This window comes from Lagopus leucura, unplaced genomic scaffold, assembly GCF_019238085.1.
Source record: "Lagopus leucura isolate 7727_CA_CO unplaced genomic scaffold, USGS_WTPT01 Super-Scaffold_100009, whole genome shotgun sequence".
Classification (NCBI taxonomy): Eukaryota; Metazoa; Chordata; class Aves; order Galliformes; family Phasianidae; genus Lagopus; species Lagopus leucura.
Genome location: NW_024962266.1, coordinates 12,637,105 through 12,749,643, shown reverse-complemented (window position 1 = coordinate 12,749,643; position 112,539 = coordinate 12,637,105). Strand labels below are relative to the sequence as shown.

The window sequence follows — 112,539 nt, the reverse complement described above, 5'->3', positions numbered from 1 at the left end:
GAGCAGAGCCCTTTGATGGGAGAGGGTGCTGCTAGCCACAGGGCTGGGAGAGAAGGTCCTTGGGGAGCGTGCACGGTTCTACCTGGAAAACTGGGTTCTTCCTGCGTGGGAGCAACCCTGCTTGGGAGTGCTGTAGCAGGATCTGTGCCCCTTGGTGAAGGCAATGGAGAGCTGTGCTGCTGTATGATTGATGGAGCTTGCTGGTCTGCAGGTAACAGACTGTGAGCTTGTGAAAGAACGTGTTTTCCAGTAACTCACTGCTTTAAGAAAGGGAATAAACTCTGTAAGTTTTCTGAGTCACAATTGTTCATCTTTGAGCATTGGAGGCAAAAAAATACTGAATTCTGAGCTGGTGAGGCAAAGGACAAGGCTGTGCTCCTGCTTCCCTCTGATGTGCTTAACTGAAAGGAAAGGTGCAGTCTCCCTGAACTTGGTGGTGACTCTCCTGGGCTGCCCTGTCCCCTCTCAGTGATGGTATTGTCAAATGGCTTGTCCTGTCCCATGGTGCTGGAGATGCAGCTGCTTGCTGAAATTTTAGCCTGATTAACTGAGATGGGGGATTGAAGCTATTAAAAGTGCTGCAGATAGATACAGCTGGTGGCTGCAGCAAGGCTCACATCTCCCTGCTGGTTGGTTCCTGTTCACAACAGCATGCAGTAGCAAATGTTAAAAACTGCCTAATAAGAACTCTACAGAACAAGTAGTGGTGAACTCTATCAATAACCAGAACTGTCCTTCACCTTTCATTTACTAGGATTCCTTTTGAAAACAATCAGTGGTAAGTTATATAACATCTGCTGACCTCAAAGATCTATTTAAAACAGTGCTGTATTCATACAGCTAATTGTAACTATTCTGGAGGCTCTCAAGGGGCATGAAGTCCTGACCTCTGTGCTGTAATGAAGCACGGCACACTGTATGTATGCCTGTTTGTCTGTTTTAACGCACTGTTCTCATCCCACCTGGGACTCATTTGCCTTGTAGAACAATTACAGATGCTATGAGGTGTTTGTAGCCCACTCCTCTTTCCTCTAGAGCAACTGTGGAAGACAACATTTTCTTGGTAGTCTTTACCTAAGAGGCTGGCATTTACAAGTGTTCCAAAATCAACAGCAAGGAAATTAAATTTGCTCCCTTCTTGCACGTACTACAAACTGAAACATGGGGTCAGATCTAGCCTTGACAGAGTTCTCATCTGACATCTATGTTCTGTGTTTTGCCTATATTGTTTTTGTAAATTCCCTTATATGGAGATGTCTTCAGTGATGCATGCAATGCCAAAATGTTCTGAGAATTGTAAAGGACCAAACCTAAAATACCACAGTAGAAAAAAGAAACCAAGACTCCCTTGAGAGGGAGTGGTGGTGAAAATCCCTGTTTTGGGAAGGGATTTTAACCATGGCTTTTGGAAGTTGTAAGAAAGACTGGAACCCTAACTCTTCTCATTGGGAAAGATTCTCCTCTGTATGTAACTTTTTACAACGTAAATGTTATCCATGTTCATGAGAAAGTAACTTTCTGAAGTGAAAGACTTACACACATTTGTACCTGTAGAGAATCGGCTTTCTTTAAGGTATTCAGTTTTAACATCTAAATGTTTGGTTCTTAATTCTTCGCTGTTTTTTTTTTTTTTCATTGAGACTAATGCTGAAATCCTTTTCTGTCCTCTTATGAAAATACTGTTTTATTTTGCTTTGCATCAAGTGTGGAGAGCTGCTGACCAATAAGCTTAAGGTGGATGTTTGTGCTTTTATTTTTGAGATTCACAACCTTCTCTTAAAATGTAACAGTTGCATTCTTATCAGTGGGAGGATAGCTTGACATTAGTGTAATGCCATATTACATTCCTGGATAGAGTTAATATTAAGAAAAATATATAAAAACAACAACAAAACCAAAGCTTATCTGCAACCCATTTGGTGTTACGGATTTCCTCCCCTCCACCCCACTCCTACATGTGAATGACAGGTTTGCTTCTTGTGTTGTTTTTTCATTCAATAAAACTAATACACAATTAGAAGGTAAAGGAGGACTTCAGACTGCTTGCTAAGCAAAATTACTGAAATCTCAGTTTCCTTCTCTATGGATCATAACAGCAAGTAGGTTTGCTAGCTTACAGCAGATGGGAGGGATAAGTGAGTATCTGATCTATTTGGCAGCCTTTTTTTCTTGATCAGCAAGACCTAAAGCACTCCCAGACAACCTGTGACATCAGCATATGTGTACTTGACTGTTTTATTCCATTTGTCAACAAACTGAAGGATAACAAACATCTGCTTTATTTCAGGGATATTTACCTACAAGAACACAGTAGCAAAGCACGCAAAGGAAATGCATGCATGAGTGGATAATGTGTTACCATTATTTACCTTTGTGACTTTGTAACAGAGATGACAAACGTATCTTCCTTTTTCCTTTATGCTTGTGAAGGAGAGGAGTGCACTTCGGCATGTCTCCATAAAGCAGGCTTTGGTAGGCAGTCTTGGCGCTGTCTTCAGGCTCTTGTTATAGAGCACACTAGACCCATTAAGAAACGGTGCCCATTTTCTCTTAATTATTTTGTTTCTGATGGCTCTTCTGACAACTTTCCGTGTGGAATGTACTCTCAGTTGCCCTCTTGCTCCCGAAACTCAGCAGGCAGCTCCTGGCAGCCATCAGAAGGCTGAGCTCTGCGCCTGCTGAGCAGCACACACAAGGACCCTTCCTCCCTGCGACAGGGAGCAGAGAACTTGTGCATACCCAGCAGAGAAGAACATCAGGTAGCTTTGACATAAATTAATTGCTATAATGCTAATACAGAGTCCCTTTGAAAAGTGCTCTTGTGGCTGTGATGCGTGTGAAGTGTACAGTGAACGTGTGTGTCTTAACTTGCTGTAGCCTGGAACTTTCCTTATTTTTTCTATTAACAAAATCCTGACTATTTCCTGACTATTGATTTTCATGAGTGAGTCTTCAGTCCAGTTTCCGCGGGGATCATCCTTCTAGGGAGTTAGGGGATATTTTGTGCCTCCATAGTTTTTGGCACTTAGCTACCACTTCAACTTTCCATACATGTAACAAGAGGCAATTGCTGGCTCTTCAGGATGTGGACAGACGTTTCACATTTACTACTTGGCTCCTGCCTGCTCAACATGACCTAAGCTTGATCCGAACACTTGATCTCCCTCTTCCAAACCCAATACTTGGTTTCCCTGCCACTTGAGCATATAGTCCTTACTTTTGTTTGTGTACAGCTCTTATTAAGGTCTGGACAAAGTGGTCAACCAGCTCTTAATTTAATTAAACTATATTGACCTATGAATAGGGTGGTATTCTAATAGTTGAAATCTTCACATTCGCTCACTGAAAACAAGGTTACACCTGAGCAGTGTTGATATTTTAAGGAGACGTTAAACTACACAGCAGTGCTGTTGTTTTCCTTGTCGAAATCTGAATGCAGAAAACAGAAATGGAAAACCTTTTCCTTGTTGTCTAGTTCTGTGACTTCTTTCAATTTTAATTATCTAGGCTGTATTTTCTAGGTGAGACTAATTTCAAATGAGAAGAACTTCCCACCCCTGGCACAGTGCACCTAAAAACTTGAGGAAATCTGCTTTCTTTTAACCTTAGTTCATAATGCTTCTTCAAACTTCCGTGGGAAGGCTTTACTTAGCAGAAGTTAGTATAAACAGCACACAAATAACATTCAGAGTCCTTACACAGACTGACATGGTGCAAAGGAGAAAAGGCTGACGAGTGCTGCACATGATGAGTGAATGGCTGAGACAGAGTGGCATTTAGCCAGGGGCTTACTGCTACAGAGAGGAGACTCAGTTAGCACAACGGTAAGGATCCCAAATCTGTTTGGATAGGAGAGCTTTCAAATAATCGATGTCACTGTTAATGTACTTCAGTAGATGTCAGAGGATGTGATTCAGACTTTGGGGGGAAAAAAGGGAATTTGCAATAGCTGATGCTCAGATAGCTGAGACTGTACCGGAATACAGGATCATGAGGTTTTTAGCTGCTTCATCCCAGATCATCAATCTTGTCCATTTTATGCTTGTATTGCATCCCACAAAACTTCAGAATTTCCAGGAGATGTTGATTGTGGGTGGTTTGGGGATTTTTTTTTTTTTTGGTGTGTCTGTGTATGTGTGATGAGGAGAACTCTTTTCCTTCCCAAGCTGTTAAGAGAAGCTTAGTATATGAGTATGAAGTAGTTATCCAACCAACAGTAGTGAACTTTTAATGAAAGAGGTACTGAGTTTTAAACAATAGGTGATATTAATACCATGTACTTTGTGCTAGGTGTGCTCGCTCAGTAGGAAATGCAAGAACTGGAGCCACTTCTGTTCTGTACATGCAGTTCTCCTGTGTGTTTTGCCTGTTGACCTGCCCCCAAAAGGGGGTGGGAGGGAAGAGCTGAATGCAAGCAGAAAATATGGGTAGTGTTTATGTGCAAATACAAAGGAAGCTTCTAGATTAAAAATGTTAAGTAAATAGCTTTATTTTGTATCTTCATTCTGGTAATATACTTCCTTTAGATAAAAAAGCTTGGAAAACAAGCATGGTATTCTAGAAGTATGACATCATAGCCAGCACAGCTCAGTGTTACAGATGGTCATAAATTCAGCCTGCAAGGTATGAAAATCTTAATTGCTTTGTGTTACACATCCTGAATTTTTGAAAAACAAAACTAAAAGAAGAGGGGGAGGAAGGTGGCAAGGTGGCAGTAATAATTTATTTCTCTCCAGAATTATCTGTTAAATCTCCCTTTAAGTAGTTCTTTACCTAGAAACTGCTCTCTGTATTTCCTCCAGATTGGTATTCCACCCCTATTCTTATTAAACCAAGGTAAAAGCTAGATGGAGTTTGTCAGGAGTTCTCTTCTAGTCTGGAGATAAATTAAAAATATGCTCAGCATTGTGATCTTGTTCTTAGATGATTATCTTAGCAAAGTAATGGAAAACTTCTAAATCTGTGACAGAAAAGCAGAGTAGTTTATCGCAGAATCTGTTATATACCTAACTACACTGAGAAATCTGACTTGTATCCTTTCACAGACGTTGCTTAATGAATTCTTACAAATGTTAATGTAGAGCTGTTAAGATACCACTTAAAGAGCTGCATTATAATATTGCAGCATTATTTCTAGCTTTTTTTTTTTTTTTTTTTTTTTTTTGATGGTTGCCTGCAAAAACAGACCCTGTTTGCTTCCACTGAACACTAATCTCTGGACTCCATCTTGGCAATGAATATTAGGGAGGTATCTTTTAAGCCACTGGATTTGAGGTTAGGACATTCATTTCTGTGTCAGCTAACATCCAAGCTGGATCATAAATGAAAAGCAGTGGAGTTCAATTGGGCTGTATAACAATAAAGCAGGAAACAGTAATTGCCAAACTACTGGCAACACAAACTAGAATTTACAGTAATGCTAACTGAGCAGATCACACTGATGTATCACTGCAAATAGCCATGCTTTCTGAAATGAAAGAGAGGGGTTTTGTTTTTAAGAATACTGTGCACCAAAGCATGGAAGAGGCAGAATACTGCACAACAGTACAACCAGTTCTAGCTATCTACTCTCTAATTCTGAAATTATTTGTGACTATTCTGATACCTGCAACTTCATGGCTTGGATTAAAATACTTCCAAAATCTTTATCTTGATTAAAAAACAGTAACAATAAAGGAGTAATGCAATGATCTGATGGATAGTGCAAGAACAAATTCATCTATGACTATCACCTCTTTCTCTCTTTAAGTCCATACAAAATCTGCTACAGTACAATTAAATCTAAACTAAGTACTTGAACCCTGTTCCAGAGGACCCCTGTGTTGCGGTCATCAGTATCTGATCTCTGTGGTTTGAGAGAAATTCAAATGAAATACTCTGGGTGGAACAGTGACAAGAATATGGCCGTTCTGGATGGAAAGAACTGGAATGGTTCAGTCTTGAGAAGAGGAGGCTCAGGGGAGACCTTATCACTCTTTCCAGCTCTTGAAAGGAGGCTGTAGCAAGGGGGGACTGGCCTTTTCTCCCAAGTAACAGAGACAAGATGAGAGATGATGGCCTTAAGTTGTGCCGGGGGAGGTTCACGTTGGATATTAGGAGAAACTTATTGGGAAGACTGGTGAGATATTGGAGCAGGCTGCCTAGGGAGGTGATGCAGTCACAGAAAAGGGCAGATGTGAGGTTTAGTGGGCCTTAATGATTCTGTGATTAGTGTTCATGCTACTGTTATTAAAGCACTCACTTGCAATAGACTTGTTGAATATGTATATTGTTTGAACTGATGAAGAAGTGGTGCAACTTGTTTGAAACAGGAAACGTAACTTGCAGAGATCCCCTCACTTTCCCCATTTTTGTCTGTTTAGTATTATTCTTGCTTCAAGTCTCTTTCTGTTTGGATAATAAATGCCAAACATCTCCTTTAGCTTTGCTCCTTGGGTATGGGCAAAGATAGCAAAAGCACGTACAAAACCAATGCTATCAGTCAACAAATAAATCTTCTTAGATACGTGCAAAGTTAAAGCCTATTACTTGACTAAATGTGGAATTGCTTATTTTTGTTACATGCGTATTTTGGTCTGGTCCACTAACTGGACTGCAGAATGTGCTAAACATTCTTTTATTGAGTATGGAGAGGTAGGGAAAAGAAGGCAAGACATTAATTGTGAAATTTTGCACTGTGAAACATAGAATTTAAATAACCATGTCAGCAAAGGCCCGTTTTTCTGTATCACGTGACACTTTCTCTTTGTTCTCCATTACCCTGCAGTGCAAGGTGGAAATGCAGATGAAAAATGCTGTCCAAAGCCATTCCAGTGAAAGCTACTGGTGTGCCTGTCCCTTATTAAGCTGTTTTCTGCAAGATGACTTACCTTCTATTGACTTCAACAGTACTGGTCGTGAGACTATCATTATGCTATAGGGAAGTCTGGTGATAAAAAGGAAGTTGCATCCAAGTTCCAGAAAGGCCTAGGTTCAAATTGCCTTGCAGATAACCAGAATGTTTTGCTGCTTTGTTTCCTGGATCTCCACCTGTCTTCTGGAACAATCATTTATTGGCGTCGTGTCCAGCCTCAGCATGGGCCAGCAACAAGAGAGGAGTAGCAAAGTGCAGAATGAGCCAGTGTTTCTTCAAACACTTTACATGGTGCTTTCTTGTGCTCTGGCCGTGGCCAAGTACTAGCAGTCTTCTAAATTGTGACCGCCAGATGTAGAGTAAGGATATAGCTTAGTTTTGTTTAAATGTGAAAGGCCTTGCTTTCTGTTGTAAAATTTCAGGTTTTTTTTCCTGTCCCAAAATATAGACACTCCCCAGTGCCACACTCTGCTGACAAATAAGCTTCATTCAAGTTGTCTTTGTGTTCATCACATGTAAGCCATCCTTTGTTCACACAGCATTATTAAATGAATGAAAGCTGGAATGATAACTAAAAACGAATGTCCTAGGGAATGGCTATCTTAAACTCTACATTCAACAGCCTGTTCATAACTACTTTCAGATTCATTTCAGGAAATCAGGTGTAGATTAAGTGTTGTACAGTTATTTCTAGAGCTGAGAAGTCTCTAATATATACCTCAGTGATCAAAACTCTTGCTTCGTGGCTGGTGATGTCCCTTGTTTGACTGAAAGGGAAGACTGCCTGTGTCCAGAATAACAGCAAATACAATACAGGGATGGCATTAACTCATTCTGCTCTGATCTTCACAACTCAGAGAGCAGTTCTACAACCAACTGTAGGAAATGCACACGAAAAGAATTGCATTGTTTATCCCTGATATACCGCATTAGGTTTTTATCTAACATAGGCTATTTTACATTTCAAATCTGCAAAATAAGTTGTAAAGCAAAGACATAATCTTTTAAGCTTCTTTTCTAATCTAGAATCAACTCTTCTCCCATATAATTATTTTATTGCAGTCCAACTGGTTCTCCTCTTTTATTTTCCCCCCTTTCTTTCTAAAATAAAATTAACCTGTTTTTAATGCATATACAATATGTGTTCTCCCTTAGAAGACAACCAGGTAAAAAGTGAAACAACTCTGAGTATTTAATGCTTATCAACTAATGCATATCTAGATAAAACTATCTGATAACTGAAACTCATTTTAAATTTGGCTTCTAGGCTAGGACTCAGAGAAGGAATTTTTGGATGCCTTCTGTTCTCTTCTGAATTTTTGCCAGTTTTGATGATGACATTTCCATAAAGTCATATTTGTTTTCTTTGAAGAATGTATTTGTTCCCTATTTTGCTTTAGATCCACAAGATACTGCTTTCCTCTTTCAGAAATAGGGAAAGAAGAGATAATAGATATTACTTCAAACTCTGTCACATATGTAACATGAACATATTTGCCTCGAAATTAGTATTTAAGGGAAAAAATGATACACAGCAAAACCTCAGAAGTTAAGCATTAGGAATTCAGTCAGGAACTTCTAACTTTTTGGAGCAGGCCATCAGATGTGCTTTTTTTTGTGTGTGTTTCACTGCTAGGAGCAGGAAGAATGCAGTTTTCCTTCAGAACAATGGCAGTTTGACTGTACCCACCTACTACAAACAAAAGATAAGAGCTATTCAATAACAAAACCATGGCTTGCTTGCTCTCTGCTGTGCTTTTGCAGAGAACTAGAGGTTACACGAGATGATCTTTTCAAGGAAAAGTTAATCTGATTGATAACAGACTTTTCCTTACTAGAATTAAAGCCAGGAACTCTTTTCTACATTCTGTCCCCTATAGTTAGAAATGCAGTCTCTTGTTGCAGGCTTTCATCAGTTAGGCTGTGATGCATTCAGTTCTGAGCTGTCCTAAGTAGTTCTAGCTGCCTTAACTTCACAAAGTGCTGCACCATTCCTAACACAAGTTCTTATTCTGACTGATTATAACCTGCAGAAGTTTCCTTAACTCAAGTTGGCAACTGATTCTATAAGGAAAATAGTGACAAATACAAGGAAGTACTATCCCCCTCTCTCATACCCTCATATGTGAGCTGATTATTCAGGTTAAAAACTAGTTTAAATTCTCTATTTTGACTAGAATTTCCAGATTGACCGAACTGAGCAAATAACATGATTTTGGGCGAACACAGGCAGAGATCCTTCTGGCTTTGCTCTCCTAAAGGCTGTCAGTGAAGTTAGGGGAACAATGTCTTCCCAAGGCTGAAGATGAGACAGCTCCACATCACAAGGCACGAAGCAGTTCAGTTTTTCAGAAGGCACTCTTGTGAAGAGATCAACTCCTACTTTCTGAGCTTTTACAAGGGAGGTAACAAGTCCAAGCAGGCAAGTAATCCTCAAAGTAGTTGCTGTACAGGTGACAGGTGAAAGAAAATCTTTGGAACTCTCTGGTGCTCAACGCCATGAAGTTTATAAACCCATGGTTTGAAAGCACACCAAATCCCCAAATCCTGCACCAAGCAGGGCTGCTGTAAGGGGCAGTAGAGCAGCTGGAGATGCTCCCACTCAGAGCTAAATCCACAGCAGAGTGAAGGATGGGATCTGTTCTGCCCTACTCTAACAGAAGCAGCCTGTGAATGCGGAGCTGCCTGAGCTGGGCCTGTGTTTGTGTGCTTGGCCTGGGAGCCTGCCTTGCTGCCAGGCCAGCGGGCGGCTTGGGGCGGATGTAGAGCATGAATGGAAGCATTCATTGCCTTTCTCTTCTCATGCTTCTCTAAGCCTTGGGGCGTGATGCTGCACCGCTGCCCCAACCAGGGATAGAGGAGGGGGCTGCCTCTATCCTCCTTCCCCTCTACTCCAGTTCCCTTGCAAAACTAAAAGCAAGGTTCAGCCCAGAGAGCGCTAATCAAAAATAAAGTACCATTAGTCATAATAAATTCCAGCATATCTCAAGTTTACTGAACTATCTGCAACTAGGCAGAAAGTCCTGATAAGGCTTCCAGTTTGGGAGAGGAAAAAAAGACATTAAGCAGGTCACAATCACTTTAGTGGGGTCATTTTCAAGGACCCGAGTACATACTGCACATAGATTCCTTCACACATGTTCTTAAGCTATTAACTGCTCCTTAATGTCAGACACAATCTGGGGTAAAACCCACATAAAGTGTCTGTTCTGAGCTCACATGTGCCCACATTAATGGACTCTCATCGTGCCTCTCCCACTGCTAAGGAGCTTGTTGGACAGGTTGTAAGGGCTGGTTTCCCCGCAGGGCCTCACAATAGCAATTTTCAGCATAATGTCTTCCAAAAAGCAAAACATTCCTATAACTCCTGTTTCCTGACATCGGACATACATTTTCTCTTCAGCTAAATGCCATTCCCTGCCCAAGTAATGGCTGCAGCTTTTCTGACATGCAACTGAGATGGGGTTCCTTCCATCTGTGGTGGTGTGAGGGCCTTGCTACAATGGCTCTGTGAGGCAGCCTCGTTTTTCCCTGAGATTTTCGCTTTGTGTATGTTTCTGTAGCCAGACACATAGCTCTGTGTGTGCACAGATGACAGATGTGTTTATATTGCTTCAGAGGTAGAACAGTGTGTAGAGCTACATTTTGTTGGACTAATGTGAAATACTGAAGTAGGTTTTCACACACTTAGCTCCAACAAAACGTGTTTTAAAAATAGTTCCTATGTATAGTACCATTTTCCGTAACAAAATGTTAGGAGCATTTCATACTGATGAAAGTAAGGTGCTTAAAACATGAAAACAGAATATTCTGAAAGACAAATTCACTGTGTGAGGTAAAGGGAAGAGAATCTCTGTTCTTCTCCCTACAACAGACAGTAATACGTTTTTCCTCTATATATTAGAGCCCAAAACCAGTTAAATTCTCCCAAGTGACGGTCTGTTCTCTGTGATATAAACCTGATAGGGACTTTGTTGTGTAGGCTTTGAAGAAAGCGCTTCTTACATCCATAAGTGCTGTGCCTGTAGCATGACACTTGTCACCTTTTTATTTAAGGGCCGGGCAAAAAATTTTCAGAAGGTGTGCTACAGATTATAAAGGACAGTTTTGACAGGCCCAGAGGAAAAATGATACTGGCTGAATGCTTTGGGGGGGGAGAGCTTGGAAGACTGTAGAGCACAAACTGTCAAGAAGCCAACTTAATATAACTGTTTCCTTTATACTCTAAGGATTCACAAGGGACTTCACTGCTAGCATACAGGAAATCAAGTCTGTTGTGCTAGAACAAGACTTTGTTTCTTACAATTTAGAAAACTACACAAAGTTTCCTTACAGGAAATGTTACAATTCATACAAATTCCCATATTTATTTGTAGACAAAAATTGCTATTCACATAGCAGGAAAACTAGATGAAAGCAGAAACAGCATAGACTTACTGCCATTACGGGTATTGGTGCACAGACCTTCATGATGGCAATAAATACAACTACACAAAAGTGTACTATAACATAGAGATATCTTTATTACCATCGGTTTTTCCAGTACTGGCCTAATTTTTAACAAGAATCCTTGAAAACAAATTATGTTACACTAATGAATTTTTTCAGTGAGGAACTTTAAGAGTTTATTTTAGGTAAAGCCTGTCCTGTTATACTATTCGACCAAGATAAACTGACTTAGGATATTTTTCCTTCAGAGCAGGCCATTGAACAATGAAGTAATCCGAAAAATAGTAAAGAATTTTTCCAGACAGGGATAAAGTTTCCACGCGGCAGATGCTTTCTACGTACACAATGATTGCTCTTTTCATTCCTAGAAGCCCAAGAAGAAGAGCAGATATACAGACAGGAACACATGTTCCTGGTCCGTTGCACAATATCTAAAAGAGATGAAACATTTTACAAAAGTGAAACATTATTTTGTTCATACAGTTAAGAATTGAAACTGTACGCATTCTTGTAATACTACGTTTACACCCCCATCCCCTGTAAAATAAATAAATAAATGAATAAATCCCAAAGATATTTAAAATAAACAGAAGAGGCAATTGAATACATTAAAAAAAAAAGGGGTGGGGGGGGTGGGGGAGGGATCTGGGGGGAAGTGCAATCCAAAGGCATTATTTCTAAGTAGCTGCCAAAAAAGACCTTCTTTCATTACATGTCAAGGAAGAGGAGAAGAGTTCTGAAATGGTACAGCCTATTTCTAGGAAGGAAGCAAAAAGAACTGCTGGACTTGGATATATACTTACAGCTTTGTGCTGTATCACTCACAAGATTTATTCCAGATTAAGGCGTAATAAGGCCAACCAAATTTGAGTAATATTATTAAACTTTGCATTCAGTTATGAACTTCTTGAACTTTGGCTTAAGTCAGCAAAACACTTAAAAGAGTTCAGAAAAAAATGTGCTAATAAATTAGGATCTTCATCAAAACCTGCTAGCTCATAGGCACAACCAGATTATTTATTTATTTTTTATTTTATTTTATTTATGTTAGTATTCACCTACTGGCCTTTCTTATGTATACCTATTTCTAGGTATATGTTGCATATTTGTAGCAGAGGATCTCAAATTCACTTATAAATATTAACAACAAAAAAAAGTGGTCTTTCAAACTTAGACGTTAGTAAATTGACAAAAATCTTGCTTAAAACAAAAAGCTTTAAACCAGGGTATGCATTATGTGCACTACTTGAGAACCAAAATTGATTTCAGGCAAGGAATTTCTTACTAAATTTAACAGCTACCATGTAATCAACACTTTTCTGCACAGCTGGGGGTTATGTGGAAATAAAGAGCTCTTTTACAAATCATGGCCCTATATCCTATGAACTTACATTTTTGTTCCAAGTTCACCAGCTTGTGAAAAATATTATATTAGTAGGGAGGGAAAAGAAAAACATCAGAATTTCTGTATCAGGGCTGTAGCGAATATTTCAGAACGCTTCCTTTCCTGCTTTGTGGCAAGATCCCAGCGACAGGCTGGCTGACAGCACCTTGCCTCAGTGAAATGCAGGCACTTCTGATACTGCCGAGTTCCAGACCTGACAGCAAATACTGTCCTTTGCCTGGGAGATGGCCCCAGAAATTTAGCCTGGGGATGTGATGACCATGATGTAATGTTTTCTTATCCAAATCAACAAAACTGAATATTGTATGTGAAGTTATTCTGATTTTATTGTTGCTCTTAATTGAACTACTTATTCACCCAAGACTTGCTGAGTTGCCCAGCAGTCCCTTTGAAACAACACACTGTCTGCTATTTTAATCTTGAAATACTTGTATAAGAAAATCACAAATACTTGCATAAGAAAATTCCAACGGTGTAACTTTTATGTCAACAATTATATAGCTAAGAAGTGAATAAGCTGAACACGTCCAATTTGCATACATTTCTGAAATGAGAATAATAAACTGGTTTCAAACCTCCCCTGCTGAACGTGCTTTCAAGTAAATCCATGCTGGAGTTTAAAAGCATACTCTACCATCTGCTGAGAATGAAAATCTGGGTCTTATATATTTGGCATGGCAAATAAGGACATGAACCAACCACACTCTGCCTTTTAGCATTTCAAAGAAACTGTTCCATACCTGTGAACTAAACCATGCATTTTGCCCTATTTCTTGCCAAGTTTGATTAATTTGCTCTGATGATCCTGTTACTGGTATACAGCTACTGATATCTAAATTTAAGCATGTTTGGGTAATAGCATTTGTTAATAATTGCATTCTTTAGTAATAGTATTTATTACTGTAGACATAGGCACATGAATCAGCCTGGAGTGTTTTTGGGAGTTCACAGAGCAAGAAAAAACATCAGGGTTTTTGCTGCAGAGCCACGCTGTTTCAGGCAAATATATGAGAAACACGGAAACAGTTAAAAAAAAAAAAAGAAAAGTGTTTACTGCTTTTTCTTGTAAGTTAAATATTCTGTCTGACTATTGTTTTCACATTCAAGATTCTACTTTAAATAGACAGATAAAAATGCATACCACTGCTAAACAGAAAATCCCTTATCCTTTCCTTGAGTAGAGCTACGTGCAGTACCATCACTGGCTTGTTCTTGCTGCTGCCCCACACCTTTCCCTGCTGCATTACGCTCCCATCCCCTCCCTTGCCCTTCCCTCACTGCCTGCCATTTCAGCAACTCTGCACTCTGCTCAGCCCACAGAGATGCCTCCACCCATTCTTTCTTCCCTCATCTTTTTGCTTTCCATGCTCTTCTCCCTCTGCAGCGCTGCTCTCAGGCAGACTATCTCCTGGGCTTGCACTGGCTCAGCCTGGTTGTCTAAAGCAACAATAGTTTCCCATTGCTCCCTTACTTTCCATTGTCTGACACAAAAAGTAACATTAGGATTCAGGTCTGGTAGAAATTCTAACATTCTCCTTGTCTCAGAAGCTGAGGGTGGGTAAAGCAGGTTTTATAAAAGCCAAATTATTATAGTAATGGTCTTTATCAACATTCTGTGCCGTACACTTCACTCTTCTCTAGGCTTTTTGACATTTAGTATTCTTGTCTCAGGGTAAACAACACAAAACTAAATATTGGAATGAATTCAAACTAAGCATACTTACAAAAAACAGTGTAACAAAATAATATTTAAATAGGTCTGTCTGCTAAGATCTATGTAGATCTGTAGACCACACTGAGATGGTGTTTTTGCTTTGCTGAGGTAAGAGCCAGAAAAGAAAAGATCAAAATGAAAATCACAATGAAACCTCTTTACTACATATGTTTTTTGATATGACAATTTACATCTCCTACTAGCTGTTAAGAAGTTATAATCTGCTTCTCAGATGCCCTTTGATTCACAGAAAACTATTTTCACAAGGAAAAGGATCAGGAAAATTATGGAGTTTCTAAAATAATCTGTAATAAAACATTATCTGACCACAGCTCTTTAGTCCTCTGCTCCTTCCCCTTCCACATATACCCCTTCAAACAAGACGAAGCTCTTGTGACAGGATCTCTGCATGCACAATGTCCATAAGGTGCCCCGGCTATGATGTTCACATTCTAAAATTCTGTTTTAGGAATCCTCCCCTGAAAGGGACTGGTATAAACCTGCTGAAGTCTATGGACAAATAGATCCCTATCTGACTTAAGGGTCGTGATCTTTAAGTTAGAACTATGAATCAACCTTTCTTATCATTAAAAATTAACCTTCAGTCAACCCTAAGTGCATGTCTAGAGACGTGTCATACTGGAACAATCAGAGTTGCAAACACATAGGAGTGGCAATTCCCTTCCAAAAATCTTGTCTGGCCTGTTCTGCTTACGCCCTCTCACAGCCACCAGGAAGAGCCAACAGCGTTCCCACTGCTTGGAATTCAGCATCAGATGCTCATCAGTAGATACAGGGGGAACTTCTGAGAAAATAGCATGTATGTTCTAATAAAGAAGAACCACTGCAGATCTGTAAACTAGAAATGCTGCTGTTCAGCTCATTCCAATGTACAAACTTGCAAAGGTGAAAGGAACTGGATCATATACAGCCTTCCCAAAGCTCATAACAGAAGATGAGCTGTCCTGATAGTGCATTTCGAAACACTGTTCAGAAGTAAATTTTGGAGAATGATTGATGCCTTCCATCTTGAAAAAATCAGGGCTTCTGTTTTCCCTGCCCAGTAGAATCTGCTGGGGAATCTGGTAGGAAATATTAGTGTTCTCTGGAGCAGAAGCAGGCATCTATTGGGCAAGAAAGGAGAAGGGCCTCTCTAAGGTCGATCTGGCTAGTCAGGGCAAGTGTTTCCCAATATCTATTTACTTTAGCTACAAGGCTGCATGTAGAATATTTGCATTGCATGAGACGTCTCTAAAGACATCTCATTTACTTGGTTCAGCCTCCCTCAAAGAGGCGCAGAAAAAGAAGAGAAAAGGGTCAGACAATTTTTGTGTGGCTTTTGTGACCTTGAGCTGCAAGAGCCCAAGGACCTCCTTGGTCACTGGACTACCTCACCTTGCAGCCAACAAGCTGCATGGAATCACTGCAGATACCAGCAAGGCAGGTCTCTTTACACCTTTTGCATTCACCTTTAATATAAAGAACTTTCCAGATAACTCTTAAATAGGCTGCCTGGCATCACAGCAGAGCCTGTAAGCTAATGTCTACACACCACAATCCTCATGCAGTTCAACATAAGCAGTCTTCTGAATGGTAAACAAATCAATCTGTTTATTAATGGCGGCTTGACAGTAAAGGGTCAGTATATAACATTTATACTTATTGACTCGATACAACTGACTTCATATTCATCACTTTCACATGAAAACGGAATCGTTCTTGCCTTTGTATTTCAGATATTTTCTACAGCTGCTGAAAGAAAAGAAGCTAAGCCGGCAGGCTGGCACGTGGGGAACTCTGGCACACGGCACCAGCGCAGATAAAAACTTCTTTAGAGCTGGTGAATGCAGCACTGTAGCAGAGTGACATTTACCAGCTAAAACACTGTAACACAGCTTCACTGGGATGAAATGTCAGGCCACTGGTTAAAAACAAAACCAAGAAAAGCAGAAAACTTGCAGTTTTTCCTGTAAAGATGTAAACATACATTTGCTGTATATCCTTAATGGACAAGCATTTGAGTACTGCTTGTATTCCCAAATTAAAATAATCAATTAGACCTCCCTACTGCCCTGGTAATGCCCTTTCCTAACTGTACTAAGAAGCCTGAGAAAAGGATGTGGTTGGTAAAGACAGAGAGCTACTCAAAGAGGCAAAGGAGAGGAGAATGATACAGGATTGACCCAAATTGGGTTATTGTATGATCTTTGTTTATCTATGCAATAGAAGAGACCTACTTCTTTAACAAAGTAAGAAAAAAAAATTACAACATAAGAAAAATCAGGCATTTTATGCTCCCTAGAAAGAAATGTGGGACTAAAAATGGTTACTTATAAATTCTGTTTTCTTCATATTTTTGCTAGACTGCTAAAACTCACCTTTTGTTATAAACACTTCATTTAAACAGCTTATTAGCATTTGGGAACAGAAAGTAATGGTTCAGGCTGTGAAAGGCCAGAAGGTATCTCTGAGGTTTGTCAGAAAGGTCAAGGAAACCTAAACAGCCATTCCTGATATTTTAAGGAAGGAAAGGGAAAAGGAAAGGGATTTAAAAAAAAAAAAAAAGAAAAGGAAAACAGGGGAGAAAGAGAGGAAGTGGGAAACTGGTTTGAACAACAATTGAAAAGCAGTCGGCACAGAAGACAAAGGAGTTTTCAAATATGACCATACTGCAATGTACTCACAGAACAGATTTGTGAAATAAGCTTTCCTATTTGCAAATAAGACTTTATTTAAAAACAAAAAAATAATTACATTTCTCTTTCAAGAGGAAGAAGCATAAATCATTCTTGCTCAGCTCTGAGAAACAGCTTGAACCATCTACAGATGTGACAAAGCTCTTTGGCCAAGGGTATTGCCAGCAGACCCTTGATTCAGACACTGATTTTTACAAGTTTCCCACTTCACCTTGGAACGCAAATTCTGGCTTTGGAATGGGATTTCAAACACCAGCAAGATGTAACGACTAGAGAAAGCTGCTGAAAGGCAAGTCAAGTCATCTGTGCATTTTCATTTTAACTGCATGTTCTTAGCTGATGACAGACACCGAAATGTTGTGTTGTTGATAGTCTGTCTTGCATAACAAAAATAAATAATGAAGCGCGTTAGCAAGTTATAATGTATAAAACCTTGAGAAAATCGGCTTTAGAAAACTCTTGAGACAAGGACAGACAAAAAAGCAAGCCTTTCACAAACTCAGGAGAAATAAGAATAAACACAATTCAATGAGACACAAATACAGAACTCTAACAGGGGCAGAATGCACTGTCTTGATACAAAGAAATCTCCTTCAGGAAACTGCAAATCTGACCATAGAATAACTTGAAGGATCTCTCAGAAACAAAGGAAATGGAGCAGAAAGAATGGTTACAAAGACAGAGAAACCAAGCAGTCAGACTAAGCGAAAGCTATGCAAAGATCCTTGGTCTCTGAAGGGAAAACTACAAGAAAAACCATAATAACAAACTTATTTTTATGGATGGGCCAGTGTTGGATATTAAAGGAGTTTATTCCCTGTTATGAATTCAGAGCGTAATAAATGTCTTTGTGGGTGTTTTGCTTGGGGGAGGGACGGGGGGCAAGAGGGGAGGAGTGAGTTAATGTTTTCTGTGGCACATGAAGTAGAATCTACAACAAACTCATCTGTACTCTGCCATGCAAATTATAGAATCTTACAAGCTTACCACCACTTGCATGTTTTTAGTATCATCTTACTGTATTGAAAAATCCACATTTATGTACTGTAAAGTACTCAGCTGAACAATTTCTTACTTCACCTACAGAAGTACCAAGCAGCTACATAGGTAGGTGTAATGCAGCTGCTTGGTCTCAGCTGTGTTACCTTGTCCTGCCTGAAGATCCCCAGGGACCTGATTCAACTCACCTGGAGCCTGTGAGAAACACAACTGAGTGCAGTAGCTGTGCTGCAGCAATCTCAATATTTGAGACTCCTCTAACGAAAAAGTTAATGAGAAGTATTGGTGAACAAACATTTCAGCTTTTAATAGTAAATGTATTTACTTTATGAGCTTATGATTGAGCTGTAAGCCTGATAAGCCAAGAAACTTGGGTTGTGCTCGTAGCTCTGCTGTGGATTCAGCATGAGATTTAGTATATGATGCTTTCTCTTACATTGGTATTTTCTATCTTAACACCACGAAAACAATCAATTACTTCTTAGAGAGGATGCATCAAGATTCCTGTATATCCCTTTCACCGAAGTTCTCCAGGTATGGTAAGAATTGCTTTTTTGAGCATGCATTTGTATGCATGGCTAACACAGAAAAAACTGTGACTTTTTCATAGCAAGGAACTCTAAAAGGTTTCAAAAATAAACTATTGGTGTATGTGCAGGTATTGCAGTTATGACAGTAATCAGATATTCTAGAAAATGTATGTCTGTTCAGTAATCAGAAAGGGGTAAAAAAAGAAAGAAATGTTAGAATTTATGAGAGAAAGGGATTTCTACTAAGCTTAATGTAAGTATGGGAGAAGGAGCATCCTTGTTCAGTCTTCTCCTATTTTAGCTGTTTAACATGTCTGAAAATTGAAGATTTGAACCTCAAGGAATACTACCTTAGTATTTTAAATCTTTAAAAAAAAAAAAAGAAAGCAGGATCCTTTTCCAATAATTCCTTGCTATTACTGTTATTGATGGGGGGAGGAAGAAAGTCACTTTCCATTTGAATAATATCAAGGTCAATGAAAAACCTACTAGTTTATTCCTTCTGAAGAATGAAAATACTACCCTGTTCACCTTCCCCTGCAAACTGTAAAAAAACAGCTAAGATTTCACACTATTTCCTGTTTAACTGTACTTACAGAACACAGACTAGGACAAAAAAATCTACATGTGTAGTCTAGTGTAAAACAGGTAATTAAAGTAGAATGAATTATACCTGGATACACTTTTGTCTTCTACTCTCTCAATCATGTGACTAATCATGTGCACAAAAGATAGTTATAGTTCTCTATAGCAAGAGCTTGTGTTTGAGCTAATCAGTGGTTACAGCCTGTAGAACTGCTAGGAAAATATTTATTGTCCACTTCTGGGCGTTTTATTGCTAAGTTTCATTGTTATTATCACATAATATACACAGTAGGTGAGGTGCTCTTCAGAACAAGCAGAGACTTGTGTCATTCTGCAAGCAGATTACCCAACTAGGGCAAATCATACCAGTGAATACCAGAATGGGAGAGAGATGTGGAAGAGTAATTACTTAAATTAGAATGTGCAGTTGGTTTCCTAATGTGCAGTACCTTTTCTCTGCTTTGATGGGAGTATTATTTTCATCGAAGACTAAAAAAGGTTGGAGAAAGCGAGACAGAAATCCTAGCTGGGATTTTCTCTAGGGGAGAAAAGCAGTAGTTTCATGAAATACTATGGACAAATCCACAACAGGATTTAATTATGACAGCACTAGGTATCATCATTTCTGCCTTCTAGGCGTTCAGTTGCCTGGCTGCAAGTTCTCATCCATTGTACTCAGAAGCAGGGAGCCAGATGATGCGTTTCATGTCGATGTTGGTGCATAAAGCAGTAAAAGAAGCTCCCAGTTTCTGGATCTTAGCAGAGCTCAGGAATGTGGCTACTTGACACTGTCAAGATGTAAACAACTCAAGTCTGTTTCTGGGTGTGCCTAAGGGCTTAACTGTTGGAAAGAAAGATAACCTGGGTCAAGAAAAGCCTCTGGAGTTAGGCACAACAGCCTTGGGGAAGAAGGAGTTAGAATCAAGACTTAGGTACATGTAGAGATGTGCAAGTTTGACTTTTTTTTTTTTAATGAAGCTAACCTTAAGTTTAACCATCCTGTATTTCAGACCAAAAGTGGCAGGTCCACAAGTGGGAAAAAAAAAGGTTTCTGGAGAAGTAATTTCCATCCATATATGATGTTTCTGTAGATACATGGAAGCAGAATGGGACATGTGAGCTCAGTATTACTCAGCATAGTTGTCATGTATAAAATAAGAATAACAGAAACAATCAATTGAAAACAATAATGAAGGACAGGTAAGAAAATTGTACTAATACCCATCTGTTGGGATGTTTGTGCTGGTTATTACAGCTTTAATTCAACACCAAGACTGTCAATGAGACCAGACAACATCATTACCCCTGTCAGGAGTTTGTGTGAAGAAACAGTGGCAGGAGTGACTCCCAAAAGAAACAGAGAGAAGGATAGAAGGTTGCTTAAAAAAGAACAAGATCACAACAGCAGATGCAGACCACAGAATGATCTCCCTACCTACATTACCATGGAGTGGGCCTGTGGTTTTTTGCCACTACTGCTAATTTAATGGGAAGTAAAATTTTGACTTTGCGTAGACGTTGCTCATAATGCAGCTCAGCAAAGGGTTTTTGCCAAGTAAGTGAAATAGCAGTTACCAAGCCACACACACCTTCAGCTACAAACAGTGAGTGCCGTCTTTCAGCAAGCCGCCGTTAGTGCTCTAAGCATCGCCTGAGTGTCAGCGCTTGACAAAGCGCTTGGTCAGAGGGCCATGAGAGATATTTCTAACCTTTAGAATCTATTTAAAATAAGGGCACAGCTCATCTCCTCATATAAAAAAGTACTGCTTATTGTAGTAGATTGCTTCTACTTGGAAACAGTCCAGAGATTAGATTCAACCATACGTATTGCTAACTGACCTAACATAAGCCTTTAATTGTAAATATCAGTGTGTCTTTCATTAGCCAAGTATTCATTTAATTAGAACTTGAAGTATGTGTTTTAGGTTAGCTAAAACTATTTTCTATGCACATTAGTATCTTTGAAGCTACTGCAATACTAACTGCACTTGTTATAGCAAAAATGCACATGAAATACCTGCCTGAAATCTCAATTTTTACTGCTATTGCATCACCCCTCTGACATGTAGTGTGTATAAGCATGTCCAATAGGCAGTCACAGGAGACAGAGCTACAAGCTGGCTTAAAGTTGGTAACTTGAACGGCTTTAGATGTCTCTGGGTGTTCAGCAGAGGGTAATTTATATTGTGGCTGCAGGGTAGCTGTACACAGCGTACACGTACACGGTACGAGGTGGAGGGGAAAACTAAATTCATATTCATTAACACCGAGAAGTTAAACAGATTTGGATTGCTCAACTTTGTTTTCTTTTTATAATATACAGCTTATATCACTGACAGTGTTAATCTGATATTCTTGCTCTTGCCTGCTTTGATTGTTTTGATCTTAGAAGAACAATAGTAGATCAGACAGTGTAAAATCTGAAGAGAAAAGGATTCAGTATACAAAAGAATGTACCAGATAGTCTTAATACTGCATTATACAAAGTTCACTTGTTATGAAGTGAATAGAGAAAAAAATGCCGCCACCCAGATTTTGTAGTTTTCCACCAAGTTCTAATAAGAACCGTGATACATGGGACAATAACTTATTATTCGCCATAGTAATTTGTTGAAGTGCTATGAACTTAAGACATTCTGGGCAGAGCACAAAGAACGGAAAATCTTAGCTAAATGAAATAATGATCTCCTTTCACATAGCATACTGTGAACACTTCTGTAACAACTTGAGAAACTCGCTGCAGTGAATTTAACTGGTCTGGGGACCAGGCGTGTGTAATGGGATGTGCAGGCCTCACATGAGTCATACAAGAATTGGTAGGCTGCTGGAAGCATAATCAGCTGTGCAGATTTCAGGCTTCTATAAAAGTTTAAAAGGGAGAGTCCCCTTCAGCTGACAGCTGGTGGGAGGGAGACAGCACAGCTTGCAGTACTTGCTGTGCAAATGTAAACTTCTTACTAGAGACTTCCCACGGGAAGGAGGCTCTAAAGTGGAAGGACCGCCTTCTTTGCCTGGATTAACCCCAGCTTTTCCAAATAGCGGTGGGCTGAAAACATCTGCTTATCTCAGGCCCTGCAGAGTACTAAAGCAGCAAATGTAGGACCTGCAGTGCAGTAAGGAATGGACCTATGGAGCTTCACATAGCACTTCTACACAACTTCATTACACTGAAGGAGCTAAGGTCTGACCCAATAAGTAGACACCCCACCTGTGGCTGAAAATGAGGACTGGATGCAATCACTGGACAGTGTTCTATCATGTGGTGCACTTGTAGCCTTTGTTTTCAGCTTAAATTTCAAGTATGCCAGAATAACTGGAATGACTGTGAGCCAGCCAATGGGCTAGATCACATGAAGGTTTGTTTTCAGGGCTGGCAAATCTCAGACACAACAAGGACAATGGTTCTGTGAGCAACAAGAAAACTGAAGACTAGGACCTTCTGAACTACTGACTGTAAGCATATCATAGTAAGGCTGTAGCACTATCCCCTTTTGGACATCAAATAATCTACACAAGATCCAATAATTTTCTCTCTTTGGGGAAATCTCAGTGTGGCTTGTCTACTTTCCTGTAACTGCTTGAGAAGGATTTGCATCTCTCCCTAGATAGCAGATCTTCCAACCCTTTACTTTGGTTTTAAGTTTCTTCTCATCCTTTCTCTCAGTGAAGGCAATAAAAATCGCTCTTCTCTGACCAGCTGCCTGTTTTCATGGTAGGAGTTTGCAGTCTTTGAGCCTATGACTGCACATTAAATCTGGCTGTGGATGACGGTGTTACGAGTTGTTTGTGGGGGAATGAAGGTGTAGACAGAGTGTGCTGGCACAAGCCTTGCTTTCCTGGAATTTCAGGTCTCTGCACAGGAAGTCTATGTAAGGTTGACATGTTGTAAAAACTGCCCAGCAGAGATGTGCCTGCAAAACATTTTGACACCTATATTTCTGGAGTTCTGTATTTGGCTTTAAGAATATAAGACAATCATCACTTCTGATGTCTTAATTTTGTTACTTGGTTTAATACCTCTTAAGGGATTTAACTTTGCAGAGTGCAGATGCTCATAACTCAGAAATGGGCCTCTTGAAGATGATCTCAAACTGCACGACTAAACTAACTTTTACGTTTCTTAAACTCTCTGAAGGCCCATTTTAAGTGTGGGTCAAGTCCTGCAAGACAGTAAAGGTCTCCTGGAAGTTGTTTAATTCTTTCTGAACTCACTGTCTTGAAGGAGAGTTAGATGAAACTGCTTTCTCATGCAAAGTTAACTAAGAAGCTTTGCCAGAAGATTTTGAGAGATACAAAGGGGACGTAATGCTCAAGTGAATAAGTACATATGAAGTAACTCCTGTGCAGCTAGGTCTGCTGTTTCCCCCTATACAGCTCTTTTGGCTTGATAGATAAGCTTGGGTTGGCATAATTAACCTATCTGCTCCAAATCTTGCCTTTGTGCACTTAAAAGGTTTCATCTCCTTTTGCAGTACTTCTCTTATCCTGCATTCCTTACACTGAAACTGCAACGCTTATTCTTTTGTCTTGATTTTGGGTGCCTGGAGAAGACTTCATTCAAAGGATTGAGCCTGTATTCTTCAAACTTGCAAATGTTCCTGACAAGCCTAAAAACAAGTGTAAGGATTTGGGGACCACATATACATACAAATGAATTAGAAGCAATTCAAACGCATCATTTCCTCCTGCAGTTCAGGAAAAAAGTCTCCTTGACTGAAAATATACAGTACCTGTAAGTTCTGCTGTTTAAAATGATGAAGCTCTCAGCATGATGTAATCATGTGCTTGTTTCTTAACTCAGCATTGATTTCCAGGCCTAAAGTTTTTGATGGATCCTGTAAACTCACCCTTTCTAGGTCTTTACTAATCATTTACATTCTGCCATGAGAACATGGGGAGAACATTTTCCTCTAAAGGCAATTAAATATGAACAGTTGTTTTACATATTATACAGAATCTTTTCACTGGCATTGGTGAAGCGTTTCAATTCCTGTATCACTTTACTTTGATAAGTGTTTTAAAATCTTTATAGCTTTCTGACTTAATATGTTTTAAAGAATTCCTAAACTATGAGATACATACACAAGCATCTTGTAGTACAGTATACACGTAGTATACAAGCTACTCTGAAGCAGAATAAGATTTGGCATAAAGCTAAAGATGTTTCTGATAGTGGCAGTACCAGCTGCTGTCAATGGGCAATGATGGTACCTGGCAAAAAAAATCCTCCCCTTTAGCCCACTTTTAATCGTGGATACAGCAGAATCTTAGGACAGAAGTTTGAACTAGTGGTTTCCTTAAAGACTGCAGAGGTCTTAGGTCTTACAGGCCTTGATAAAATGTATTCTTAATTCTATGAGGACAAGTGTTTTATCGAAGTGTTCTATGGAAGCACTGGGCTTTCACTTTAAATTCCTCCCATAAACAAAAGAACCACAGAATTACATTTGTAACTTCCTGCTCTTCTCCTACAATGTATCCTGTTGACACTTTTAATAATACAATAAAGCTAGAGTGGGATTTTCCAGTCAGTTTCTTTTGCGTTATTTAGTTTTAGAAACATATATATATTAAATGAAACCAGTGGCATAGCAAAGCAATTCCTAAACATTTTATGCCTTTTAATTATAAACTGTCTGCTTCATGTAAACATTCCCCTACTATTTCCCCCATTCCCTCCTCCCTCCCAACTTTATCTCCAATTTCCAAAACAGCCTTGGAAAACAAGAACTGGAAAGAAGACACTTCTGTTGTTCTGCACATTAAACTGCTCTAAAATCCAGGAAGCAAGGAGTTTTTGATCTCATAGGAGCTGACCAATATTACTAAAACTGATGAGATCAAATTATTCACAGCAGCTTCTCTAAATTTTCAAAACAGCTCAAATACATTTGAGCCTCTTTGTAAATCACCATATAGTTCACAGTTGGAGCTAAAAAATTCAATGTACAAAATTCAACTTCAATGTACAAACATCCTTTGTGTGTGTGTGCGTGTGTTTATGTATGTTGCTACTAAATTATGCAAAATAACTTGTAACTGCACAAGTTCATACAGGTTTCACTGAACTATTATATTTGAAAACACATTAAAACATTCATTTGAAATTCTGTTAAAATGCCTTTCTAACAATGAGTTTGGATATCTGAGTCCTTAATATGACAAACTCAGCAGAAAGTCAGCTTTCACTGAATTTTTACTTAAAGAATTGTAAGACTTAAACCTGGGAGTTCAACGTGTGACCTTTTGAGAGCTGCATTAGTACGAAACTTTATTGATCAGATATGTCATATTACTTTATTTCTGTAATCTGACAAACCTGAATTCTGATTCGATTAAGTGTGTGGAATATTTAAATATATATTTTGTAATTAGCAGCTCTGGGGGGACTGCAGCTTTGTGAGCAGCTTGAAAAGATTACCAAAAGTGAGAGGAATCTGGTTGCCACTGCGGCAATGATGTTTTTGTCATCAGATGAGATAATTAATTGTCAGACAGCCAAAGACTAAGCAAATATGCATGTAGTTGAAAAGTCTATGCAAACAGAAGAATTAAATCTGTACATATTCCTACTGCTCTGAACCTGTCTGTTCCAGACTGGTCATACCATTTCAGGAGTGAAACCAGCTGACAGTATAACCAGGTTTTCAGGCAGAGTTTGTGCTGTTGCAATCCTGAAGAGATATGATCAAGAACCTGCAACCTTGTCTGTGCTAGCTTTGCCAGCATTAACAAGGGGGCGACAAGCTCCCTGGTGTTACCTGAAAACTCTGAGAAGGGAGACTAGTATTTGCTAATCTAATTCACGAACGCTGCAACCCATTCTGTTTCTTGGTATATTGCAACTATTCTTTCAGCTTGCAAAATTAAAAAACTTATGTCCTGTAAAATGCACATCTAAGCAGATATATGAGATCTGCAATGTCTTGGTATTCCAAATGCTTCTGTGATTAGATTATTAAGTTCTTAGTAAATTAAAATGTACCTACCAAATCTGGTTTCAGTCTGTACGTCAAAGGAAGGGAATAAAGAATGGAGTATGCGGTTGTTACCACGGAGGAGGTCCAAGATTGTCTAACCTCACGGCTTCTGGGAATGCGATCAAGGGTGAACTGGAAGAGAGCACGATAAAGCTGAATTGTTATTTTTCTAAGACTGTTGCTCCTTCTATAGAGTTATTAGACCTGCCTGTGCCAACATTTTTTTAATTTTTAAGTCAAGTATGGAAATGCTTGGGTAGATGCCTTATTCAGTATTGTGCTTAGCACCCCTGGTGATGAGGTTAAACGAAATACTAGAACTATATATCAATTTTTTGAATCGTTTCTAATGTTACTTTAAAACATTCCTAACTTTAAAAACAATTCTGGAGCAATTCGTCTGCTGTACGTTAACTTTGTGCCCCTCCTAGTGGCCACCGAGACACACTCACAGGTTTCAGAAGCCAGGGCCCAAACCAGGTGGCTCTCTTCTATTACTTGCTTCGATTCTATGTGGATTTACATCGTAGAAAATACAACAACATTTCTCAATTAATGTCTGGTGCATACTGTTAAAATCTAACAGCAGATATCTGTGTCCTTCAAATGAGTGCTCAGCAAGTATTCAGAAGAATATGAAGATGCATACTCAAAATGCAAAACATTTGCCTAAAGAAACAAAAATAACATCTCATAGAAAAAATAAGTTTAAGAAATATTTTTTCTTTGTTCTTTTCCTAGAAAAAGGTAAAGATCTTTCACTGTGTGTAACGGGTATCAAATTAACAAAATACAGATGTTTTCTGTTTGTCTGAGAACGCTGTGCACAAGCTAACTGTAGTCAGGCTAGTCAGGCTTCCTGTGCTCTTCTCAAGTGACACAGAAATCCCACTTAAAAATTATTGCTGCAGCAGAGGTCAGTCCTGATGCCAATTAATTTTTTCATTGTTTAGATGAAAAATAAATACATTAAGTACAGTGCACTCTCCAGTGATACTGATATTGTTTAGGTCTGGACGTGGTCACTAACTCCCTTCACATGGGACACCAGATCACTACTGCTCTGGCAGAACTCATACAGAGAGTGAGAGACTCTAAATATTATTAATATTTTAATATTTAATATTAAAATAATATTTTAAGCACTAAAAACTCCCCATTTACTGCAAATGCAACATTTCTAAGTAACAGAGCTTAGTCCTGGTGATTTGTGACCAAGAGCGTTAGCAATAGCTGTGCATGAAATGCAAACTATATATCAGTCTTGAATAGCAGTAGCTGAGGGCTTTATCACACACAGTGGAAAGAATTAAACACAAAACCTTACAAAGGCAGAATATTAAATTAACTTTCTTGACTGAAATCTTGTTTCATTGCAATAAAGTTTTTTAATTGTAATAATGGAAAGCATTAACAGATGTTACGAACTGGTTGTTTTGCTCTATTTGCAGGTGTTGAAACTGACTGCATTAGTCTGATGACAAAACAGAAAAACAAACAAGGCCCTCGCTCTCCATTCAACAGGATTCTCTCTCTTTTTCAAAGGTTTGGAACAGATCAGATGATAAAAAGAAATGTTTGTAAGTGGAGTTTAGACTTTTGTGTGGTATTACATCCTGCAATAAATATGTATGACAAGGTAGTTTTAGACAGATCAAGCCTGAGTGGAACTATTCAGATGCTCCCCTTCACAGTAAGAATGGAGTTAAATAATATTTGCCAAAGACCTGTACATAATTTTCTTCTTGATAAGCAACTGATTTCAGCAAAACTTGGAAGGGACCCCAAATAGTATCAAAGTAGCAATTTACATGTAGCATTCAAGTAAACATCAAACTGATTTCATCTGTATTCTTCAAAACACACTTCTGAAACTTTTCATTCTGTGGTCTATATTACATGTTGGAACTTCAGCCCATGTGTCAGTCAATTATTGAGTATTAAGCTGGGGAAAAAAAATAGAATTTTGTTTAAAAGGTACTGCCAGGTGTTTCTCATTTAATGGAAACACTGTTAATATTCTGAACAAAGAGCACTCCTGCATCTTTTGTTGGAAAACTGCACAGTGTGTACGCAGTATCAGACATAGACAAGCTGTGCTGCTATCTTCTGTAGTCTCATACTATTGCATTTCTTTTTCAGCACTTCTGTAATGGAGTCAGAGACCTTGCTGTTTGAGGACAAACGTTCCAGACTGGCAATTCAATAATGGTTGATGGAGTACTGTAATTTTAAAACCAGTAATGTAGTCTTTACCTAATTAATAGTACTGTTTTGCAAGCATGCCGACAAAAGTTGATGAAAAATCACCCCTGCTAAAATTATTGCAGTATCCTCAACTGAACATTCCACAGACCTTCCAAATAACCTGGCTTTATGCAGTCCTTTTTCATGCTGAGGAACAAGATTTCCTATCATGATTACTTTCATGAAACATGGGAACACAGAGTAGCATATGTGATCAAATTACACGAAGGCTAGTGAATCAGGCTCCTCTTCTCAGACACGATGAATGGGAATATAAGATCCTGTGAAGAATGTGCGTTCTTCAGTCAATATATCTAAGTTGTCTTTCTACTGCTAGACTAGGTCATTGAGAGCTCAAGTATGTTCTCTATGCTGAGTGCAGGAGGTAACCTGGGTATCAGCTGAGGGGGCAACCAAGCACAACAGCTGTGATTATGGGCTAGAGAGAAGTGAAAGGTAAGTGATAGTGGGACCAGAGATGTCATAAAGAGGCTTTTCTGATTTTCTTTTCCAAAAGATTTAGTGGGTAGAGATGCAGCATTTTCTTTCTTGTAAGGAAGATGTTGCTTCTGGCTTCCTTTCCCTCTCCCTGAATTCTGTAGCTTTTAGAATTGGGATGAGCCACACATCAAAAAGAGAAATTTGTCATATTTGTGGGTCTTTCACACTGTAATTTGCTAAATGAATACACTGATTTTCTCTTCAATCACCATTATAACCTGTCTTCTGCTCAGTTCTTAGTTCTGGAAAATATACTTCCTTGACAAGAAGAGGAAGAGAATGACTATAGATTGAAGCTGTCAGTTTTCCCCTTTGTTGACTCAAAACTACAAGAAGCCACTAACACATTAGCTTTAAATGCATATGATGAGTACATATTCCAGCACTCAATGCCAAAACATGTCTTGGCTGAGAGCATAATCTGAAAGTTAGCAAATATATGTGATAGGCACGTGACCTTTGCTTTACAAATTCATCTTCTATTTTTGCTCTGAATGTTTTTCCTCAGTGGAAAAAGAATGGCCAAAATAAAGAGCATCTGCTGTGCAGACAGCAAACTCAGATGCGGCCAACTATGTTCCTCTGGCTTTCAGTGCTCAAGGAAAATATAACTGCATGATGTGTTAGCAGTTGGAGGGAGTCAGAACGTGAAGTTGCTTAGCAAAACTAAGTATACAAATGGAAAAAATGCCTAACCTTTTAAAACTCAAAATATTTTTAAGAAACGTAATGACCTAGGTTTGGACATTTTTCAGGTAAGTGAACTGGGAGTTCAGCATTCACTCAGGTGATCAGTCAGAAGGCTACTGGCAGTAAGATGTATTACCTCCTTTTTAAACACCTCTCTAACTAATGCTCAGTTTTAAAACCATTTCAAATCACTGTTCAGAAACACACAAGAGGGATACAATTCCAAGTAAGTTTTTTTTTAGATAAAACATTTTAGATAAAACATTTTTAGATAAAACATTTAAAACACTTATCTCAAAAATAATTTCACCAAGGGAAAAGGCCAAACTGAAAAACACAAAAAATAGCAAACCACCATATTTCTGTCTCCATACTTTTATAGCTACAAGCAACACGTCTAAGTCATTTACAAAACCAAAAGAAACTTATTCTTAGTGTGCTTTTCTTAAGCAACAGATTCCCTTCTTTCTATAATTACTTTCATTACAATTACACTTTCCCATTGTTTTTTATCAATTATAACGTTCACCAGAGATAAAGATCATTTCAAAACTAAGTAAGATGGCAGTAAATGACATTTATTTTCAGGTATTTTGCATTTTCAGGGTCTATCTAGTTCAGCATTAATCAACTGTGTTTATTTGGCTCACTTTTAGCAACACAAGAAACAGTATATACAGAGTGGCACTTCAGCTGAGCTTCAGTGGCAGTGATTATCAATCACTAGAAAATCAAAAGCACATGCTGATCTTAAAAATAACCTTTTAAAGAACTGCTTCCAAATTGCCTTGAATTAGAATGTCGCATTAAGATCAAATTATCTTACAAGAATATACTTAACAATTTACCTGGGAATTGGAGAACCTTTCAGCCCTTTTTTGTTCGAAAGAACGTATTTTAGCTTCACTCATCTTATCAGAGTCTGCAAGAACATAGCATCTAGGAGAGTATGACTCTGACAAACAACTGAGCAACCTCAGGATTTCTGTTGTGTGACCTCCTGCAAAACCGAAATATGTTGCTGTTAGTATATGAAATATTTTGTAATTTTCAATTTTTTCAGTTCAATTAGTCACTTTTACTTTTAAAGCTTATTAGTACTAATAACATTGGTAACACTCTTCTAAAATGAGAAGATTCAATTAAAGGATGATTGAGTAACACGAAGGCAATTCAGCTCCCAGTGCAGCTAAACTGATGGAAGTGTTTCAGTTAAATGAGATCACAAAGAAATGAGACGTTTAATGTCCTGTACATGATGCAAAATTAATTTGGCAGTTGCACTGTAGTCCATATTGAAAAACCACACCCTAGTGCGACTGTCCAAATAAAACTACATGAGAGCCCACTCGTGGCTGCGCTGTGGAGCAGAGACTCTCAGTGAGCACATTGAGTGCAGGCAGAATTCAGGGACTGTGCTATCCCAACTCGTAATGTTGAAAACATACTGGCAATGATTTCTGAAGCTAAGCCAGGGTAAAAGCTGAGTGCCGGGACACAAACAGTCTGGCTCCAGCCAAAGGCTTCACCTACTGCCCTTGAATGGGTGTTGACAACCTTCTAACTGCAAGGTCACTTTGTTCAGGGAGCTGAGCTGGCAGTAAACCAAAGAGAAGGGGAGACCGTACTCTCGCTATGGCGTAGGGCTGATCTTTTTGTCAGTTTGGTTTCCAGAACTGAAGCCATGTGAATAATTGTAACAATGAAGTGGGGAGGGGGTCACCTGGGGATCAGTTTGGCTGGATCAAAATACCAAGCCCTGAAATATGTGCATGGCCATTTACTGGGTCTATTACCTCTAATTCTGCTGGAAGCTGGAGACCAAAATCATGAACTGAATGTATTCCTGCTATCTCAGGTTGTGTTTCATCAGCCTCCTAAGAGACCTTTGCTGTCAGAGACAGGTGTTCTGAGCTGGCAAACATCTGACCAGCACGGAGCCACGCTGCTGGGCTGGCACAGGAATTTGGCACCTTCCTGCATGATCTATGCAGTGTTTTACAAACACTGGAGGGCTTTTCTCTTAAGCAACGGCTTATTGAAGCCTTCAGTAATTTCAGTGCAATCATCCAAGTATTTCCAAGAGCAGGAGATTCTGAATTCAAAAAGTCTCGAACAATTGAAGATGACATAATGTTGGTCAGTATTCTGGCAGCAGCACGACGGCAGGGTTAGTTCCTCACCGTCAGCGTGTGAAACTCACGCAGAGGTGATGAGCCCGGGGCTGCTCTGGCCACGTCCGCTGCCAGTTTTCAAGGAAGTCTAACTTATTGGAGGGAACGGACCGTTCAGCAGCCCGGGGGAGGTCATCGAGGTGCACCCGCAGAGCTCACGGGGCGAGGAGGCGGTCCGGGCTGGGGTCTGTCTGCCGCTCCTCACGGCGGCGCACCGCGACTACAGCTCCCGGCGTGCACCGCGGCATAACGCCAGCCCCGCGTTCGGTCTCGCGCCGCGCTGCGTGCCGGGAGCCGTAGTTCCCGTGCCCGCCGCGAGCTCCTTGAGCAGCGCCTCACTCACCGGAGCCGGCCACCACTAGCAGCCTGAGCGGGGCCGTCCGCCGTCCGCGGCGTCTCCTCGCCAGGAGCGCCCAGGGGACGAGCAGCAAGGGCAGCAGCAGGAGGAGGGAGGCCGCGGTGCCGCCCGGCGGCGGGAACGAAGGCTGCATGGCGCGGCCCGAGCGCCCGCCGCCCCGCGCGGAAACGCCTCCCCGCAGACGGCGGCCGGCGCGGCCCAAACCTCCCCGCGCCTGCACGAGAGCCGGGGGGCGGCGGGGCGCCGAGGCGGAGCGGGGCCGGGCCGGGTGCCGGTGGGGGCGGTGCGGGCGGGCGGCGGGGGCTGACCCGGCGCTGCCGGACGGCGGGACGGACAGCGATGCGCGCGGCCCCGCGCCTGTCCTCGGCGTGCGCCGCGCTCTCGCCTGCGTGCATCGGGAGGCGCGCACCGCTGCACGGAGCGCAGGCCGGCACGCAGGAGCGAGCTTCGCCCAGGTATGTGTGCGCAGAGCGCCTAACGATGCGTGAAGTAGGAATAGCAAGGCTTTACTGCCGCTCACGGTTCTCGGTTTGATTCGTTCTAATGCTTCAGCCCCGTATTTCTGTACGAAGCCTGCGGCACCAGATCCGCGTTCTTTCCATCGCTGCAGCGTCCAGCTTCGTGCGGACGGCTGAGCGCAGGACTGACCTCGGGCGAGGGGTGCTGACAAAGCGAGGGTGGCGTTTGGTGATTAGGGGAGAGGGACCTCCGTCAGAGCCGCCTTCAGCCTAGCAGGTAGGGTCGGCGCTCTCCAGAACTTCTTGGAGCGGTCCGACGCCGCGGCTTTGTGGATGGCGTGTCAGCCACGTGCCGGTAACCGCTGTGCGCGCCTGCCTCGTGTGCACGGGCATGGGAGCTCCAACGCTGCAGTTTTAGCCTTGGAAGCTGGACGGTTCTCTGTCACTTGTCACAAAAACGTGTGCCAGCCATGGGCTCGAGTAACTGCTGCGTCATTTACAAATAAGGTGCGTGCTTCCCAGCTACCATCCGCCGGCTTAGGAGCTGAGTGAATCCTCCTGATTCATGGCCAGCATTTCTTCGCGTTGTGTGTTGTCCTTTCTTACGTCGCTGCAACGTGTAATTAGGCAGTTGTCTGAAGCAGACTATTAAAAGTATTGCCATAGCACGGTCTTCCACTCAGATGAGTAAATGTCCTGTAGACAGCCTCACAAAAGCAATTGCTACTTAATCATCACTGACATTTGGGAACAACAAGGCTTTAATTAATAGTTCTGTTGAGGATGTATAAATCTCAAAAATTATTTTTGCTTTCCACTTAATTAGCTTCATAAAACTAATAATTAGGAACAATAGAGATGTGTGACCTTAAATTACAGAAGAAAGGAGGAAAGCAATGGGGTCCTCTTTTGGAAAGTAACTACGATGTTAAAACGAGTTAACAAGTTGTATAGGCAATTTAATCCTATTTTTGTCTGTTTTGGTATCTTTCTCCTCTTAGGCTTTTTCAGTGAAAAGAATGTCGTTAATGTAAAATATATCCCAGATTACTACAGGGAGTGTAGATAGCAACTGTTTTTACTTAATAATTTCTTTTTTTCGGGGCTTTTCTTACAGCTTCTCTTTGCTCTGGTGTGTTTTTTTTTTTTTTTTTTTTTTTTTTTTTTTTTTTTTTTTTTTCTTCATACTGTAAGAAGTTTTAAGGAGCTGCCCTTTGTTGGTCTTTGTATTCAGAAAAGCAGTCTTGAAACCTTGGCAGCAGAGAATAATATGAAAAACTTGAATTTATTTTCATCTTTTTGTGTTATTTCTGCTGTATATGTATACTTCTCCTTTCTATGTTGAATATCTCTGTGAGGATGTTTTGGTGAAATTCATTAAAAACTGTTCTAAGCCTGGTAAAATTGGAAGATTTATTTATTTGGTTGGTTGGTTGGTCGAGCAAGTTGTTTAGAAACGAGGAAAAGGTAAGAGTGATACATACCTGTTCCTTGGACTAGGAAACTGAGAATCTGATGATTGCTTGGATACAAAGCAAAGATGCTGAGGTTTCAGGGAGTCTAGAAAGGTAACAATAGACTCCTAGGACAAGTGCTGGAAGTTTTAGTCATTGGGAATTCTGCTTGAATACCAGATATAGCTTTCAAGAAGCAACTGATTGCAAAGCTTGAGGGAAGAGTCAGAGTTTGGTGAGGCCAGTTAAAATAACTGTTTAAAGACTGAATAGGCAATCTGCAAGCTGCAAACCTAAAGCTTTCAGATGTTTTCTTTTATTCTTTTGGAAAACTGAGTAGAGTGAGCCTGTAAAGGTATCATCTGCAGTGTAACACTGCTAATTATGTCTTTTGTTTTTCAGTAGGACTTTTTTTTTTTCTTTTTTTTTTTTTTTTTTTTTTTTTTTCCCCAGTGTGTTTGCATTCTTTCATATGGCAGCAACTCCCTGCTTACAGTCAGTGTCCTGGAGCAGGGAAATAGCAGGCTTAGTCCTGTAGGAGTTAAGTAGCTCAATAGATGGGGCGGGCAGGTTGCTCTCCATTTGGCTGTGTTGCACATGCAGTCATCAGTTCCCTGTCCAAGTGCCTTGAGAATGCTTTGTCTCAGCATTGAATATGCATGTGAAAGTTAATAACAGAAAGCAGCAACTCTCCTGAAGTTTAACACATTGTGGTCACATTGACTAAATGATGTGAAGCAGGTGAGGTATGGGACTTTTACAAGGAAGACCACAGTTAGTGACAGACAACAGTTTTTTTCAAGACTGTAAAATGAAAAATGCTGCCACTGAATGCAGAACCTATTTGTGTGAGAGAAGCAGTACAGTTGCCCTGAAATGATGTGTCAGAAAGTGATGTCAGTGCAGTAATTGCAAAGGCTCTTTCCAGTACTTCTGCTGCATATGCAGAAAGTACCTTTGAACTTTGTTACTGAAGGAGAAATTATCCACTTTCATTCTATGTAACTGATTGCTGTTATCCAAAAGAAAACTTTGAAACTCACAGGTAGGAAAAAATAGATTTAAAAAAAAAATGGTATTGCATTTTTTTTCCTATTTACTACTGTATAAAGAAAAACATGCTGCTGTCGTTTTTGTGTGTGAATATTCTCTGTGGAATATTCTTACTGGTACATTTGGTGCATGTCTCCAAGAAACTTTTCCAGCAGCTAAAGTACACCTTGTGTTCATGCTTTCTTAACTGGCACTTCGATTGCTTCATTTCTCCTTCTAATGATAAGTTCTAGAAGTAGGCATAAGAAGTATTATGAATATAAAATTAATTAAATAGGAAAACGAAGTACTTGTGTTGTTCAGATGGTATTTTGCTTTTGGTGCCTTCTTAGATAAGTATCTTCTAAATTCCTTGTCCATTTGATGAGGTTTTTTCAGGTTGTTCAGTCTGTGATTTTTTACTCCAAAGTAACTTACAGGTAGGGTAAGTAGATGAAGTGACTCTGGACAGAATCTTCATACAGCATTCCTGGAGTTTAATGATATTACATTACAACAAAAATGTTCAGACTAGAAGGCTTGCTCAGGAGATTCCTGCCAGCCCCAGGGAACGTGCCCCACACATACTTCTTGCACTTGTTTTCTTAAGTGCAGTCATTTCGCTGTGTTTTGAGCGAGAATGCAGCTCTACGAACATCTCCAGCAGCACAACTGGAGGTAAACTACCAAAACAGTTCGAGGTTGGGTGAGGAAAAGGGCAGGAACCTGTCAGCCAGGCTTTGCCACTGGAAAGATCTCCCTATGGAACGCTTTATCATGTTAAACCTCAGTCATGTTATGTATCTAAATATTCTCAGTTTCTGCGGGATAATTGTGTATGTGAAGGGACTTGGAAAACAAAATGTTATATAAGTGTACAATTTCTGCAGAGCACTTTTTTTTTTTTTTTTTTTTTTTTTTAAACGTGCTTTCAATGTTACTTAGAAACTTAAAGAGAAGTGATGATATGTTGTCTGATTAGAGAAAGAACTTCTGACTGGGTTCCTAATCAATCTTTTCTCATGCTAGAACTGTAGAGCTGCGTCTGGAAGACTTCAGAACAATACCAGCATCATGGATGTTGTGACAAATTCTGCTGTTGGGAAGAGCAGGGATTGTTAAGGTTGTAGACTAGAGTGCTGTGCAGGAGCTGGGGACAAGGTGGAGCAGGCAGCTGGTCAGTGTCCAAGTGAGAGATGTGCTCATGTAATGGCAGCATCAGGGTGTATCAGAGTCAATCTGGCAAAATGCATCCCTTTTAGCTGCAGTTACTTTCAGCTACTTTGTTTGGACTGAGTTTACTTTTACTTTTTTGTGAGTCAGAAACTTAAAAAGCTGCTATCATTGCAATTATAATAACGCAATCTTAGAAGTCCTGATTAGTATTTGGGATCAATAACATCTGTATGTTCACTTTACAGTTAGTACTGTGCTTCCTGGCATGACAATGTTTCTCATATATATTTAAGATGGTTCCCATTTATTTAAACACAAAGAAAAAACATTTGCAAACAGTTGAACAGTGCTTGATACCACTGGCTGAAAAGCTGGAACAAAATCTCTCAAATAATGGGATTAATTCTCTGAATTAAATTGCCTTCTTTCTCCCATTCACATTTGCCATTCTTTCCATTTTGATTTCCAGTAGTGTGCTCTGGTGTCTGATGCTGCCATCGGTGGCAGACAACAAAGTGGTTGTTAGCTTACAGCTAAATAAGGAAGGTATCCTTCCCTGCAGCTGCCTGCAGATTTTACATTTCTTGAGAAATACCTAGATTTCCCTTTCTGGCAGTGACAAGTCTCTGTATGTGGGCTGTGGGAATGAGCGAGGAGGGAGGAGGCAGCTTGTGGAAGTCTCTTTGGCCCAAAGTACCACCTATGAGTTTGCAATCAAAGTAGCAATTTGTAGGGAAAATGTTTTTCTGTGCTAGGCACGAGGTGCGCTGCTACCAGATGTCCCATCAGCCCGGTCTGACAGCACACCAGCGAGCCAGCATTGCTCCAATGACCTCACATTTGGTAGCAGCGTGAACGTGTTCTGAGTGGGGTTTTAGGAAGCATGAGCATTAATGGTATACAGCACCAAAAGTGCATACTGCAGCTTGCCCTGATTACTGGGTAGTACACTTAGGGAGCGGTCCTGCAACATAATGTAAACTCGTGTTCTTTGATGTATTCAAAGTGTTGGGAGAAAGAGGCTATTGTTTCACAGCTCAGAAGTACTGAGCAGCCTGGAGTTCACTGGGTGCCTCTGGCTGCTCAGCCTGGACAAATAAGTCCCTCCCCACTCCTCCTTGCTTCTTTGTGTATATTTATATTCCTAAAAATAAGTATGGAGTCTGATACTACCTTCCTGAAAATAAATCTTCAAGTCTGCTCATAACGTAAAAAGGAATTTGCAGCATACTCGGTGGTGAGGTTGTAGGATTCTCTGCACGTTTCCTGCTTCACTAAAACTGGTGAGTTCCAGTGATGGATCTGTGAGCAGAATGTGGGGGCACACATTTGCTTTGCTTTCTTTGGATCCTTGCTGCCAGGAGAAATTTGGCCATTGCTAATGCTGCTGGTAGAGGGAGACAGCCTTATCCATGACCTCATCCATCAGCTTGCATCAGCATATTCTTCCTCCTCTCAGAGGTACTTGGAAATTGGTACTTGGATGACACTGCTGGCATCTCAGGTCTGTTTGTAGGTTCCAGTACTCTGCCCTCAGCATGTTCAGGCTTTAGAAAAATGTTTCTCACCCTTTTATGCTCTAATTTCTCACCCTTTTATGCTCTCTTCTTCCCCTGCTTATGCAGATATGAAATGTGATGCTCTCCACAGTAAAGATGAGTTCCTGAGATGAAAGAGGGAACATTTCTGAGCTGTTAAAATTTCTGAAGATCTGGCATTGAATTGGTAAAAATACTGGAGCTGGAAAAAAAAAAAAAAAAAAAAAAAAAAAAAAAGGTCATATAAAGAGGGAAGAGACGATGTGCTCTGGTTTTGTTCTACACTGTATTTAGTTCTCATTTCTCTCCCTCCCCTTTTTCTTGTGTCTTTACAGTTATATTTTAAAATGTCATTTATTGACTGTTGTTGGGGGATGCTGCCAGGTGTGGCTGGAGGTCTGGGGATTGGTCCAGACCCTGTTAAAGGCCATTTAGTGTAATGACTTCATGAGCTCTCCATGGAAATTGAATTCTTTGTAGGTTTATAAAGACTGGTCAAGTTACCTCAGTATTTTAGTTTGTACAAGCCTGTGTATTGATGTTGTAAGACAATATATTAAAAATTTGGAATCTGCCATTCCTTCTTTTGCTATTTTCTGTTATGTTACAAACATGTAAGATGTGAAGTCCAGACAAACTATTAATGAAAAGCTCTCACAGTTAACAATCCAAATAAAACAAGATAACTTGCCTTCTGCACTACATTTTAAGTCTTCAATTATGTAATCAATACACAATTTAAAAACAGGTATTTTTTTTTCCCATCAACTTCAGATGCATAATGTTGTTCTCTCAACGAATAAATGAATTGGGAAATTGTACACAATTTGCATCAACTATTGTGAATTTAATGCATGTGCCGTGAGGGTTGGTCCGTTCCCGTTGTTGTGAATTAAGCAATGTTAATGAGACAATTGCTTTGAGCTAAGGAATTATGTTAAGTATTTTGCTGACTGACTATTAGTGTATGACTGAAAAGAAGTAAAACTTATGCTTGTGAAAGCACTCAGGAGATGTCATGGTAGCTCCTGATTTATTAAGGCTGGATTAAAGACAAGTTAAAAAAGTAGAATTTCAAAATAGAGATCTTGCATGTGATTTCATATTATTTTAAAAACACTTTGAAGACAAATTACGTTTTCTTTTCTTCTGGACCTTTGTGTCTGAGGACTGGTATGACTGGAGATGCCAGCAGTTTTTACACAGGAGTTAGCCATGCCAAGAGTGTGTTCATGCACTGAAATATTTTTGTTTGTTTTGCATCTAATTGAGAAACCATCAGGTAAATAGCAATTGCCTTTCAGAAGTCCCGTCCATGGGAAGAACGATTTGTTCAAAATGATATGGAGAAATTCCTGGCTCTGGAATTCCCTTCCCCATGTGTTTGTTTTGGTAGTCAAGATCAGCATCAGCAGAAGCCGTGATCCTTGCAACTTCCACAGCATGGATGGGGAATGTGTTCTCTTCCAGATTATTTTTTATTGTAGCAGTATGCAGGAATTACTGGGACAGGTGCTGTACAAATGTAAGATGTCCCTGTTTTAAGGAGATGTAATTTTTGTGTTTTTTTAAGCAAAGATTAATTATGCGAAGAGCAGTGTATTGCCTGGCTTCTTGTATTTTCTTTAGGATAATTTGACAAATAAGTGTTTTGTTTAGTGCCCGGATGGCCTACATTTGTGATGATCAGATGTTCTGAGTTCTGAACGTGGTGCACATGTAGTGCTGTGTGCAGTGAGTGGAGCACTTGCTGTGTGCACGTGGAGTGCAGGGTGGCCACAATGTCCCCGACCTGTGTGTGGCACAATGCGCGTGTGGGCCTTGGGGCTGGAACATCGAGGTCCTCCTACATGTGGCCTACTGCCCACGATAGCTGGGATGTGAAGGCTCTTTCTGTCAGTGGGATGCTCTTGTTTCTGCTGGGCATAGTTTCCACGTAGTTTTTATGTGGAAAGAAGAAAGAAGACATTTCCAGAGGAACTCCAGATGTGTAACACCTGTAACTCCACAAATCAAGTGAACAAGTGCCGAAATTTAGCCGAAATTTATGAAATCCACTAGTACCATTGTAGCAAAGTGTGTATGTGAGCAGTAAAACAAGAATAAATGTACAGTGCTGGACAGAAAGAGTGGTGTTGTAATTGGTGAATATTAAATTTCCAGAAAAATGGCATTGTATACAATTACATGGTGTATTTGTTGCAATTCACAGGGACTTTTTGAACTCACTTACAATGTATACATAGTATGTTTTATGTCGACACTTACACCTTAGCTTTACTTACACATATTACATAGACAATTAGATTATTTTTCCTGTTTTCTTAACTCATTATTTATTATCTGTGTATTTTATATTCAATTTCTTTCCTGATATTTGTAGATATCTGAGTAAGTTGACCAGAGTGAGTGCTGCTTGTCTGTAAAGATGTTTATGGTGTTTGAATAGCGTCAGTGGAAACGGAGGCCTAAAAACTTTCCCCTCTGGGTCTGAAAGGAAAGCTTTAGTTCTGTGTTTCAGCATGAAATGATGTAAATCCAATATTTCTTCTCTTTTTATATCTTTCTTACCAGGGCTGCTGTTTAGATAAGAGATTTGTGAGTTACAGAGCACGAGCTCCTTCACGTGACCAGAACTGCACAGGGACTTGTTTGAAATAATGTGCAGATCCAGGCTGTAGACAGAAAAACCTGCTGGTAGCAATGGATACTAAGAATTAAACTCTAGGTAAGAAGCTCATAATTGGTAAGAGTGCCAATACAAATTTGTTTTAAATAAATGATCATTGTGGTCCTTTTCAACCCAGGCCATTCTGTGATTCTATGATTCTATAAAATTACAGCATTAACAATTCCACAAGCAGGATTTTTGCAAAAAAATATTATCAGCAAAAAATAAAGAATAGTACATTCTGGAGCTTTGAAACAGGTACAGTTAGGTCTAAAAGTACAGTTAGGTCTAAAAGAAAGTATACTTCCTTTAGAAGCAATGTATTATCCCCATTAATATTTACTACCCAAAAAGAAATTTAAAAGTTTTAATATGTAAGAGATCAATTTAAATATCATGTTGTTTTCTGAAAAGTTTACAGTAATTGTAAATATTTTTCAATATTGTATTAGCAAACCATGTAGAAAATTTTTTGTTGTTGTTTTTTTTTTTTTTTAATTTATTCAGGATTTTAAAAATGGATTTCAATAGCATTTAGGCATAAGTAATATGTCTGCAGGAGGTTTTGTTATTTCTTTGTGCTGCTGAGAAATTTTCCTTCATTTCCTCAAGACTCACAGATTAGCAAAGGGTGGAAAACTCAGGGAAGATGGTAGATATGCTTTTGTAAAATCTTAAAAATTGACTGAAATATTTGGGAGGAGCTGTATTGTCTGAAGAAGCTACATAGCATTTTCAGATTAAAGATATTTTAATGTCAGATACATTATAAACCAATCTTTTTGCACCATGGTACATTCTGAAAAAGGCCTCATTGGATGCAGGGCAGCTGCTATGGCATGTGCCAAAGCTGAGGCTGATCTACAAGAGGCTTAGAGGCTGCCTTTAGCATGCAGATGAGTGATATTCTTCCTCATTACCTGATGTGCTGCTTTTGAACATCTGATGCTGTCATGTACAGTAGAATACCTAAGGTGAAAACGTGGTTTTATTCTCTACTTAAATTATGCTAATTTTAATTAACAGCCTGCCTATTAAAGAGGCATTGCTTTCTGACCCTTTGCATGTTGAATGGCTGGGAAATAATTTGCTTGGTTGTAGTGCTGCTTGGCTCCAATTTCATGCTTTTCAATCGCATGCCATTACAAAATACATCTCCCATTTTCTGCTGTTCTGACATCACCAAATTCCAGTCACTACCCCATTCCACAGTGCTCTTGTTGCTAAGAGCCTCAGCTATCACAATGCAGAAGGAAATATATGCATGCAAAGAAAATAGCCTTGAAAGATCTCAGGCTTCCTCCTGCTGCTTTCAGTGTGCTTCATCTTGTGGATTAGGGAACCAAGAAGTAGCATTAATTTCAGAGCTCTCTAGGTTAAGCCTTTGGGAATTGAATGCTTTCTGCACCCTTAGTTTGCTGATTGTTAAGGATGCATCCAGGTGCAGCATTGTTTATTAAAGGGCATAAGTGACAAAGCTGCAGTGCTGCCTTTATTACTTCATTGCTCAGATGTGTCTTTTGGGCACATCGGGGGAAGAAAACGCATGGAGGAGTGTGAGGCCAATAGCGATAGAAGAAAATACTGTGACAGAAAAGGAAAAGGGGAGAGAAAACAGAGGATAAAGCAAGAAAGACAAGAGGAAAAAAAAGAGTTGGTGTAATGCAGTTTGATGTTTTTTCATAATGCTGACATGATGTGTCAGTGTAGCGGTTTGTACTGCAGGATGATAAACTCACCATACGCCATTTTACAGGTCCTCAGTAGCTTCTGGATGGTTATACTTGGGACAATAACGCCAGTAGAGAGGGTAATGCTGCAGGTGAGGTTAACTAAATGAAGGAGGCAGTGTGTGTTGAGAGATAAATGGAGAAGACAGAAAAAACTGGAAGAAAAACTGAAGAAGGGTGGCTGAGATACAGGAAGAGGTTAGCGACCAGACAGCTTTCCAGAACAAGCTTTTGTTTGAGCACTGAGAGTAAGTACTGCTGTCAGAAATGCTGTTTCAAATGGAGAGGTGACTGGAGCTAGGAGAGCTGAATTAACTGATCTGAGATGGAAAAGGGAGAGTGTGTTTAGAGGAAGTAAACTAGTGCAGGGGAAAACTAAGATATTGTTTAATATACTGTTACTCAAATATGTATCGAGAAATGATATAGTGACCTGTGCTGGAAAGGTAAGATTTACATTCCATGGTACTCAAATCTGAGTGTGTATAACACAGCACGCATCGATGTACAAAACATGTGCTGTTTGGAAAGAGTAGATATTGTACTTTTTTTCAGGCAATGCAGCTCGGTAACTATTAACTGGGAGCATGCAGAGCATATGTGGGGGAAGTATACAGAAACAATGTGTTTTCTCTATGCATTTTTTGTTTTTGGGGTGTGGGGTAGGAGGAGTTGTGTTGTTTTTTAAATGGCATCTTGTTTTCTGATTTGCAGTCACCATTTCCCTGCCATTTTTCAGCTATTTTAGCTAACACCAAATTTAGGTCCTTTCTTTTCAGTGTCTTTTCAGCCATGGGTTGTCTATATTAAATGCTGTAACATTAGCTGCCTACAGTTACTGTGATTACGCTCCAGGGGTGGCCTGAACAATTTTCGTACAATGGAGTTGGCTCTTTTCTCACTCACACCAGTCTAACTGTTGGCTTCAGTGCAGTTGCTCTTGATTCACAACATTGTGAAAGGAGAATTGTGCTTGCTCTTTCATACATTCCTTCATCTCCACAATGTTTCTGCTTACATGTATAATTGATTCTCTGGGAATATCTCCTGCTGCTGACAGGTAGATTTCCTAAGATGAAAATAAATTTAAGCTCTTCTTAGATTACTGAGTTCAACCCATTGCTGCTACAGCACCACATTATATAATTTATTTCATAAACTGATCAGGTTGTGCTTTAAACATTAGGATTCTACTCTTAATTCAGATGGAAAGGTTAGTTATGTCCTAAGTTCAAAGCCAGAACGAAAATAGTTTTCAGCTGCTCTGGAAGTATTGTGCTTTCTCACATATGCCTTACTTTTCAGTATGGTGGCTGTGATAAAAATTTCATACTCTGCAGAGGCAAGCTCAGCTCTGAGACAACACAGTTTTGAAGTAACAGGCATACTTAGAAAGGGTCCTGTGGGGTTTTCTTTTCATTGTCACCTCTCAGATTTTAGTAGGAGGTACAAGCCATCATCTGACAACACATTTCTGCCATACCTGGAGTGTCACTCTGTTTGTCAGTTACAGAAGGAGAAGGATAAGGAACAGGTGTGTAAAACTTGGCTGAAGATGAGCTGCTACTTTCCTTTGACACCCCATCTTAGCAGATCCACTCCACTTCAGCCAGATTTGTTCCTCATTTGTTGAATTTTTTAGCTAGTTGGCATGAAGATTAAGATCATCAGTGTAACCAAGAGGTTTTGTTGCATGGATGAAAGGAAGAGTCCATTTTTTTTCTCTTAGGTAGCGTAAATAAGAGGATTCAACTGAAACTAACAGAATGCTGTTACCTACAAATGTTACTGTAGTACCTCCATGTCTTCCCTGCTTTTCCAATGCTCTTTCAGCATATTTGCTCTTTCATGAAGATGGAAAACGATTTCTTTTTCTTGCCCCCTGTTCCTTTATCTCTATGCTACACCTCTGTTTAGCAACTCTGTTGCCCTTACTTCCTTTCCTAGCTGAAGCTTGGCTCCAGAAGTTAAATTTGTTATTGGGAAACCTCTTGACAGTTACCATTATTGGGGCAACCGCAAAGGGAGTGATAAAAATGCGCATAGGATGTATAGCAGCCAGTTGGCTATGGCACTACTATGGTTACTGTTTATCCCACCCTTTGGGTAGTGTATTTCCAATGCAAATAACAGGTGCACTAGATGCAGCTGCGGGCCTCCTGGTGCAAGTGCTGCGTGTTGTGGTTGTGCTGCGAGTTCATCAGTGACTCAGATGCTGGACAGGAAGGTGTACGAAGTAAATTTGTGGATAACACTAGATTGGGAGGAGCTGTTGAATCCCTCAAGGATAGAGAGGCCTTGCAGACAGATCTTGGCAAATTAGGGAGCTGCATGAAGTTTAACAAGAGCAAGTACCAGATTCTGTGCCTGGGACAGGGCAGTCCTGGATATGTGTACAGACTGGGGGATGAGAGGCTGGAGAGCAGCTCCATAGAAAGAGGTCTGGGGTTTCTGGCTGATGGCACATTGAATATCAGTCAGCAATATGTGCTGGCAGCCAACAGGGACAGTTGTGCCCTGGTGTACATCAGGACCAACACTGCCACTGAGCAAGGGGGGGGGAGAGGGCTGTCTTGTTTTGCTCTGTGCTGTGCAACCTCACCTCTGTAAGCACTGTGTGCAGGTTTTGATGCCAGAATGTAAGAAGGATGGAATGCTATTAGAGAGCATCCAGAGAAGGACTACAAAGATGGTGAAGGGTCTGGAGGTCAAGGCATGTGTGGAGCAGCTGAGATCCCTGCGTTTGCTCAGCCCAGAGCAGTGGCTGAGGGAGGCTTCGTGGTGGCTGCACACAGGGAGCAGAAGGGCAGTGCTGAGTTCTGCTGTCTGTGACAGGGCCCAAGGGAATAACATGGAGCTGTGCTGTGGAGGGGCAGGTGGGTGTTAGGAACAGGGTCTGCACCTGAGGACAGTGGGCATGTCTCCAAACCTGCATGAGTTCAGGAAGCTTTTGGCCAGCACTCTCAGACATAGGGTTTGGGTCCTGTCTGGAGGCAGGAATTGGACTCTGATCCTTCCAACTCAGGATATTCTGTGATTCATGCAACACTTTATGAGAGTGTAAAGTTACTCTCTTGATTTTGTTGGAGTTTCCTTGCCCATGCAATACTGGCATAGCATGTTTGCACAGAATACTTCTTGGGGTTTGCTTGGACGTAGGACATCCAAGTTGAAGCTGCTGAAGGTATGCAGTAACATCCAATTCCAAATGTATAGGCAATGCTCAGAATATTCCTGCAGGATATTTGTAGCTGATAAAGAGAACAAATAACCAAACTAAGTTAGCCTGAGCACACAGTAGCCATATTTAAACATGTCTACAGCTTTTCCTTCTGCTGCAATGCTTTTGTACTCCTTAGCCAGTTCTCTTTTATCTGTAAATCCTTTTTGTCAGAAGGATGAGAGAGATCCCACAGGGAGAGCAGTTGCCAGCCAGGAATTCTCAGTGCATCATCATCTGTCAGCTTTCCAGTCAGCTTTGCTCAACAAAGCACATGTGGCTGTTGAGAGACAGCATTGGTTCTGGTGTTTGACAGTGCTCATTGCGGGCCAAGGTGCAAGCAGCGAGGCAGGTCAGACAAGTTTCACCCACACACTGTGCTGGGCCAAAGGAATTATTTGGTAAGATGTGTACTACACAGGCCTGATGTAGAGATCTGGGGAGTGTCTGGCTTGTCTTGTAGATGCTTCCTAACTCTGTAGGTGATGAGTTATTTTGAGGTTTAAAACTCTGATAGGTGGTCTGGCAGAGTTATCTGTTCAGATTAAGACACTACCATGCTCATCTGCCTGCTTTATCCTGCTGCTAGTACTACCACACTTTGATGGAAGAGCCTCCAGGTCACAAGCTGGCATATTAAACAATTACCTCCTTTAATTGTTGTGCTCTGCTATAGCAATCATGACCTCAGGCAGCTGGGAGAAAGAACACCTTAAGACAAGGCTGAAAAATATACCAGATCTCGTTGGTCAGAGCTTCTGGTTGTGAGCTGTAAGCAGAGAGTCTTTGCCAGACCTGCCTCTCCCTGTGTCCCTGTGGGCTTGAGAACAGCCACTGCTGCCTTTGCTGGTGCCACAGATTTTTGGTCACCCCAAAGTCCTGCTGCTCATTTGAATGGAATATGGTTATTGCAGTCATTTTGCTTGGGAAGGGGAAGGTATGTACAAAGCACGTACAAAATACGTACAAAGAAGCACATATAGGATATGTACAAATAAATTTTAAGTTTGGTGATACAGGGCTAAGCAAAAATTGAGGCCTGCTCATTGGAAAGTGAATTTTTGAAGAAAATTCTCCTTGGGCTTTTCTAGTTTGCCATTATGAAAGTGGTTTAAGATCCCACCATGCTGTTCTTAGGTTTTATTGTTTATTCTGTTTCATCAGAAACCCCAGATATACGTAATAGAGGGCAGGTTGAAATATTCCACTATATGAAGAATAAATTGATACAACAGAGTAAAATATGAGAGCTTTTTTAATACTAATTTCATTAAGAAATTGTGTGAATGTGCTGTTGCTGTCTTTGTTTGTCCATCTGTTTGATGCTGGAAGAAGGTTGGAAGCAGGATTAAGATCTCCTGCTTTGTTCAGCTGAGTATGTCATGCGGAATTTTGTTAGCAAAATGCTGCCAGAGTCAGTCAGCCGTAGGACACAAGTCCAGCTGAAGTCAAGCCTCAGCAGTCCGGATCTTTACACAAATTCTTACCTGGCGGTTGATTTATTTGTTCAGCAATGGATTAAGCTTTAAACAAGTACAGGTGCTGGGGATGTGCCCTGCCTACCTCCTACGGGTTTCCAGTAGGCAATGTCAGTTTCGGTTCTGTCTTTGAGCCTTTGCATTCCTGCTATGAGAGACATCTTGCAAGAGAAATTAACAAGCACAGCTGGGATAGATGGTTTCTTGGGCAACGGCAGCTGATCCTGTTGCAATTACATCTGAATACCTTTAAAGTTATGTTCATTGAGAGAACTTATACATTTTTTATCTTAAAGATCATGCATCCTTGCTGGAAAATGGAAGTCGGAGTGGTTTAGGATGCATTTGATGAAGGTTTCAAAAGGAAACAATTTTGAGCATTTTGTTTCCTGCTTGGTAAGATTTACCATTTCCTGGGAGAAGTTAACCAAGTCCATCAATCTTCAGTGTTTAATTTTGTTAATGCAATTTTGCTTTGATTTTCTATTTTTTAATAAATACAATGTAACGGCTCAAAGATGCAAAGTGAATAATAATTTAAACAAAATCGGAGCATTTGATTTCAAAACCAGCAAGTATCAGCAGTACTTGCACTCTGCACAACCCAGGATCACGGGTACTGCACCCTTCATACGTACGGCGTGGTCGAGGAGCATTTTTCCCATGAAATATATTCGGCGGCGGGGCTAGAGAAAGGCGCGGTGGCTGGAATTCTATCGAAGGGCGAAACGCTCTGCGTAGCAGCCCTTTTTCCTCCCTCGACACGTAAGCCTTTCTCAGCCCCGCGCATTTAGCAGAATTTGGGGTCCAGAGTCCAGCGCGGCGCGGCGCAGCCTGCGGAGAGGCGGTGAGTGCGCTCGGCGGGGCGGGCGCGGTGCTGTCGGGAAGCCCCAGGGAGGGAGGCAGCGGCGCGGCCGTCCCCCGCAGCTGACGGCGAGCGGTGCGGCCGTTCCGGTTCGCGTCGGGTTTTGGCTCGGCGCGGCAACGCTACCGCGGCGGGGCGGTGCTTGCTGGCCCCGCTCCGGGCGCTGCGGTGTGCCCGCACCCTGCCGCTACCCGCAGCCGCCGCCGCGCCCCGATCCGCGGTGCCCGTCGGCGCCGCCTCCCGCGGGCGCGGTCCGCCGGGGGCTCCGGAGTCGGGGAAGCCGCCCTCCCCTGGCGGACCCCTGAGGCAGGTGGCGGCTCGGCCGCTTTAAGGCTGCGCCTGCCGTAACCCGAGCATCCCGTGCGGGAAGGGCTGGTCTCGCCGCCACGGCTGGTCTCGCCAGGCACGGCTGCAGATCGGCCCCGGTAGCCCCGCTTTCAGGTGTGGCGGGCCGGGAAAAGTGGGCGCTCACTCCTCTTCTGTCTCCCCTCCCGGCTCCGTTAGCCGGCGAGGACGAGTGGACGGAGGCTACGAAGCGGAGGTAAAGGCGCAGGGGCGGCGCAGCTCAGCCCCTTCGTCCCCACCCCTGCCGGGCTGCGCGGCGGCTCCCTCCCTCCGTTACTCCCTCCTTCCCTCTCTCTCTCTCGGCGACCGCCCCGCACGGGGCCGCCCCCAGCCCGCGGGCCGCAGCCGGCGGCGCTGGGGGCCGTGGTAGCGTGGAGCGCAGCGGACGTCTTTCTCCCGCGGCCGACAGCAGGGTTGCCCTCCGCTCGGGCCGGCCCTGCCCCTGCCCTTACCCCCGCCCGCAGAGTCCCGCCGCTCCCGGCTGAGCGCACTCCGAGGTAACGCGGCCCGGGGCCGCTGCTCGCGCGTTCCTGCGGGGCTTCGGTGCCGCGCCTCGGGACCGCTCGGGCTGCGCTCGCCGTATCTCCGAGAAGTTCTCTCTTTCCTTCCTTCTCTCTTTCCCCCCTTTCTTCCCCGCTGAGAACTTCTTGCAGTGTGTGAGGAGATGGATGTTTCGGATAAATGACATAGCAACACGTAGCTCGCTTCGGTACCAAACTGCGTCGCGTCGGGTCGCTGCCACGGCGCTCCGGAGCATAGCCGTAAGTGGAGCTTGGCTGTAAATGTCCTTACATAGAACAGGGAATGTCTTAACCTACGATTGTTATTGCTTTTCTTCGTGTCTCCATTCTTCTGCTGCGATGTGGTAGGGATATTTCCTGCATTTCCTACTGAGCTAACAAATGTAGTTCCAAGCTAATCAGGGCAGTAGAAGCTGCGGTTCAGACCCAACAACACTCGAGCATTGCAGCTGGTTTATTATTAGGTTTAATATAATGTGTGCCAACAGTCAGCAGTAGCACAGAGTTCTTTGCAAATTACCATAGTAAGGTTTACAAGGGTTGGGTTGAGCTGTGAGTTTTAACCAGACCAGGAGAGCACGGTGCTGAGCGGGATGCCCTGGTATTGCTCGCAGTTTTACCACGTTATCTTGTTTGGAAAGTGATCCTGTGTGTCTTGCAGTTCAGCCTGGCAGAGGTGAGGGCTGTGGGCCTTGTGTCTCATGCTGTGCCTACACACTGGGTTGTGGCAGGGCAGCGTGTCTTACTGTTCTGATGGGAAAGGCTGATGTGAGCAGAGGAACAGCAATCTGAGCAGGACATAAATGCCGGGTGCCATTGATGGTACAGGTGCTGGATAACTCCTCCTTTATGCTCTCAGTAAGTGCTGGCAAGAAGCAAGAAGCTATCAGAAGTTGCTAATTGTTTCATACTGGAGGTGAATGAATTCTGAGTTTATATATATCTACTTAATGGTTTTCTTTTCTGTTTTTTTTTTTTTTTTTTTTTTTTTTTTTTTTTTTTTTTTTTTTTTTCTCCCTGATTTTCAAGTAGAAACAGAATGTGAGGAATAGCACGTGGTATTAATACCAGATGAAAGGATTGTATTTTCAGCTCTTTCTGAGTACGACTGAAAAGTGATGTTATTAGCTCTTTCAAAATTAGTGGGGTCGGTAGAACAGTTTGATACTGTGCTGCTAGAGTGGTGCCTGACTAACACCTTTCTCACTGTTGTCAGCTTCCAGTGTTTGATAATATTTATTTATCTAAAGTCTACTTTGAAAGATGCAGGAGTGAAGTTGTAATTACTGTCTAGCTCAGTGGTTAAGACAATAATCTGGGTAAGCCAGGAGAAGACTGCTGTTCAATGACTAATGGTGAGGATCCAACACTGTTACATTACTCTTTTCCTGTGTTGCAAAGTAGTTACACCAACTCTCCCTACTATCAGCTGGCTGAATGGTAATCAATGACTGTGCAGTTTGGGGGATAAAGTGTCTGCTCATATATAATCCATGCCATTCTGTGTCCAGGTCGGACTCTGCTGGAATGACATGAGAAAATACTGGGGCAGAGAGCCACAGCATATTTGAAAGCTGCTTTTGATTTCCTAACTTTGGCTCTTCTCCTTGAGGCAAAGAAACTGTATGTAATCAGAAGTGTATTATGGTTGTGTTTTTGTTTTTTTGTTTTTTTTGTTTGTTTGTTTTGTTTTTTTGAAGTTATAAAGTTTAGTTCAGCAAGGTGAATGACTTTTCTTACTTAAAACAGAACATGGTAAGCAACACTTAATTTTCATGGTGAGTAGGACACAGTTGGAAACAGCTTAGACATATGAGAAAAAGTCTATAGCTGAACTGTTCTTCTGTCTCATATAAACACGGTGTTTGCAGGTGGTCCTTGAAGTGAATTAAAACACAGCATTCTTTAATTTTCTGAAGTAAAATATGGAATTATTCCTGGACTTTGGCACTTGAGCAGTGTTTTGATAAGGCACGTATGAAATCACCTTCTGAAATCAGTATTGCAAAACTCTTCAGAGTATCTGTCGGAGCAACCAGGCACCAGGCGACTGGTTTCTCCTCTGCTGCCATGGTACCTTCCTTGCCAGCATCCCATTTCTGTACTGCTGCCGTAGGTGCTGGGAGGTGTATGTACATCATACTTTAAAGTCCGAGCACGCACTTTCCAATGACTGCTTTTTCCTAAATTCCCTATACGATGTCCATAGAAGAAAGATTAGAAGAAAGGTTAACTCCTTGAAAGTCATTTCTTGCAGTGAATGGCTGGGAGTCTTCTGTTTAATTCCATCATCTCCTGTACTAAAATCAACACCCGCCATGCACTGAAATATCACTTACCTAATGAACTCTTCAGGTGCTGAGGAGTGCTGGTGCTGCAGGAGAAAACTCTTGGACAAAAGAAAGCCATATTCATGTCAGTGCTTTTGAAAATCAGAGGTATTGGCATAGCCATTGCAGGTGAATACAATTAGTAGCATAAGAATTATCTTCTAGTTAAAAGGATGTAGGAGAGGACTTCCTACAAATTAAACAATGTGATAACAAAGTTCCAGCCCCAGGAACGCAGCCTGGAATGGGCGCCGCTCAGTGCTCCTCAGTGGGTTTACATCAGAGGCTATAAAATTGAGGTGATTGATCTATTCCTTTAAACTGAGTATTAGAAAATCAGACTTAGCCCCCAGACTCTCCAGTATTAAAAATTGCATAAAATTTGATTTGTTTTTTGTGTACTCTTCGACAATGGAGAAATGTAGGGAGAATGGTATGGAAGTGCTTGAGAGAACATGGCATGTATGGGCTAGTGTTTGAAACCAAAGTTCCAGTACAATATGTTCTAGAGTAATCCACTGCTGAGCTAGAACTGGTCATCAGATAACCAGGGTGCATTGCAACATGTATGCTTTCAAATTTTAATTTGGAGTAAAAGTGCTCTTTATGAACTGAACCTTCTCATTGTGCTCACTTAACTGTAGTTTGGGTTGGGTTGCATTGCAGATCTGGAGCATGTAGGCTGACTTCTCAGTGTTAATGTAAAACATGTTTCCATACATTCAGTCACCATCTACCCTACATACTTAAATGACTGTACCTATTTTTTTTACAAGTTGCTATTTTAAATAAAGGACTTTTATTCCTTTCTTTCATTTGTTCTCCCTGGTGCTCATTTCTTTTCATCTGCAATGCAGATATAATTCCAAAAATCAAATGCATGTTCCCTCATTCCACAATGCACGTGAAGTGAATGCGGACAACAGTGTATTATATCATTCTATCAGTTTTTTTTTTTTAATGTTTTTTGTTTTTTTTTTTTTTAACCACCGGGTTGTTGTAGTAATATCAAATTATGCTAACCTGTAAGCTTTCATTTTGTTTTTAGATGTGACAGCAGTCAGCTAAATAATGGTCTAAAGAGCCATCTAAATAGTTTAAAACAAACCATTTGGATTGTGAGTGTTTTTTTTCCAGTTTGTGTTCAACTTAATACAAATTCACTTTTGTAAAAGTTTGTGGCCTTTGCGAGTCTTGGAATATAAAGCACTTCACACACATCAAACTGGAGATGTGTGACAGATGTTTGTGATGTCTGGGAAATACCAGTCTGCCTTGTGATGTGCTGGAGATGTATGAGAAATGACTGAAGCATTTAGCGACTGGCATTTGGGTTTGGTATTGTTTAGCTATTGATTTAGGCCTCATGAAGTGGGTAGGCCATCCAGCACCTGAAATCATTGGTTCTGATGACGGGAAGCTCCTTGCTATGTCCAAAGATTAGGCTTTTGTGTGAAGAAGAAGAAGAAAGCCCGAATGCATTGCCTGCATGATATTGCAAGGAGGAGCCCTCAGTTAGGCACAAAAGTGCAAATTGAGAAACCCTGTCTCTGTGAAGTGGAGAAATGTACAGCTGCAGCGAGGCTGTTGCTTACTGAAACCTTCTCAGCTGGCCTGAAAATCCCTGCCATGCTTATGTGACTTCACTGTCACTTTTTGAAGTATTGTCGGTAGCACTTTAAAAACAAGCAAAAACGCTACATTAAAAAAAAAAAAAAAAAAAAAAAAAAGTTACAACTTTTACATTAAAAAAAAAAAAAGTCTGGGAACACTTTTATACTTCTAGTGAATAGTGCTTCCATTGAGAAGTTAGTTGTCAAAGACACTCTGCTGCTTTAAGTTGAATGGTTGATGAACTGAAATTAACAACTTCTTCTCTTCACAGGCTGAAGAACAATGGCTTCCTTCAGCAACCTGACTATTGGTATCGCTCTTGCCAGTTTTACCATATTCCAGCTCCTGTTCCATGTTTTAAGCTCTTGGGTATCCGCGCGGATAACACCTGGTTTTAGCAATCTCAGCCAAAAAAGGAAGATTGAATGGAATTCAAGGTAAAGTGTTCAAAACAAATGGTAGCTAATGAACTACCACTTGTGGGCGCATGTATTGAAAACTACAGATAAGGGTATTGGTTAAACATGCACGAGGATTAGCAGGACAGATCTATGTGCTTAACAAAGTCTGCATGTCGGAGAAGAATCTCCTTCTTGGATATGGAGTTACAAACACCTGTGTATTAAATGCTTCTTTAGATCATGATGCTCAAGTGAAAAAGGAAGTAAAAGAAAATTGTGATTGGTGAGAGATACTAAGTTAATGTGGATTAATTTTAGATGACTTCTCTATGATGCTTCTATTTAGAGAATGGGTACGAAATTCCTTTCACCCAGACATGCATGAAAATCATACCTATTTCAATTTATTCTATGATCTTACTGATAGTATTTCTCTGGGTCGTGCCTTTGTGTGCAAAGCAAGTTACTCTTGTCTCTCACTACTAGTACACTGCATCCTGCTTTAGATAGGTTTTCCAAGTATTTGATAAATTGTCATTGTGGAACTGTGGTGAGGCAGAGTTATACTACAGCTTCAGGACAGCTACATCTGTGTTTTGATGAGGAAGGGAAGGAGGATGTTGAGATGTAGGGTAAGTGTTCAGAAAGGAGTTGTGGAAAATTGGTCTAAAAACCAGCCTTGCTCCCTTTGTGTCTCTACAGACCTGCCACTAGGATGTGTGTACCTGTGCTACTCCTGCCCCTTGGGCAGGGCATAGGCAGCAGTTTGTGCAGCCCTGTAAACCTTTCCCTGGGTGGGTGCTGTCCTCTATTTTAAGCTATAAAGGAAGTATAGAGTAGTAACTGCAAGCAGGATAATCACTGAGGTTTTATTTCAAATAAACTTTGAAAGATTATATCTAGTACAGAAGTTTCTCCAACCAGAATGAATTGTTACAGTATAACTTCATGCTCAAGTGGCCTATTAAACTTTTAAAATATTTTTCAGGTGTTTCTGAAATTCTGTGTTGAGAAGTATGTACTGTACGGCTGTTACTGCACTCAAAAAGCATTATCATTATCGCTCTCCCTCCCCTGTCCTCTTTAAAGGCATTATCTAGTGGATGCTTTTAAAGTTATTTCCTTGTCTGTGCAATATTAGTAACTCAAATAGTTTCGTCCTCCATTTGGCAAATGTCTGCCTGCAGTGCTTTTAAAGGCACCATCTTAATTTCAGTCCGATCTTTGAATAATTGTGTATCTACCAAAACATCTTTCTAGATTGCCAGCTCATGATATCAGTGCAAACTGAGTTTATCTCTGTGTTAGAAATTGACAATAAAGTCCAACAGGGAAACTAAACTTTTATCATATTGGAGCTGAACTTTTGTCTCAAAGCCACATCAAGTGACCCCTAAATTGCATAATAAGGTTTTTGAGGACATACCTCATGCCTGGTAGCATTATGGTAAGTTGCAAAGCTTTGCATAACAACACACAAGTTGTTTCACAGATCACAAGTGTGCTGGAAATAAGCTGCTCTGTAATCTCCAGGCTACTTTGCAGTAAGGTGTTTAATTACTCAAGTTGAAAGAGCGCCTCATGCTGTTCCCTTCTTTTTAACTTCTTTCCACGATTTTTCTTAGAGCAGGATGTTGATGTTAGCGCTAGATTTTAGATAAATTGTGGTTCAGTTCTGGAATTAAGAGGCATGAAACGTGAGGCACAGCTCATCAGCAGTTTGTTGGTTTTATATCTGAGGAGGGCACGGAGTGAAAGAAGGGCTGATGGTGCTGGTGATTCTGCAAGAGATTGGCTGTTAACTTTGCTAGCCAAGCACAGCACTTCACCACGCTGCTTCCTCACTTCAGTGTCTCGCTGAAGTGAAGAAACGCCCCAAGGAGTATCTTATGTGTTCATAGAATAGAGAGACACGTGTCTACCGTGCATATGGCCGTGCGTGTGGAGGAAGTTACTATCTCCTGTTAAAATGAGTTTGATTAGCTTAAATGTTTGAAAAGTAGATGTTTGCTCTTCTGTCTTACATTCAGCTGCTCTAGGGAGGGCTCAGACAAATGGTTCTGTTGGCAGTCCTGAAGGAAACTGGCACAGAGGATGGTCATGCATTTTTATCAGCTCAGCTGGGTCTGGAAGACGGCATCTGCCTGAAATGAGCTGTAGCATTGAAAATATGTTGTTAGTTTTGAGGGTTTTGTGAGTCGAGCATTTGAGCTGCAGCTCTGGATCACGTTTTCCATATTGTCAGTTTGTTTATTCTGACCTTCCAAGAGTTAAGAACCAATAAAGAAACTGATTCTGAGATCTTTCAATATGCACATTCTCAAATTGAATTAAAAGTTGCACTTCAACACAGATGTACTGTAACTAATTTGTCATGCAGAAGTTCCTGTCACCTCTTCTACAACATATATTTGTACTACTATTATACAGTTGTGAAAATGCATAGATTTGGTAGGAAAAGAATAAGTATACAGTTTACTAGTGCACCTGTTATTTTTTTTCTTTGCAGTTTAATGAGGAGTTAAAGGATGCAGGCTTTGACAGTAATTTCAAAGAAATGTACTGAGCTTGATAGCTTGACCTAGTTTCCGTATTAAAATGGAGTATTTCTCTTACTCTGTGGGGAAACTTCAAAGTCCAGAAATAAGGAAGAAATCTGCTTTTTTCTTTTTTCCTTTTTTTTTTTTTTATTTTTCCTTCTTTTTTTTTTTCTTTTTTCTTCTTCAAGTGCTGTGTTTGTATATAGCTTGTAAGCTTATCTGAACTAAGGTTTGAATAAACAGCCACTCCTAAGACAAACTGCAACTGCAAGCTAATGAAGTATAAGCTAGGACAAATTTTACTTCTTTCAGCGCTGTGCTCTCCTAAAGTTAAAAAATCCCAAGTATTTCTCAAGCGCTAACCTTGCATACCATGCTTTGTTTTTAAAAGGATGCAAAGTTTCTGGTCTTATGTAGTTCTGTGTTGTGAGAGTCAATGTTTTAATCAAACCACTTATTATCATTAAAATTCTGATAACAGAATTTTACTTTGTTTAAAGGTGTTTTTTTTTTTTAATATATATATAAAACCTATGCTATAATAGATGTTAAATGTTCATACTTAGCCTGTTGCATTTGGATATTCAGACTGTTCTTATCTCTATCCGTTTTCTGGTGTATGATTGAAAAAGTTGTTGAAAGTAGCATGATGACACTCCTTAAGCAAATGGTAAATAGGGACATCTTTGATAAGAAGTGATAGAATTTTCTCATACCAATAGAAGATAATACATCCCTTGGAAACAGACTAAATCCCTCTTTATTCAGCAAACCTTCTAGAGGAAAAAAGACAGGACCTGGCCATGCTTGGGGTTTGCCTGCCTCCAGCGCAGGGTGTGCTGCTCTGCCAGCACTTGTGGGCCTGGCTGATTCCTGTGACTTTGTGTAAGACAGGAGGAGTATGAAATAGTGCAAGTGAGTCTGCAAGCTGGTAGGAAGCTGCTGCTGTTACACCTTGGATATGCAGCCACAGCTCTTGGTTACAAAAGTTTACTCTTTGAGGGCCAGAATCTACTTCAAGCGCTCTAGAAATTCTTTCTGAAATTTTCACCAATAGGATTTTCACTTAATGCCCCTCTTTGCAAAAACCCAGGCTCAGGAGAATTATTTTTGGGTCATCTTGGTGCCTGAAAGGAGGTATTCACAGGCCAGTCTGAGTATAAAATCAAGGCGCTTTCCTGTGGGTTTTCCATCAAACGAAGCAATGCAGTATTTGAGAACTGGATGTGGCTTTGTCTTTAAGTATTCATTAACAGTAGGTTAATTTGAAAAACAAAAAAACACCTGTAGATCTCAGTTACTTTACTTTAAAACCACTCTTTCTCTTCAGTGCTCATCCCCTACACCCCCCATCAGAAGATACTTCTTTATGACTTCCTTTCTCACGTGTCACTGTGTAAGTGGTAAAGCAGAGATGCAGTGGGGCATGGCTTTGGGTGTATCCTACCTGCAGTACAGTACAGACAGTGACTGGCAGTATCTCCTTGTGACTGTGATCTGTTTTTCAGGACAGTGTCCACATTCCATGCCTTGGTGGTTGGTGGATTTTGTCTGTATATTTTGTTGTACGATGAAGCTGTTAATGCTGACCATCTCTGGTAAGATGTTGTTATTTACATGTTGTGTTTACACGGTCAAGTAACATAATAGAGCATGGAAAAAGTATCCTGCAATGTATTAATTAGTGTAGTAAATGTTTTATTTCCCTTTAAAATACACAGTTTGATGTATTTACTTTTGTCCATGCTACTTTACAATTACAGATTATTTTCTCAGTGCTAATGCCCTTAGTGTATTGTCTCTGTGAAGTGGGATAGATACTATGCAGTCAATTGATTTGTAATTGCATATTACTAATCTATGGGATTGAGAGTCCAACTCAGTTGGCAAGGCTGAAACTATGCTACTTAGTACAATTATTTTTAAATTAAATTGAAATGCTCTTTCAAACCATTGCGGGGGTGGGGGAAGTGGAGCCTACTATCTATATAAAATACATATGTAAAAGGTGAGAAGTTAGGATGTTATACTGTAGCCTCCCAAAAGGCTTCTACCAAGAAGTATGAAGGAGTTCTAAGGGATTCTATCTTTATAGGGAATAGAATTTTTTAATCAATAGATTTTGAATGTTTTCTCTATTCATCAAATATTCCATCTTAAGCTTCCTTTTTTTTTTAATGTTTAGTTCTATTGAGTTATATTGTTTTGTTTTATGCTTACTTTTTTGGGGCAGGATATGTTTCTTGCTTTGTGTAATTGGTATTTTGACATTTCATTCATTACCTTCTGGAACTCTCCCTCTGGAAGAGGCCATGTAGTAGTTAATCACTCTTCAGGAGTAACAAGTTTCATTTCATATTTCTGCCATAGGGTGCTATTTTTGTTGTAGGTCTACAGTATGATTCAGTTTAAACTCAGGTAAATTTAACATGTGATTCTTACTTTGCTCTTTGGTGCTCTAAACTAATGACAGTATGGTATGGACTAGACAAGATTGGGTGCTTGAAGCTATGAATTCTGATGGTATCTCTGCCACTGATTTCTTATGTGGCTTTCTTAAATGTAACACTGATTCAGAAAGCAAATGTGAACAATGCTGGCCTCTTACTTTTGTAGTGATACATGATTAATTTGTTTCTTTGACTTTTTTTCATTGTATTCTGGTATCTCTGGAGTGACTGTATACAATCTCCAGTATCTTACGAGATCGTTAACCTTGTTTAAAAGCAATAGGTTATTATAACTTGATCTCTGTATGGATTGTGGAAAGCTTTATCTTATACAAGCTTTTATCCTGGTTTACTTGAGTAGACCTTCTTCTAAACAGTACAAAAGAAGTAATGAGTGATAGAAGTATGACTTGCTGGTGATAAATTGTCTGCACGCTTACTAAATTATCCTGGTGTATAAAAAATCGAATTAAATAGAAAACTAAGTTTTCAAAAATTATCTTTAATTCTTAATAAGTTTTAAAAAGGCTGTGAGATATTTTTGTGTACTGCTTTGAAAACTTAACCTCCTTTATGGAGCCTTAGCATCCTATATTATGTAAAAGATACCATAGGACAAAATCAATTTTGGGGGGAAAGAAATTATTATGTATTTCTACTTTTCCTTCTAAGTATTTTTTTTTTTTGGATACACTTATGATGATGATTATAATGAATTAAAACTCTGTGTTGTGCTTCTTCTGTCAGAAACTACCAGTGAAGCCAGAATCACAGGTCAGTTTCCTCAGAAATTGCAGGTGTATATTTTCTTCTAAGGCTAACTTTCATGTTACTCTTGAAAAGGAGATAGCTAGCATTTGTCTCTGCATTTCTCCATATGTTGTGCTGATTCCCTCTCTGTGGTGACTGAAGCCCTCACTGACCATACAGAGCTTTAATCAATTTTCAGTCTGCTTTATGACCTGGATGTACTTTAAATTTTAATCTGTCACTTTTCCATTGATTCATAGTTGAATTCACATAGTTTTGAATTTAACTGGATATGGCTGAAGAGGAAGATGCAAATTCTAAGGAACTGCTGTAAGGTTCTTCCATCATGGAAATCAAATGCCCTTTTGAAATGCAGTCATAAGCTGTGGAGCTCATATCTTCTGCAGATATGAAAGATGCATGAGCCTTCCATTAGGAGTGTCTTATAAGCAGTGAAGAAGCATTTGAGTCTGGTTTCAACAGTTTGTGTGTGTCCAGAAAGCCTTAATGCTGCTTTTACTCATGTAGTCTGAAAGCATTACACTGATGCTCCAATTTTAGACCACTGTCACTCTTGCCCTCTGTTTATTGCCAAAATCTTTGTACAGCCATTGATTGTATGATCATGTCCATTTATTCTCTGCAGGATTTGTGTCTTTTATATCAGTAATGGAAAGCCATAGGTTCCAATCTTCAATGTGTATCAGCCTGACTTCTGGGCTCATGCGAGGCTTAAATGCATGGTGATGACAATACATGTAGTTCTTGAAGGGGATCAGGACTCCTACTAAGGCATTGGGTGCAATGGAGAGAGGATGTGGTGTTGCTGCCAGGTAGTGCCTGAAACTAGATGCAGTAGATCCTAACAAAACATGATGAAGACTGGACCATGCGTATGCCACAGAGGTTTATCAGCCTGGTTTTTTTACACCTTTTTTGATGGTCTCGGACTTCCCCTAACACTTGCCATATTTTCTATATGTTAAGAGAATAGCTAACTTGCATAAGTAATGTAGAAATTGTTTTTGAGATGATGAGAATAACATGGTAGAAAATGTGTAGGTGGTAGAGATTAGGTAAGAAGAGGGAGACCGTGTGAAGGTACGACTTAATTCATGTATTCACAAGAGAGCAGGTTTCTTCGTATCACTCTCCACTTTGCAGTCATCAACCTTCTTTAAGTTAAAGTGTTTTTATCTAGTAGACTGTACCTGAAAAATATCTGCAAAAAAAGCTTGAAGAAAGTTGGCTGGGCATCCTTGTGTTTTATCTCCATGTGTGTGTTCCTGGAGTTCATTTGCTGCACATACCTCCCAAGCAGTTGTAAAGGAGACTTCTGCTTGTTCAGGTCACTCCCTGTTTGTCATTCTTGGCGCTCGCCTGCGTCAAAACTGTGCTGCAAACACCAGGGCTCATAAACTTGACAGCATTTCCCATTTGAGCTGATAGATTGGGAAATCCAGAACATTTTAGACTGAATTCTATATTTTCTGTTAACTGAGATTAATTTGGGATTGTAATGGACTTTTCTTGAAGGTACTGACAGATGACAAATGGGTAGCACAGCCGTGCATGCTGTCAAAATGTTGGTCCAGAAAGTCTGGAGAGGACTTGTTGCAAGGTTATAATTCTCTCATTAATGCTAATGGGAGATTTTGGGCAGCCCACATCTTAAAAATCTGTTGACATGTCACTTGAAGCTCAGTGTATTTTTACACAAACAAATCTAGATTAGATGCACAACGTAAGTTTTTTTTTTTTTAATTTTAAAAATCTTAAAATTAATTTTAAAAAAAAAAGATCTTTGGGCATAGGAAAGGAGAATTGCTTACTTAACTCCTCAAGGTAACAATACACAGAGGACAGTGGAAGAAAGAACAAATAGTAGTTACTTGCTGTAATATGAATGCTTCTTCTTGAGCAGTGTTCACAGGTCTTGTGGTTTTGAACATACTGGGGGGACTTCATTTTTTAATTTGCTATTAAATGAATTTTTGGCACCAAAAGGGAAGGCACAGAAGATGTGAAACTGCTCTAAAAAACATTTTTGCTGAAAAGTTCTTTGGCTTCAAAGAACAGGCAGATAACTCCTTTAGTGTCTCCTTCTATTCTGTTTATTCATATAAGCATTTGTCCTCTCACAAATATGAAAAGCACTAGCTGAGAGAGAGATTTTTGTCATCTGTCACAAAGTTTTAATACTGGCAGAAGAAAAAAATGGAGATGAAGACTGCCAATCAGAGTGCTGTGATGCTGCGTGGGCTGCTTGCTTCTATTTGCTGTTGTCAGAGAAGCCAGCCCAGGGCGACTGCTGGGTTTCAGTTCTGGTGTGTAGCCATGGGCAGGCCAGGGACAGCTAGCAGATGTCTTACATCTGCCTGGAAAGGAGTCCATTTATGTAACTTTGATCTGTGGTCAAGTCTCACGATGTCTTACTGTTGGGACAAACATTAGGTAACCTCATGGACACGATGATGTTTGATACGTGTGCATCCTTTGCTAATTACCTTGTTTCCAAGGCTTAACCGTGCATTTTTGGTGTGTTTACAGGGGTGACCCTTCAATTGTGAAACTGAATATTGCTATTACCACAGGCTACCTCATTTCTGGTAATTATGCAACGTCATCTTTATAACGTGCTCAACATGTTTATTTATATTGAGTCCTATCTATTTACATTTATCTTGAGACACTGTTCTGGAGATGTGATGGGTGTAAGAATTTTAAAAGCCGCAGCAGAAGTTGTGTTGTAATGGAGTTGTGGGGTTGTGGTGAAATTGCAGGATGTGAAAGATGGGAATGGTGTCTCCCCAGGCAGTAAGGGAATGCCATGGCGTGGCTTTGTGATGGTTTGGTACCCAACCACCAATTCCAGTTCAGATTGTACTTCAGCCACTTCAGAAGGTGTGGAAGTGGCTTGCTTCAGAGCACCAGAAACTAAATATACAACCTTCAATGCAAGTTGAGGCAAATGATGCCATTGGATCTCACTTGCCCACCTTCTAATCTCACTTCAAACCAAAATTAAGTCACATATAAAACTTGAAAATTTAGAATTATTTTTTTAATGCAGCATTTACATTTAAATATGTTGATGTTCTGAATTATTGACTAACTAAAATTGGCATGGGAATTTTGCAAAAACACTATTTGGAACTTCTATTTTGTGTGGGGAATTGCTGACTTGCCAAAATGAAAACTCTTTAGCTTGGACTGTTTTCTGGGAAAACTTCCCTTGTTTGAATGGAGTCTTTCACCAGAGACTACGCTGTATACTAAATTGTCTCTTGCAGTTGATTTCTCACTAATGGGTTTGGTGATCAGCACACGCGGTTCAAGTCTCTGGTTTGTCTGTAAGGGGAACTTCATCTTCCATGTTTAAATTCATCGGTATCTATTTCTAAATAGTTACGCATTAGGCTTTCATTATGAATTAATGAATGCCTTTGAACAGAGACCTGAACTTGGCCACTCATTCTCTTTCTTATGTAGTTAATGTTTAATTATTTATACGTGGTGGAGTAGCTGTATCAGATAATATGGAGTCCTGCCTGAGGACAGCTCATATAAAGAGATCAAGGCACTCACTGCAGATAGGAAAAGCATAATGGTAAGGTCTTTAATTCTGAACCTTGGTCACTAGTATTCCATTCAAAGTGCCGAGTATTCATTTATTTGGAGAAAGAAGAGGCATAAATTGCTTATTCCAGTATAGAACAGAAAATTTTCTGAAATCTCAGACAATCACAGGGCAAGAAGAAATTCTCTGTCAAAGCTTTCTTTACAGCAGTAACTGATTAAATATCTGATTAAATAAAGTGAGCATGCTTCTCATTCCACGTGTTTCTTGCACAGGATTAATGGTTCCCTGTTTGCAAGTATAAAGTTCTGAACTCACTAATTCTCCATAGTAGATCCTTGATTTAATTGTAGGGATTTGTACATTGGCTATATATGTCCCTTCCCTTCCCACTCCTCTTTTTTTGGTCAGTTGTTTCAAATTTGTGGATCTGTAAGTGTGAGGTCTTCATATCAGATTCTGGATCCACCATTTCCTACCAGAATACTTCAGCTAAAGGTATTGTCCGCATATTCCTGTTGATATGGAAGATAATTTATGGCAGCTGTTGGAATAACGTGTGCTTAATATTTTGTCAGAACTTTTACTGGAAACAAATCTTTAGGATAAAGTGTGTTTCTACTGGTAGTGTGCACTGGCATTCATACCTCTAAAAACTAAGAGAAACACTATTCTCAAGTAAATGGTAGCATACTAACTTGCTTTTTAACATTATTTATTTTCTCTTGTAGATTTGTTGCTTATTATTTGCTACTGGAAGGCAATTGGTGACAAATTTTTTGTAATACATCACTTGGCAGCTCTGTATGCTTATTATTTTGTACTGGTGAGTGCTGTATTCTTTAGTAATGTAACAAGCAGATGAGAATGGAGACAGTGCTTTTATGAATCTCATTTCCTTCATGTTTAAAAAAGTTATTTGCTGGTTGGTGTGTTAACTTCATGATAGGCATATTTATATCTTAAATAAAGAGGTCACAAAATCACAAGTGTGAACACTTAAATGGAAAACCAGGAGAAGATGGTTTCAAATGTTTTGCTTGTTACTGTATTTTTAAGACCATTGGTCAGTGATGTCTCACTCTGAGCAGCTGGATGTGGTTCTTCTGGAGATTATTCTTTTTATTTAATTGCAGCAACAAAAACAAATTAAAAAAAACAGGAAAAACTTTGTTTTTGTACACACTTATGTCACCCAGACATGAACACTTTATTATTATGGTAGGTAGGATTATGAAATGTATTTCTCTTCTGGACATTAAGCAGCTGGCATACAGCACATGTTAATATGTAATATAAGTATACTAATCTGAAAAATGAACAATCACGTGAAGTTCCCAATTGCAGATGATAAACAAAGTAACTATATCCGCTGTTTAGCTTAGACTAACGTTAAGCTTTGTTATAACTGAGATTTCTCAGTACGTGTATGTTGTTCATTCGTTTGTTTTGTTTTTATGAAGGTTGATGCTGACCCTCTGAGACTTTTTCTAAGATTGCTGTGGTGGGGAAGCAGTTGATGATTCACTGTATATATCTTTCAATATCTGTGACATATGTACATGCACTGATGATAAAAGGGGAAGAAAAGGTTATTCTTCTAGGGCGAAGACTAACTCAATTACTCTTTGCTGCTGATTTACTGCTGGAATTGCTAAGATGCCTTTGTGATTTGGTAGAAAACCTGCTGACCTCCAGAGTAATGCTGCTAAAGCTCTTCTGAAAAGCTCATTCAGTAAATAAAGAAATCCTATAAAACACAATTTACTTCACTTACCACATCTCTTTCGCTAGCTAGTTCATGAATCCCATGCTTAAAATATTTAAAAATGTGTTGAGATGTCAGATTACTGCCAGATTTAAACCATCTAAAGGTAATGAAGTGCGCTGACAAGTAAATACTCTGTTTCGGGTTGAAGGTAATTAGATCTACTCATATTGTCATGGATGAAACTGAATTAGAACTGGATATTAGAGAAATGAAAATATCACTCCTGAGACTAATCCCTCATGCAGAAAAATCAGTAGTTGTTTCTACTAGGAGTAATAATATAGCGTGAACTTTAATCTCAATTTATTATTTGGATCCAACTCACCCACTGGATGTCTTATGTCTGTGCCATGGGTTGTTCAGGAATAAGGCTGAGTTTTCTTTATCTCTACACCTGCCAACTGCTGCTTGCCCAGTCCTGGTGGAGTGGGATACTATTTCCAGCTCATAACACAACCAAAAGATAAGACAGAGAAGCCTGTGTACTTTGTCACTTAGAGGGAGGTGTTCAGTTACAATGTGTTTTGGTGGAAAAGTTCCATGCTGTTATCTGGATACCAACATAGGGAAGACAAAGTCTTCCAGCTTAGGGGATGTGGCAGGGACTGCAACACAACTGGTGGACAGGATTTTCCTTTCAGAGGGCAGGAGAGAATTTCAAGGGCTTTGTGTGTCCTTTCTGCTGCCAAATAAAAGCCGATAATTTATCCTGATGTAGCTAAGTTGCATTCTTAAAACAATTCAGGGACATTCTTCACCTTACTGATTTTGTTTGAGTTTGTTTAAACGTGAGAAATCCAGAATATTTATAATCCCCTTAGGCAGTAGCAGTACCGTCATAGTTATATCCTACCAATTCTTGTGCCAGTCTCCTAGCTGGCTTCCCATTTCCTCTTATTTCTACGTCTTTTGAAGATTTATTTAAAGGAAAAAAAAAAAAAAAGCTACTGATTCATGGTATTTAAAGGACAACAGCATCTTCTGTAGAAAACTTCATTTTGAAACTTTATGGAAGATTGCCACAGCTAAGAAACTGGCATACTGACCATCTTAATCAGGCATTTGGGTCATTGTATCATTCTGTGTACGCTTGAAGACTTCAATCAAGGTTCATCTGCTAGATTGTTGATCTCTGTGTCTGCTTTGTCTTTGTCCAACTAGAGCAAAGGTCTGCTGGCTTATTTTGGGAACTTCCGTCTGCTTGCAGAATTCTCCACTCCTTTTGTCAATCAGCGGTAAGTAGCTGTGGAGTTTTTACACAGTGCTTTACGTTTTTATCTATATTATACAGGAAGGATTTTGTCACTGAATAGCTGCTAAAAGTGAATTTTCATTTATTTAGAGTTTACTATCTGGAAATCTATTTTGCTATGAAAACATTTAGCTGCTGTTGCTGCACAGCTGGTGTGCTCACCCCTGAGTTCTTTTTTAAAGCAACCTTCATATAAAATACCAGATTTTCATATTTCAGTTATAAAAATAGTTCTGGATTCTGAGCTCTTAAATTAGAAGAGTAGTAAAGCATCTAAATGCAGCTGTGGTAGTTAAGCTTTACACTTGTGATCAGAGAAGAAAGTGGCAGGAGTCTCTTTAGCAGACTTCAGTGACAGTGGAATACTGCTGTGGCTTCTGGTTGTAGCATCACACTCAAACTGCTGCTGTGAGAATCAGGGAAGGCATGATGATGCCAAGGAGGGCAGTCCCTGGAATTTCCCAGAGCTCTGGGCTGGGTGCCCACTTGCTCTGCAGCTGCTGTGACCCAACTGGAGACACCAACCTGCCCCAGGACTTCACCTCGAGAGCGGGACTTTGGTATAGGATGGAGCTGCTGTCATCTCCTCCTCCTCTTCCTCCCCCTCCTCCTCCATGTTTTTCTTTTGCTTGTAGTGTAGGATCAGATCTCACAGTGCACTGCATACCCATTCCCATCTTTTTTTGGGTGTTTCTACTTTACTGATCCTTCTTGTGTAGTATCTGTTTTCCTTTCCAGGTGTCAGATACAGAAAGGGTGAGGGTGATAAGAAAAAGGGTCTATAAGCCTTCAGACAAGATGTCTAAGTATTATCTATTACTAGGTTGTGATTGTCAGCTCCAAAAGAGTTTTTGAGACTGTAGCATTCCTCACGTTTCTAAGAATGTAAAGAACAAAAAGGAGGAATTGTGCTGAGGACTCTTCTGAATGTTAGCAAATTCAACTTAGAGGAGGGCAGGTAAAGGAGCTCTGCAGGGCTATTTCCATTTGTCCAAGAGAAGGCTGTTGTGGTCTAATTCAGGCTGTGCTCTGCTTGCACAGAGAAACCAAGGAATGAATAAACACTTCTTCAAGCTTGTTTTATAGGAGAGTAAGAAAGCAAGACGTAGTGTATTCTGAAGGTGGTATTATATTCTAGATTTCTCTCTTAGTGCTCATGTCCCAGTCATTGTTCTCATAACTGAGTTTTATCAAGATAGGATTTCATACTGGAAATGGATGCTTGCCTTTCAAATCTATTAAAAGTAGTATATATTATACTTTTAAATGCCTATGGTGAGACTGTGTCCTTGAAAACCCACATCTACTGCTTTCTGAGAAAAACAGAAGTCTCTGTGGAGACGATAAGGTCCTTCACACTGAGAAATGTCATCTCATTAGTGCATGGTTTTTTTCCCCATTACATTTGAAAAGAACCAGGCGCTTAAGGCAGCAAGTGGTAGATAATGATTTACATTAAACTTCTGCTTTGCATTCTTAGTATTACCAAAAAAGAGCAGTATTAAAATATAAAATGATATTCTAATCTCAGAACTGAAGTATTTTCTTTGTTTTGGTGCTGTTAGAGGTATTTAATTCAGGGTTGTTCCCATGCCAAGCATTTAGATCTTTTTATGTTCATGTCAACATTTGTGCAGTTAATTATAAACTGTGTTGGGTAAAATGTTAACAATCACTGAGATTTACTTATTCATATTTTTTGAATTTGCTGGGAGAGGGAAGTCTCTGAGCAGATGTCCAGTCACCCTTTTCTCCAGCAGTTACTTATCCTGGCACATTGCTGTGGACTTTAAAAGCTTTCTTTGATGTTACTTCTGGAATCTGTATTAAATATATTGAGGAAAATACAGGCTCTGTCTCACTAAACATGCCAGGTCTCTATCAGCCCAGCGTTTTGGTGGGAAGATGTCCAGCTTCCTGATCAGGCTATCACCTGGAGGGCCTGGAGTTTGTGTCTGCTGCATTCTTAACTGATTCCCGGTGTGTTTCCGTTAGAGCTGGGTGTCTGGCAAGTCTTTTTAGTATATCAGTAATTATGTAGGTTGCAATCTGCAGATAATTAAAATTGACTTTATTTTTTACAAGTTTTTAACTTGTTATTTTGTTTAATAGCTTTAACCCTGTGGCTTTTTGAAAACAAATTGATTATTCCACTTCCTTCTTCCCAATCGCTGTCATGAATATGTTGATTCATGCTATTTTCCTGTCTTTAACCTGGCGGTGTTGCTCAATTTTTCCTTGCATTTATTTATTATGTGTGGACGTGTCTCACTCCAATTACAGGAGAGAGAGAATGTTCTTTAATATATATGTGAACTCAACAGTGAGATTAAGACACCAGGGGTCAAATGTTAGCCTGACCAGCTTATTACAAATCCTAGTTGTTTACGGAGATGGGGAAAGGAAGACGGGCGAAAAAGCAAGCAGTTTTTTTAGAAAGCAGCAGAGATAGTTGCCACCAAAGGTCCAGCATGGTTTGTAGTGCATCTGTTGATCCCAGAAACTCATCTGGTCACCATAGGGCATGAGAGAAAGGTGGAAAGCTTTGCACTGTAGCAGCAAACAGAGCCCAGGAGGGGATTCTTTCTGAAGAGGTTTTTTTTCCTCTTAAGGAATTCCTCTGCCAAAGGTTCCTTCTCTTTGGGAGTTTCTCTCCTCCAAAGGTTTCTTTTCTTTGGGAGTTCTCCAGAGTCCTTAGTTTAGTGGGAACCTTTCATCCCCCGCTTTTCAGTTTCTTTTTTTAGTATTTTTTCTCTCTGTTAGCATGACACACTTGGCCCAACAGATAAGCCAACACGAAGTGGTGCCTCTGTTGCCGTGCACAAGCATTATTGCCTTTTGCAGTGGCCAGCTTCTTCAAGCTGCACTCCTGAAAAAGACTGCTTGTCCCACTTCTGCTTATCTTTACACTCATAAGTAGAAGTACTGTGGCATGGTGACACCCACCATTCGCCCCCCTGAGATCTATCAAATATTACGCCTCTATTTTATTACCATATCCAAACACAATGTTAAGAGTGCTTTCAGGGCAGAAATATTTTTTAATTGTCTATTAATGCAAATTATAATAAAAAGCAATAAATTTGAATTTGCCACCTTAAAAGTTACTTTAAATTATAGTGTAATGGTCGTTGGCATACATACTAGTCTTGAACTGACTTACAATATGAACTGGGATTTTCTACGTGTTATTCTACATATAATGTTCTTGATATCATGCAGTGCTTACCTGGGGTGCGGGGGGGGGGGGAAGAAACCAAGCAGAAGAATTTGCAAGGTATGCCAAGAAACTATGCAATAACTTAGAAATAGAAGCAATAATTTAGAAATACAAGGTAGAAACAATTAAAAAAATACATGCTTAATTAAGAGAAATAAAATCTTCTTCAATTAAGTGGACTCAAGTGTGCCTGCCGTCTGTGAATACTTCTTTTGCAGGTGGTTTTTTGAAGTACTGGGATATCCCAAATCTTCAAAGGCTAACATGATCAATGGTGTGCTGATGACAGTTGTGTTCTTCGTGGTGAGGATTGCCGTCATGCCTATGTATTACAGCCGTGTATTTTCTTCGTTTGGAACTGAGGGTTTCCAGAGATTAGGATTTGCAGCCCAGAGTGCCTGGATTATCTCAAGTGTTGTCTTGGATGTTATGAACCTGATGTGGATGGTCAAAATTACGAAAGGTTGCTACAAAGTTATTTGTCTTGTTGGACAGGAGGAAGCCAAAACTCATAAAAATGGAAAATCTGACTAGAGATCATACGCATAAACAGAAATTTCTGCTATGAAAATTATTTGGGTTCACTGAACCAGTGCACATTTCTGCCATGGAATGCTCCTCTTAAGGAAACAAGGTATTACCTCTGTACTGACCTTACTCTTTCCCTAGCCACACTGCCTGCGCACCCAGGGCCACGCTTTAAGGATCTTCTCCAATGAGGAATAGAAGCAAACGTTCACAGAAATGAATGCTACATGTTCTGAGCACTTAACAAACTACTGACATGAGGAAGGAGCAGACTGGTTACTTGGCTGTTGTCCACCAGTGTGTCTGAAGTGTTTCACTCAGGTTTCTCAGATTAATGTGTTTTATAAATCTAGTGAATATTGATATCTCTCTTTTATAAAAACATAAACAAAGCTCCCCAAACTCATGATATGGTGCAATTTTCCTGGCAAGTTTCTATATTTTCTTCTAGGAATAACAATCAAGATTTCATTCTTGAGAACTTTTTAATTTTTGCAAGAGATGCTAAAAGTCTAGCTCTGATTCTGTGAAGTCTTTTACTGCTTTTTGTTCTGCCTTGTAGGAATGCAAACCATTTGGGGAAATTTATGAAATAATTTTATCTAAAATGCTGTATTATAAGACCATACGAGATATCTTCAGAATGGTTAAAATTCTCTGATTTTTATAGGAAGGATTCATTTCTGCTTTTTTAGATTGCATGCAAGAGCACATCTACTAAATCAGCCGTGGAAATGAGTTCATAAGTTAGTATGGTAAATTATGTTTGGGAACAGCATAATTCTTACTGTAGTGCTTTTTTCCTTTGCTGCTACTGCCTTTGAGAAGTATTGCAACTCTGCTCAGAGTTAACCATTGACTTTTGGGATATGAAGCTTACTTAGAAAAAGATAAAATTATTCTGTATGTGCGCCATGGAACTTACAATGAGCCTTTTCTTTTTTTTTTAATCACACAAGTGACCCATTAGATATGATTGCTGATTTTTATTGTCATGTTTTCCTTGTTAATCACATCTGAGCTGTTGACTAAAGAACACTCTTGAATTAACAGTGCCAAACTTCTTTCAACCTGTGACATACAGTGACAGCTCACATCTGTAGGCACAACATTTTATTTTCAGAACCACATATTTGTCAATAGGCACTCTGTTCCTCCTTCTGCAGACTTAAAACTTGGAGGACATTGGAGACAAATCTTAGTGTCTAGGAGGAATGCTCTCAATCCAAATTGTATTATAATTTAAGGAATTTTATTTTTTTTATGATTTTGAGAGCAGTATTTGTGTATAGTTTTGGTTCTGTTTTGCTTACTTTTAATCATATCTGAATTGAGGTTGATTAACTTCTGTTTCTTGATTTATTTTTTTTTAATTATTATTTTTGAACATTGTGTTGTTAGTTAAACCTTCTAACAAAGTGTGCTAAATGTACACATTTTCACTTGGTACTTCAGTACACATACCAAGTATTGTAGCAGACTGTGTGTAAGAAATTTATTTTTAAACAAAGAGAGGAATATTTATGGGATATTTTGTTTTCCTTTTTTCCTGTTCCCCTTAACAAAGCTGTGTGGAATCAGCCCTCACCTCTGCAGACCGCAGTGTCAGTGCACCAACACTACGATGCTTTTGAGCAAGAAACAGGGTTTGTTTCCCAGGAATCAGATGTCAGTGAGCCCCAGAGAGAGCCCCATGGACTTATAGCCAAGGCAGCTGTGTTGAGTTCCCAGTTCCAGGGATGTCAGAGAGTATTGTTTGATATGCACAATACTGGCTTTTATCCGCTTGGTTTCACTGGGCAGACGTTTTCCAGTACTGTTTCCAATCCTGCCCTCTTGAGGGAGATGTCTAAGACTGCTTGTTCAGTTCTACAATCACCTTCAAATGAAGTGAATTCAAACATCTTGGAGAATATGCTTGAAAGTAGAAGTATCCTTGTATTTTATTCAGGAAGTAGGATGAAAAACTGGTAAGGAAGATGAGTTGAAGCAGCTTTTAAGATGAAAGCTTCTCAAAGTTCATCTCAACTTCACATTAATCTTTGACATCTCTGTATCATTTTGTTTTGCTTTATTTTCAGTGTAGAGCATTCACTAAAACAGTTGGTTTGCTTTACTTCTAGATAGATTTGTGCATCATAGGGGGGAAGTCAAGCTGTAATAAGGTTGTTTTATAAGTAGATTGGAAATGGAAAAACAAGCCTGCAGAGTACATACTGGACAACAACTCAAAATAGAAGGGCATTGAGGTAATTCTTTAGAAGACGCAATGTTTTGGATTGCTGCATGAAATTAATGTGATATTTCAGTGTATTACTGTTCAGTTCTGATGCATCTACTATGTGTGAGAAGGCAACTGTCTAGGGAAAAAGCATTATTAACACTTGTCTAGTTAGCGAGAACTGTAGTCAGCAATTTGCAAAATTATATTGTATTGAATACATTAGGATAGAGCACTCTTACCTGCCACTACAAGTTTATAACACAGCAAATTAGATGGCCTTGGCACCTATTTTTTCAATTACGCCTTCTTAATTTAAAAATGATGTTGAAATATTGACATCATTTTACGTTTCAAGCTTGTCTCTTTGCTTTTTTTTATGCAAGAAGTGCATGATTAGTAGGATTTTCATAAATGTCATCTCCAGAATGTAATATTACTTTAATAGTGACTTAAAAATTCTATTTTGACACTTGCATTGTAAAGCAGACAGTTGGTATATCGCCAGGTGACTTTGCTGTGGACGTATTGAATGGATGGAATTAGCTCAGTAAAAATGCTCAAAAATCACATTTTATTTTTTATATTCTTCAGTACTCCATTACATAAAATTAGTGTGGTGATCATGAGAGCGTCTGTATGTGCTGTATTTAAGTATGCCAGTTTCTCTATGGTTTTACTTTGTCATCAGGGATGAATAAATACTGCTCTCAGAGCTACTATAGGGGAATGGTAGGTCAAGTTTTGCTTTTATAATTGATTTGTGGAAGCAGTACTTGCAGAGGGGAAAAGTACTTCAAATCCTCGTTTTCTTGGTGAGCGTTCCAGCGGATTTCAGTGAAGTCAAGAGCCTTATTGCTACAGAGATGTTTAATGGGTATCTGTACACATAGTGATACAAATTTTATCTCTGAAACCTACTCTACCTCTATAAGTAAATGCTCTTTTGGGTGAGCTCAGCACTTTCTTAATTGCTTAAAAATAGAATCTACTGAATAATGAAAGTTATTCTATGAGCAGGATAAATGAGAGGAGCTGATTGATGTATATAAATTCTTATCAATTCCAAATTTTATGTCAAAGTTTATTAAAAATAAATTAATTACAATGTTTGGAAGGTAATCGCTTTCATCTTTACATTGAAAATTATGCTGAAGCATTATTCATACTGAAAAATTAATGTTAATCTCTGAGTAAAAGCTTACTTACACAAGTGAGCAGATACGTTCAAGCATATTTAAAGAAGGGAGGTGGAGGAGATGCTGAGTACAACTGCTGCTGTGGCTGGGACAATGGTAGAATGACAAGCAGCAGAAAGGTTATGTATTCCTGTATCTCTGTAATGGTACAAAGTGAAACTAAAATTTCTTTTCAAGCTGTATAAAAAGGCTTCTAAGTTGTTGATTTCTGTATGAAGATGACTTGTGTGTGTTCAAGTATATGTACATACAAGCTTTCTGTGAAAGGTCTTTTAGTAGAAAAGTTTGTGAAATTGTTTTGTAAAGCTTCTGCTGAGCCATTCAGGGGAAAATAAAGGGCTGACTCAAAATTACTCCAGCTGAAGGTCTATTACAGTGTTCAGCAATGGGGAAAGCCATGTAGAGAGGAACTAGAATTTTCAGATGAGCAATACAAATGTAGAAGGCTGTGAGAAGTATGTGTAGCCCTCTTTCCCATTTAATAATAGCCTTCCATAGAACTTCATTAACCAGTTGCAAGGAACTTCACAAGGCAGGACTTGTTCCTGGTAAAGTGTCTCTACCCATGGAATGCATTTGACAGCTGGAGAAAGAACAGTACTTTGCTGCTGAGGTCCTGGCACCAGTCAAATGGAAAAAAAATTATTAATATTTACTAACTTTAACATTCATCCAAACCCTGGGTGAAATCTCTTTGCTGGACAGGTGAAGGACAGGTTTTCTGAAAGCAACTTGAAAAGTCTTTTTATGGAGGAAAGAAAGAAAGATGTGCTGCTTGGGATGTTTAGAACTCTGGGATTAAGCATCAGATCAATACTTTTAGGTGATAACACTTATGATTTCTTATCCATTTAAAATCTCTACTAGCTACCTCCTTCGGCATTCTTGCTCTATTTATAATAACCAAGCACTTTATAGCTCAGTAAAGAATGGAAGGTAGCTATGAAGAATAACTTGTATTGTTTGGTATAAGAAATATTTTGTCAAAATTCCTTCTGAGATCAGCTTCACGGTGGGGTGTCCGAAGAGGGCATCTGATAGCAATGTACATAAATTTTTAATCTACTTGTAATATAAAGGAAATGTCTTTAAGAGAGTGGTTTATGAGGAGTTCAGCATGCCTCGGTATCAACCATATAATGATGCAGTGTGCTATTTATAACTTCTTAGTCATTGAAATTGAAAATATAAAAACAAATAAAATATTCTGTAGTGTATCTTTATTTTTAATCTGTGTGTGGGATGTCAAAAACTGTACTTGTCTTGTGGATGGCACATGCCTTTATGAGCCTATAAATATTTAAGTATATGAGAAAATGCACCCGAGTGGAACATGTTGCATGGAAATTGTCTTCTAAGTTTAAATATTTTGTTATTGAAAAAATTCTGATTGTTTAAATGCAACATTTAAATATCAACAGTAAGCTCCAATACAGAGCGTAACACTTTGAATGCAGTACAGGAGATGTTGGTTTTGTTCATTGTAACACTATTCAAGTTTGACAAGAGAAATCCATTATATTATAGGGAGAGGGGGGGAAAGGGCTAATCCTGAGCTCTGGTATAATTTGCACACTTAATACACTTACATGCAAATATCCTGGATTTGTTTCTAGCATGCATAAACCAGTGTTTAATGTCTACAGATACCTATATGGGGAGAATGATTTAACATGTAAGCACAGTTAGACTGATGCAAAAGCAAATTACAATCTGTTGGGAACATGTGAGTTATGATTTAGGCATAAGTAATAGTCAGTAATTTAAAAATGTTCATGTAATCTTCAAGAGAGACTCAACAAATATGGTATACCTCTGCTCTGATACAGAGCAAGGGTGAAAACTGGACATTCTTCCAGACTGATTTCTGGAAAACCATGACAATCTGGTCTGCAGAGAAAAGATTGATACTGTCACGGAGTGTTAGGATCATATTATTAAATTCAAATAGTAATGCGGCCTGATTGTAGTAGCAATCCTTATCACTGCACAAGAACTTAAGAATGCAATATAACAATTCTGAAGATTGGATACAACAGTGAACAGGTGAAGTAAGGTGAATGGTTAAATACAATGCATTTAGATTTTCCTTTTGCTATAAAATTCTGAATTGTGTTTGCATTTCAGTATACTGTAGAGCATTTTTGTATTTGGTTTGAACAGTCTAGGAGCTTGCATTATATTGGGTGATTTTTTTTCTTTGGTATATGCAATAATGTCAATGAGCAATAAATTGCATGATGTATGCAAGGTATTGTTACTTCATAATAAAAAGAACAGAGTTGCTTATTTTGTGAATTTTTCTTTCTTATTGTGGTAATAGCTTATGTATCTATAATAATAAATGTGTCATGAAAGAATGACTTGCTTTGGGTTAAGCTGAGAAACAGTTGGCTTGTACAATACCTTGAAGTTGCTGCACCTGGCTTTATGTGCTGGGGGAGGAAGGGGGTCTAAGCCAGGTGTGTAGGGTGGGTGGGTGGACTTAGGGTGAAATGCTGTGTAGGACCTCACTGTGGCCAGGAATGTAACTGCAACTGTAAATTGTGTACTGGGGAAAAGCTTATGTTTATATCAGATAGTATTAACTATAATGTGTTATAATACATTTCAGGACATAAGTCAAACACTTCTCTGCAGGCTGTGGGTATAAAGAGCTGCTGTCATCTGTGTGTTATAGATGCAATGCATTACACAGTCCTTTCCTGAATACCGAGATATGCAATTAAGTTCCTTAATTCTCAGTTTCTCTATGGGCAGAGAATGTACGCCTGGGAACCACAAACTGCATGGAGAAGCCTGGTGATTTCTCTGAGCATGCTCAGAGGAAGTTGCTGCTGTTGTGTACGTTTGGCAATTTCTTGTATTTCTCTAAGCTTTTGAGTTATGCGCTGATTAAATTTCTAGAAGAAAATACAGTGATTTTTACTACTTTTATTTCCTCTCATGTCTTAAGGGGAATTTTGTGCTATTTGTAAATGATATTCTTAGGTTACTCATTTTATACTTTCTGTAGAAAACTTGTCCTTAACCGGTCAATCTGTCTGCAGTGACTCAGGCTGGGAATGTCTGGAAGCCTTCTTTAGGGTCAGATGCTATGTAGGTCATTTCCCAACTGCTTGCAAAAGGACAGTGAGGCTCGGTGGGATGCTGTTGTTCAGCACCGTATGGCTTTCAGCACTGAATGGAGGAAAGGAAGGTCCAAAGGTGGCTGAGAACAAGGGATGCTGTTCTGTGAGCCGTTCTCAACTGCACAAATTCAACAAATCTTGTTGAAAGCATGAGAGCCCCCATGATATAGAGATATAGATAGAGATAGATATAGAGGTGGATATACAAAATGCTTCCTATGTCATTTTCTGGTGCATAGCTCCCCCATTTACATATGTGGTGGTTTTTTTTTGTTTTTGTTTTTTTTTTTTTTTTTTTTTTGAATTTTGCATTCTTTCTGAAATTTTCCTTTGTTTTTGCTACTTGTATTGGTGCAATAATTCCAAATTAGGAGCTTTGCTTTGCTTGTTTTACGTCTTCACACTAACAGGGCATCTGTCATTTTCTAAAGGATGCATATTGTGAGTATACTCTGGTTTTGCTCGGCTTTTCTGGAGTCCACAGAGGAGAATACTTAAGGGCAGTGTGTACTTCCTTGTGGCTGTCACCCTGTTCTTTGCAAGGCTTTACTCTGAGGTATTTGCTGTAGAAACTCCGTGACGGACGTGAGAAGATGTCCCTGTATTGAGAGGTGTTCATAAAAGCACTGAAAAATTTTTTAATTCGGGTGCTTAAAACGACTGTACTCTTACAGACTTGCGTGCTACAGCTGAATGCCAGCAGCTCTGACCTGCGCAGGCTGCCTCCTTCCGCGCGCTACGGGCTTCCTGGCGGCTCAGGGGAGCTCAGCCCGCCTTCCCACTCCGCCCGCAGCGTGGCGCCGTACCGGGCAGGCCGCCTTCTACCGGCAGCAGCCCGCCTCAGGGCCCTGCCCGCCGCGCCGCCTGGGATAGCGGCCCGGGCACGACGGCGCCCCCGCGGTGGGCGGGAGCGGCTGTTGCGCAGGCGCGGGGCGGGCAGGCGCTCTCGCGAGGCGCGCTTCTACGGGGTCGCGGGGGGGCGCGGGCCGGGCAGAGGTGAGTGAGGGCGAGGGGAAGCGAAGCGACGCGACTCGACGCGGGAAGCGGCGGGAGCAGCGGTGGGGCGCGGGCCGCGGCACCGGGCCGGGTCCGGCCCCTGTTGGCGAAGAGGGGTGGGCCTGACCTTGCCTGCGGGTGAATCCGGTCACGGTGTGTGTTACGGGTCACGGAGCGCTTCCTGCAGCGAGGCGAGGCCCGAGGCCGCCGTTCCCAGGAGGCGCCGGCGCGGCAGGAGCCCGCTGCGTGCGTGCGGCATCGCCCGGGGGCTGCGGGCATCGCCCGGGGGCTGCGGGCAGCGCCGCGCTGAGAGCCGGGGAAGGGGCCTGAGCGGAGCGTCCCTCCTGTCCTCCGCTGTACGCGCTGTGGAGGCCGCGGCCGTGGATTTTTATTCAGGCAGTGCGTTTATGGCTCGCAGTGGTTTTTTGTTATTTATTATGGATATGTTTTTAAGCAATGTGTGATGCTGTGGTATATCTGTATGTGCATTCGCTATAGTGAGTAGTGAACATAAGTTTCTTTACAGGTGTTTGCTTTTTTCTTTTCTTTAGAAACTTGAACTGAAAAGCCTGATTTCAGTAGCCATGGGTCTGTCTGCATCCGCCCCAGCAGCCACAGCTCAGTCAGCAGCCGAGCCATCCAAACAGCACCAGGCAGCCTCTCCACCTTCAGAATGCCCCATGCATCAGGAGAAAATGAGAGGTAACTGTGCTTGAAAGCTAGTGAAGTTAGCTCCTTACACTGAAAGCTCAAAAGTATTTGTCAGGAAAGAAAAACAACTACATTAAGAACTTGAGCCTGTCCCCCACCCAGAGTGATTTGCCGGTAGCAGCTGATGACACAAACTCAGCTGTGCCCCAGAGGAGTTGCCTGCTGCAGAACCTGTGGGCTGCTCCTCCTTGGCTTTCCCCAGAGGGGCCCTGCAGGGCACATCCATGTGGGGCCAGACTGGTGCCCATGTCCCTTTGGGGGTGGTCTCTGGGAGCAGATGGTTGTGCATCAGGGAAGGGGCAGCAGAAGGGTTCAATGAGGTCAGTGTCTGGGGAAGGACAATGTCCCCTCTTTGTCGGCAGAATGAACACAAGTTGGATTCACATTGCTTTGGAAATCTTGGTGACAAACAGCTTGGTGTAGCAGCCAGTCATAGAGCAGGGTGTAAGCATTCAGGGCCTCTGTGAGAAGCTTAGGTTTGAGCACGGTGTTGGGTGCTAAAACAGGCAAGACAAAAATATTTACGAAAGTTGGAAAGTGTTCTAAAACTCAAAATAAGAAGTGAAATAGCATTCTTGTATTTACATTAGTATTCCATGAAGTGTTTTCTGTCTCCTGTCATGTTTTAGAGACTTCGTTTTGTAACAAAACATATAATGCTTTTTCCTATATTTTAGGTTGTCCGATGCACATGAAGACTTCTGACCGTAGGGCTGAGAACACAGACAATGTTCCTGCACATCAGGAAAGAGCATATGAATATGTAGCGTGTCCTGTGAAGTCTGGGACATCTCAAGCAAACAATGACATAGATCCTAGCAATATGGTAACTTTCACTTGGTTCAGATGTTTTCTTCAGTCTCATTTCTTCTGAAATGCCAAAAATGTAAATACCGATGCTGTGTAAAATGGGAACTCTGGCAAATAACGTTCTTTTTTCAATTTTAAAACTGCTTTTTCTGATTGTTTATCCAAATATTTGTGGATATTTAATTTTTTAATTTATTTTAAACCAGTATAGGGTTGAAAGCTCTCTTCTTCGAAGTTGAATCATTTTTGATAAAAAGTAGTTTGTAAATATTTGATGCCATGTATTTCTGTTAGTTATGTACAAGCATGGTTCTTAAGTTACATCAGCAGTTTCTAGGTTCTGTGCAATAGTGATATGGTAAGTTCTCATTCAGGTCTTTTGACATTTCCTCTGCTTACAAGAAGACTGCAGATTTGATAGTTGAAGTTTACACAAAAGATGTCCTTTGGTTTTAGATGACAAACTTACACAAAGCATTTTGTTGCAAAAAAGAAATGTGACGTCGCTGGATTTAATGTGAAGGCTGAATTTCTTCGTCTTGGATGCTTAATTATTGCTTTATTTTTTTCTCAAATATTTAATAATTTCTAGTTTATTTTTGCTTTTGTTGTTCAGGTGATTCTCTGTGTTTTCTAGATGCCTCCTCCTAATCAGTTGCCATCTCCAGATCAACCATTTCCATTGTCAACTGTTAGAGAAGAATCTTCCATTCCTAGGGCACACTCTGACAAGAAATGGGTCTATCCTTCAGAGCAGATGTTTTGGAATGCTATGCTAAGAAAAGGGTAAGTACACTGGATTTTCAGCTGAAGTCTCCATGAGCCTGGGATTTTTGAAATAGCATCATTAGTTATTAATTCATAGATGCTATTTAAGAGTTTCAAGCAGGAAGCAATTAACTTTAAAAAGTACTGCTTTAAAAAAAAAAAAAGCTTTAACATTGCATATGAGCCGATCTCAAAGACTTTCCTTCCCCATCATCAGCAAGGTGGCTGAGAATGTCAAGGCAGCTGCTACTAACTCAGAAAATTTTCTTAGAAATCACTGCATAGGTGCAAAAAGACTTTGACTACCTACCTTCAAATGCAAGAGAATTCAGTCTAATCCTATAAACTGACAGTAAAAATTCTGTGAATCCAGAAGCATTCATTTGACTCTGTGATGCTGTTAAAAATTTGAAAATTAAAGTTGTTTGACTTGTAGATGTTTTCTGTCTAAACAAAACTTCAGTGTAGGCAAGATCGAACTGAATGATAGATGATTCATTGGCCTATAAAAAAAAATCTCTGCTGCTGTTTCTGCAGTTCTTTGTATTTATTTGTTTGTCGTTCTGAAACATCAACTTTAAATGCAGTTACTATTAAAACAGTAGCGATTCTTCGATATTACTTTTTGATTCTAGAGACAACATCGTGAGCAGTTTGTATTGAACACAAACTTTTATACTGTAAATGCTTTCATGTATTCAATTTTATGCTTATTGGAAAGGAAGCAACAGTCACAGTGCAGGATCAGAGAGATGGAAGGTGTTTCAAAGTGTATGCAAAATGTGTTGAGTAAAGGACTTTTGTGCATTAAGAACGCAAGTGGGATTTTTCCTGAGCATTTTTACAAATGCTGTGGATGTGTCATTGTTTGCACATCCCAATAACTTTCTGATCCAGTTAAGCTGTTAATTTAGTTAACCTGAAGTTGTGGATCTCTGTGATGATAACTTTGATAACTATCTGTTTACACAGAAAATGAAGTGGTACTCAGGATGCTTAAGCAGATGAGCCAGAAGTTTCCATTCTTGCTTTGTGTCTTTGCATAAACACTTAAATCTGTTGATTCAATGTCCATCCAATAAATTAAGGAATGTGGAGGATAACACTTGTCTTATTTTTTAGGTGGAGGTGGAAAGATGATGACATAACAAGTGAAGATATGACTAACATCATTAAGATTCACAATCAAAATAATGAACAAGCTTGGAAGGAGATTTTGAAGTGGGAAGCTCTTCATGCTATGTATGTACACATGAAATGGGAAGCAAATCACTTGGTTTAGCATTTGCTTTTGTAGTTGTTTCAAAGTAGACTTTGTAGTTTTCATAAAAATATTCTGGTATTGATACATTTCAGAAGTTACGGTCTTGTATGATCTCCCATTTTGATACAATTGGGGGGAAGATTACACAGGAGGGATGACTGGAACTGAATAATTACACCGACAAAACGGATCAGCCATCTAGTGGTGTGGTATATTATGTGGACTTGGAGGAAAAAAACATCTTAGTGTATTTATTTGAAGATCACCTTATTTCCATCTTTGTTGTGAAAAAGGAGAGGGACAAATTTTCTTTAAGAGGAACTTGTGTCACTTTCGGTATAGTCCTTGTTCCTACAAGACACAGACCAGGTAAACATGATGTATCTAGAAATCGTCCTCTGAAATTCCATGACCTTTGTTGCAGAGTGGTTTCTTTTATGATTTTCTGTTATTTGTTTTCACTTCTGTAACCCGTAACAAATTATTTTAGTGGTGTGTAGGGGAACTGCTAGGGCAGGGCTTGAACTAATGATTGAACATCTGAAGGGCTGTGGCTGTTCTAGACAGCACAGGCAAGTTGTTTGCAGCTGTGTGACTAGAAAGGGTGGACTTGCTCTGGGCTCACAAAGGGGCCAGCTGCTGAAGGGAGAGCACCTCTTGGCCTTCGGTTGCTTCCTGAGAAGGAGCGCAGCATAGCCAGAGAGCTTCTTCACCTGTTGGGTTGAGGTCAGCTCTTCTTTATGTGACTGCTGGTCTACCTGCACATACTTTGCTTGGTGTTGCCAAGAACCTATCAGAAGCAATTTTCCTTCATAGTGAGCAGACCATGGTGTAAACGGTTAAAATTAGACTTTGTTTCTCTGTTCTAATTGTGTCTGTAGGGAATGTCCGTGTGGACCGTCCCTGATGCGGTTTGGAGGCAAAGCGAAGGAGTATTCACCAAGAGCCAGAATACGTTCATGGATGGGGTACGTTGGCATGAAAATAGGACTTCTGGTCAAGACGAAAGGTAGAGAGGCATGTCTGGAGAGAGGCATGTCTGGAGATGCAGTGTAGAAGTAATCTAGAGATGATACAAAAGTGAATTGCAAGTTATAATCACCAGACGGTGCATGTAGTGGTAAGGAATCTTATGCCAGAATGTGAATAAATAAATCTTGCTTCCACTCCCTCTCCCAGGTTCATAATACCTATCCGTTACATTTTTCTGCACTATTATCTATCTTTCCAGATATGAACTTCCCTTTGACAGACATGATTGGATTGTTGACCGATGTGGGAAAGAAGTGCGGTATGTTATCGATTACTATGACGGTGGTGCAGTGGATAAGAACTACCAGTTCACTATCCTGGATGTTCGTCCTGCGTTTGATTCTCTGTCGGCTGTGTGGGACAGGATGAAGGTAGCCTGGTGGCGTTGGACTTCCTAACTACTCCTGTTATGTGTGATCTAAAGTAAACCACTTGCCTCTGTGGTTTGAGGGTGTGTGGACAGTAGGACGTGAAATAGAAGTTGAGTAAAGCTGTGATTATTTTCATCACCACTGTTCTTTGGGGGGGGCATGACCAGGGTGAAGAAATGCATTGTTAAGTATACCAATGCTTTATGATACTGTAAATTATATAATAAAAGTACAGAAGCAAAAACATGTATCTTAATTTTCTTAAGACCTGGGAAATCTTTTATTGTTACAAATCTTGCATAAGATTTCCTTCTTTCATTTCATGCCTTTGGTGCTGTACCAAATACATTAGGCTTCTGGTTCTGACTGTGGTTTTGAACACTTAAAAAATTGTGAAAACTGGAAGTTTCGTGAATGGTTGCCCTTAGTTACAGTATCAGCATACTGAGATGATAAAGCATAAAAGTTGTGGGCTGTTACAAACTGCATGTTTTACTAAGCATTGAAGCTATATGCTTGTTTTTACGTGGGCACTTTACCTGTTTAAATGTGTTTCCTCAGAAAATTTTGGTCAAATCTATTCTTTTAAAGAAATAGAGCATTGCAGTGTGAGTATTTCTAAAAGTGTGTTCAGTTGAAAATGTGGAGAGTATATTTAAGCCTTAATTTGCAGTTTATCTTTGAACAGAAGAACAGCTGATTGTTACAGGCAGGAAAAGAGTGTGTTGGCTTCTCTTAAAGCAACACTTCTCAAAAGAGATAAGGTTGGTCTCTAATGAGTATTTATTTAATCATTTAAAAAGTTTGTTTTCTGATGTAAGAAAATTGTATTCTTTTTGCTGCACTTGTGTGTTTTTCTGTCTTTATTGTGTCTTCTCATGTATTCAGGACAGAAACTTTATTTAAAGAATGTGTCTGGCACTGCATCTGGATTTTGCATCTTAGTTTCATCACCTGTAGTGTAGTATTTCTTAATTCTTCTTAAAATATGTAACAGTTGCACAGAGGTGTATGACTACGGAGTCATAGCACGTTCCTTCATAGCAATGATAGTGAGGTGTGGTACAGATGCGTGTATAACTTGACTAAAAGGGTATCCAAAGTGCAAGTAAATACTTTGCAAGTAAGCAAGGTTGAGTTGAGTGTTTTTTGAGAGTGATGCTTGTTAATTCTTTGTGGATGTTTGTGTTTAATAAGGAAAATAATTTTTTTTTCCCTTTTTTTAAAGTCTTATACTGTAATAGCTTTAAATTTGCATGGCTTGGTAAATTTCAGTTGCCGCATACCTGAAATTACATTACTCCTCCATTTCAGCATACAGTACTGTTGAGGATAACTCCTCTGTGCAAAAGACTTGAGAACAGAAAGAATAACCAAATACCACATTGTAGTTTCTCAAGTCAGAGTTTCTTCGTGTAACTTTAACTGGCAACCAGTTGTACCTTAATTCTCTGAAAGTGGTTATTTTTCACTGATAACAGAAGCTTCTTTTTGTTTTCTCTCAAGGGGAGAACACCTTAGTACTTCACTAAAGTAACTCTTCTCAATTAAGAAAATAGGTAGGAAATCTTCCGTAATTCATGGTACTAATGGAGACTAATCACTACCACTTCATAGGCAACTATCTGAAGGGTCAGAATAAAACTTACCCAGAAGTCCAGAATCCTAAGAAATAACTCCTACTTTTACCTGTTTTCAATTTCCCTATTACTTTTCCCTTTTTTTCAGCAATTCATACGTGTGTCTGTATATTAATAAGAACAGTTTTGAGCAAGAAAACCCAAGCCTCAGTCTGAGTAGGCAGTATATATGCAAGATATAAGAAGTGTGTGATCTATGAAGTATTGTGTCTGACAGTCAAAGAGCTACTTCTTTCAGTTCTAATAGAAAAGGCAGAAGATTGCTGCTTTTTGAGGTGGGCTTTTTGAGTTGTATGTACGTGCTTGGTAACTTGATCTACGCACAATGGAGAGTGCTTTGGAAGCTTCAAAATGACCAGTCTGCACTGTTGGTTTTGGAAACTTGACATTAAGTGTGTTATGAAAACTGTAATTGCTACTAAATCTGGGAGAAGATGTTTCATGCTGCTCCATGAGTTTACTGTCTTCTGTTTCATCTTTCCTAGATTCAGAATTGTTCTTTTCTGTGCTGTTTTGTCATTCAAACAAAAAGGAGACTCAAATAAATATACTTTTCTTAACTTCGGTATTTGTGAGCATATTTGTAGTTCTAAGAACTGTTAATATGAGCTCTTGCATGGGCCAAATGAGATAGCTTCTTTTGGCCAATGAAACAGATCTTTGAATAGGCACTACTCATATTTAGGTGAAGAGAGAATCGAAAAGTAATGACTAACTTAAGCGTTAGCCAGCCAAACCTGCAGGTTTCAGAACAAGAACATATGACAACAAATATTTTCATCCTCAGTCCAGATAGCTTCTGCGGAATAGAAGGTTTTAGTTTTTTAAAGTAATCATTAGAAATTAATTAAGTTTATATTCTACAAGCAGTGAGGCGTAAGGAAATCTGCCATTTTCTGCTTTAGGTTGTCTGCAGTTCACCTGTGTTCTGCTTTACCATGTCCAAGCTCTCCTTCACCTCTTGTATTCGGTTCTTGGATTTAACACAGTGGGTCTGCAGTTGAAAACGTGTTCTTCAAAGATACTGTGCTCAGAAACTGCAATCTCTGTGGCTCTTTCAAGATCAGTGGAAAAGGACTCTGGCATAGCAGTCCGATTGTAATCAGGTCTTGGGTAATGTGCATGTAGCCAAGAGTAATGCTGATCTTCCTGCAGTATGAGACTGTTCTGCATTCAACTCCTCTGGTCTCTTGCCATTGCATTGCTTCAGGTGGCTGCCCTGCAGTTAACAGTGCCCAGCACTGCGCTGCCAATCCGGAGGAACACCAAATGTGCCTGCTGGGCCGACTATGCTTTCCCTGCTAAGAGATGGCCTAGTTCTCTGCTTTTCTACATTGTGTACTCTTAGCGTGTGGCCAACATGAATACCTGGTAACTAGCATTAATTCACAGCCTTGTGGTGGGATACCTGTAGTTCCTTGATGCATGGAGTCATGGTGATATTTTGCCACTGTGTTGTATTAGGCAGTTTGGAAGAGGGGATGTATCTCTTATCACCTTTCTTTTCTCCCCCCTCCTCTAGAAATAACTGTTTCTCCTTTTCAGTATTACACTGACAGTCATAGCTCCTTTTTTCATCCAAGCCCTAGAATTTCTGCCCTATTTAGCTGTAGAAGAAAGGGATTATATCACTGATAAAAAGATATTTGTGTCTGTTGTTGATTACTGATATATATATATATATATATATACACACATATATATATGTATATATATTACTGCCGAAGTTAAGTGTTGTGGATTACCATTTTTAAGTTGTCATGTGAAAGAGACTCCGGACATCAGTGTGCTCTGTAAACAACTACTGAAGGACAAATTTTAGTCTATGAATATTGTTATATCTCCAAAAGTCTTGAGAGCAGCCAAGGATCTTTCACTGCTCTGAAAATGATCACAGTCTGTCATCTCAAATAATCTTAATTTATTTAATGAATGTAACAGTTGCATCTATTTAGTCTTAATCCTTGCACATCAAACTGTACAAAAACTTGTATGCAGAATACTAGTCCTGACTCCAAACTCTTGAGCACACATGCAGAGATGAGTTATTTACTGCTCCAAAAGGTTGTGTTGGTTTCAGCAGGAGCTGCTCACAAGACATGTTTGCAGCATGTGTGCATATGTTTGTAAATGGACTCCAAATGGATCAGATTTTCAAAGGGTAATATAAATATATTGAAAGTGTTGGGATTACTTTTAGGTCCCATGTAAAAAATCTAAAGGAATAGATACTGTTTCCTGTATTGACATTCCAGTTTGGGTAATAACTTCTCTTACATACTAGAAACCATCACATTTGTTTTCAAAATATCAAGGAAAAAAACAGCAAGAAAGCATCACGGACTTGGTAATGATTTTTGCTTTCCAGTATTTTGCCAATTTTGTGGTAACTTCATAACATTTTAGCAGTTTTTCTGACATGCTGCCGCTCTTCTTTCTGAAGACCACAACCCCATAGGTCTCCTGTCTGTAGGGATAGCTAATGCTTTAATTGGTCATTAGATGTTCAAAATGAGTTTCCATCTCTCGAAAGATTAAGTGTCTTAGGGAATTGATTTGGAACAGTTTCATGCACGGAGGGTAAATATGAGGGCCTTTAAAAAGCACTGCTAGTCCACAAATCCTTGAAAAACTTGCTTCTAAAATACAAGAAAAAGCAATAGAAAATGTTTTTTTCTCTCCAATTACATAGATCTTATATATATGAGAATTTGTTAACTTTCAGAAAGTAAGGAGTGGAATGCTATGAAAAGGCTGAATTTTACCTTAGGAAAAAATACTTCTTTTATCAGTTTTATTTACAGAGTTAAAATTACTTTATTCCAACTAAAAGGAGCCACAGCCTCCCGCTTTGGGCTCTAACCGAAATGTTCACATCAACCAATTTCACTGAGAGAGATACTAAGTCAAGCGGTGTTCGAGTCCGAACAGTATTTTCAGTATGTTCCCTAATAACCGTTTTTGTTGAGGTAACATTGTTCCAGTGCTTGTTATGATGCTTACTCTGAAGAAATGAAACAGAGTCTTCCAAGCTGATAATTTCTGGGTGTACGTTATAAATGATATCACAGAAGGCTGGATGAGTTAAGGTAATTTGTTTTCTCTTTTTATCCAAAGGTATAAATATAGCATATGTTTAGTATATATTTTACTCTGTCCTGATAACCAAGGCAAAACATTGTGGAGTAATTCATAGATGATGTGAATCACTTGAGTATTCTTATTAGTCTTGAATTCATGAAGTTGTATTTGATAGGGTTCTAGAATGCTGTTATATAATGGAAGTGGCCCTTCAAATTAGCCATGTTTCTAGTTTAGAAGATGCCTATAAATGTGTGTATCTAGGCATATAGCTTCCTGAGCTTGTGTGGATGATTTTCTTACCTGTGTAAGCATATTTGGGTAAAATCTTTGCAAGTTCCTGGGTCTACCATCAATTCCTGGGGGTGCATAACTTTCTATTTAAGTATCTGTGTCTTAGGACCAGCCTCTATTCCAGGTAAAGAACTGGCGCAAGACTTAGGCATAAACAGGTGAATTGGACCTGATCAGATGAATTCTTAATGAGATCTGTAGAGATGCTGTCCTTCAGCTCTCTCTTTTCCAGCAGCAGCTGAGCCATCACACCTGTGCTGTGGTTATGGGTTTTTCATTATTGTTTGATTCATGAATGGGCATCTCAAGCGATTTTCAGGCTCTTAGTGGTTCTTAAATGTGTTCTAGAGTACATACTTTAGGACTGCTTATAATTTGTGATAGCTGGCACAGGAGGTTGAATGGCATGAAAATGATAGCAAAAATATGTAGATGGATGGTCCAGATCAATGTGTTTTTTTCGAATGTCTGTCTTCTCTGTCATTCACAACTTGGTTTAAGGGGAGAGCGGGTCTAAATGCATGCTTTTATATGTAATCGCTAGTGATTGTCAACGTAACCCCTGATTGATTGGGAGTCATAATTACAGTGAGTGGAAAGGAAAGGATGCTACTTCTGCAAATAACACTGGGGAGATTAATCTTTCTGGTATATGAAAGGTTGTGTTCTGTTTGCCTTGTCAGGCAAAGTGGAAAATACTGATACAGTCAGTGGTATATCAATTTATGACAGGGTGCTGGAGATGTTTTAATACAGAGTAACTCCAAAAAGTGGGGTTTTTGGACTTTATTTGCCATGTGTTGATGGGAAAGCAGCCATTTAGAGAAATGAATATAGCTAATGTTTTTCTATCAAACACTGCAATGTTTGAAGAAATTAAAATTAAAAAAAAAAAAGGGAAAATAGATCTTGAGTTCCAGTTTAATAATAATGGAATATGAAGGCCAGATCGTAACTGTAGAAGTTCATTTCAGATTTAAATATTTAGCGTTTTCACTAGTCTGTGAATACAAGAAAATTTATTACATTAAGATGGAATTTAGATCTTTGACATGAAGCTGATATTTTCATAGTGTGAAAAATATCAAGCTGACATTATACTGTCTCATTTGATGACTTCCAAATGTCAGAGTGCAGTAACTTATTCATAGGGACCTCAATGTCTTGTGATAGTGTCAATTTAGAAGACATTTACATCGACTTTTTTTATTTAAACATGTAAAATGGAATATGCAAAGTGGATGAGGAGAAGGGGGAAAGACCAGGGGCAAGAAAGTTCTCAGTAATAGAATGAAGCACTTCTAAGGCTAACTTCCACAAAGCCTTCTGAACAGCTGCATGGACTGCTGCTTTGCAGCGCTTCTGACGGCTCCAGGCTTACGTCTGTGCATGTTATTCACTCGTTCCCCGCTCAGCATTTCTTGGTATTTCAACAGAACTTAAGGTATTAAAAATAGTATGATATGCTTTGCTGAATAAATAAGCCACCCATCCCTTGCTTCTAAGTGATTTGTAACAAACTTCAGTGACGCACGCCCGCTGCTCTCTAACCTTTCAGCCTCCTGTTGCGTTTCCAGCTGGGGGAAAGCGCCGAATAATACCCCTGAGATAGCTGTATGTGGTGTCATTCCTGTAGCAGGCCTCAGCCAGATGAGAACCATCCAGGAGAACCATCCACGCACCATCACTGGCTGTGAAAGAGCAAAGACCAGTTCCACAGAGGCTCTCTATGTTGTGTACTGATGCTAACAGCTGGGGCTGACCTGGAACTCCTTGCCATCACTGCTGCTGTACCAATGTCTATGTATGTGCACACCTGTGCACGTCAGCATCTCTCTGTGCGGTTTGCTCAGCCATGTGGAGCTGAAGCACAGCTCTGATGGCATTTCTGGTATGCCCACTGCATGCTGCGTTTCCAAGCTGAGCTGTGGCTGTGTGGGGCAGCTCCGTGTTCCTGCGTGCGCCTCGGCGGGAGGGGAGGACCGGCTTCTGGCACATGGGTGGTCATCACACTAACTACTTATCGAAAGCGCTGTTGTGCGGTACGGCTCTGCGTAGAGCATACCAGAAATTGTCATGTTAACTTTTATACCTAGGAACCTTTTTTAAAAAAACTGCCGGGCGGTGCCGGAGCGGGGGGACACCTGCACACAGCGCAGGGCCGCGGCAGGACAAAATGGCGGCGGCGCCACGCGGCAGCTGAGGCTCTGCTTCCGCCCCGGTGCAGCCTGCGGCCGGCAGCTGGCTCGGGGCTGGCCCAGGTCCCGCACCCTCGCACGTCTCTGCCCTTCTCACGGCCCTCCGCGCCCGCCTAAGCCGAGGGGAGGCGGAAGGCCGCGCCGTGCCACCGCCCCTAGCCGCAGCTGCAGGCGGGGCCCGCTGCGGGCGGGCGCGGCCACGTCGGAGCAGGCGCTGGAGGAACTCTCGGCCCTCGCCGCCATCTACTGCGAGCCGGGCGCCTGCGAGGTGCTGGCGACCTCAGGTGAAGGAGGCTGCTGTTCTGCGCGGCCCGGTTCCCGAGCGCTTCCCACTCGACCCGGCGCCGTCCCGCTGCCCCAGGCCCAGCGGCCGCTTCCACGGGGGTTCCGAGCGCCGCCGTCCGCCTTGGTGCGCTGCTGGCCGCCTGCAACGACAGGAGGCGCTGCGGGGCCGCTCCTCGCGCGGGGCCGGGCTGCGGCGCGGGCTGCTCGGGCGGCTGTGCTCGCTGGGTTTACGGCGGCGTGCGGCTGGCTGGTGCTGCGCGTTTGCCATAGGGTGGAAAGCGAGCAGATCTGTAGCGCTCCGGGATGCTGCAGGCCAGGAGCTCAGTGGCACGGGTTGTCTCGGGGTCCCCCTCCCCGGATCCCGGGCCGTGGCCCTGGGCAGCCTGAGGTGGGCTTCGGGCGACCGACCTGACGGCGGTCCCCGCTGCTGTGTGAACAGCCCTTGCTGCTTTGGTGTGCAGTGGCACGGGGCTGCCCTGCGGTGACTCGTTGTTAATGGTTACTAAGAAATTCATTGAATAAGCACCATTTTTTTATTTGAAAATAGCCGTCGAAATAGATCCCCGGAGAACAGTAGGCCGTTATTTGAAAGGAAGGCGGGTGGACAGCCTCCGATGGACGCAGACATCAGTGTGTGCATGGAGAGCAATCAGCCGGGGTAGCCTACAAGTGGGGCAGGTTTGTGTCTACATCTGCAGCGCACCTCTTGCCCTGGTTGTCTTTTTTTTTTTTTTTTTTTTTTTTTTCCAGTGGGCATTTAGAGGTGTATTTTTCAAATGCAATTGATGAAATGCCTCAACTGCGTTTTGTTTTCTAAAAGACATTGAGTTCAGATGCGTTATTTCAGGCGCTAATTGAAAATACAGTATCTAGGCTTAACAGATACTTGTAACAAATGTCAGCGTATCTGAACATTCTGTATGCACGGCTGTCTCTCCATCTCTGTGCTTCACATACAGCAGAATGTTTTCGAGTTAGTAAACTACCAGGATGTAAAAGGCTTAGAAGCCTTCCAGGGACATCGTGAAGTGTCATGGATGCTCAATACAGACAGGCTGGTATATCTGTATTAGTGTTGTGTGACCTTGTGAGGTTGTTCCCATGATATGTTAGGACCATGAATATCTGATTGATTTCCATTGTTTTCAGCTGGAATTGAAAAGCTTCCTTATAGGATTGTTGGAAGTTTTCTTATGTTGTGAATTTTTGTTTTGGAGTTATGAAAGCCTTAAGTTAGTCTAAAGTAAGGTTTTGCTGTATTTACAAACTTATATTTGCTTAATCTTTTCAAACCATAGAAATTGTCATTGACAAAACAGTGCATGGGGGTAACTTCAGTTAGGCTGATTCTGCTCTCTCATATGTTAAGAGTAATTTGGGTGTAGATCTGTTGAATCAAAAAGGAAACTATTGAGGGTTTATGGTTTTGAGGAATAGAAGAAAATGCTTTACCTCAGCTGCCCAGCATTTGACAATGAAATATTCAGAATATAAAATATGTTTTTAACCAAACCAACGTGTTGATGAATTTAAGTAAATTAATTATGGCATATCGTTCTTACCTTCCATGTCTGTTTAGAAGATTAGCATTAGAGATAGAAATCCATAATTTACTTTTAATCTGTTATTTTCTGGTTTACTTATCCAGTTTGCTATAAAATATATTTATATATTCCAAGCTCGTACTTTAATAGATGCCATTTTCTGAATATAAAAATAGTCTGCGTTTGTTGCACAAAATGCCTTTGGGCAGGAGAGGAGGGGGATATCTGTCTGGCTGTCATGGAACATAAGAAAAAATCTGAAGTATGCTAGAGCTAAATATACTGATAAGCGTGCTGCTGTGGGTGAAAATAGGTTAAAATGTATTGAGTTTAGTCATATTAGCACATTAAATGCCAATAGGGGTCATACCCAAACCTTTATTTCAGAAATAATCACCATTTTGCTGGGAAGGCAACTCAGACCTTGCACTGTGTGCAAACAAAGGATACATTTCTTCAGAGCCTTGTTACAAAGGATGACAAGTGTCACTCTTTGTTCTGCCGGCAGTCTGCAGTGCAGGCTGGTGCAGAATGTGGGCACCACTGTGCTTAAATAAACTTTGCACACCACATGTTTTGAACAAGTTCTCCTTTTTAAAAGTAAGTCTGAAGCAGATGTAAATGGACGTGGCCAGGCTCAGAGGAATCTGCTTTGGGACATGAGGCTGCACGGCTGCTCTGAAACCATCGTGCAGGGAAAGGTGTGAGGATGTGGCAGGCAAATGGGTGCATGCATGGCAGTGGCAGGTCCTTGCTGAAGGAGCAAGGTTGGCCTGGCTGCTGCTTCAGTTCACTTGTAGGCTTTGTGTTTCAAAGTATATAGGCAACATGGTGTAAAATGAAGCGGCTGTTGGGCAGGCATCAGGTGATACTGATGTTCAACCAGAGGCTGGGGGCCTGGCAGCTCATGCTATCATAATGCTGTACTTCAGTTATTGAGTTTGGAGGGTTTGCTCGTTTTATTTTGTGACTGCTCTGCCTTTGAGTATTCTTTGTGTGAATCAGGAAGGAAGTTTGGAAGCAGACCTTTGGCTAAGCTCTCTCAAGTACATCTGTCTGTCCAAGTCACTTTTAGTGTCTTTCACTTCACAGTGTTTAAATATAAAGTCACAGAGAGCGCTGAGGTTGGTTAGCGGTGTCAGCAATGCTAATCAGACATAATTCAGCTAACTGTCATGTGAAGGAAGGTAAGGTAGGGGGGGAAGGCAGCACGTCACTTCAAAAGAGCTCCTCAGAAACTCATCTCAGCTCTCGTCTCCCTTTCAAATCTGGCTTCTCCTGCCCTCCTAGAGTGAATCAGCCTGACACAGTAGCAATTTTTGTGAGAATTGGGGTGAAGTGTTTGGAATGCATCAAAGGGGTGAAGCAGAGAACATGTGAGGAAGTTCACCTTTTATCTGATACCTTCTGTTTTGATTGCAGAGGAGGTTAGGTCTTTGTCCCCTCTTTTCACATTATCGAGTTTTGTGTTGTTTTTTTTGTTTGTTTTTCCTGTGAAACAAGAAGGGGTTTATTGCAGGAATTACTGTCCTTTCATATTCACTGATTTAAATTATGTGATATATCAGGAGAATGTGGTCTTTTCTCCTGTATGCTTACGCTGTATACTTTTCATGTTGAATATCATTCTGTTCTGGAGTACACTGAGAACATGTTTTGAGTACCTATGCAGGTGTATAAACATGAACTATGGATATATATATGGATATATGTATGGATGTGTGTAGTATTTTGGATCAAATGTACAACAGAGATATTTTGATTGTCTCAGTCCCACTGTTGAGAATGTGGAGAAGTTGACAAAAGAACTAAATGTAATTTCTCAGAAAGTTGCAAGGGATGAAGAATTTGTAACTTTTTTTCTTTCCTTGTCTCTTTTCTGTGTTAAACTGCCTTTGAATGGTTAAATCTTCAAAAATACACAAGACCGTGCTGGCATTGATGGTAAAAGCCCTACTGTTTTTTCTAGGAGCACAGTTACAGCAGTGCTCTTTCTCTCTTTCCACTTGTCCTTGTTGCTGCTACTGAGCTGTAGAAGCCGACTTAAGTTTTTAGGACAATTCTTTGTTACTGGCTTGAGTAGACTTTAAAGGAGCCAAGAAGTGTGAATGCTTTTTGGAATGTGTTAAATAATTTTCCTTCCAGTATGATATGGAAGTGTTTCATTTTAGGATTTCCTGCAAGTGAAGCTACAGTTATTGGTTGCACCTCCTCATCCCTCCAAGAAAAACACTACGTACAGAATGACATTGAGTTGAATTGATAAAAGACGATAGCAAAACTTAATAATGTTTTTCAACTTCAAGCAAACTATTAATGTTTATTTTTTGTACTTTCCAGAAACAGATGGAGTCACATTTAGGATTCAAATCAGCGTGAAAGAGCTACTGGATGCAGATATACTTTTAAAGCTGCTGTTTCGTTTACCAGTCAATTATCCATCAACTCTACCAGAAATTTCTGTTAGCTCAGACCAGCTTACAAGGGCCCAGTGTATGGACATAAAAGATAAATTACTTGAACAAGCAAAGAAGCATCTTTCTGAACCCATGGTGCATGAACTGGTTCTTTGGATACAGCAGCATCTTAAGTATATCATTAAGCAACCAGCAACAGTTTGCAATGAAAAAACCACTTTGTCAAAAGGGGCAAGTACAGAGGATGCTGTCTGGATGCTCCTTTTGCATTTAGATCACATGAGAGCGAAGGCAAAATACGTCAGAACTGTGGAAAAATGGGCTTCAGATCTAAAACTGACTGGAAGACTGATGTTCATGGGCAAGATAATATTGATTCTTCTTCAGGGTGACAAGAGCAACATTAAGGTGCAGGAACAATGAATGTTGACTAGTTCTATTGATTTACTACTGAAACCTGTGTCTGAATATTTTCTGTGTGTTATTCCAAGATTAGCAATTTTGGAAGCAGGTTGATCAATAGAAGAATAGGAAGGCCCAACAACTTGATTCCATGTTTAAGAAAAATAAGTTATTCTGTAAGAAAGAAACCAGTGAAGCCTGTGGCTCATATCTTGTTGGATTCTGCTCTTGCATTCCCCTATGTTTCCTGACTGTAATATGCTAGATTCAGTCTCCTTGTTTCTGAAACACCCCACGAAATAACCTGAAGCCAGGAAATTTGTGATCAGAAAGTAATAACAGATACTAGTAGTTAATTCCTAGCTGTCTTCTTCCTTGTCACCAAGTACAGTGGTGCTCCTACTGTACTTTTGAACTTGTGTTTATGTAGTCCTGCTGCATTAGGCAGGCCTTATAAGGTGATACTGGAGGAGAAAGTTTTAATCTTTCAAACTCAATGTTTTCTAGATTATTCAAGACTGTGCTCAGCTTCAAGGTGATGTGTTGAAACAGGCATGCATTTTTTGGGATGAACTTTCAATATGTGATTACTGTGTTCTAAAAAGATCTTTGTTTCATATGGATTTCTGAGTTTCACTAAACTTCAAAGATGCTGGCTGACATTTAATATTTTGTTCTTTTTGACACTTAGGAGTACTTGATTCTTCAGAAAACTTCTAAGGTAGATGTGGACTCGAGCGGAAAGAAATGCAAAGAGAAAATGATTAGTGTACTGTGTGAGACAAAAGTACAGTCACAGCATAAAAGGTATAATTTAATACTGTTGTGGATAGAAAAGTAACTGAATCGATAATTACATTCTGACAAACCGAGGCATATTCATGAGTTTCTCTTGTACAATGTAGATTTCAGATGTTTGAAGTCAAAGAATATTCAACGCTGGATGAGCTACAAAAGGAATTTGAAACTGCAGGACTTGCAAATCTCTTCTCTGAGTTTGTGCCTCCTCTCTTAAAATAAAAATAAAGCACTGGACTCCATGAGAAAAGTAGTATTTGACTGCAGATTCTTCTGGGAAATAAAGACTATTTTGACAAGCAAACTTATCTACAAAAAAAGAAAAAGAAAAAAACAACCAGGAGTTGCAATAATGAGAAAGCAACATATATGTTAAGAATTGATTTTTTGACTTCTGTGCATACTATAACTTTTTCAGAAGAATGTGGAATTAATTATGATATTTGCATGATAAATATGAAATATTAGGAGAAAACAGTGTTACAATAATAATCTTTCAATTGAACTGTTTTACAGTCCTGATTTTCAATGCTTTGTTTTTCATCTCTTGTGATGGTGGTCTTCCATAATGGCTTGCTAGAAATTGTGACTAATTTCATTTTGGAAGCCTATGTAAAGGTATTTTTCTAAAAAGCATAGCAAACAGATCTTAGCATGAGAGGACAGCATACACTTAACAACCTTTAGGTGTTTGTCTGCTAACATTTCTTTCTCTATTTACTTGAATCTATAAATACTTGAATGTTGATTTAAAGAAAGAGCTCATGTGACTTCGGATGTAAAAATCCTAGAAATGTTTCTCTTAATGTTAGTTTTTATTGTAAAATGTATAAAACCGCTGAAGTGGAGAATTTAAATTGATTTAAAAACTGTATATCGGCTGAGATGAAAGCCAGTTGTAGTGTTTTCTTTGGTGGTTGTATGTCCTCAGCCAGATCTTTAAAATCCTCTGGTGTTCTGGAAATAGAACAGTAAGGAACTTCGTTCCAACCCATATCAACATCTTGGCTGTTTAAGTCTAGCTGGGGCCTCACCCAGCTTGCATATAAATCAGCTGAATATTCTTTCTGTTAATTTTGGGAATTGAATGGCATGATTTTCCTTGTCACATGATCTCAAGTTGTGTATGACTGCAAAAGTAACTGAGGCATATAGTTACGGCCATCTTTCTTGCAAGTGTAGGTGCAGACTCTTCTCAAACTTCTTCCTCACTACTGTAAAAGCTATGACATTTAGCTGCTTTAGAAAAGCCATTTGTGGGGTAAGCGGTTCCAGTCACACTTGGTTGTAAACTCGTGTTTACAACATTTTCTGGAACGTTACTTTTACCCGATGCCTTCTTATTTAACTCTTTGGACAGGGCTTTTGAAAGAAGCTATGTGATTTTTGTATTCCGGGAGCCATAGAAAGAAATACAGAAAACAATCACAGTGCCATTATCACAGGTGACTTTTTTACTTACTAACTTACACTGGTCAAATAAACAAGTCTAGTGCAGAAAGTACTGTGGTATTTATGCTTGATTTGATGTGCTTCAGAAGAATTACAAATCTGATCAGCTTGATACTATTCAGACAGCAAAGAAGAACATGAAAACTGATGTCAGTCTGATTCTGTCAAAGCAAACGTTTTTGCCTACCCGTCAATCAGTCACTTATTTTGAAGGATAGGAGAGATATCTTGTGTTCAGACAAGTAAACAATATTTTTAAAGGTTGTTCTTTTGGAAGAATGTTGCAGCTGTCTGTTAACAGATGGTATGTTTGCATTTATTGGTAAAAGAGATGGGTAAGCCTGTGAGCCCCTGGGGCACAGAAGTCATCGAAATGCATGCTGTGGTGCATGTTCCTCCCTCCAAAGGAAGTGAAGGAGACATAGAAATACAAAACGCGAGGAAACGAAGCCAAAGCTCCCGAGAATTGTTAAGAGGGCATGTCTCAGTGTCTGAAAAGTAAGTGAAATATATATACTTACTGGAGTAACACATTTTACTTGCAAAAAAAGGAAAAAAAAAAAAAAAGAGAAAAAACTGCACAGAAAAATGTTTTAACAAATAAAAAGCTAACTTTCTTGTGAATATTACAATATAAACAATCTTTGAACAGTTTGTTTAGTAAAGTCTTATTTCCTGTGGACTGGCTTGTGTCTAAATTGTATGCATGAAACCTTTCCTGTAGGCAAGGCACTCATGACTGCTTTCCCAGGGGGATTTCCCTGTGTCTGATACTGGCTATGATCTGCATAAATCATTAAAGGATCAGTAATATTTTTCTTCTCAGTGTGCTACCTGTGTTCATCAAACCTGTTAGAACATCCTTCAATCGTTAACCTCATTTTACTTGGAATGAGTAGAATTTAAAACTTAAAGAAAAAGTGTGGTAATGCATGCTTCCTTATGGGCAGCACAGCCATGTAACCATGCCTTGCTGTGGAAGTCAGGCTGTAATGAAAGCTGTAGCAGTAGGACTGATGACTTGATAAACAAGTTTTTTTAGGATAAAACTGTGGTTTAATTGGTCTCTATGAATCCCTTGTTTTATTAAGTGTGAAGAAAACAAAAGATGGAGTAAGAAAGGTACACTGACACTGGGGTAAAAACTCAAACTGAACATCAGCCCTACTTGCACAGTTGTTCTTATGTGAATGCATTGCATCCAGAGCATCTGTTCTAATCTTAATGAGATGTGCTCTGCTCCACAGAAGGATGTGCTTCCCCCAGCCTTGGGTGGGCGCCTGTTATTTCCAGAGATGTATCTAGATGTCTCAGGCAGGTTTGTTACTATAAGGCATGTTAGAGGAAGGCACTGGAATACAACTCCCTTCTTTCTTTATCATCTTTGAAAACATTATTTGTAATATGTATGGACTGTAGATAAGGGTTGTAATTGATAGATCTTGAAAAGGAATCTGTATGAGCAGCCAACCAGGATAGTTTCATGGCTTCAGTGGAAGTAATGCAGAGTTCCAGATGAGGAAAGTACTTTTTCTGAGGGGCATCATCATCATGGGATTTTTGGGAGTTTGTAAGTCTCTTTCCCCTCTCCACCTATTCAGTCTCATTCAAGATTATAGGTTCCTCCCTCCCTGCTCCCTATTTGTTTTTGTTATTCCAAGGGAGATGAGACACTGTAAGATGAAAATAACTGATTAAAAAATTAATTGAAAGTGGATTTGTTGTTTTTTTTTTGTGTGTGTGTGTAAAGCTAATTTTTGTATTTCTATAGTTTTATGTCGTTTTCCCATAACAAGACTGTATCTTATTTCTGTATGAATGACACACAACATTAGAATGAATTATGCACAGAAAAGCTGTAATGAGCCTCAAATTAAAAACAAACAAACAAACAAACAACAAACGAAACCAAGGCATGGGGGAAAAAATGTTCTGTTTACATTGTTTCTTTTAGAAACAGTTTAATAAAATGCATGTATGGATGATTTAAAACCCAATGTCCCTGGTTTGTTCAGCTTATCTGTGAAAATAAGAAACATAATGGTGTTAGAGTTCATTTGAAGTAAGATGATGAAATGTTGCACACAGTGTATTTCTCTCAGAGTTTAACACGGAAATGTCTTGTATTATGAACATAGTTGCAGCAATCAGCTTTCATATATCTCACAATATTACTAACCATTATTATCCTAGTTTCTTGTCTGTAACACATGAAGTGCTGGCTGCACTCTGTTCTGGTTTTTGTATTTTGTAGGTATACTTAATTTTTTGTTCTATAATATCATGAACGTTTATGTGCTTAAATATCAGCATAAATGGAGCTTGAAATGTAAATACACTGATAGCATTTTGCAGTTAGTGTTCTGAGCTATTGTCACAGATAGGCTTTTACATCAACATTAGTTCATGTTTTCTAACCCCATAATGTAAACCTGAAGCAAAGACAACTTTTCAGTGAGACTGAAGAAATTGCCTAAAAGAGATGTTTTCACATTCATTTAAGAAATTCTTTGTACTCTAAAAATGAATACCTTGCGTTTTCAGTCGAGTAGGTATTCAGATGCTTTAATTTTATGCTAATAAAGTAGCAATCATTACACTTTTGATTTTCTTTGCATTCTTTAAACAACATAATGCAAGTGATTGGTTTATATCCTCCATTAGAAAATGGCTAACTGGAATTGTGGTAAACATTTTATCAGTATTTCCCATGATATAATAGCTTGGATGGGAAGAGCCACTTTAGGATTAAGCTTGAGACAAAAGATTTCTGCATAAGAACAACGTTTTCTTATTGTCCACTCTGATGTTTCCGAGGATAAGAAATGACCGATTTATATGGGAAATAGTGAAATGATCACTGTTTTCTTGAGCAGACCTCAGCAGGTGATTCCCTGTTACTGCTGTAGGTCTGCACAGCTGCTGGCTGAAGGCAGGATGCTCTCTAGGCCCGGGTGGGGCCACTCCTGGTACAGGTGACACTCCTGCTACTCGCAAGGAACACTGCAGTGCTAAATCAAGGCCATGATTTTAAGACCGAAGGTGCTAAAATCATTTGTGTACACGTGATGTTCTTGGGGTGCACTTAGAAAAAAGAAAATGCAATATATTTTTGTTGGTCTCTGCTTGAGCACTGAATTTGGAGTATTTTACAGAAGCGGGGAACATTTTTGTGGAAGTGTATGCTATGAATACCTTTCAGCAAAAATAGTAGAGAAAGCAGTTAATTTTTAAGCAAATGGAGATAATCGTAAGAGTGCTGCCCTTGTGAGAAGTTGAAGAGAAGTGGAGCTGTATGGATAGAGCTGTGCCAGAGAATGGTTTCTATTTGGTAGAAGTGGAGGTGTTAGAAAGGAACAGACAGCAGCAACAAGAACTGGTGATGTGGCTCTCAGAGAAGCCAAGAGAAGGATTTTTTTTTATTTTTTTATTTTTTTTTTATGGATTACTCCCAGGAAAGAGTTTGGGGGATATAAGCAAAGATGTTGCTACTGTATCTAAGCTTCAAATGGAAGTGCTTGAAATAAATGTGTAGCTTTATTGTAATTTTCTCTTTTTTAGCAGAAACAGCCTGCACAACGGAGAACGAATAATGGAAGGTTTCATGGATATAGAGATGACTAACATAGCTCAAGAGCTGTATGTTGTGCAAAGGAATTGAAGCAATTCTTAGAAATTTTCCTCAAATGATCAAGGGATGATAGAGGCTTTGTTGAGGCAATAACCTGAAAAAGTCTTACAATGTGGGGAAAGCAGGCGTTCCAGGTGGCTGGAAAGATTGGAGAGGTGAGAGGCAGCTTTCAGGGGCTGGTTGCCTGCAGAGCACAGGCATTCTGCAAAGTAAGGACCAGGAGAGTTGGCAAAAGAAATGTCTGCTTGTGTGTGGGATCAGAATACAGGTAAGTGTTTAATTTTTGTGAGACTTTCTGCATAGATATTATAGAAACCTGGACTGGAGATGTTGTGTTGTTCTTCTCAATTATGCAGTGTTTTGGGAGGCTTTTGTGCTTTGGTTCCACATAGATTGCAAAGGCAGTCTCAAATGATAACAGAGTGGTCGGTGATGTTACAGGGTTTAACTGCTGCAAACCTGTTATAGGTCAAAAATTTTGTATGGGTAAGGGGTAAGATCCACCCTCTCAGTATGATTTAGGCATGACATATCTAGTAAGAACAAGGTGAGAGGGAAAGTAATAGCTTTTTACAAAGGGAAAGTTAATCTCTTACTTATGTAGTTCATATATTTTTCCTGTAAATTCTTTGCTGAGTTGAAACAAATGACTTGTGGATAATTGTTTAGTGGCAAAAAAGTTTTCCTGCCTTAGGCAGAAAGTGTGATTGAAAGTCCTAAGAGGGAAGGAACTGTTACGTTTCTTGTGAATCTGAAGTAGGAATGTGCTACAGCTCTCAGAATATGTCTTGCTAACAGCACATCATTAAAAGTGCTGAAGCGAATGTTACAAAATTTCAGGGCCTTTTTAGGAATTGTAACAAGGAGGTCTAAGTTTTTTCTAGGTAGAAATGAGGATTTTTATTCCTGAGCCAGCAGCAAGAGATTATATTTATGCCATGTAGTTGCCACCTCATCATTTTCCAATAGTGCAAAGGAAAAAAAGTTTGGGATGTACTTTTGGAAGCACATCTTCAAGGCGTAACAAAATTTTTAACAGATTTGTAGATCACACTTGTAATTTTTTTTTTTTTTCTTTTTAAAGCATTTTAAGAAGTCTTTTTAAAGACTTCTTAAGACCTGAATGAAAGATTTTGTTGTTGTGAAACAGGCTTAGCTTTATGCTGGCTGCTGGCAAGCAGAAGAGGAACCGGAGGCCTGGGAAGGATTACTTCCATGGCAAAACATAGCTTGTGGCAATCGGAGTTACAACTCTTAGGTCATGCATGGCTGTACTTGAAAGGCTACTGTAAGGGCAAGGGTTTTTTTTATTACTTTTTGCTTACTAAGGCTGGAGGGGATGCTGGAACACGCAAAACCTTTGAACAATAACTGGTATGTGAACTACAGAATCTGCAGCACAGCTCAGGTTTTTGCTCCAGGACAAACATGATGTGAATTGTTCCAAAATGTGGAACTTTACCTTTGGATACAAAGTGAAAAAGATAAGTTTTCACTGCCAAACAGAAACCCATGGCGCCTCAGAAACAGGAGAAATAGAGTTGTTGCACATTCTGTTGAACTCCAGAAATGTTACATATGCTACATGGACATTATCCTGTTAAATGTCCTAGTTATTACAGGGGTTGTTTCAGTGTGAGAGCATTTCCAGCTCTGACACTAAAGGCCATCTGAGGGCAGGAAGACCTCACTCCAAAGATCTTGCTATGCCTCACAATCCTGCATTCTTACTGTGAAATAACTTTCCTTTTGCCAAGTGTAAGAAAACGACCAGACACAGAGAGAGAACTGCACAGCCAAACACAGTGTGGGATACAGGCTGCCAATCTGTGAGAAGCCATACACTGTCACTTATATAAATGGGACAATAATTGTTTGCTCCTCTTCAGAAAAGCAGTTTATGCAGTCTATATGAAGGTGAATTATTCAATGCAGTGCAAGGAAAGTTCTTCTATTTCTATCTGAAAGCAATTTAATGTTAACTGATGAAACCATTAGAAGATACCGAGCCCAATATGAATCCCTTTGGTGGAATATACGACATGGAGGAGTGGCTTATCTCACCAAAGCCTGCCTCCATTTCCAAGGTAATGTTTTTTTTTCACTCTTTTTTTCCCCGCTTTCTTAATAATGGAAGAAGGGAGAGGGACAGATCTGCTAGAATACTGCCCTTATCATCTTTTCAGCCTATGCTTATGTGGAGAGGAGTAGCTGGGAGTTGAAAGGGGAAAAATTTGGACCATTGTGCTTTCTGTGAGATAAAGAGTATTTTAGAATCCGTTGTCTCATGCATGAAACCCAGCAAAAGGGAATTATATTAGCATAAAGAAGAGTTTGGAGGAAAAACAGATCTTAGCCTCAGGAGCCTGCTTTTGGTTCTTGGTTTGTGCTTTGTGTGTCTTTGAAAATGAGTGCTGAAAGGGGACTGTGAGCCATGTGGGCTCACATTCCTGCAGTGACCCAGAGAGGTGAAAGCACCAGTGGAACGATCTATTTTAAATGTTTAAGGAATTAATAATTACTGAAAAGTGCAGGTTAAGAGAAGAACAGGCATCTTCTGTGTTGCATTACTGACAGATCCAGCACTCATGGGAGACATTTGTGACAACAGTCTTTCAGTGGGTGACATTTATGTACACGATAAAGAGACAAGACCACTTTATGTAAAATTTACAAGGAGCTTTCTAATGTCATCAGTTTTCTTAGGCTTAAAAATCCCTTGTCTAATAAAATTAACTCCTTGAATGCAGCGATCGGTTGTCCGGGGTTGAGGAGGATAGGTCCACAGGTGTGTGCAAGGTGGGATATTGCTGCTGGCTGTGACTGCTGCTCTTGGACTGAGAGTAGCAAAAGAAATAAAGGGAAATGTGTGCCATTACATGTTTTTCTGCAAATATGTCTGGGGGCTGGGAAGGGAGGGGTACCTGTTGGCAGTATTGGACCCAGCCACAGTTCTATTGAGTTCACAGTGTAGGATCTGATAATAAGTTTAAATAGAAGGCCATAAACATTGTGTCTCTTGAAAGCAGCAAGACGTTCTGTCTCTTGAAACCTTATAATAAACTGAATCCAGTAATAACTAGAGGTGACCAATCTGAATTCAGTCTAATAAGATAAGCACTTTGCACTCGTGTTTTTGCTGGGTGATGAATGGGCAAAGCTTCTCATTCAGTCATCACCTTACATTCTTAGCTTCAAAAGTGAGTACACTGTTTTAGGATATAGAAATGTGGCAGTCTGAAGAACAAATCCTGACACTGCAGGATTGCAGTGGGATGCACGTTCCTCTCCCACTTTTTGCTTGGAGTAGAGGATAGGAAGAGGCAGGCTGCTCTTTACTCTGTTCACTCCCTGCAATCCTTCAGTAGTAGTCACACGAGAAAGCTTTGTGGTAAGAGGTTTGTTCCCACTACTCCCCTCCAACATTGCCTTCTCACCGAACTTGCAGTGACCTTGATTTAATCCAGAATAAGCTACATTTTGGTAAGAAGTGACTATCCATTCAGATACTGCCTTAGATCTGGCAGGCTGCAGTGCCTCAGAGTATTTTGATAAGCATCATGTCTCCTTGGAAACTACTACTTAGCAGAAACTTGACGCTCCGTTTGGAGTGTTATGATTAATTTAAGCCTTGCTTCTGCCAAGACACATGGTATGGGCCGCCTCCTAAGAAGTGAGTAGTCTTGTTGAGTTTATCAGGACAGCTCTCTTTGTTCAAATGTGTCCCTGTGGGGCTTAACAGTTCTTCACCAGCACTCTTCAGGCTGTGTTTTAAGCTCATTGGTTATAAATCTCAGTTGTTATCTTTAGGTATGCTTTTAGGATTCTGATGTCTAATTCAATATCTTAAAAGCATTTCTAAAAATTCTACATCCACAGTTACTAATAAATGTAAAGCTCCTTCTGAGGCCATTAAATAGTATTTTAATTAGGCTGGCAAAATTGCTTTCGGCTTGTCTTTAAAGTCTTTAGAATCTTATTTCTATTAACAAAATGGTAATCAACATTGAATTCTAAAATGTAACCAAAGTAGGTCGTATTTTTATTAACTGAAGATGGATAATGAATGTGGCCTATATAAAGATTTGGATTAAATCATCTGAGATGCTGAGGATAGTATTTTAATTAAAGTAATCCTTATTTGCATCTAACAAACAGTACTGCTACTTAGGAATTTAAGACCTTAGTGATGCATATTAGTGCATTATCTCAATGAATCTGATAGAGATTTAATACTTGTATTTGAAGTAGCAATCTGTCATAAATTAAAAGTGTTTGCATAATGCATTTAAATCATGTTATTTTTTGCAGAGTTGATACAATTAAGCAATATATTCAACTGTATTTTTAAAAATTTTTGTAGTGCTAGGAAGGTGTGATTTGTTGTTCAGTTAGTCCTTGTAATATCCTATGATATGCGTGTCTGTATGATATGTATGATAAATATCTTACAGTATCATACAAAAAAAAAATTGCTTGTAATACAGAAAAGCTCAGCTATAACAACAGTCTTACATCTGTGGATTAAGTTTCTCCTCAACCTCCTCAGGTGGTTCAGAATATTTTGGCAGCAGACTGACAGGGAGAGTTGCTGTGCAAGTTGCTCGGGTCTGCAGAGAAATGGGACCGAGCAGACTCCCACTGAGTTCTAGAGTCCTAAAAGTTTGAAGGAAAAGTTAATTGCATCACTGACTATTACAACTCCTGTGTTTGAAGTGGAGACTGGGCCTGTGATACTGGCAAAAGGATGGTGCAAAAGTATGGAACAGCCTGGTGGTGCAGATGTGTGCACGAGAGTGGTGTCCACACGATTTTAGTGAGAATTATCTTAGAATTGTAAGTCATTTGCAAGTGTTAAATAACATAACTAGAGATGTTTAAATTAAATAAATTCCAAGCATGCTTTGTCCCTAACGATCTTATCTTTCCTTTGGTTTCTAGGTTGCATTACCTAATTTTTGAGCCCCCAGGAGAGACAACTGTGAAGATGACAGACACTTTGCTCGTTGCTGTGCTCTCACTGTGTGCTGTGGCTCCTTTGCTCTGAGACATTGGGTCTTGCTGGAGTTTAGTAAGAGTTCTTGTAATACCTTTCACTGAGTTAAGTGAAATTCTCATTTCTGAACCTGGCAAAAGAAATGGCCATCCAGAGACCACTGGGATCCAGCCCTTGCCCCCTGAGAGCAGCCAGCAAGATGGTTCTGGACTGAGTAGAAGGAATGGGCATCATCTGCAGGGGGCTCTTCTCTGGTTAACCTCCTTGTGCTGTTTGCTTTCACTGGTTTCTCCCAAGGATGCCATTTGACATTTGGGTGATGTATGGGGACTCTTTAGTCAGGCTTGCTATTTACCATCAGCAGTACCCCGCTGGGAGGGAAGGGTGTCACAGCAAATCTGCTGTCTTCCTCCATTAAAAGTGTTTGCTGTTCTTATGTAGCTCTTGCTATGCTAGATCTTCTTTCCATTTCACACTGGGGGAAGCACAGAAGAGACCCAAGGCAGCAGTGGGTGTGCTTTGCTGAGCTCCTGTGTGGGCAAGGATTTCCCTACTTTTAATTCTGCTCTTCTTGGGAAAATCTGTACTGATATTTAAAATTTCTTTTTTGTTTTTGTAATTTAACCCTGCTGCTGTACTGGGAACCATGCTGTGCACGGTTCTGGGGTATTTATGACCATCACAAACACTATCTTCTTTGCTTACAAACAAAAAGTGAATCAGTGGGAAGCTCATAAACATTATCTTTATTATCTTCCTCCCAGAATAACCCCGCAATCATAAAACAAGTGTCCTATAAATTAACATAAAAGAATGCTTCTATTAGGAGTTTCATATGTTATATGTAGCCAAGTAATATTTGATACTTTATTTATGTCAATGTGATTGAACATAACATTCTTGCTGTATGTAGATGATGATTACAGCAGTTACAGATGAGTCTCTTCTCTGAAGTGAATGACTTTGCTGTATTATCTTTGATTTTCTAGCTGTACTTTAGGGAAATCCAGGAGAGGAAGACTATGTAGCACAATGGGCTCTTTACTACCTCAGTACTTTATCATAAATGTCCTTTAAAATGGTAATCGACTTACGAAATTTATACTCATTTGTACTCTTTGCATTTGGCATCATTAGTTATCAAATTACAGTCTTTCCTACGTTATGCTGTGGTTGCTGGTAGCAGCAATTCTGCCTCTGAGAACTGTTTATTTTAGTGTTCCTTAGATTGATGCTGAAAATTACATGTTATTTTTTCTTTGTTCATAAACCTGTGTCACAGACATAGAAAGACCTCAGATATTGAGATCAAAGGTTGCTAAACTTTGCTAGATAGTATGGCATCGAGTTCGGCTGATGAGTGGTGCTGGGACTTGAAATAAGAGTAGCAAGTCTAAGAGCATGAGTCACTGTACTAGGTCTTCACGTCTGCAGAAAATTTGTGTGAACTGCTGGCTGAAAGCATTGACAATTCTCCATTAGTAATGAATTACAGTAGTAATTTCATTAATTTCTTCACCTCAGTCAGGATATGTTAGTGTAAGTTGCTTAACCAAGCATCAGAGGAGCCATTGCAGTTAACCTTTAGTCCTTTGCTGTGTAACCAGGACCAGTTAAGAAGTAAATTAACGTAACACCCCTTTAAAAAAATTACTTTAGATAAGCAGTGGACATAATTTTTGCCCGTTTTTAATTTAATAGCAGGTTTATGGTTTTATGCAAAACCATTCACATTACATCTGACCCTCTGGGAGCTGGGTTTTTTCGTCTGTGTAATTTGGTGTCTTTAATAATCTGCTGTCTGTTAAATCCAACACAGGCTTGATTAATGAATTGTGATGAACCAATGCATTAATTTACAGGTTCGGTCTAATACCCTAAAAGGCTACATCAGTGCTTCTAGTTATTAATGCTAATAAATTTGAGAGAAAAAGCGATGTGAGGAGGGGTAAGGGAAGGCAATATGCGACAATTCTTGTCTTTATTCAAGCATTTGTATGCAGCTACTTTTCTTACAAGAGGGCGGCAAAAGCCTTTTACAACACACAAAATCAAATCAAGAACTGCTTAGTACTGCTCAAAAACATTACAGAATTCTGGGAGCTGTTTGCGCTCCGCAGTCAAATCTTTATTGACTACTTAAAGTAGTTCAATAGTTTTTCATGCTGGATTTTTAAATACTGTGTAACAGTTTTGAAGTCATTTGCTGTTAAATCTATGGCTGAAACACTACTGTGAATATGAATTTTACTGAAAAGTCACAGCAGAAGCCTGGTAGATGCTAGGTAGTTATGCACAGAGGTATGTATGTACATGAGAATGGTGGGCATTTGGAACTAGCAAGCAACTCATTCCTAAGACAATGCTGAGGCTTTTGAGATGATCTTTTTCAAGACTTAAAATAAATCTATGAGCAGAATTATGTATATATGTGTATATATACACGTTTCAAAGCCTTAATGTGCCTATTGTAAGGTTTCAAAAAAGTAGAGTGTATTTTGCTGAGTCTCAAAATGGGAAAGGAAACTGTAATTGATTTATTTACTTTTATTGAGACGGTAGAGTTTGGGAATGGGATAGCAATATGGTATGACGGTTTTAGGCTGGTGTAAAATGTATGAAATTTTGTCTTTGATGCTGAGCCTTTAGATCTTGAAAACATCTTAAAACAGCATAGAAGTTCAAAGAAGGGTTTTTTTGTCCTCTCTCTGTGGGTATTAGCTCACAATACTGGAGCTTAGGCAACTTGAAATTATAATTCCAGCTCTTCCTTGTTCTGATAAATATAATTTAACAATTATTATTTTAGACATTGATGTATCCATCTTTCTGTCTATTAAAATATAGCATGACGTTTAAAGCCCATTTTAGCAATCATGCCTCAGGCATTTTCTTTTCTAGTGGGACACAGGAATTTTCACTTGTCCTTGAGATAAATGACACTGGTAAGGATTTGGCATCTCTAGGTGTTCCTTTCAGCATCTATGGCTCCTGAGCATTGCTGGAAATCTTGGAATGATACAGAGAAACTGACACTGTTTAGACTAAACCAAATCATTTATCCCTGTTTCTCTTGGTTCTTACACTTCCCTGCTGATAGGGAGAGAATAATCTCTGCTTCATCTCAGCTATTTTAATAGGATTCAGAACACATGATCACATTAGATACTGTACCTGAGGCAATCTGTGTTTAGTCTGGTGATAATTACATGCAAAAGTCATTCAACAATGAGGCAATTAATGCTGATGAACTTTAATAAAGTCAGCTGTCAGCAATAGATATTGCTGGCAAGTTTCCTAATCCTATATTTATAATGCTTTGAAATTCCCTTATGCTCTGTTCTATAATACGTTTCTGTTTAACAGGATAAAAAACCAAGTAGTTTACTACCAGAAAATATTGCCAGCAACATATTTATATATGACACAAATATGGATGAGGAGGTCAGAAGTCAGCCTAGTTATCAGATTTACTCCAGTGATTGGTGTTTACCAAAGAAGATGATAGAACAAGACAAATCCTCTAACTCTCTCTGCAGAGGAGAAAAAAAGCATTAGATAAGGAAAGCAGGGCTTACACTTTGTCTCATTGTTGATTAACAAGCATTAAATTATGCTTAATGTCAGATGTAGACAGGTCATTGTAATGTGATGTCAGTGTAAATTAGAGGATCAAGTCTGCCTGGGATTTGCAAAATTCTGGAATCGGTACTCTTTGTGACAGATAAATACTTTTGTGAATTTCTTAATTATCCTAATTGGTTGTATGACCAGATTTACTTGCTGGAAAATTCCATTATAAAGCCATTATTCTTTAGAATAGAAAAGGGACAGTGACTCCTCAGCTTCTTTGCCTTTCTTTAGGCAACTGTGGAGTCCTGGTATCTGGCAAGGCGTAGTTTGAAGAGGGAGGAATAGTGTCCTCCTTTTTGAAACTGTTGAATATTGTGAAGGCAATGCAGACCTGTGGATCCTTCCTGTAGATCAGTTGCTTTAATTCTGTGGGTGGGCTACAGCTTAGGAACCACTGCTCTAAAACAAGGAAGGTGCAAAACACAAAAGAAATGAATACAGGACACCGAATTAATAGCTCATGAAAGAGTACACATAATTCCATGAAATGATATATAAGCATTCTGAAATGTGGAAATAGGTTTAAAATGGTGGAAATAACAATTGTCTTGTTGTTAACCCTGTATAATACATATAAACCGTGTATCATAATAGAGATGTAACTTGTTAGGCTTATGGCAGAAGTTTGCCCTGGATCCTGTGGAAGAGCTGTGCTGGCAGGAGTACCAAACACTGTAGGTTTGGAGAAAGACATATCTCCATATCATATCTTTAACAACGATGCTTTTCCTTTTCTGTTAAGAATGCAATGGGAAGCTTCAATGTTATTTTTCTATTCTGCATATTTTCTTATAATGTATAAAGGTGTTAAGGCCAGAGATGCAGAGGCCATCCTGTAAATGTATATATTTTTTTCTTCTTTTCCCTTTTGGCCATGGTTTCAGCCCTTGTCTGGCAGTGCTGGTGGCCTAAAACTATGTGACCCTTCTTTTACCTGCCTGTGGCACGGGCAGTGCTGGTGGTCATGCAGGGTGGTGAGCAGGCGCTGAAGGCACGTTCAGTAGCTGAAACTACATGCCATTTTCTATTTAAGCTGTTGGACTGTGTTAATCATGAAAAAACGTGCACAGCCGAGGAAATCTGGTTACATCCATTGAAAGAGTGTTGTGGTAAATGTTAAGGTTACAAGTGATGGTTTGTGTGTACAAATCCTTGGTTTCAGATAGAAAAACTCAGGTATTTTGAATGAGGTTAAGTTTCTAGGGTGAAGCTGGAGATGAATCACAGCTGGATTTTGGCTTTTGGCTTTAATGTCTACTAATCTTTTTCTAGCAGCTGACAGAAAGATCATATTGAAGTAGATAAGCTGTACAAAATTCCTGCTGTTTTAACCTGAAATCATATGATAGAAAGGTTGAGAGTTGGAAATGAAAAATGTAATGGAAAATGTTCCTCATGAAGTGCTGGAGGCAACCTGCAGCACAGCCCCAGCAGGAAACAGACGAGAGTAGGGCCTGACTCACCTGGATCTGTATGAGCATGGAAAAAAACCTGTTCTGGTCTGGGTTTGGCTGCTGGTGTCTATTAGAACTGGAAAGGGAGAGGAGAGGGGAAATGGAAATATGGAGAGATGGGGATAGAAATATCGGAGAAGTAAAAGGGCAATGTGGGGGAGGGCTGTTCCTGTGCTGGGGAGAGCAAGTACAGCCAACAGCAGGACTCTCAATTCTGTGCTGCAGTTTCAAGTGGCAGTTTTGCACCAAAGGGCTGACAGGGATTTTGCACGGGGCTGCTCTGAACAAAGCTGTGCTGCTCCCCAAGAAAAGAAGAAATTAATGCTGTGAGAGAAAAATTCATGTGTGTGGGTATGGGATCATCTATCCCTCTCTGTGCTAAAGCAAGTGATAGTAACCTGGTATGGCTTTCACTTGCTACTGAGATCTGTAACATTTTTAAACATCAACTAGATTGTGTAATAATGCCTTAAATTGCTGAGACATTTATGGGATGAGGTAGTGCTGCAAACTGCATAAACAGGCTCATCTCCACTATCAAACGTAGGATGTTTTTGTGGTTTCCTTGCTTCTTTTTCCAGGGATGACAGTATGTCCCTTGTGGTCAGTGACCGGGCTGCAGTGACTTAGGCTACATTTTTCTGTTTGGAAGGAAACAAGGAAAATTAGGAAAACAGCTGTAGAATTGAGCCACAGGTACTATTTGAGCCCCTGGAATGAACAAAAGCTGGTCTTTCCCAAGATGTGGGCATGAATCATGCATTGTGCTGAGGTAAATGTGCTTTGCCTTGCATTTCCAGCTGGTAAAGCAGCCTGCAGCTGGTTACAGTGGCCCAGCAGCAGAGGCGCATTACTTGAGATGTCCTGGTCCAGGGAGGTGCCTTACTATCAGCTGTGTCTGGCCCTGTCTGTAGAGAGGAAGTAATTCAGTGGAGCAGATAACGAGTGCTGTGTTGATTCTCTGAGGTGGCCCCAGTTTCTGAGCAAGACAGGGCCTAGACCTCCATGTTTTGGGAACTACGTGGATGTAGGAGAGAGCATGTGGAGACAGAGCTCAGGGGCTTAGCAGCAGCCCTCATGCTTATGAAGGCTCCATCCCTGTGCCGTGTGGGACCTTTGAGCAAAGCAGCAATTATTAGTCATCAGTTAGGGCTGACTTTGTTGGCATTGTTTGCTTTCTGTATGTTCATTCCTCCCTTTACTGTTCAAATAAAGCAACATACAGGAGAAACTTCCCGAGGAGCTTTACATCCTCCTTCTATTTCATTCTCTCTCGTATCATGTCAAACTGACTTTTGTAACCAGAAAGTATGTCACGTCCTTCATTCCTGTGCATCCAGGCCCTGGCCAAGGCCTAGGCTGTAGGCAATTCGACATGTTTGAGCGCGACCGGCTTGTTATTTCTTTTGCGAGTGCCCCAAGTGGAAAAAACGAGTCCCCACCGCGCTTTCAGGACGCCTTTCCGCTCAGGCCGGCCAGTACGAGCAGCCGGGCTCGGGCAAACCCTCCCCGGGCTCCGCTAGGGGGCGCTCGAGGACCGTGCCGGGCCCAGGCCGCCGCTCCCCGCCGCGCATCCCCGAGCCCTGGGCCGGGCCGTCTCCGCGGGCCCCGATCCCCGCCATCACGAGCCGTGCGGATTTTAATCGGCCCCCTGCCCCCAGCGTGGTATTTTTCTCAAAAACCTTAACATGATGGTTTAAACGTTCAGTTCAAACCCGATTGTGCGTTGGAAAGGCTCGAGTGTCACTCAGCCTTAGCGGTAATCTACCGCCAGCTTATTTATAGGGGATAAATAAGGTGTCTGCCTTTCTTAAGGCAGCACTGGGGAGGTTTTCATCCTGAGTGTACACTAAGGGAAGTGTTGTGATGCCTGATTATTTCCCTTCTCGTGTTCTAAGATCGTTGGCGTCTTTCTGCTTATTTCCTGCAGAACATCGATTTGAAAAAGTTATTGCTTTAACAATGAAATTCTTGTGAAATGCCCTAAAAATACCTCTAGCTATGTGACTGTTCAGAATGTTGATGCATGACTGTGACAGCAGCTTTGATTCACTGCCGGCGTTTGTGAGATAACATGGTACTGAGTGATGCCATTTCTGTTTTCACTGCACCAATCTCCCACTGCTGATGGTTAATGAGTTAACGCCGGAAAGGCAGAGGTACGAAAAAGGCAAGGCTATGCAGAGTTAAGTGGAATTCTACAAAGGAGATCTGGTGTCAAACCAAAATGCCATTTCATGTTACATGGAAGTGAACTCTCAGTAGTTACAATGTTTTGATAAAACACTGCACTTAAGCATTTAGTGTCATTGTAGGTGTTTCTATTGCTCCTGAGGTCTTTTTTCACAAACTTTTACAAAGGTTGCAATGGGTAGAGCACTATCTAAGGTTTTCTGGGGACAAAGCAGTTAGTTTCTTGCCTGGGTTTTGTTTCACTTCTGAGTACTTAAGGAGCTGTGTTAGTAACAGGGCTGGAAACATGTTGGTAACTGTGTAATAATTGTGCACTCTGCTGTCAAAAGGCCTTAGCAAACCCTAATGTGGGTCTAATTAGAGCAGCCTTTGACAATAGCAATAATAAAGGATTACTCTAATTTACACTGTAATGAAAGGATTGTCTGACTAACTATTACAGGAAGCAGATAGAAATTGCATGCTGAGGTTTTATGATCTGAGCAAAGTCCAAGCAATCAGCTTCCATACAAACAGCAAGAACTTCAGAAATGAAGCAGTTCCTCCCTCTTATGAAGAAATGAGGGTGGTCCAGTTATCCAGTTTGTGTTTCTAGCGTATATTTCTTCTGTAAACCTTGCTGATATGCACAAATCCAACCATTCCACTGCAGATAGAGCCTGACAGGTTTTGTGTTGTCTGAACACCAAGTTTTGGTCTGGAAATGTTGTAGATTTGCAGTAGTTTCTTTTTTTCTTTCCTTCCTCCCTCAGATTTTTTTTTTTCTCCTGTGCTTTGTTTCTTGGTGCCTTGTCCATTAAGTCAGGGCTGTTTCAGAGACATGAAATGACAGCTTCTTTTTCAGAGCATGATGCTAGATACCAATAGGATTGCCCTTCTCAAGTAAACAGGTTGCCAGCCTGTGAAGGATCGC

At 40.1% G+C, this 112,539-nt stretch overlaps 4 protein-coding genes and 1 long non-coding RNA gene across 11 annotated transcripts; 4 read left to right on the top strand and 1 right to left on the bottom strand.

The window, feature by feature from the left end:
* Positions 1–11,353: 11,353 nt before the first annotated feature.
* ALG14 (ALG14 UDP-N-acetylglucosaminyltransferase subunit) lies at positions 11,354–32,314 on the bottom strand. Its single transcript, XM_042874049.1, has 4 exons — positions 32,167–32,314; positions 30,498–30,649; positions 26,221–26,343; positions 11,354–11,733 (listed from the first exon to the last, which is right to left on the bottom strand). The coding sequence occupies exons 1-4, from the start codon at positions 32,312–32,314 to the stop codon at positions 11,503–11,505; spliced, it is 654 nt and encodes a 217-aa protein (XP_042729983.1). The 3' UTR covers positions 11,354–11,502.
* LOC122181514 lies at positions 22,604–28,410 on the top strand. Its single transcript, XR_006179453.1, has 3 exons — positions 22,604–22,684; positions 27,663–27,756; positions 28,354–28,410. It is a non-coding gene; the product is annotated as an uncharacterized LOC122181514 (long non-coding RNA).
* Positions 32,315–32,563: 249 nt separating the features above from the next.
* LOC122181123 (TLC domain-containing protein 4-B-like) lies at positions 32,564–73,733 on the top strand. Of its 6 annotated transcripts, none has more exons than XM_042873389.1 (8): positions 32,564–32,636; positions 40,414–40,567; positions 52,885–53,050; positions 57,063–57,152; positions 61,305–61,363; positions 63,066–63,160; positions 65,267–65,340; positions 68,796–73,733. In XM_042873389.1, the coding sequence occupies exons 3-8, from the start codon at positions 52,896–52,898 to the stop codon at positions 69,109–69,111; spliced, it is 789 nt and encodes a 262-aa protein (XP_042729323.1). In that variant the 5' UTR covers positions 32,564–32,636; positions 40,414–40,567; positions 52,885–52,895; the 3' UTR covers positions 69,112–73,733. The 6 variants fall into 6 exon arrangements, with proteins under 6 accessions (XP_042729323.1, XP_042729329.1, XP_042729327.1 ...); XM_042873390.1 differs by lacking the exons at positions 32,564–32,636; positions 40,414–40,567 and adding exons at positions 48,558–48,645; positions 48,802–48,909; XM_042873395.1 differs by lacking the exons at positions 32,564–32,636; positions 40,414–40,567 and adding an exon at positions 42,478–42,488.
* Positions 73,734–76,592: 2,859 nt separating this feature from the next.
* On the top strand, positions 76,593–83,808 carry LOC122181578 (holocytochrome c-type synthase). 2 transcript variants are annotated; one of them, XM_042874127.1, is made up of 7 exons: positions 76,593–76,652; positions 77,204–77,354; positions 78,041–78,189; positions 78,811–78,959; positions 80,064–80,183; positions 81,087–81,173; positions 81,437–83,808. In XM_042874127.1, exons 2-7 carry the CDS (start codon positions 77,237–77,239, stop codon positions 81,633–81,635), a joined length of 822 nt encoding a protein of 273 aa, XP_042730061.1. In that variant the 5' UTR covers positions 76,593–76,652; positions 77,204–77,236; the 3' UTR covers positions 81,636–83,808. The 2 variants fall into 2 exon arrangements, with proteins under 2 accessions (XP_042730061.1, XP_042730063.1); XM_042874129.1 differs by lacking the exon at positions 76,593–76,652 and adding an exon at positions 76,709–76,805.
* Positions 83,809–88,619: 4,811 nt separating this feature from the next.
* Positions 88,620–97,431, top strand: RWDD3 (RWD domain containing 3). Its single transcript, XM_042873584.1, has 5 exons — positions 88,620–88,665; positions 88,851–89,105; positions 92,991–93,475; positions 94,161–94,276; positions 94,375–97,431. The coding sequence occupies exons 1-5, from the start codon at positions 88,620–88,622 to the stop codon at positions 94,487–94,489; spliced, it is 1,017 nt and encodes a 338-aa protein (XP_042729518.1). The 3' UTR covers positions 94,490–97,431.
* Positions 97,432–112,539: the final 15,108 nt, after the last annotated feature.

Excerpts from the sequence above, each read along its gene's own strand:
- RWDD3 (XM_042873584.1), top strand. The coding sequence starts at position 88,620 with ATGGGTGGTCATCACACTAACTACTTATCGAAAGCGCTGTTGTGCG. Across the intron at positions 89,106-92,990 it reads CGAGGTGCTGGCGACCTCAG|AAACAGATGGAGTCACATTT; the intron begins GTGAAGGAGGCT and ends TGTACTTTCCAG. Across the intron at positions 93,476-94,160 it reads GTGACAAGAGCAACATTAAG|GAGTACTTGATTCTTCAGAA; the intron begins GTGCAGGAACAA and ends TTTGACACTTAG.
- LOC122181123 (XM_042873389.1), top strand. The coding sequence starts at position 52,896 with ATGGCTTCCTTCAGCAACCTGACTATTGGTATCGCTCTTGCCAGTTTT. Across the intron at positions 61,364-63,065 it reads CACAGGCTACCTCATTTCTG|ATTTGTTGCTTATTATTTGC; the intron begins GTAATTATGCAA and ends TTTCTCTTGTAG. Across the intron at positions 65,341-68,795 it reads ACTCCTTTTGTCAATCAGCG|GTGGTTTTTTGAAGTACTGG; the intron begins GTAAGTAGCTGT and ends CTTCTTTTGCAG.
- ALG14 (XM_042874049.1), bottom strand. The coding sequence starts at position 32,314 with ATGCAGCCTTCGTTCCCGCCGCCGGGCGGCACCGCGGCCTCCCTCCTC. Across the intron at positions 30,650-32,166 it reads GCTAGTGGTGGCCGGCTCCG|GAGGTCACACAACAGAAATC; the intron begins GTGAGTGAGGCG and ends TCGGTTTTGCAG. Across the intron at positions 11,734-26,220 it reads ACAGACTGAAACCAGATTTG|ATATTGTGCAACGGACCAGG; the intron begins GTAGGTACATTT and ends CATCTCTTTTAG.
- LOC122181578 (XM_042874127.1), top strand. The coding sequence starts at position 77,237 with ATGGGTCTGTCTGCATCCGCCCCAGCAGCCACAGCTCAGTCAGCAGCC. Across the intron at positions 78,960-80,063 it reads AATGCTATGCTAAGAAAAGG|GTGGAGGTGGAAAGATGATG; the intron begins GTAAGTACACTG and ends CTTATTTTTTAG. Across the intron at positions 81,174-81,436 it reads AGAATACGTTCATGGATGGG|ATATGAACTTCCCTTTGACA; the intron begins GTACGTTGGCAT and ends CTATCTTTCCAG.